The sequence below is a fragment of the Schistocerca americana genome, chromosome 5 (genome assembly GCF_021461395.2).
Source record: "Schistocerca americana isolate TAMUIC-IGC-003095 chromosome 5, iqSchAmer2.1, whole genome shotgun sequence".
Taxonomy (NCBI): domain Eukaryota; kingdom Metazoa; phylum Arthropoda; class Insecta; order Orthoptera; family Acrididae; genus Schistocerca; species Schistocerca americana.
The window spans coordinates 340,180,042-340,324,220 of record NC_060123.1 but is presented as its reverse complement, the minus strand read 5'-3'; the positions used below and the strand labels follow the sequence as shown (position 1 = coordinate 340,324,220).

At 41.7% G+C, this 144,179-nt stretch overlaps 1 protein-coding gene across 1 annotated transcript; it reads right to left on the bottom strand.

Moving 5' to 3' along the window:
* Positions 1-36,105: 36,105 nt before the first annotated feature.
* On the bottom strand, positions 36,106-92,508 carry LOC124615303 (SUN domain-containing ossification factor). The gene is made up of 9 exons (XM_047143091.1): positions 92,359-92,508; positions 78,559-78,561; positions 58,320-58,539; positions 56,708-57,204; positions 48,251-48,486; positions 45,091-46,635; positions 42,198-42,452; positions 37,191-37,431; positions 36,106-37,107 (listed from the first exon to the last, which is right to left on the bottom strand). The coding sequence occupies exons 3-9, from the start codon at positions 58,523-58,525 to the stop codon at positions 36,242-36,244; spliced, it is 3,846 nt and encodes a 1,281-aa protein (XP_046999047.1). The 5' UTR covers positions 58,526-58,539; positions 78,559-78,561; positions 92,359-92,508; the 3' UTR covers positions 36,106-36,241.
* Between the last annotated feature and the right edge of the window lie 51,671 nt (positions 92,509-144,179).

Genomic DNA, 144,179 nt, shown 5'->3' with positions numbered 1-144,179 from the left:
CGGGAGGAGGTCGTTTTAGCCCGGTTAAGAATTGGACACTGCCGGTTCAGCCATCGCCGTCTGCTGACGGCTGCGCCGGCGCCGTTCTGCCGATGTGGGCACTTGCTGACGGTTAGACACATTTTAATGTCCTATCCAGATCTTAACACACTGCGCCTCGATCTTAACCTGCCAAATACTTTCGATGCCATTTTAGCGGATAACCCACGAGCAGCTGCTCGTGTTCTTCGTTTTATCAATTTGACACACCTCGCTAAGGACATTTGATGATGCTGTTTTTTAATCCTATGCCTGTCAGTCTGTCTTTTATCGTGTTTTCCCTTTTAGTTGTTGTGGTCAACTTGTGCCTCGCGGTGCATTCTTAGAGTAGTCAGGGCGCTAATGACCATTGAAGTTGTGCGCCCTAAAACCACAAAAAAAAAAAAAAAAAAAAAAAAAAAAAAAAAAAAAAAAAATCCAGGCTGGCAATACTTGAAGATGTTAGAATAAATAAAGATCTGAATACTGCAAGAATGCAGGAATTGTGGAATAAATTTAATTCCATGCACCAAAGTATTAGAATCTTGAAACACAAAAGCAGTCATGTTGTGTACCAGCTCTGCTGCAATTTCTGCACAACATTTTATATGAGCACAACCAGATCCAAATTGTGGCAAGGAGCAGAGTTGACCATACTGCTCAGCATAACATATTTGATTTTAAGGGTTGTGTCAATACCCTTGGCATCTAGAGTCATACCTACCTCCTACCCTTTGTGCCTGCTTTTGGGATCTACATAGATGGAAGGTTTTTTTTACCTGTGTATGTTATTTATATAGTCAGTAATCTTACTATTTACATAAATGAAATGTTGCAGTTGTCTTCAGTCAGGAACTTAGTTTGGTGCAGCTCTCCACGCCATACAATCCCGTGCCTTCATTTTTCTACATAACTACTGCCACTTACTTATCAAATTGGTGATTGCTTTATGGTTCAGGCTGTGTCTGCTTGAGCAATCCCTTGTGCCATAAATTTCCTTTTCCCTATTTTGATACAGTGCCTCCTCATCATTTTTTCTCCCTCCTCAACTCATCTCTAGCATTTCTCTATAGCACCATGTTTCAATCCCGCGTCCGACCATCCTTATTTAGGTTTTCCGTGATTTCCCTAAATCGCTCCAGGCAAATGCTGGGATGGTTCCTTTGAAAGGGTACGGCTGACTTCCTTCCCCATCCTTCCCTAATCCTATGAGACCGATAACCTCGCTGTTTGGTCTCTTCCCCCAAACAACCAACCAACCAACCAACCATGTTCCAATAGCTTTTATTCTCATCTAGTTTGGACAAGTTATCGTCTATCTTTCACCTCTGTGTAAGGCTACATTCCAGATAAATACCTTCAGAACTTGCACTTCAATTTATGTAAAATGATAACAAATTCATCTTTTTCAGAAATGGTTTTCTTGTTAAAACCAGTCCACAATTTGTACGATCTCTACTGTAGCCATCATCAGTTATTTTGCTGCTCAGATAACAAAACTCGTCTACTACTTTCAGCGTCTATTTCCTAATCTAGCTTTCTCATAATGTGCCTGGTTTAATTTGTCTGCATTCCGTTACCCTTGTTTTACATTTGTTATTGATCATACTATAACTTTTTTGCAGGACAATTCATGCCATTCAACTGCTCTTCATAGTCTTTTGCCATCTGACAAAATTGTTAGCTCATCAGCAAAGATTGTATTTCTTCTCCCTGAACTTTAATTCCCTTTCCAAATTTCTTGTTGGATTCCTTCACAGCTTGCTTAGCATACAAGTCGTTTTTACCTTCAGTATTTCAAAGTGTGTATTCCAGTCAACATTATTAAAAGCTTTCTCAAAATCTATGAGTGCTACCATTCATCTTCTGTTGTATTCATTTCCCCTGTTCCATCCAGTGTAACCTAATGCTCCCTCTGTAGCATCCAGCTCTTTCAATTTATCCAGGTCTCATCTCCTTGATTTCCTACCATTTTTGCAATGTCTTCAGTTTTAGTCTACAATTCATAACCCTCTGTCCTGTGGAAATGTCTTGCAGTTTAATTGACATCCTCCTCGGTAGTCCCCGCCCAGAGCTCTAAATGGGGACTCTTGTACCTCTGGAATACTTCACCCCATCTGGAAGCATGCACTGTCTGGCACACTCAATGGTGAAAGGGTTAAATGTGTTATCAGACTACGGTGGCAACTTAACCATAATAGACAAAACAACACTACTTCATTATGTAACTAGGGAAACCATTGGAATTATTAATGAACTCAGTACGCCTTTAGAAGGGAACTGCAGAATGTCTGTCAGAATGATGTATATGAGGCAGAGGATGTAAATTCCAAATTTCCTTTTTCCCAGTTAAATGTGTGAAATATAGCACCATTGGTAAATGATAACAAAAGACATTAACATGACTGCCACAAAGACACAACAGAGCCTCACACTTAATGGTTTGGCTGTGGAACATCCATCACTATGCACGTGGCAGTCAATGTGTTGCATTTGGTAGGGGAAGTAGAGAACTATACCTAATGAGCAGGATAAGCATGAAAGTGCAACTATCACATCATGGAAGGTATTGCTTTTTATTGAAAATGTTGTATAAAAATCCAAAAGCTTGTATGTCATGTCAGAAGTTAATAAATCTCAAAATAAAATCAAAACGGTGTGCACCCGTTAGTAAGGAAACAAGATGATCTAGTAGTAAAAATTTTTCACAATATCAAATATATAACAAGATTTTTTTACCAATCACCTTATAAACATTCCAAGAAATTTGGTTCAATCAGCTCAAAAGAAAAAAAATGTTGCAGTATTTACATCTATACCTGCACTCCACAAGCCTTCTTACAGTGTGTGGTGGAGGGTACTTTGTGTACCACTGTCACTTCCCCCTTTTCCAGCTCCAGTTGCATATGGGTCATGGTGCAATGCAATCAAGCTAATGATTTAATAAGAATACTATGATACCAGAGGGTATCAATATCATCAGTTACGTAATGATAACCTTGTAAAATACATCTCATAAAAACTAGTTATTTCGTACTTGAATATTTGTATTCTACATATTTGAATTTATGTGGAAACATTTTACTTAAAATTTTGTAAATTCATTTAATTGATTTTTAAACATGTAGTGACGGTTATAGTCTAAAATGTGAAATCTTTGGTTTGTGTTATATCTCTGATCTTCAGTCTTCACAGGAGTGCCATTGAAAATGTGTTGAGTTCTTAGAAAGTAGTTGAAAATGTAGGTCAAGTGCTTCTGTAGGCAGAAATGTGTGTTAATTTTTAAGTGTGTGAAATGTTTCTGATTGTAAATGTTTTAAAGTTCAGAAACTTTACCTTGTTCAATAATTTTTTATAACTCACCTGAGTTTCTCAATGATTTCATCAGTTTATTTTACTTCATATCAGAAGAGGATTCATGAACAGCATGCTCCTACAGAAGATGAGGCCATCAAGAAGAAACTCGGCTAAGTAGTATTACCTGACTTTTTATGTGGATGTGTCCTTCAATGCAACTTACTCCAAGATAATGACTAGTGTCTGGTTAGGAGACAAGTCGTGGAATATGCAGCATTAATGCAGAATCTCTCTAATTCATAGTGTTTTCACAATTTATACACATAGGAGAAAGCAATATATTGGTTGACTCTTCTAGGAATGTACACAATTGGAATTTTAACTGCAGAATGCCTCTTGAAGTGTCCGCCACTGCCAAGGGCACCTATACAATAGTTTGTTGGAAGGGGGAAGGGGAGGGGGGGCCATGCCTAGGACTAAGAAATATTTTTAATGTATGTGGAAGACAAATGGCAACTTGTAAGTAGCCATATAAAAGTTCCAATTCTGATCCTTCAAGAAACTGCATAATACTAACATTTAAATAATTTTGTTGAAAGGAAACAAACCTGACTACACTACATTTTTTTCCTTTCCCTGAGAGCTGGAAGGGAGGGGGGGTTCTGCTATGGGAGTGTGGGCCCACCAGCCACCATTGACCGTAGATATGTGCGCGCTTCACCACTGGAGGTGACCAAATATTCTTTTTGGTGCTTTTGTTTTTATTAAATGAACCCGTAACAAAACATGCTGTTCTTGTCGTATTTCATCTCTTAATCTTATGTGGTGCAGATCCAATACTGGCAAGCAATATAAACAAGTGTTTTGTAAGCTATTTTCTTTATTGTTGGACTGAATTTTATGATGATTCTTTCAGTGAATCAGTCTGGCATTTGCCTTACCCGTGATTAATTTTATGCAGTTGTTCCACTTCAAATCACTCCATACGCATACTCCTAGATATTCTATGGAAGTAACTGCTTCCAGTGATTGTTCTGCAGTTGCATAGTCACAGAGTAAGGGGTATATTTGACAATCATGGCCCTAAGCACTCAGTCAGTTTGAGAGCACTCCAATTTCTTCCACAGTAGACAGGAAAATAACCAAAAAATGAAACATTTTTCGGGTTGATAAGATTTCAAGCAAAATATTGAAATCATGTTACTGTGATAAAACTACTGTGCTCAGCCTTTCATTATTCAATTATTTCCACACCGTGTCTTTCCAGACAGACTAATGTATGTCATTGTTAATTCTCACTGGGGAACACCCATTGTACCATGGGATGGACCTGATCAGTGATAATTGTCACAATTCATGGCAGTAATGAAACCTTGCAGAGTAACCATGGGGCCCATGGAATACCACAATATAGCTGCCCAAATCATCACTGAACCTTTGCCATATTTCATTTGTGGGATGTAACTCTGCAAGGACTTGGAAACGTGTGAAACAAGATACGTCTGACCAAATGGTTTCCTTCCATTGTTCCATATTTCAGGTTTTGTGGCTTCAGCACCACATTTTTCTGTTATGGGCACGTGCATCACTGCAATTGCCTGTGTGTAGAGCTCCCTTCATGTTCTTTTGGTGCTGACAGAGCTCACAAATGCAACATTCAGTGACTTTTGCAGCTGTCGTCATTTTACTTCAGTGACAGTCCACAATCAGTCAACTCTCACTTTCATCTGCATTATGACTTAGCAGTTCATTATTTTCTCCTTCCCTTGTATGTATCACAAATTGATGTGGTGCCTCTTGAGACACCAAGCATTTCAGCTCTCTTGATGGATTTTTTGAATGGGGACAAATTACTACTGAAATTAAATTGTGGAAGCACTCATAAACAAACTTCCATCTCACACTCGCGAAGCAGAAATAGTACATTTTGCTGACCACACAATCAATCAATAAGCTAATTAAACAATGGAAAATGCAGGATGAAATAAAACATATAGCATAGATGCTGAGTCACAGATGTTGTTGTGGTCTTCAGTCCTGAGACTGGTTTGATGCAGCTCTCCATGCTACTCTATCCTGTGCAAGCTTCTTCATCTCCCAGTACCTACTGCAACCTACAGATAGGCACAACAAAAAAGACTATCACAAATAAAGCTTTCGACCAGTAAGGCCTTCATCAAAAAAACATGCACGTGCGGGCGCGACTTCAGTCTCGGGCATTGAGGCCACACTGCAAGTGTGCCCATAACAAAAAAACACCACTGCATAATCGGAGTGGTGACTGGGCGATGCTAAAGAATAGGCTGGGGTGGGAAGGGGGAGGGGGAGGGATAGTAGGTTAGAGGTGGCGGCAGTGAATTGCTGCAGGTTAGATGGAGGGCTGGCAAGAGGTGGGGAGGGGCGGGGGTAGTGGAAGAGGAGAGAATTAAGAAGACTGGGTGCTATGGTGGAATGAGGGCTGTGTAGTGCTGAAATAGGAACAGGGAAAGGGCTGGATGGGTGAGGACAATGACTAACGAAGGTTGAGGCCAGGAGGGTTACGGGAATTTAGGATATATTGCAGGGGAAGTTCTCACTTGCAAAATTCAGAAAAATAGTTGGTGGTGGGAAGGATGTCATGTTGAGCACAGTGCTCAGCAAGGTGCTTGTAGATCACATGACTGGTTTCACAGGTAGCCCTGGCATTGACAGGATGGGTGATGTTTATGACTGGACTGGAGTAGGTGGTGGTGGTGGTGGTGGTGGTGGTGGTGGGAGGATGAATGGACAGGTCTTGCATCTAGGTCTATTACAGGAGTACAAGCCATGAGGTAAGAGGTTGCAATCAGAGGTTGTGTAGGGATGGACGAGTATATTGTGTAGATTCTGTGGATGGTAGAATACTAATGTGGGAGGGGTGGGAAGGATAGTGGGCAGGGCATGACAAGAGGTAGTCGAAACCCTGGCGGAGAATGTAATCCAGTTGCTCCAGTCCTGGGTGGTGCTGAGTTATGAGAGGAATGCTCCTCTGTGGCCGGACAGTGGGACTTTCGGGAGATGGTGGGAGACTGGAGAGATAAGGCATGGGACATTTGTTTTTGTACAAGGTTGGGAGGATAATTGCAGTTTGTGAAGGCTTCAGTGAGACCCTCAGTATTTTTCGAGAGGGACCACTCATCACTGCAGATGCAATGACCATGGGTGGCTGGGCTGCATGGAAGGGACTTCTTGGTATGGAACAGGTGGCAGCTGTTAAAGTGGAGGTATTGCTGGTGGTTAGTAGGTTTGATATGGACAGAGGTACTGATGTAACCATCTTTGAGGTGGAGGTAAACATCTAGGAAGGTGGCTTGTTGGGTTGAGTAGGACCAGGTGAAGCAAATAGGGGAGAAGTAGTTGAGGTTCTGGAGGAATGTGGATAGGGTGTCCTCACCCTCGATCCAAATTGCAAAGGTGTCATCAGTGAATCTCAACCAGGTCAGGAGTTTAGGATTCTGGGTCTTTAGGAAGGATGTATGTCTGGAGTACAGCATTGTATGGTAGTGAAACATGGACTGTGGGAAAACTGGAACAGAAGAGAATCGAAGCATTTGAGATGTGGTGCTATAGACGAATGTTGAAAATTAGGTGGACTGATAAGGTAAGGAATGAGGAGGTTCTACGCAGAATCGGAGAGGAAAGGGATATGTGGAAAACACTGATAAGGAGAAGGGACAGTATGATAGGACATCTGCTAAGACATGAGGGAATGACTTCCATGGTACTAGAGGGAGCTGTAGAGGGCAGAAACTGTAGAGGAAGACAGAGGTTGGAGTACGTCAAGCAAATAATTGAGGACGTAGGTTGCAAGTGCTACTCTGAGATGAAGAGGTTAGCACAGGAAAGGAATTCGTGGCGGGCCGCATCAAACCAGTCAGTAGACTGATGACCAAAAAAAAAAAAGGAAGGGTTCCTCTAGATGGCTCATGAATAGGTTGGTGTAGGATGGTGCCATGTGGGTGCCCATAGCTGTACCCTGGATTTCTTTGTAAGTAACGCCTTCAAAGGAGAAGTAACTGTGGGTGAGGATATAGTTGGTCATAGTGTGTAGGAAGGAGGTTGTTGGTTTGAAAGGTGGTGTTCAATAGCAGTAATGCCATGGGCATTAGGGATATCAGTGTACAGGGAGATGACATCAATAGTGATGAGCAGGGCACCATACGGTAAAGGGACAGGAACTGTGGAGAGTCGGTGGAGGAAATGGTTGGTATCTTTTATACAGGAGAGTAGGTTGCATGGTAGGTTGAAGATGTTGGTCTATGAGAGCAGAGATTCTCTCAGTGGGGGCACAGTAACTGGACACAATGGGGCATTCTGAGTGGCTGGGTTTATAGACTTTAGGAAGCATGTAGAAGGTAGCAGTGTGAGAAGGGGTAGGGGTGAGCTGAGAGATGAACTCTGGGGAGAGGTTCTGCGATGGCTCAGAGGATTTGAGGAGTGACTAGAGAGCCTGCTGGATTTCTGAAATGGAATCATTGTGGCAAGGTTTGTAAGTGGAAGTATCAGACAGCTGACGGAGTTGTTCTGCCAGGTAATCCTTGCGGGTCACAACAACAGTGGTGAAGCCTTTGTTCACAGGTAGGATTATAAGATCGGGATCAGTTTTTAAATGGTGGACTGCTGTTCTTTCTGTGAATGTAAGGGTAGTTTGCATGTTGAAGGATTTGGGGAATGATTGTGAGGCAAGGTTCGAGGTTAAGAAATTCTGGAAAGTTAACGGGTATATTTGGGGGGCAGTGGGTGTGGATCACGGTTGGATGGAGGAATGAACTGAGTCAGGCAGGGTTCAACATTGGCCTTTGGTTGAGTCTGATTGGTAGGTTTGGTGGCATAAAAGTGTTTCCACTGTAGAGACAAGGAGAAGGTCTTTAACCAGTCCTGCAGGACTGAATTTGGGAGTGGGGCAAAACATGAGGCCTTTGGAAATGACTGATATTTCTGTGGGAGCTAAGGCTTCTGAAGGAAAGGTTTATGACTGTATTATGGGTCTGTTTATGTTCTGGATTCTGTGTGGTGGTGTGAGGGAGTTGTGGATGGTGGGGTAAGCGTAGTAGGTCTGTGAGACAGACTTTGTCATCTGTGAGGGGACGTGGGGGAGGTTTGGAGGTTGTTGTAGAGGTGGAGAGTTTTTTGAGGTGGTGGTGTGCATGTTGCTCTAGCTCCTTGAGGGCAAGAGTTTCAATGTGTGTTGTGGGTTCCAGGAATTTGGGATTGCATAGCAGGAGAATTTTGTGGATGGAGAGAAGGTACTGCAAGGTGGTTTGGGCTTGGTTGATATGACTTTGAAGGACTGTGTTGGTGAGGGCTAAGGATTGGCAGAATCTGAGTAGGTGGAGCTCATTGTGGAAGGATGGGTGGCAGACAGAGATGGATAATTTGATGGCAATGCCATTTGGAGAGGATTCCATGAGCCAGGCAACAACACAGGAACAGTATGTGGGACTGGGTTCTAGCTAGGGATAAGGAAACTTTTCTGTATAAATGCAGATAGAAGGAGCAAGGATCCATGGTGGTGGAGAAAATGCAAAAAATTAAATAAATAATTAATAACTACATCAGAAAAAATTCGGAAAATACACCCAAATACACATGAAAAATCACAAGAAGGATGAAACAGATGCAAAAGGGGGAAACAAGATGAAATCAGAGGGAATCAATGATACCGAAAGGCGAAAATACACTAAAATTGGCATGAAGTCACAATGAGATTAAAGAAAAGATATAAATAATAAAAGAAGGGGGATAGCAGATGTGTCTGGATGAGGTGGAATTCAAGGATGTGAACTGTTATAGAATGGAGAAAGAGTAGGGGGTGGGGGGTGGGGAGGGGTTCGTAGGATGAGATGCGAGGTTATGTGGCACCGGAAAGGTGCAGGAAATACAGGAGAGTGATCAATTTGAAGGTATAGGATTAATAATATTGGCGGGTGTAACGTGGGACATAGGCTGCTGCACCAACAGTCAGCGTGGTCTTGTAGCTGTCTGATGTGCACAGCCAAGACGCTTAGCTTCCATCCTGGATTGTCCATTGCAGGATGAAAAAAAAACAATGTTACGAAAAGAAAGGATAGTTTACTATTCACCATATAGAGGAGATGTTGAGCCACAGGCAGATACAACAAAAAGACTGCTAAACCTGAGGTTTTGGCAACAAAGTCTTCTTCTCAAGTAGATAGGACACGCACACTCACTCGAGCACAACTCACAATACTTGACTACTGTCTCTGGCCACTGAAGCCTTACTGCGTGCAACTGTGGATGACAGGAGAACCGGTCTGGGTAGTGAGAGTAAGGAGGTGGCTAGAGTGGGGAGGGAAAGGGATAGCATGATGGGATGGTGAACAGTAAAGTGCTGCTTTGGGGAGCATGCAGGGACCTGGTGGGTACAGAGTGGGTAGCTAGATGCAGTTGGTGGGTTAGATTGGGGGGGGGGGGGGGGGAGCAGAAGAGGAGAGAAGTAGAGAAGGGGGGAAAAACAGGTGCATTAATGGAAGGGTGGCTGAAGGACAAGGGCTAACGAAGACTGAGGCCAGGGGAGTAATGGGAAGATAGGATATATTGCAGGGAGAGTTCCCACCTGCACAATTCAGAAAAGCTGGTGTTGGTAGGCTATGAATCAATCATTGAAGTGAAAAAACGTACTGTTGGGCAGCAGGCTTAGCATTTAGGTGATCCAGTTGTCTCTTGGTTACAGTTTTTCAGTGGCCATTCATGTGGACAGACATCTTGTTGGCATGCCAAGAGGTAGTCGACACCCTGGAAGAGAATGGGAGTCAGTAGCTCCTGTCCTGGGTGGTACTTAGTCGTGAGGGAATGCTCCACAATGGCCAGATGATGAGACTCAGGGAGGTGGTGGGTGACTGGAGAGATAAGGGAGGGTAATTTTGGTCTGTGAAGGGCACAGTGAGATCCTTGGTATATTTGGAGAGAGAATGCTCGTCACTAAAGAAATGACGGCCACGGGTGGCCAAGTAGTTCTAGGCGCTTCAGTCTGGAACCATGTTGCTGCTACGGTCACAGGTTCGAATCCTGCCTCGGGCATGGATCTGGGTGATGTCCTTAGGTTAGTTAGGTTCAAGTAGTTCTAAGCCTACGGGACTGATGACCTCAGATGTTAAGTCCCATAGTGCTTAGAGCCATTTGAACCACTTTTTCGCCAACAACTCTGCAAATCAGACTCAACCCAAAGTCAATGTTGTACCCAGTCTGACTCAGTTCACTTCTCCGTCCAATGGTGACGCACCCCCCCCCCCCCCCCACTGCCCCTCCAAATCTTTCTCTGTTAACATTCCAATTTTTTTTAACCAGGAGCCTTGTCTCACCGTACTTCCCTAAATCCCTCAACATGGAAGCTAACCAAACACCTGTAGGAGGAACTGCAATCCACCACCTAAAAACTGATCCCGACCTTATAATACTACCTGCTGACAAAGGCTCCACCAGCTGTCAGATTCTTCCATGTACAAACGCTGCCACAGTGATCCCATTCCAGAAATCCAACAAGATTTTCTGTCTCTCTTCAAATCCTTAGAACAACCCCCGAGTCTCTCTCTTCCCTCACCTCTACTACTTCCCGCACTTCTACCTTCTACATGCTTCCTAAAGTTCTAAACCAAACCACCATAGATATCCCATTGTGGCTGGTTACTGTGCTCCCACTGAGAGAATCTCTGCTCTTGTAGACTAACACCTTCAGCCTATTACCCGCAACCAACTCCCATGTATAAAAGACCCCAACCATTCCTTTCACTGACTCTCCGCAGTTCCTATTCCTTCACCATACGGCACCCTGCTGACACACTTAATGCCCATGGCCTTGTCACAGCTGAAAGCAATCTATCCCGGTGCCTGACAGATTACAAACCTACAACTTCCTTCTTGGTCACCATGACCAAGTACATCCTCATTTCATGGCTCTTATCCTTGTAACAGACTTATTGGAAGACCTGTCCCATTCAACATACCACCACCATCATCTGTCCTGTCAAAGGCAGGGGTATGTGGGAAAGCACTCATGTGACCTACAAACTAAGCTGCAATGACTGTGCTGCATTCTGTGTGGGCATGACAATCAATAAGTTGTCTGCATGAACAGCCACCAGCAAACTGTGCCCAAGAGATAATTGGGCGACCTAGTTGCTGAGTGTGTAGCTCAATACAATGTTTTGTGCTTCAGTGACTGCTTCACAGCCTGCACCATGTAAATCCTTCCTGCCAACACCACCTTTTCTGAACAGCACAGATAGGAGCTCTCCCTGCAATATGTCCTACATAACTTCCCTGGCCTCAAGCTTCGTTAGTCCCCATCCTTCACCCACCTATCCCCTTCCTGCTCCCACTCCAGCATTACAGATCCTTTATCCCACAAACAACAAATCCTTACAGCCTCCTTTTCCCCCTCCTCTCCTGCCCCAGCCCCTCCCTCACCTAACCTCCAGACTGTGCATAGCTGCCCCGTCCTGTCCTCACCATGTCCTTGCATACTCCCACAAGCAGTACTCCACCCCCCCCCCCCCCCCCACCACCACCACCACCACCACCACCACCACCACCACCACAAAGATTGCTGCTCATCCCATTGTGCTCGCAGTATGCCATCAGTGGCCATTTGTGTGTGTGGTCTACTTTAGAAGGAGGCCTTTTGGCTGAAAGCTCACATATAGACATCTGCACCAGATCCATTTTACAAGACTGAATACATGTTTTATTTGCAGTAGTTCACACTAAAATTAACAGAAATTTTTAAAGTATATTAGCAGTTTATAAGACCAGTTTAGGATGCTTCAAAAATTATGACAGCAGTAAGTATTCAAAAAATGCTGCTTGAATCATCATGTGCCATTTGAAACCCTTTGTATAAAGGCTGCATCCAGACTTCACCATTCATTAGTCTTCAGGTATGTACCATAATCTTGCTCCAATATGTTTTCTAAGATCATCCACACTCCTCCACTAGTTTGTCTTGTCTCTTCATATCTTGTAATTCAGCAAAGAACTTCCTTAGTGCATAAAGTATCCATTTATGTGATTATTGATCATATGCACCATAATTTCATTTGCACAACACCAATCATAGAACAACAAACATGTGGTTCCTGAAGATGGGTAGCAGCCTTTTCAATAGCTGCAGGGGCAACAGTCTGGATGGTTGACTGAACTGGCCTTACAATATCAACCAAATCAGCATTGATGTGTTGGTGCTGTGCACGGCTGAAAGCAAGTGGAACTACAGCTGTAATTTTTTACTGACGGCATGCAGCTTTAATGGATTGTTAAATGATGATGGCATCCTCTTGCATAAAATATTCCAAACATATAATAGTCCCCCATTCAAATCTCCTGGTGGGGACTACCCAGGAGGATGTCATTATCAGGAGAAACAAAACTGGCATTATACGGATGGGAGCATGGAATGTCAGATTCCTTAATCAGGCAGGTTGGTTAGACAATTTAAAAAAGGAATGAATAGTTTAAAGTTAGACGTACGGGAAATTGGTGAAGTTCGGCGGCAGAAGGAACAAGACTTCTGTTCAGGTGAATACATGGTTATAAACATAAAATCAAATATGAGTAATTTGGGAGTAGGTTTAATTAGAAATAAAACAATAGGAAAGTGGATAAGCTACTACGAACTGCACAGTGAATGCATTATTGTAGCCAAGATAGACACAAAACCCATGCCTACCACAGTAGTAAAAGTTTATATGCCAACTAGCTCTGCAGATTATGAAGAAATGTATGATGAGATAAAAGAAATTATTCAGATAGTTAACGGAGACAAAAATTTAATAGTTGTGGTGGAATGGAATAGGACAGTAGGAAAAGGAAGAGAAGGAAAAGTAGCAGGTGAACATGGAATGGGGAAAGGAATGAAAGAGAAAGCTGCCTGGTAGAATTTTGCACAGAGCATAACTTCTGACACTTGATATAGAATCATGAAAGAAGGTTGTATACATTGAAGAGATCTGGACACTCTGGAAAGTTTCAGATTGATTATATAATGGTAAGAGACTTCAGAACCAAGTTTTAAATTGTAAGACATTTCCAGTGGCAGATGTGGACTGATCACAATTTATTGGTTAGGAACTGTAGATTAAAACTTAAGAAATCGCAAGAAAGTTAGGAATTTAAGGAGACGGAGCATGGATCAACTAAAAGAACCAGAGGTTGTAGAGAGTTTCAGAGGGAGCATTAGGGAACAATAGACAAGAACAGGGGAAAGGAATACAGTAGAAGAACTGAGAGATTACATAGTGAAGGCAGCAGAGGATCAAGCAGGTAAAAAGAAGAGGGCTAGTAGAAATCATTGGGTAACACAAGAGATATTTGAAGTAATAGATGAAAGGAGAACATATAAAAATCTAGTAAATGAAGCAGGCAAAAAGGATATCAAACGTCTCAATAATGAGATCAACAGGAAGTGCAAAACGGCTAAGCAGGAACAGCTAGAGGACAAATGTAGAAACGTGTATCCCTAGTGGTGAGGTAGATGCAGCCTACAGGAAAATTAAAGAGATCTTTGCAGAAAAGACAACCACCTGTATGGATATCAATAGCTCAGATGGAAAACCAGTCCTAAGCAAAGAAGAGAAAAAGCACGAAAGTGGAAGGAGTACACAGAGGGTCTACCCAACTGTGATGTACTTTGTGACTAAGCACACTGGGATATTTTTATTTCCCCTCTTGTTTTGCCATCTGCCTGCTTAAAATTAATTTTTTTCAATTTTAACTAATTTCCATTAACATACGTAAATATTATCTGCATTTCCATAAAACAGAAAGGTTGGTCCTCAGTTTTAAAGAATATATCACCAGATCTAATTTCATGCTTAGTTTTATGTGTGTAATTGATTTTTTAATTTATTTTGACTATTCCTAGTTGGTATCTTTCATTGTAGGGAGAAATCAGTGATTGTTTTGTAACTTAAATTATATTGTTGACATATAAACAAATATAAATTTTGAATTAATTATAAACATTTGAAGGAACATCTAATTGTATTCCTAAAGGATCTACGAGGCGTGTTTTTTAAGTAAGTACCGTTTTGAAATTAAAAAAAGACGTGGTAAGATATCTCAATAATTTTATTTTTACGTGAAAGCCTGTGCCTTAATCTACTTTTCTACATAATTTCCGCCAGTATTGAAGCACTTGTCAAAACGTTGTACCAGTTTCTGAATACCCTCCTCATAGAAGTCTGCCGCCTGACTTATTAACCACTGCATCACCACTGTTTTGACTTCATCATCGTCTTGAAGACGCTGACCGCCCAAGTTTTTCTTCAAGTGCAGGAACAGACGGTAGTCACTGGGCACAAGATCGGGGCTGTACGGAGGATGATCTAGAGTTTCCCATTGAAAAGATGTGATGAGATCTTTCGTCTGATTCGCCACATGCAGGTGGGCATTGTCTTGCAGCAAAACGATGCCCTTGCTCAACTTCCATGGACTGTTGGTTTCATTCTGGTGTGACATAGGCCACCCATGTTTCATCGCCCGTAACAATTTGGCTTAAGAAATCATCTCTGTTGTTGCGGCACCGCTCAAGGAAAGTCAATGCACTGTCTAAATGTTTAGTTTGTGCACATCAGTCATTATTATCAGTACCCAACGTGCGCACAATTTTCAGTAATTCAAGTGCTCAGTCACAATGCCATACAAAACACTACAAGAAACATTAGGAAAGGCATCCCACAAGGAAGAAATCGTAAAGCGACTGTTTTCTCTCACCTTATTGTCCACTTCCTGCACCAAACTTTCATAAACGACCGAAGGACGCCCACTACGTAGCTCATCATGCACTTTTGTGCGGCCATCTTTAAATGCTCTCACCCACTTTCTTACCATTTCATCACTCATAATGTTTTCTCTGTAAACCGCATAGATCTCATAATGAATATTGATCGCTTTTAGGCCTTTAGCACTAAGAAATCTTATAACAGCCCATATTTCACAGTCGGCGGGACTCACGATTATCGGAGGCATCTTAAACACTCAGTATGAAACGTAAACAGGGAAGAATCAGGCTGCAATGGTGTCAGTGTGTAGATTAAGGTACAGGCTTCCATGTAAAAATAAAATTATTGAGATATCTTAGCACATCTTGTTTTAATTTTAAAACGATACTTACTTAAAAAACACGCCTCATATTTGGCTCTATTTGAAAACATGTTAGCAAAACCAGCCCTTAATTAACTCCAAAGTAATTAACCATTTTGTCAAAAGTATTGTTTGCATAACTATATTGATTGATTTCACAATTTAAACAAATAATTCAGCCTAACTCTTACAGTAAAAGAAACTGTTAAAAAGAACCAATTTTTCGATGTGTTCAGTTAATTTAATGATTTAAGTTTTAAATGTAATTGCTGTAAATTCAACATCAAACAATGTGAAGTTTCAGTAGGGGAGAGTGGAGCACTCTGAACCACATGGCACAATGAATCAGGTAGCATAATTTCAGTATAAATTGGTAAATTATTATTTTCCTCTGTGCACATGTTGTCAGTACTGTTCTACCGACTGCCATTTGTTTTCTGCAGGATCTAGTTCCCGCCAATAGTGTTGTACTGGTGATATTAGTTTCACTACAGTGAAGTAATTTTTGGAGACGTAGATAGATTGAATTTTGTTCAATCTTTTGTCACCAAATTTTAGAGAAAGTAAGTCACTGTAACAGTATCCCTACTGTATTTTAATGATATAGATCTTCAACTATTAACAATGTTCATACATAACCTCACATGAGCTTTGTTTGAAATATGTACTGTTGGAGCACACTGAACCAAACTCTTCTGGGGCACAATGAGCCATGGTTCATTGTGCTCCAGGAATCCTTTAATTGTCCAATACAAGCACTCTGTTCTTTGTTTCCTTAGCATGGGTAAAAACATATGTGTCGGTATTTAAGGCTTTTAAATTACAGACGTTCAGCAGTCCTGTTTCATATTATCAGGTTTGAAGATGGTTCGTTCATACCACGGGAAGAGGTAAAACTGATCATGATGTTATGCAAGAAGCTGTACAGGATGTTCTTAAAAAGGGCATGGCAGTTCACCAAGCAGCTAAATCTCATTCAATACCTTACCCTACTCTTCGACGAATGTTCAAAACATTAAATGTGGTTCCAGTGACAGATTGACACCAAACTATGACAGTCGTAAGGTATTTTCTGTGGAGCTGGAGAAAGAATTAGTGGAGTATTTGTTGCATTCTTCTAAGATATGCTTTGGTGTTGACATTAAAACATGCAGGCGCTTAGCAAGTGAGTGATCTGAAATGTCCTGAGAAATGGATGGAGGGAATGGCTGGTGTAGACTGGTTCTATGGGTTCATGAAACGAAATCCCAGTTTAAGTATCCAAACCCCAGAGGGCTGCAGCTTATCCAGAGCAATGTCCTTTTATTGGTATACTGTTTCAAATTTCTTCAAAAACTTGAAAGATCTTTACCCGATATACCCTACTTTCACTAATGGTACAAGTGTTTTCAATCTGACGAAACCAGTACCTCAACTGTACCAGATAGGCTGCCAAAAGTAGTGGCATATAAGGGAAGTAAACAGATTTCTCAAGCTACTAGTGGAGAACGTGGTGTCTTAGTGACCACCTGATGCATAATCAGTGCAGGTGGCACTTTCCTGCCTCCAGCAGTGATATTTCCTCAAGTACATTTTAAAACAACATATGATAAGTAATGCACCAACAGGAACCCTGGGATTAGCAACAAAGACTGGCTGGATGAATAGTGAACTTTTTGTGGATGTCATGAAACATTTCATCCACAAATCCAGTAGCAGCAATCATGCAAGCCATCTGTCAATTGAGGTAATAGATGTAGCAAAAGCCATTGGGGTGGTTATGCTAACTATACCCTCACATACCTCAAACAAATTGCTGCCTCTACATGTGGGAGTGTTCTTTTCTTGCAAGGGGACTTATTACTCAGAATTAAATTCAAAACTCCTACACAGGAAAGACACTCCTCTCACTACTTATGATGAAGCTGATGTGTCAAACTTGCTCATGACAGAGCAATGACACCCACTAACATATGTTCGGCTTTCAAGAAATGTGTAATATTTCCATTTGATGAAGACTTCTTCACTGAAGAAGACTTCTTCACTGAAGAAGACTTCTTCACTGAAGAAGACTTCTTCACTGAAGAAGACTTCTTCACTGAAGAAGACTTCTTCACTGAAGAAGACTTTATGATCAGTAAAGTAACAGACAGGGTCGTGGAGGCAAAGAAAACAACTTCAGATATTAATTCTCTCCATCATATCAAGGATGAACAATCTGCAGGACAAGCCTCAGTTGATGTCAGCCAGTCACAAGATCTGCAGTGCTTAACACTCCAACAGCTTTTCCTAAGGGAATTTCTCCTGAAATAATTTGAGAATATCCAAAAGCAGAGAACAGAAAGAGGAGCAATAAACATAAGAGGACAATGTTTAATTGCAACTGATACACTGGAAAAAGATTTGTTGTAAGCCACAAATCATCCCAATAAAAAGGTCAACCAGAAGCTTTATGAGAGGGAATCAGATGACAACATTAGTGAGGTGCATTATGAAGAGAGTGATACCAATGTAGATGTGTCTGGTGAATCTGAGTACAACTTTGAAATTACCAGAAACAGATGATTTTGTTTCAACCAAATTTGAACTGAAAAACAAAACACTGGTTTACTATGTGGGGAAGATTTTGAAACCGAAGGATGAGCAGGAGACTATCAAGTATCATTTTTGAGAAAAAGTGAAAAAATGGGGGAGAAGTTTTATTTTCCTCAGGTAAAGGATGAAGCTTTTGTTCCAGCTATTAACATACTTTACGTGCTCCCACAACCTGCTACTGATGGTGTGACAAAGAGACAAACATCATATTTCAAATTTGGAATCAGCCTCAAGTCCATTGATGCTTGGTAATTCCAAAATAAGTTTCATGAATGTGTGCCTACAGATTTAATTATATGATTCACATGTGGAATATATATTAACATTATGTTTAAATTACATTTACACTTACTTTGTATGCTAAGTAGGTTCTTTCAATGAACTTGTTTAAAGTGGTTCATTGAACCTCACATGTGGGGGCACAATGACCCATTTACCAAATTGTCTTCAAAGGCATGCAGCTAAAAAACAGTTAATGACAATGCAATCTGTAAGACCATTTGATACTTGAATGATTAAACTGTAACATCTGTAAATCACAACTCTGTAATAAAATTGTTGTATGAGTAATACGGAGAAATATTTTTATGGTTCATTGTGCCCCACTCTCCCCTACCTATTATTGATGATGATATATAAGGACCCAATTTTTGGTCACGCGACTGTCAGTCCACAGACAAGTTTCAGATGAGGAATGACAACAATGCAGCTAGTTAACAGTGACATAAGTGTTACACCTTAGGCCATGTCTAAAAACAATGACATTGTCTGTTTCCATACATACCTGTTTATTCTTTGTGAACTTTATGATTAGTTTTTTACTGCTTGTAGCAGTATGTGGGTGTTCACCTGCAATGTATTAATGAGGCATATCGAAAGTTAAACAATAGTGCACTGGCCATACAGCTATGTAGTATTGGGGGGTTGTGAACAGTGAACATAAAAGACTGTGAAATGCAACTGAGCGTCTTTTGGTGACATTATTATAAGCAGTCAGTGTTGTAGTTCCACAACCCATTTTTCAGCCAGTGTAGAAACACAGTACGTCAACACCGAGGACAACAACTGAAGAGTTAAAGCAGCCCAACATCGTTACAACTTGAGGGCAGTATTATGGAAATGGAAGAGGATATACATGAAGATGAGATGGGAGATATGATACTGTGTGGAGAATTTGACAGACACTGGAACAAAGCTCTGGGAGTATACGACATTCTGTCAGAACTCCTGATAGCCTGGAGAGAGCCAGGCATGACACAACTTTTCAGTCTGGTGTACAAGGTGTATATGACATGCAAAATCTCCTCAGACTTCAAGAAGAATGGAATAATTCCAATTCCAGATAAAGCAGGTGCTGACAGGTATGTAATAAGTCATGTTTGCAAAACACTAACATGAGTTCTTTGCAGAAGAATGGAAAAACTGGTAGAAGCTGATCTCGGGAAGATCAGTTTAGATTCTGGAGAAATGTAGGAACATGTGAGGCAATGCTGACTATGACTTCTCATAGAAGGTAGGTTATGGAAAGGCAAACCTACGTTTCTAGCATCTGTAAACATAGAGAAATCTTTTGACAATGTTCAGTGGAAGACTCACTTTCAAATTCTGAGGGTAGCAGGGGTAAAATACAGGGAGCAAAAGGTTATTTACAACTTATACAGAAACCAGATGGCAGTTACAAGAGTCGAGGTGCATGAAAGGGATGCAGTTGTTGAGAAGGGAGTGATGATTGGGTTTGTGAATTTTAGGAAGAAGGTAGGGGTGCGGGGTGTCGGTGGGGTCAGGAGGTTGATGGAGTCAGGTGAAAGGTTTTGTAGGGGGCCTAAGGTTCTGAGGATTCCTTGAAGCTCTGCCTGGACATCAGGAATGGGATTACCTTGGCAAACTTTGTATGTGGTGTTGTCTGAAAGCTGACGTAGTCCACAGCCGCATACTCCCGACGATCAAGTACCACGGTCATGAAACCCTTGTCCGCCGGAAGAATGACGATGGATCGGTCAGCCTTCAGATCACTGTCCTACACTCATACTCTCTGCTGGAAATATCACTTACTGTCCTGCACTCGTACTCTCTGCTGGAAATATCACTACTGTCCTACACTCGTACTCTCTGCTGGAAATGTCACTTTGCCATGAAGAAAAATGATCCTAATCCTACTCCTAATGATCCAAATCCCCAAGACACTATCCAAATTGAACCCTGCCTGGAACAGTTCCGTCCTCCGTCACAGTGGGACCCACCTCCTCTTCCTCAAAATCACCCTCTCCAAACCTTCCAGGAATTTCTGACTTCCAGCCTTGCCTCTCAATCCCTCTTAAAAAACCTTAATCCTACTCCCAACATCACCACTGCTGAAGCCCAGGCTATCCGTAATCTGAAGGCTGACCGATCCATCGTCATTCTTCCGGCGGACAAGGGTTCCACGACCGTGGTACTTGATCATCAGGAGTATGTGGCTGAGGGACTACGTTAGCTTTCAGACAACACCACATACAAAGTTTGCCAAGGTAATCCCATTCCTGATGTCCAGGCGGAGCTTCAAGGAATCCTCAGAACCTTAGGCCCCCTACAAAACCTTTCACCTGACTCCATCAACCTTCTGACCCCACCAACACCCCGCACCCCTACCTTCTTCCTAAAATTCACAAACCCAATCATCCCGGCTGCCCCATTGTTGCTGGTTACCAAGCCCCCACAGAACGTATCTCTGCCTACGTAGATCAACACCTTCAACCCATTACATGCAGTCTCCCATCCTTCATCAAAGACACCAACCACATTCTCGAACGCCTGGAATCCTTACCCAATCTGTTACCCCCGGAAACCATCCTTATAACCATTGATGCCACTTCCTTATACACAAATATTCCGCACGTCCAGGGCCTCGCTGCGATGGAGCACTTCCTTTCACGCCGATCACCTGCCACCCTACCCAAAACCTCTTTCCTCATTACCTTAGCCAGCTTCATCCTGACCCACAACTTCTTCACTTTTGAAGGCCAGACATACCAACAATTAAAGGGAACAGCCATGGGTACCAGGATGGCCCCCTCGTACGCCAACCTATTCATGGGTCGCTTAGAGGAAGTCTTCTTGGTTACCCAGCCATGCCAACCCAAAGTTTGGTACAGATTTATTGATGACATCTTCATGATCTGGACTCACAGTGAAGAAGAACTCCAGAATTTCCTCTCCAACCTCAACTCCTTTGGTTCCATCAGATTCACCTGGTCCTACTCCAAATCCCATGCCACTTTCCTTGACGTTGACCTCCATCTGTCCAATGGCCAGCTTCACACGTCCGTCCACATCAAACCCACCAACAATCAACAGTACCTCCATTATGACAGCTGCCACCCATTCCACATCAAACTGTCCCTTCCCTACAGCCTAGGTCTTCGTGGCAAACAAATCTGCTCCAGTCTGGAATCCCTGAACCATTACACCAACAACCTGAAAACAGCTTTCGCATCCCGCAACTACCCTCCCGACCTGGTACAGAAGCAAATAACCAGGACCACTTCCTCCTCCCGTCAAACCCAGAACCTCCCACAGAAGAACCAAAAAAGTGCCCCACTTGTGACAGGATACTTTCCGGGACTGGATCAGACTCTGAATGTGGCTCTCCAGCAGGGATACGACTTCCTCAAATCCTGCCCTGAAATGAGATCCATCCTTCATGAAATCCTCCCCACTCGACCAAGAGTGTCTTTCTGCCGTCCACCTAACCTTCGTAACCTCTTAGTTCATCCCTATGAAATCCCCAAACCACCTTCCCTACCCTCTGGCTCCTACCCTTGTAACCGCCCCCGGTGTAAAACCTGTCCCATGCACCCTCCCACCACCACCTACTCCAGTCCTGTAACCCAGAAGGTGTACACGACCAATGGCAGAGCCACGTGTGAAAGCACCCACGTGATTTACCAACTGACTTGCCTACACTGTGAAGCTTTCTATGTGGGAATGACCAGCAACAAACTGTCCATTCGCACGAATGGACACAGGCAGACAGTGTTTGTTGGTAATGAGGATCACCCTGTGGCTAAACATGCCTTGGTGCACGGCCAGCACATCTTGGCCCAGTGTTACACCGTCCGGGTCATCTGGATACTTCCCACTAACACCAACCTGTCAGAACTCCAGAGATGGGAACTTGCCCTTCAGTATATCCTCTCTTCTCGTTATCCACCAGGCCTCAACCTCCGCTAATTTCAAGTTGCCGCCGCTCATACCTCACCTGTCTTTCAACAACATCATTGCCTCTGTACTTCCGCCTCGATTGACATCTCTGCCATAACTCTTTGCCTTTACAAATGTCTGCTCTCGTCTGTGTACATGCGGTTGGATATGGGTGTGTGTGCGAGTGTATACCTGTCCTTTTTTCCCCCTAAGGTAAGTCTTTCCGCTCCCGGGATTGGAATGACTCCTTACCCTCTCCCTTAAAACCCACATCCTTTCGTCTTTCCCTCTCCTTCCTTCTTTCCTGATGAGGCAACAGTTTGTTGCGAAAGCTTGAATTTTGTGTGTGTGTGTTTGTGTGTCTGTCGACCTACCAGCACTTTCATTTGGTAAGTCACATCATCCTTGTTTTTATATATATATATTATCGTATTGTCTTTATTCTAAATTTTTTGCTCATAATCGTAAATGCTTAATTGAAAAGGATGAGCTTTTCCCAAATTGTCTGCAAGACCAATAAAATAAACACTGCTTACTGGGCTCTTCATGAAAACTTTTTTTTTTTTTTTTTTTTTTTTTTTCCTGTATCCAAGTCATGTAGTTCACTGATTTCCCCTGTATTGTTGTTGCCTCCACACCTAACATTTATCGAGATGTCAATTCTGGCTTGGAGAGATGTACTAAATAAGTAGAGGCTGAATTCTGAAATTTCCTTTTCTTGAAATGAATAATGGGCACCACAGTGCACTGACAAAGTGAAGGCAAATGTGCTAGAATGAAAAAAAAAAATATATATATAAATATTAATTTGAAACAGTGGTACAGTACATACGATGTACCATACAATTTTGTAGCTTGTTCAGTATTAATCTAGAAGTAAAGAAATTTATCTTCCAACGAGACAGTTGTACTAATGTAAGCCTACTATCACAATTATTCACTGATGGAAAATGTTACATTGTGAACACCTGGGCCAAAGGCCCCAAACTGACAGTTTCCACGCCTGTGGGATTTGTTATAGTTTCAACCCTGTGTGTGCATATTTTCATAACAGAGGGAAAAGAAAAAACATTGCCACAGATGAAGTGTGATGTTGGTACATGGTGGCTGTATGGCACATCTGTTATCCAAACTTTTTGGGTGGAGATTGCAACACAGGGTGCCTAGAGAACAAACGTATAGATCTTCCAGACACTGAATAAGGTCATATCACTGGCTTAAGGGACATGGGAGCACCATGCTGACAGACCGCATAGGCAGTGGCTACAATGCAATAACTACTCCACTAGATGAATGATTGACTGTCTCTGAGAAATATATGAATTCTGCATAGCATGTCACAATGAGTCGCTGGGAACAGATTAGTGATAGGTAGGTAGACATCTGGAGTTGCCTTTACCGTTCACTGCTGATATATCATAGATCATAGACTTGCATGGTATAGAGCCAGAGACAACTAACATAATGGCATTCTCCAGTGTCTGGTGCAAGTCTTGTATCTGTTTGATGGGCAGATCGAGGCCGACCTCTCCGTCGACAACCTGATGGAAAATAACAGGGAGCAACAATCGTCGATATTCAAACCACTCAGTATCCTGGAATCATGCTGTATGGATCCATTTGATATTACAAAGACTGATTTGGTATTTGCAGAAGTGATGTTGAACGCATTCCAGTATGTAAATATTGCTTTCATGACAAGGGTACCAAATAATGTATTCCTGCAGGGCAAAGCTGGGCACCATACTGCAGTCTCAAGGAATGTACAGATACCTGACTGGCCTGCTTGATAGCCTAATTTGTCACCCACTATACAAGTCAGATATGTGATGGAAAGATGTGTACTTTCATAGCAGCTTCCAGGCAACCTTTCATGAGCTGTCACAGTTTTTCAGGCTGCGCAATAAATTATTCAAGCTGACAGAGGGCATCTGCTTCCATTCCACAACAAATAAGTGTGTATTTATGTCCATGACATCATACAGATGGGCATCAGTTCCAAATGGAATGAAAGTTACATCATTTAACACCAACTGTCAGGCCTGTATTGAGTGCACGATGACCCTGGACAAAAAATATCTGCTGACACCCTGCCTGCCCTGACTTGAAATACATATACCTATTGAAGTTTGCCTGACATGTGGGCATGTTTTTTGTCAAGTTATAAAACTACAGCCATGCTTCTTATAAAAATTACAAATAGAAAAACAAATGTAAATGGAAACACACTAATTGTGAAATAAAAACAATACTAACAATTTAAATTTCATTCAGATAGGCACCAGAGGGCAAAGCAGATTATTTAAATAACAAGGAGATTTTTCCTTGCTCTGTCATTTGCGCTGGCCACGGTGGTCTCGCAGTTAAGGCGCGACTGCTACGGTCCCAGGTTCGAATCCTGCCTTGGGCATGGATGTGTGTGATGTCCTTAGGTTAGTTAGGTTTAAGTAGTTCTAAGTTCTAGGGGACTGATAACCACAGAAGTTAAGTCCCATAGTGCTCAGAGCCATTTTTTGTCATTTGCAAACAAGTTTGGTTTCTTCATAGTCCAGTTTCAGGACTCCAAGATAAACAAATTGAATAATTATTATTGCATCTTATGCAAAAAGTTACCTTTGTTGCGTTATTGGAAGCAGGAGTAAAAGTATTTTTTAAGAGCTATGTTCAAATTTGGATAAAAATTCTCTAAGTTGCTATGTTTTAGCACCTTGTTCAGTTCTGGAAGTGACTCACTTTTATTCTTTACACCATAGATGTAACTTTTGAAGTATGAACATTCAAGTATAAATTCCGAATCTTCAAGATCTGAACTGTAGACTTGCTGAAGCCTGGCTGATGCTTCCTGGATTGCTAGTGGACTTAGCTTCTTCACGTCTGAAAAAAAAGCAGATGGTCCACTGAAGTCCTTAAAAGAAGAAACTTTTTCAGTCCTTTTATCAAAACAATGGATAGTTGCAGCTCATGTGGTTCATCCTTTTTTTCAGAGTGTGAATCACATTCATTAAAAATTTTTTATCCTTAACTTCACTTTGTTGAATTTTAGCAATATTACAAAGATACTATTTTCTTCTGACCTAGGTTCTTGAAACTTTGTATCCAATCTTCATTTTTTCCAAATACCAACCAAGAAACTGTACAACTTCAACAGTGGCTATGCCCATGTCTACTGCTTGCTATTACTGACTACAATGAATCTTTTTAAAATTGAATCCCAAATTTGTCTCCAACACTTTCCCAAAACTACACATTTCTTCTGTATGCCTCTAGCTCCAGATTTAAACAAAGACTCCTCACTTTCATTCCCAATGATTGACAACAGTGCTCCGATGATTGCCTGGCAATCTTTGTTCAAGCATCTGCAAGCTACATCTTAAGCAATCAATCACATTATAGAGAGAGATTTACCAGTCAAGTTGTCTCCATTGAATATGCTTAAATGATCCCATTCCTGACTAGAACCACTGAAAAGTAAATGTTTCTTGCAAAATGTCAAAAGAATTTGCATAGTTACAACATTTTTCTGCACATGAATCCACCAGATTCAGTCTGTGCACTCAACAAAGAATACGGTAAGCATAAGGGGAGACAGCTTTAATTCTAGCTTGCAAGCCTGAGTAAGTAACTGACACATTTGGCGCATTGTCTTAATTCTGTCTTCTACATTTCCATTATGCCCAATTCAAATGTCCAAAGTAAGTGGAGTACTGCAACTGCCAGGTCCTGGTCACCATGTTCTGGATTGAATTAAATTCAAGAAATCAGTCTTCTGATAATCCCAGTTTGACATAACACACAGCTTAACTGATCACTGTGTGCAATATCAGAACTTCAGTCAACAATGACAATATTTAGCTGCAATAATTTCTGTCACATTTCTTTAACTACTCTCTTCCTTGTGCTTTTGATAATTCTCCATATGAAGCATAACACAGCTCTTTCCCCATGATTTTGGTTACTTTCTTGTGCGCAGCGAAAGACCAGTATGATGATTTTTCCCCTTCCAGGACCTTATACATGGACATGTGCACACCAAACAAAGCATAAGTCAGCAGTAAGTTCCATACCCATTAAAAAGTTACCGTAATGAACACTTACAAGTGCATTGTCATCACCATGGAAATGTAGTACCTGTGAAGAAAGTTTCTCCACAACAGCAAGAACTCTGAAACATTATGCTTCTCGTTGTGTGAACAATTTGCCGTCCATCTTGGTCAGAGCCAATCTTCTGTTTTTAAAACTAAGAACACCATCTCAGTGCCTTGAACTGTTTTCATGAGCTGCAATTAACTCTGGACGCTTCCAGTCTGAGATACCACAATATCCTGCCAAGTCTGATGTTCTCTCAGAATACATGGTGCACAAAATAATTTTACCTATCTTTCTGAATATCTCTCAATTTCGTTTTGTGCCAGCTATCTCAAAAAAAGTGCTAGTACAGCATTTTGTAGTACCATCTTTGAACTAATGCTCTGAGTTTGAAAAATCAGTTTCTACATTTTGTTTTATTCCCTTTGTTGTGGCAATAGCAGTCTAACAAGTAACTGAAAATATGGACTATCCTGGTGCCCATGTGACAGACAATTTAACAGCATCTGTGTTTTACTCCTGATTTTGAGAGAGCTCTGGTTTTCTCTTTGAGTATTTACTTCCTTGATATTCATATTTGATTAAAGTAATGAACCACAGACCTTGCCGTTGGTGGGGAGGCTTGCGTGCCTCAGCGATACAGATAGCCATACGGAGGGGTATCTGTTGAGAGGCCAGACAAACATATGTTTCCTGAAGAGGGGCAGCAGCCTTTTCAGTAGTTGCAGGGGCAACAGTCTGGACGATTGACTGATCCGGCCTTTTAACACTAACCAAAACGGCCTTGCTGTGCTGGTACTGCGAACGGCTGAAAGCAAGGGGAAACTACGGCCGTAATTTTTCCCGAGGGCATGCAGCTTGACTGTATGGATAAATGATGATCGTGTCCTCTTGGGTAAAATAGTCCCCCATTTGGATCTCCGGGTGGGGACTACTCAGGAGGACGTCGTTATCAGGAGAAAGAAAACTGGCATTCTAGGGATCGGAGCGTGGAATGTCAGAGCCCTTAATCGGGCAGGTAGGTTAGAAAATTTAAAAAGGAAGATGGATAGGTTAAAGTTAGATATCGTGGGTGGGAATTAGTGAAGTTCGGTGGCAGGAGGAACAAGACTTTTGGTCAGGTGAATACAGGGTTATAAATACAAAATCAAATAGGGGTAATGCAGGAGTAGGCTTAATAATGAATAAAACAATAGGAATGCGGGTAAGCTACTACAAACAGCACAGCGAATGCATTGTTGTGGCCAAGATAGACACGAAGCCCACGCCTACGACAGTAGGACAAGTCTATATGCCTACTAGCTCTGCAGATGACGAAGAAATTGAAGAAATGTATGATGAGACAAAAGAAATTATTCAGTTAGTGAAGGGAGACGAAAATTTAATAGTCATGGGTGACTGGAATTCGGTAGTAGGAAAAGGAAGAGAAGGAAATGTAGTAAGCGAATATGGATTGGGGTTAAGAAACGAAAGAGGAAGCCGCCTGGTGGAATTTTGCACATAGCACAACTTAATCATAGCTAACACTTGGTTCAAGAATCATAAAAGAACGTTTTATACATGGAAGAAACCTGGAGATACTGACAGGTTTTAGATAGATTATATAATGGTAAGACAGAGATTTAGGAACCAGGTTTTAAATTGTAAGACATTTCCAGGGGCAGATGTGGGCTCTGACCACAATCTATTGGTTATGAACTGTAGACTAAAACTGAAGAAACTGCAAAAATGTGGGAATTTGAGATGGGACCTGGATAAACTGACTAAACCAGAGGTTGTACAAAGTTTCAGGGAGAGCATAAGGGAACAATTGACAGGAATGGGGGAAAGAAATACAGTAGAAGAAGAATGGGTAGCTCTGAGGGATGAAGTAGTGAAGGCAGCAGAGGAAAGTAAGTAAAAAGACGAGGGCTAGTAGAAATCGTTGGGGGACAGAAAAAATATTGAATTTATTTCACGAAAGGAGAAAATATAAAAATGCTGTGAATGAAGCAGGCAAATAGTAATACAAACATCTCAAAAATGAGATCGACAGGAAGCGCAAAATGGCTAAGCAGGCATGGTTAGAGGACAAATGTAAGGATGTAGAGGCTTATCTCACTAGGGGTAAGATAGATACTGCCTACAGGAAAATTAAAGAGACCATTGGAGAAAAGAGAACGACTTGTATGAATATCAAGAGCTCAGATGGAAACCCAGTTCTAAGCAAAGAAGGGAAAGCAGAAAGGTGGAAGGAGTACAGAGAGGGTCTATACAAGGGCGATGTACTTGAGGGCAATGTTATTGAAATGGAAGAGGATGTAGATGAAGATGAAATGGGAGATATGATACTGCGTGAAGAGTTTGATGGAGCACTGAAAGACCTGAGTCGAAACAAGGCCCCGGGAATAGACAACATTCCATTAGAACTACTGACCGCCTTGGGAGAGCCAATACTGACAAAACTCTACCATCTGGTGAGCAAGATGTATGAGACAGGGCAAATACCCTCACACTTCAAGAAGAATATAATAATTCCAATCATAAAGAAAGCAGGTGTTGACAGATGTGAAAATTACCGATCTATCAGTTTAATAAGTCACGGCTGCAAAATACTAACACGAATTCTTTACAGACAAATGGAAAAACCATTAGAAGTCTACCTCAGGGAAGATCAGTTTGGATTCTGTAGAAATGTTGGAACGCGTGAGGCAATACTGACCTTACAACTTATCTTAAACGAAAGATTAAGGAAAGGCAAACCTACGTTTCTAGTATCTTTCAACTTAGAGTATTCCAGTCAACATTGTCAAAAGATTTCTCTCTTTCAAATTCTAAAGATGGCAGGGGTAAAATACAGGGAGCGAAAGGCTATTTACAATTTGTACAGAAACCAGGTGGCAGTTATAAGAGTTGAGGGGCATGAAAGGGAAGGGAGTGAGACAGGGTTATAGCCTCCCCCCGATGTTATTCGATCTGTATATTGAGCAAGCAGTAAAGGAAACAAAAGAAAAATTCGGAGTAGCTATTAAAATCCATGGAGAAGAAATAAAAATGTTGAGGTTCGTCGATGACATTGTAATTCTGTCAGAGACAGCAAAGGACTTGGAAGAGCAGTTGAACAGAATGGATAGTGTCTTGAAAGGAGGATGTAAGATGAACATCAACAAAAGCAAAACGAAGATAATGGAATGTAGTCGAATTAATTCGGATGGTGCAGAGGGAATTAGATTAGGAAATGAGACACTTAAAGTACTAAAGGAGTTTTGCTATTTCGGGAGCAAAATAACTGATGATGGTCGAAGTAGAGAGGATATAAAATGTAGACTGGCAATGGCAAGGAAATCGTTTCTGAAGAAGAGAAATTTGTTAACATAGAGTATACATTTAAGTGTCAGGAAGTCGTTTCTGAAAGTATTTGTATGGAGTGTAGCCATGTATGGAAGTGAAACATGGATGATAAATAGTTTGGACAAGAAGAGAATAGAAGCTTTTGAAATGTGGTGCTACAGAAGAATGATGAAGATTAGATGGGTAGATCACATAACTAATGAGGAGGTATTGAACAAAATTGGGGAGAAGAGAAGTATGTGGCACAACTTGACTAGAAGAAGGGATCAGTTGGTAGGACATGATCTGAGGCATCAAGGGATCACCAATTTAGTATTGGAGGGCAGCGTGGAGGGTAAAAATCGTAGAGGGAGACCAAGAGATGAATACACTAAGCAGATTCAGAAGGACGTAGGCTGCAGTACGTACTGGGAGATGAAGAAGCTTGCACAGGATAGAGTAGCATGGAGAGCTGCATCAAGCCAGTCTCTGGACTGAAGACCACAACAACAACAACAACAACAAAAGTGTATAAAACATCATCTGCATTCAATTTTGGATAACACTGTGCAACAATGAAAATTTAAGTTGAATGACAATAGCCTATTCCTGGTCTTTCTGGTGTGCAATATTTTGGTTATAAATATTTTGATACCAATTTTAGTGATCTTTTTGTCTCCCTTCACTTCAACTTCAGTGACTTTATTAATGCATGTGATAATTTTTGCACATTTGTTTCCAGATTAACCACCAGTTGTTCAAGTTAACTGCTACTGAAGTGAACAAAAATGCCATGAGTTTGTGTCGTCGTGCTGACATTTTGGTGTGTGTGTGTGTGTGTGTGTGTGTGTGTGTGTGAGAGAGAGAGAGAGAGAGAGAGAGAGAGAGAGAGAGTGGAGAAGTGACATTTGCTTCACAAAAACAGCAAATAACTCTATTGATTAAAAAGCTTACAGTTGTTATTTTGGGTGCAAAATAGGTGATCTGCAACACTTGTGCCAGCAACCTCAGGAATTGGGTGCATGGGAAAGGATGTTCAATGCCCTTTGCAGTGCCATGATCTGGCGTGGGCCAACTAACGTAGTCAGTGACTGCTACTTTTGTATGGTTCCTCCTATCAAGAAGGGAATATTGACCCATCCTAACATTTCATTTGCCGTATGTCCAGTTCTACATGGGGGAGGATTGCCAATACCTGAACCACCGTCATAGTACTAGATTACTTCTGATTGAGATTCTGAATGTCCTGAACCATGTACATCACAAGATTCACAGTTTCTTCCAAATATATCAACAACTGATGATCTACAAAAATTCTCTCAAAATGAGTTAAGTGATCTCATTAGAGACTTTGAGCTCTCTAAAGCTAAGGCTGAGATTTTAGCATCAAGATCGCAGCAGTGCAATTTTCTGGAAAGCAATGTAAATGTTTCATTCTACTGCAGAAGAGTGCAACAATTCACTCCTTTTTTAAACATGAAAGATAGTTGTGTGGCATGTGTAGACATGGTCTAATGAAGACTCTCAGAATTAATTATAACCCTGATGAACTATTTATTTGTCAAAGTTGAGCTTAAAAGCAGTGCTTTTACATATTGGTAATGAGCTTCCTTCTATTCCAGTTGGGTGTAGTGTGCATATGAAACAGTCATACCAAAACATGAAAATTTTACTAGAAGCCATTAGGTATGACTCAATGGCAGATTTGTGGTGCCTTTAAAGTGGTTGCACTGCTATTAGGTATGCATTTAGTGTACACTAAATATTGCTGCTTTCTCTGTGGATGGGATAGCAGAGCTCATGTATCTCATTACAGTAAACATGAATGGCCCACCAGAAAATCTCTTCAACCAGGTATAAAGAACATTAAGAGTGAACCTCTAGTAGACCCTAAAAAGATTCTGCTCCCACCCTTGCACATCAAGTTGTGTCTCATGAAAAACTTTGTTAGGGGAATGAACAAAGATGGTGACACGTTTAAGTACTTAAGGCAAACATTCCCGTAAGTGATGTCAAAGTAAAGGACGGCATCTTTGTAAGCCCAGAGACCCGAGGCTTTTTAGATACCATACTTTTGATAGAACCGTACAATGCGTGCATGGGAATGTTTTAATACAGTCTGTTTACAGTTCTTAGGGAACAAACGAGCAAGGAGATTGTAGATAACATGTTGTCATGTTATGAAAAACTTGGTTGCAACATGTCATTGAAAATGCATTTCTTACGTAGAAATGCATTTCTTGACTTCTTTCCCCAAGATTGTGGTGCAGTAAGTGATGAACATGGGGAGTGATTTCATCAAGATATTGCCACATTTAAGAAGAGGTATGCCAGAAAGTGGAGCCCTACTATTTTTGCAGATTACTGTTGGACTGTCATAAGGGATGCTCCCGAGTATGTGTATAAAGGTCAAGCCAAGTGAAAACTGCTATCATCTGAATTTATCTCTGAACAAAATACATAATTGTATATACTGTACATATGGACATTTAGCATTTGTAATCCTTTATATACATTTGTGACCAGTTAATTTATATATTTTCTTCTGTGCTTAACATAGTTATGGTACAAAGTATTTTCATTCGTGTAATATTATATTCATTTTTTTACTTTTGTACTTACAGAATGGCACTGAAATTTATCAATGCATAACTCACAACGTAATTCAAGCAATTATTCACTTAAAATTTGTTATGCTGAATCTTTGAACATGGATGCATATTTAGCGAGTCATTTATACAAAAATATAGATTACTTTTTTAAAAAACTAGAGCTACATATTTATGAAGATGATGATTTTGTATCATTTTACACTGAAATAAACACAACTAACTCAAAAGCACACACTTTCACTTCAAATTTGTTGTTCAGTGTTATAGTTCCCACATGCAGTGACCCTGATAATGGCAGGTAAGCTCATCAAGACAGGTCAAGGACACTACAGCTCCAAGATACTTGCTTATCAGGTGTTTCAGAAGACTTTCAGAGTATTTCACAACTGGTGTTACCTTCCAGCTAAGTGTTGAGGCACTTCACACCTTATGCAGCTCATCACCAAGCTGCATCATACCACAGGCACCGCTTATTAAATCATTGCAGCGTTGTACATGGCGCAACAGCCTGATTTTTGGTTGCAGTTTCTTGAGCTTTGCTTTGAAGCATATCAGATGTTAATATCCAATTCATCCTCCCTATTAGATGCATTTGACTTACGAGCTTTATGGTTACTGACAGGTGTTGTGTGTAACATACCTCCTTGAGGAGACACACACACACACACACACACACACACACACACAAAACAAGGTCCCTTTTGCATTATTGCATCACCTACAGTCACTGGTTTCCCCAACCAAGTTTTCTGGTTCCACACTGATCTGTATGAGCTAGTTACTTTTCAGGTTGAAAAGCACAGTGATTTCCAGTACACCCTGACCTTTCAACTGACCGTTACTGATTGTGGATCAACTTTATCATATTCTATCATTTAATGACACAAATTTGCCACCACAAACTGGACAACATTGTGTCATGGGCACAGTTATGGATGCCGCTGCTAAAGAACGGCAGCTTCCACTTGTAGAACAAGTGTGTGCACTACGCTGTAACATCAACACTAGGGAGCTCTAGCAACTTCCAGCAGCCCTCAGCCTACCAGATGCTGCACTCAAAACTGTCGGTATCATTCACACTTCAGACAGCTGGCCCACAAATGGATCCAGCCATGCGATTATCCAAATGGGAGCTGCGACTGAAGTTAGGCACAACTACTTGCGCCAGTGTACAGCACCTACCTACCACTGCGAACAGTTCTACCCCCATTAGATGAAGATGTGCCACCCATATTCCACCATATGATAGGTGTATTCCCCCATATTGGGGATGTATCTACCTGAAAAAGCCAACAGGCACACTGTTCTTCAGTGTTCCAATGTCACATCAGCTGTACATTAGACACATGGAATGTGCTAGTTTATTTAACTGACAGACGCTCAGACTTCAGTCAGTATCCTCCCTGCAACATTAAGAAACTATTCATACATAAAATCGTGGCTTACTGTAAAATGCCTATGTTCAGTCACCAAGATAGTCATGAATTTATCATTCTCAAAGAATTTCTGAAGGGCTTTTCTGATCTCTAACATCACTGAGCCCACACTTGGTGTGGATTTTCTCCACTGTTCGAACAGAACTGTGTCCATATGGGAAGTTGATCTTCACATAAACAATGAAATTGTACATGGTCATTTGATAATGGCCACAACACTGTAAGTAAAATGATTGCTGTGTATTCTTTGCTTCCCTGTTTGGGTTTCAGAATGTTTTATATACTGATGCCTTAGTATGTAACATATCATCAGTAGATATCAGGAAAATTAAAGTACCACATACTCAGAAACAAAGTAAAGCAGTACCTCATACTACTACTCCTACAATTTACCAGAATATTTAGACGTGTGTGTGTGTGTGTGTGTGTGTGTGTGTGTGTGTGTGTGTGTGTTTATAAACTGGCATACTTAACGAAAAAGCAATTTTCAGAAAGGAAGTGATTTTGTATGTGAAAAATTCAAATAGCACTTACATAGAACAGATATGCATATCCATTTTAAATGCATTCCTAAATAGGCACACTATTTAGAGAAATTTTTAAGCACTTTGTAAAAAATTTGAAATACTTTGTTAGAAATATTGCTTTCAATTTAGATTTCCTCCATTATTACTGAACAACAGCACCCAAAGAATTATTTTTTTTTATGTGGATAAAGAAGTTCATCTGTATATACATAGTTGGTCCACGGTGCTCAACATGTCATAATAGAAAACAGAAGGTAGTAAGGTGACTGAATTATTAACGAAAATAGCTAAATTAATTATAACATACATGTAGCAAACATTTGAGCCATTTTTCCTTTTTTCTGAAGTCATGGCAACATCAGTGTCAAACATTCAGTTCATTAATGTCACTCCAACATTCACTGTAAAAAAAAAAAGAATCTTTGTGCTGTAACTCAAACAATGAATGAAGATCCAGAGACATCTTTCCACTATTCCTTACAATGAAATGGATAGAGAACCACTCGCTGTAGAGTTGAGGTACCTATCTGCAGTAATGGCACCATATACCTTAGCTGTGTGCATGCACATACTCTGGAGGTGTTTTCTTGTTTCACTAATTCTACCCCAGATTTAGTACTGAATACAGGCAGTGGTGTAGGATATCTACATAATGTCTTATGCACAGAACTGATCTTGACAACCATCATGCACAGACACTGGAAGAAGCAACTGGGATGTTCATTTCTGAAACAAGGTATTCTGATCACAAACATCTTATGTTCTTTTGCCATCTAAAATCCTTAAAAATATTTCAATACAATGTTTTGGTGCTAAGTACAAGTTGATGATGATGAATTCTTTTGCCTTGATAGTAGTTGTATTTTCGGGTTGACTATATCTGTAACTGTCGAGCCAAACACATCAGGTTAGACATTGTCTAATGTCCAGTTGTTAACATTACAGTACAATGATTTGTTTTAAGAATCTCAATTACACAGCAGCAGTATTGAAACAAGAAGTGATGACTGTGAAATGTAACAATGAGAGTAGTGACAGCAGCAAATCACGATATAGTTAAGTTATTGGGAGGTCCATTGGCAGTTAAGACTGGAAATATTGCAAAGCTTTTTGATGATATCCTCCAGAGCAGTACAGAACACACACATGCATGCCTACATTATTCTGGACATTTACTTAATCATTATCTTAAGGAGATAATGATTTACAACTTTCAAATATTTTTAAAAAATCATGATTTGGCACAATAGCTGTACGTCTTTTTTACTAAAACTGGTTGTTTTAATAAAATGACAGCTATTATAACAAATCATAATTTTTTGTTAATCGTTTAAGTTAGGGATGAATTTTCAAATGACAATACTGAAGACCCCACTTTTTAACTTTAAGACTATTCAATAAGTGAGAAAAATGGCACACACTGTACCAGAAACTTTTATATTTAGAACACAATGGAGTTTATGGAAATAAAAACTAAAATAGACTTTTTATCTGTTCTGGAAATACCTGAATCAATCACTTCTCCCCAGTTTAATCTTCAAGTACATGAATTTACTGGACTTACACTCTATCAAATGTAAAATTTACAGATTCTCCCTGCAAGCTCAAACGTTGTTTTAAAAAGTTAGTTTTATTAATCTCAGTGATATTGATCTGTATGCTATTAGTTTCTCTTTCCAGAATAAAGACATAACAGATCATGAGTTATATCCACACCAGTATACTGCAGCACCCTTCGGTGTACATGGTTGTTTTGAAAGAGGATGAATTCTATTCATGTTGCTTTTGAAAGGCATACAATTTATTCAATACTATTGGTGCTCCTGTGGTCAGGAATGTCAGTCTATAAACAGTGTGTGATGACTTGTGTTTTCTGATTTTACATAAATACATACATTACAGACATAAATAATACACCAGATAAGACAATGTCTAAAACAGTACAAAAAATAAATAAAAGGATATAAAAGAAAAATATATTGCAATTAGATGTTTTAAATACAATAAAAATTACAACAAAAGTTTCTGGAATGAAATTGCATTTGTTCAGACTTTAATCTCAATTTATTTACATAATTTAAGTAATTCAGTTTTTGAACAGTGACTGTATTCTCCAGCTTCCTATTTTCTTTAAGCCACCAGTCTGCTTCTTGCTACCTTCTTTACGTATTGGATCTACTGTGCTGCTCACATTACTTGTCCTTTCTAATGAATCTGGAGTTGCATGACTACTGCCATCACCATTCTGCACTGTTTGTGTTGATGTCACTGTATGACTAGAACCATTGCCCTTTCTACTACTGTACCACTCCCAGTTGTCAGACTTCAATTTAGCCTGCAATGTCGGACTCTGCTCTGAGCTACGACGACCACTTCTTGCAGCCATTGCAGTCTTCATAAACAAAGGAGCTGACAGATTGCGAATCTTTGGACTCAGACCCTGATGTTTCACTGAACCATTATTGTGTCCTAATACTGGTACAGACTCACTTAGGTTAACCTTATCATTCACTTGTTTGTTGGAATACAGAACTTCGAGCTGTAATAACCCTCGCCCCCTATTGTGTAAAGATGAATCTGAGGAGTCGGAGTATTGCACTGCAGAACCTGTAGCTTTCAATAGTGATTCTGCACTTGAGTACTGTATATTGTCTGATGATGTGCACTGAACCACATTTGATAACTGCTCTGCTTCAGATTTAAGTTCTTGATGGTCAGATGAATGAAAACCATTTATAATTGATGGATTATTAGCTTCAGGAGATTTCTCCTGAAACAGAGGATCACTCTGTGTATCTGTTGGCTTCTGTAGTTCAGTGTTGTAGTCTGATCTTGGCAACGAATCTTTTTTCTTCCGTCTTCTTCGTTTATTCTCCAACCTCAATACACTGCGGACACCTCCATCAACTTCTGATGCCTGATTATCTGGGATGAGTAACTCATAATAGCTACCTGAAATATGAAAATTTATTTAGATAGTTTCTGGAGTATTGGATATTTTCTTTATAATAAAATAATAAACTTTCAACACTTACCTGAAACTAAAGTATCTTCACTTGGACGCCGCTTCTTTAATCTATGTATTTCATGCCCAGTAACTCCTTCAACAGATCTCCTCCTCTTTTCAAATCTATTTAACTTTCTGCTTCTATATCCAATGCTAAATCTTCGTTGATTATCTTCATTCAGCTGTAAATTTGTGTGATTTGCATGATGCTTCAAGTACTGAAGCATTACTGCAAACACCACTATGAAGAAAAGAGGCTGCATCAGGGCCTATAAACAAACAAACTCCTTCAAATTACTTTATTCTAGCCAGCATATCTTTGCAATTATACAGTGCACATTAGGAACGAAGGAACTCTTTTTATTTGTGTTAGTGACCAGTAACATAAATACAAAATGAGAAAATTTATGTTTGAACTTCACTGTCTGCAAGAATAACAACACTCTTACCAATTACTTCAGTAGTGATAATATAAAATTAGATTTGAATCATGCAGTATTAACTGTAATCACTAATTCACCAACACATTCAATTCAATGTACTTCAACGTTCGTTCATAAAGCTATGTTTAAGGCGCAGGTCACCATTAACAGTGTCCATGACTACACTGCACAACTCTGCAGCATTGACACGAAGTCTTGAGATAAGCTATTTCACAACACCTGCACCTCTCCCTCTCCTCTCCCCCCCCCCCCCCCCTCACCCCCCCATTAGGCAAATACTGGTGATTAAAACTTTTTCTGCAACCTGGGACCTACAGTGTCTCTTGCCTCATTACAGAGAATAACATTATTACAATTCATTCACAATTTGTTATCACAGTTACCCACATTTCTGTGAAAATTACTTCACAACATGAAGAAGCCTGTAATACGAAACAAACAAAATGTACAACACACAATAATGCACAGACCATATAATGAAACACACACACTTTTATAAAAGTGTGTTCAGTCTATTCTGTCAGTGTACAGTACAGCAGCATGTAGCAAATGCAGAACTGTTCTATTACCAGTATTGTTCAAAATTCTGATAACCTTGATCGCAGTAGTGTGTACAGTAATGCACCCTCAACTGTCTTACAGGCTCAAGAATTCCAAGAGATTAGATTACTATTTCCGTAAGTGCAAAATCCTAGCAACCAGGCCCACATCATTATCGACCCTCAGTCTGCAAGATCCGGGCAGTCGCAGAGGGTGGGCTTACTGGTAGTTGGGAGCTCCAACGTCAGGCGCGTAATGGGGCCCCTTAGGGAAATGGCAGCAAGAGAGGGGAAGAAAACCAATGTGCACTCCGTGTGCATACCGGGGGGAGTCATTCCAGATGTGGAAAGGGTCCTTCCGGATGCCATGAAGGGTACAGGGTGCACCCATCTGCGGGTGGTCGCTCATGTCGGCACCAATGATGTGTGTCGCTATGGATCGGAGGAAATCCTCTCTGGCTTCCGGCGGCTATCTGATTTGGTGAAGACTGCCAGTCTCGCTAGCGGGATGAAAGCAGAGCTCACCATCTCCAGCATCGTCGACAGGACTGACTGCGGACCTTTGGTACAGAGCCGAGTGGAGGGTCTGAATCAGAGGCTGAGACGGTTCTGCGACCGTGTGGGCTGCAGATTCCTTGACTTGCGCCATAGGGTGGTGGGGTTTCGGGTTACGCTGGATAGGTCAGGAGTCCACTACACGCAACAAGCGGCTACACGGGTAGCAGGGGTTGTGTGGCGTGGGCTGGGCGGTTTTTTAGGTTAGATGGCCTTGGGCAAGTACAGAAAGGGCAACAGCCTCAACGGGTGCGGGGCAAAGTCAGGACATGCGGGGACCAAGCAGCAATCGGTATTGTAATTGTCAACTGTCGAAGCTGCGTTGGTAAAGTACCAGAACTTCAAGCGCTGATAGAAAGCACCGAAGCTGAAATCGTTATAGGTACAGAAAGCTGGCTTAAGCCAGAGATAAATTCTGCCAAAATTTTTACAAAGGTACACACGGTGTTTAGAAAGGATAGATTGCATGCAACCGGTGGTGGAGTGTTCATCGCTGTTAGTAGTAGTTTATCCTGTAGTGAAGTAGAAGTGGATAGTTCCTGTGAATTATTATGGGTGGAGGTTACACTAAACAACCGAACTAGGTTAATAATTGGCTCCTTTTACCGACCTCCCGACTCAGCAGCATTAGTGGCAGAACAACTGAGAGAAAATTTGGAATACATTTCACATAAATTTTCTCAGCATGTTATAGTCTTAGGTGGAGATTTCAATTTACCAGATATAGACTGGGACACTCAGATGTTTAGGACGGGTGGTAGGGACAGAGCATCGAGTGACATTATACTGAGTGCACTATCCGAAAATTACCTCGAGCAATTAAACAGAGAACCGACTCGTGGAGATAACATCTTGGACCTACTGATAACAAACAGACCCGAACTTTTCGACTCTGTATGTACAGAACAGGGAATCAGTGATCATAAGGCCGTTGCAGCATCCCTGAATATGGAAGTTAATAGGAATATAAAAAAAGGGAGGAAGGTTTATCTGTTTAGCAAGAGTAATAGAAGGCAGATTTCAGACTACCTAACAGATCAAAACGAAAATTTCTGTTCCGACACTGACAATGTTGAGTGTTTATGGAAAAAGTTCAAGGCAATCGTAAAATGCGTTTTAGACAGGTACGTGCCGAGTAAAACTGTGAGGGACGGGAAAAACCCACCGTGGTACAACAACAAAGTTAGGAAACTACTGCGAAAGCAAAGAGAGCTCCACTCCAAGTTTAAACGCAGCCAAAACCTCTCAGACAAACTGAAGCTAAACGATGTCAAAGTTAGCGTAAGGAGGGCTATGCGTGAAGCGTTCATTGAATTCGAAAGTAAAATTCTATGTACCGACTTGACAGAAAATCCTAGGAAGTTCTGGTCTTACGTTAAATCAGTAAGTGGCTCGAAACAGCATATCCAGACACTACGGGATGATGATGGCATTGAAACAGAGGATGACACGCGTAAAGCTGAAATACTAAACACCTTTTTCCAAAGCTGTTTCACAGAGGAAGACCGCACTGCAGTTCCTTCTCTAAATCCTCGCACAAACGAAAAAATGGCTGACATCGAAATAAGTGTCCAAGGAATAGAAAAGCAACTGGAATCACTCAATAGAGGAAAGTCCACTGGACCTGACGGGATACCAATTCGATTCTACACAGAGTACGCGAAAGAACTTGCCCCCCTTCTAACAGCCATGTACCGCAAGTCTCTAGAGGAACGGAGGGTTCCAAATGATTGGAAAAGAGCACAGATAGTCCCAGTCTTCAAGAAGGGTCGTCGAGCAGATGCGCAAAACTATAGACCTATATCTCTGACGTCGATCTCTTGTAGAATTTTAGAACATGTTTTTTGCTCGCGTATCATCTCATTTCTGGAAACCCAGAATCTACTATGTAGGAATCAACATGGATTCCGGAAACAGCGATCGTGTGAGACCCAACTCGCCTTATTTGTTCATGAGACCCAGAAAATATTAGATACAGGCTCCCAGGTAGATGCTATTTTTCTTGACTTCCGGAAGGCGTTCGATACAGTTCCGCACTGTCGCCTGATAAACAAAGTAAGAGCCTACGGAATATCAGACCAGCTGTGTGGCTGGATTGAAGAGTTTTTAGCAAACAGAACACAGCATGTTGTTATCAATGGAGAGACGTCTACGGACGTTAAAGTAACCTCTGGCGTCCCACAGGGGAGTGTTATGGGACCATTGCTTTTCACAATATATATAAATGACTTAGTAGATAGTGTTGGAAGTTCCATGCGGCTTTTCGCGGATGATGCTGTAGTATACAGAGAAGTTGCTGCATTAGAAAATTGTAGCGAAATACAGGAAGATCTGCAGCGGATAGGCACTTGGTGCAGGGAGTGGCAACTGACCCTTAACATAGACAAATGTAATGTATTGCGAATACATAGAAAGAAGGATCCTTTATTGTATGATTATATGATAGCGGAACAAACACTGGTAGCAGTTACTTCTGTAAAATATCTGGGAGTATGCGTACGGAACGATTTGAAGTGGAATGATCATATAAAACTAATTGTTGGTAAGGCGGGTACCAGGTTGAGATTCATTGGGAGAGTGCTTAGAAAATGTAGTCCATCAACAAAGGAGGTGGCTTACAAAACACTCGTTCGACCTATACTTGAGTATTGCTCATCAGTGTGGGATCCGTACCAGGTCGGGTTGACGGAGGAGATAGAGAAGATCCAAAGAAGAGCGGCGCGTTTCGTCACTGGGTTATTTGGTAACCGTGATAGCGTTACGGAGATGTTTAATAAACTCAAGTGGCAGACTCTGCAAGAGAGGCGCTCTGCATCGCGGTGTAGCTTGCTCGCCAGGTTTCGAGAGGGTGCGTTTCTGGATGAGGTATCGAATATATTGCTTCCCCCTACTTATACTTCCCGAGGAGATCACGAATGTAAAATTAAAGAGATTAGAGCACGCACGGAGGCTTTCAGACAGTCGTTCTTCCCGCGAACCATACGCGACTGGAACAGGAAAGGGAGGTAATGACAGTGGCACGTAAAGTGCCCTCCGCCACACACCGTTGGGTGGCTTGCGGAGTATCAATGCAGATGTAGATGTAGACCAGTCTCTTCACATGCCCCAGGAAAAGAAATCCTTTCATGCCACGTCTGGTGACCACGCTGGCCATGGAACAGGACCACTTTGACCAATTCACTATCGTCCAGGCTAAAGGCAATAACGTCATATTGAGTTGCCAGAGACTGTGTGTGCCTTATATCAAAATACACAGTAGGTGTCCGCAGTATTCCTGACCTACCTCTGAAGGTTCATCTCTATAGTCCTGCTTCATCCTGTAATACAGAAGTACATGGATACTTTGTAACCACTAAAGAAAGAACCAGCTGTAGACTTCAGACTGTGCATGGATGAATGAAGTGACCAACTATTTGCAATGCTTTGTTCTATATACCAGTATATTTGTGCACTGAATGACTTACAATAATTCAAAATTGTATAGAATCATTTACTTACATAACCTGTGGCAGCCCAACTAGTTCTTTCATTAACTATAGTTTCAACTGTTGCTGAAAGGATCGCAAGTTGTTGTTTTAGCTCAACAATCTCTTCTAGTCTTCTTTTCTCTCGTTCTTCTGCTTTACGATTTTGATCCAGAACGACTGACAATGTACGATTGAAAGACTTTTGCATATCCTCCACTTGTTTCTTGTACCTCTTACTAAGTTCTTCGAGGTACTGGCCACTCAGGGACATATTGCGCTCCAGAGCCTGAAATGAATTTTTTTTAAATTGTAAGTTGCCTTTCAATTTATAAAGCTTGAAACAGTTACGCACAAGCAATACCTTTACACTGAATCCGTGACTCGGGATATTTCCAGCCTGTTTTTAATATGGTATACCACCACTCATGTATAAAATTGGAGATAAAGCAGACAACCTAATTACAGACCTTTTTCACTCCTTCCAGTCTTTCCAAAAGTCTTCAAAAAACTTGTTTATCTAAAAATACTGACTCATGTAACCAAGCAGAACTTGTTAACTGCCTCTCAGTTTGGCTTCCCTACAGAATTCTCGACAGAGAAAGCAACACCCGTTGAGGACAAAATTCGTGTTGGCAAACTCAAATGTTATGGAATCTTTGGTGATTGTATAGAGTCTTTCAACATAAGGTGTAGGGTATCAGTAACAGACTGTATCACAAGTTTGAAATTAACCTCAGAATGGGGAAACAATTTCTGGAATCCCACAAGGATTGGTACTGGTTCCACTCTTGTTCCTAACCCAATGACTTTAAAGAGCAGTTCAGAAACTCTAATGTTTTGATGATGACAAGATGGTGTCCAAACTCAATTTTACTAAACACAGTTCAGATCCTAACCAAACAGGCCTCCAATGGGTTCGAAGTGAACTGCTTAAAAGCTGAATCTTACGAAGACACATTATGCAATTTGGAACAAGCGAAAGTGACCTGCTCGCACCAAAAGTAGACAATGGCCTTGCATGAAATGAAAAACTATGTAAAATTCCTAGGAGTGGATAATTTAATTTTCAGTCAACACACAGCTCAGTTAAGCATGATTACTCTAGACGCCTCACTCATCGTGTCAATCTATTTTTGTTCTTCACTGCCTAACTGTATTATCTTCTAAAAGTAAATAAATCGTGCGTTCAGTAAAAGCAAGCACTAAGAATATTGCAAAAATTATGTAAATGTACATTTTACAGATGCTTTTTTAAGGATCTTTGAATTCTTACACTCTTCCAAATACACTTACACCTTCATTATTTTTGTTGCTGAAAATAAAAATCAGTTTCAGATTGACTATGATTTCACAAGAGAAGACTCATAAAAAAAATTAATGTAGATTTTTGCCTCTTTGTCTAGGGTTTGAAGTAGTGTTACATATTCTGGTATAAAGGTATTCAAACAAGCTCCTATCAAATAAAGTGAGGAATTTGAAATCCCAATAAGTTCAAAACAAAATTAAAATCCAGCTCATGAGTCACTCTTTCCACGAAGTATTTTAATATCTAGAGTGAACATTTGGTTAGCTACATGGCAAGTAGTAGTGTTCACTGAAAAGCTGCATGAAAAATAGCAATGTACCATATATGTGACTCTGTACTTAAAGATAATTTTATCTGAAGAAAAATTCGCTCAAAAAAGTAAAACTAGGAGACTGCTGCCCAATATTCACATTCATGAATCAAATACTGCCAAATGAGTCGATAAAATGTGTAGCACTGAATTACTGTTCAGAACTATTGGTATCTTACTCACGGAGAAGAGAGGGTAGATGGATCCTGGGACCTGAGTAACTTTAATTTTCTTTTCATACTCCCTCTTCCTCCTCTCCCCCCCCCCCCCCCCACCCCCCCCCCCCCCCCTCCCTCCCAAAGGAAGAAGTAATAGTTTCAAAATCTAACATAGTGCAATGTACTTGCGTGTGTCTCCACAGCAAGTATTAATCAATATTTAATGGCATTTGTAATTATTTTCTTTGAAAAATCCCAATGTAATTAAATGAATATTAGTACGACTATGGAGGCATCAGCATTTTTCAAAGCAGCAGCTTCTAATTTTCTCAATTGACTGTAGATGACTTAAGTATGAATAGCATTAAACAGCATAGGATTAGTTTATTGTTAATACAGTGTACAGCTTAAGATTTTATAATCAGTTTGTCTTCTGTTAAAGTGTGCCTCGAGTGCTTTCACATCCCTCACAGTTTCTCCTCCATGAAATCCATGGATGATAAATGAATTAACGAACAGTGTGCAGGACAGTGCATTTAGAACCAAGTGTCTCGTTCATAATGGTTTAATGTTTCCATGTGAAGAACAGTTTAAAAGCAGTGACATTTAAAAATTAAATGATAAATGTAAACTCATCTGAATTAGCTACACAAAATGTCAATTACAAGACACGTAACACACTCATTACAATAACTTTCTGTAATAGTTATTGCACCTAAACACTAGTAATCTCAATTCAGAAACAAATCGGTTTCATCTTGGTTCAAGTGGCATTATTTCTACACCTAATACTTGAACAATAATAGGATGTTGCCCCTCATCTCCATTCAACTTCTCTAGTTTGTAACAGTGGAAATAACTACGTAAACATTTTGAATACATGTGGTGTTGGGAGATGCTGGTGCTCTATTTATTCACAATGCTGTTCATGGCAATTGAGAAACCCGTGAAAAGCAGATTTTCAAATGTAACAACCTTTGAACTTTTTACGTTTAAGTATAAATAGCACAAGATAGGAAGTCAACAGCCATGAAGCTCAGTTATTATAATGCATGAATTATTCTGTGAGAGTGCGAGAGAGAGAGAGAGAAAGAGAAAGCGCAAGCATTCTGTCAATAACAGAATCCTGAAATCATTTGAAGACATTTACCTTGATCTTGTTTGCAAGCCTGACAAAAACTGATTCTTTCTGGACTTGCTGTGTCGGTAAACTCGGTGGTGCCATAGTTGTAGCTACAGCTGGAGCAGTGCTGGTGTCAACAACTCGCTCCAGGTCCTTCAGTTCATTAAGCAAGCTGTCCAGTGAAAGATTATCTTGCGCTGGTTCCTCTGCTGTAACTGGCATGGTGACACTCTCTTCCAACACCAGGCCAAAATCTTCTACTTGTGATGTACTCGAGTCTACTAACTGTTCCTTAGTTTCAACAGCCTTTGTCTGAGCACTTCCATTTGCACTGTCTATTGCTTGTATCACTGAAGATGCTTGTAACACTGTATCTGGTGCAGGTGGCAGCTCTGTAACTACAGTTTCTGAACTGGGTAGTACTTTACTAGCTGTGAGAAGAGAAGGTGCTACATCTTCATCATCAACCCTCTCCAGTGTTTTAGTTGGCTTAATTTGTGCAGCAACTGATGAGTCAATATGAGATACTGTTACAGGCACAACATGAGAGTCTATGTTCTCTGCAGTGCTACTAATATTACAGGGTTTGGTACTTAAACTAGTAGTCATTGTACATGTTGGAGCAGGTTTCAGGACGTTTTCCAAATTATCTTCCACGATGTGAGATTCTGTGTCTTCTTTTTCTGTACTTTCCAAAACAGGACTAGCATTCAGTTCTTCACTAACATTTAAGGCCACTCGCTTTTCAAATACTGCTAACATATTACACAGGGCTGCTATATATTTTGGGGGGAACAGTGCCATAATGTAGCCTCCTGGATCCACTTGCCTAATGCCAAACATTTTTCCAGGTTTAAGAGGGAATGGAGCTCCCAACTTGCGACTTGGGAAATCTAATCCATATGGAGCACACAACTTTGAGTCCCTGATGGTGTCCGAAACAAAAGGCGATTCTATTAGTGCATGCAGATTCTCTTCTTCACAACTAAGTAACTTAAATACATCACCATACAGTGAATCACTACAGTTGTCACACACAACAATATGCCTAGGACTCCTACAAGGTTCTGCACTGGGGACTTGTGACTGAAAACTTTCTGTTGTGTTGTTCTGAATGTCTGTATTATTTCGAGAGTCTCCACTTTTCCCTAGTGCTTCTGCCGCTTTTGTGACAATACTTAATATTGCATAACGAGCATTATCAAATATGGTTGATGGTTCTCCTTTACCAATATCAAGTGGTTCATCATCATCTTCAACATCATCATCGTCTATATTTTCATCTGGCTCTAAAACTTGATCCACTGTTTTCAAAACTTCAAACTCGCTAGTTCCGTATGCACGAAACAGCGACACTGGGCAGAAATGTTCTGAGCCATAATGGGAGTGAAATTCTACTTTTATAAATTTTCCAAACAAGTGGGGATGTAAGTTAAAGCTCTGGATTGTTCTTTCATCTTCTGCAACAAAATTGCCTACATTTTGCCAGTCTCTAGTTGGAAACCTGTCACTAACATACACAGAGAACTCTCGTGGTGGTGATGAAAATAATTCGAAGTTGGCAATCTCAATCTGAAACAAAGGTGAAGTAGTAGTTAATAATTTTGAGGACCCATAATCAATTTACAAATACTATGTTTTAAAGTTAAAACCGATACTGGGTGGTTATAGTTTAAGTACAGCTACTCATGGAGGTCCAGTGTGGTCTGCATCATCATCATCATATGGCAGCATGAATTCGAAGCTATACAAATGCATTAGTGCAAAATCTATTAATGTTGCATTTTTTTTCCAAATTGTGGTCACCAGGTGCAAATCTGGCACTGTACAGGATCTTCACAATGTCCCTGGTGCACATTTTGAACAAATTGTGTAAGTAGTAGTTAATAGTAAAAATCAACATTATGCCTTTCTTACTTGTGTGATCTTTTCTGCCCACATCCCTTTCCTAACCATTAAAATGGAAACATTTCCATACATTTTTTCCTTGCATTCATAGTGCCAGCTTTGCACCTGGTGGTCAAAATTGGAAGCAATTTTTTTTCCAGCATAAATTGGTTCTGCATTAATACATTAGAATACCTATCTAGTTTTGTTTGCGTAAGATAATTACTGCACACACTAGACCTCAGAGTGACACTTTGATCATAACAATCTTGTATTAGGTATCATAACTTTATAAATCTACAACCAGAATTAGTTACTTCTCAACACTACCATATAAATGAGGCTATAAAGAAATATACTATCAGAGAGGTGTCACAACCATATTTGATGTCTGTGTGTCGAAAATTTCAGATATTTTGCTGTAGCTACCTATAAACTTGACAAAAGAATGGTAGTTTTCTATTTTTACATTAATTTTGAAGTTGTTTTGATTAAAATTTAAAATAATTTAGTTCAATATGAAGTAATTGGAGAGAGAAAGAAATCTACCTACTAAGTGGTAGCAGGAGAACACACACAGAAAAGGTATTACAGTTCACAAGATTTCAGAGTCAAGGGCTCCCTCTCTTGACAAAGATTGAAGGGGAAGGAAGATGGGTGAAGGAAAAGGACTTGTGAGATTTAGGAAAATGGGTAGAGTTTGGGAAAGTTGGACAGAAACCCAGGTCCAGGGAGACTTGGCAGAAAGGATGAGAAAGAAAGACCTCTCCAGACCTTTTCCTTCATCTACTCCTTCGCCTTCAACCCTTCTGCCAGAGGGGAGAGCCACTGGGTCCAAAAGCTTGCAAACTGTATTACGTGTATTCTCCTACGACTGCCTAAAGAATAGATTTTTTTATCTATTCAATTACCCTATATTTTAAAACACTGATTTTTTTTCATTGATATTAGTTCAATATCAGAGTGATAACCACAGCAGTTTTACAGGGAAATTCTTGGATGCAGCAACACACAAAACAACTCTCTCTCTCTCTCTCTCTCTCTCTCTCTCTCCCTCCCCCCCTCCATCAATAGCATACATACAATGCGAGTGTGTGTGTGTGTGTGTGTGTGTGTGTGAGAGAGAGAGAGAGAGAGAGAGAGAGAGAGAGAGAGAGAGAGAGAGATATCAACTAGTGGGTAAGCCTGTTTTGCATTATTTTGTGTTTCTATGCTTCACACATTGACCCACTGTAGGTGAGTCGTTGCCTTTCTCTTATTTCACGCAATGCAACATAAGATTTAATACTTCCAAACTCACCTTTTTTGCCTGTATAGCTTCACACAATTCAACCACAAACCAAATTCGACTGGTGCAAGTGTTCAGAAGGTACTCATCTCGAGATGGAGATAATACTGAACTGGCACTTGTGGCTTCAGGATTAGCTGCAACTATTTTTGCACCACAGTCTGGAGATGCGTAATTTTTTGAATGCAGTTTAGAACTTCCAGCTGGCCGACTCTGGGTGACAGGAGGAGATGTTGCATTATTCTGATCTACAATGAAGAGAAATTTATGTAATAAATCATTATCTATTATGCCAATTGTCATTATTTTGCTAAATTTTAATGACATTCATAATGAGTAGGACAAACAGATGAGTTCAAAAGGAAACATTTTAAAATAATTTTGTTTTGTTGTATATAATAGGCTTTATAGCAGGGTAGTTCTCTATCATTATGCAACACAGCTCTGGATAAAAGATGTGGTTGAAGTCCTTTGTATCAGCACACTTGCCATGTTCTTAGCTTGGTCTGATTAGAATAAATAATACAAAACAAAAAAATTGTAGCCTACACCTATGATATCACTTGGCAGCAGCCAAGGGCTTCCTGTCACATCCAGTATTACAACACCCTTATCACCATTCAACTTACCGTAGGCAAAACTGTGTGCGCTTACTACAGTGCACATTTTACTTTGGGGTTATCCTCGTTTCAGAAACACACTAATTGAAAATGTAGCCATAGTATTTTCTTTTTCACTTTTCTTCTTTCTCATCAATAGTGAGTGTGATTGTATAGTTGCTTCATCCAGCACTCCCTTGTAGTGCATTGGGACAGTAGTAAGGCTACTACACCAGCACACAGTACGGAACACGGTAATAAGCATATGTAATTGCTTTTCTGGTAACAAGGCAACTAACCGGCTTTAGCAATCAATTGGTCAGTCAATTCTTTTTGTCAGTTTTTCCAGTAAAATGACATGATCAAATGAAACTAGTCTCCGTGGGTATGTCAGATACATGCAGGTTTCATTCTGCAGGTTTGAGTGGTTTCACTCTTGTGAGACAACTGACTGACAAGTCTCTGACTATTATGTCATTTATATGAACCTTTTCACTCAGTCTCCATGTTTGAGTTCATTGTCAGTTATACATGTACCATAACTTGAGTTCACATGTTATTTGTCTGTAAGTAAGTTATTTTATTTCACAGAGAAGTGAATAAAAAGTACTTCTAAAACGAAATATTTTCAAAGTTTTTGTATTTATTTCTTAATTACATTCTTCTCATACTTCTGGTACTAAATGTACAATTTTGGTTAGTATTAAACAGTTAATAACTGGTAGTACATTATGAATTTACTTTGTTTAACTTTATAAGAGCTCTTCTTCTTGTTTTGTGTCCATCACTAATGTGTATGTCTCTCTCTCTCTCTCTCTCTCTCTCTCTCTCTCTCTCTCTCTCTCTCTCTTTTTATTTGTAATTTGTTAATTTTCTTTGCATTTCTTTAATACAGTTTCAGCATGTGAATCATCCTTGCGTATACTGTATAGTGCATTGAATTAACACTGAGGATCACTATTTATCCAGTCATATGTGTTCTTTCATTCCCACACCATTGAGTGTTTCAGTATTTTGATCCAGGCACGAAGTCCACTATCAAATAGAGTGCTATTCATAAATATGGATGAAAACTGAACTAAAAGTTACTTATTGGCACTTAACAAAAAGCAAATATTGGAACAACAACAACTGTGACAACAGACGTTAAAGTGCAGTCAATACTAATGATTTATCTGTGTAAAAACAGTCAAATGTTTCCATTCAGAAATGAATCTGCTGGGTACCAGGCGACTGTGTCTACTGTTCTCATTCGATTGCTCCCAGAGACTGGTTTCACTCAGAATTACAACTGACACAATCAGTCCATTGTTTCTCCCGTGTACTGCACTCAAAACAATGAACGAATAATTCAACCCACAACCAAATGAACCTATTGTTTTTCAACAACCAACTGATTCAATTCTTTTCATTCTGTATTTCCCTTCACTACCTTTATCTGGTAATTTTCAATACTTTATTCCAGAACCTGCCTTTATCTCATGTAGTCCACATGGAGTCAAATTCAGTAAATTTTACCTAGAATAATTCAGTTGAATGCCAGAACAAATATTCAGTAATGGATTATATACACTTACTGAGAAACTGAACTTGGGCCACAAAAATTAAGCCACATAAAAAATATTTTCTTTGATAATGGTTACACTTCTGATGGATATTGTAAAGCCATTAAATGGAGCACTCTTAAGCAGAATACTGATTAACAGAATAAAAAGTTTGTATTCTTAAGCTGTCACAGCCACAAAATTGCAACTCTACCTGAGAGTGTCAAAATTCATGTAGGTAGTGCAAACTATGGAGCCAAAGTGGATAGAACATGAGATGTTTGTGCCTGTGCTACCACAGGAAATCAAATTTAGCAAAACATGCACTGGAAATGGGACTCAACTGTTTACACACACTAGATAACACTAGGAAACATAGTGTCTTAACTTTTTTAAATTAGACATTTCAAGCCTCAGGTCATAGCATCTATAAAGATGGAGGGTGGTGAGTACAGTTTGGGATCCAGCCATCGTAAGAATTCAAGCAAAAACGTGGGATGGACAACCACTGATGACACAGCCAGTTGCATGGCTTTATAATGACGAGACCATCACCAACACAGAAGTCTGTTAAGAGTAATACTTGATTCAAAACCTTTATGGAAAATTAACTGGAAGCTCAGACAAATTTGATTAAATTATGTTTTATGTATCAAAAGGCAAATTAACTTGAGAAAAATATAAAATTAGAGAGAGGCAGAATGCCTGGCCAACAACTGATACCTTCAGGTGGTGAAATTCCAGTACCACCATATACACATTTTAAAGTGAACAGAACTACTACTACATTTTGGAGCTATTAGGTCCTTCCTCTGGAAGAAAGAGTGTTTAGATTGTGAAAATTTAGAAACAGGGTGGGAGGCAGCTGATCAGTCATACCGTAAGATGAGGAGGACCCACCCATTATTACAATTTTTACTCTTGTTTTCTTGTTTTTTTTTTTTTTTTTTACTTTTTTTAATTATTACACGATGTGCAGGAAGGAATCAAACTTTCTATTCAGATTATTAATGTGAATTGCATTCACAGTACACACAGATATATTAACTACAAAACTAGGTAACAAAACTAATCACATGTAAAAAATGAAAGCTAGACCTTTCACTGGTTATCTATACTTATCTCTATCTCAATGCTGATAAGCAGACAGAAATACCTGCCACCAAAATTGTTCACAGTACTGGGACAACTGTTACGAAATGAACACTCGATAACATTGCTGCATTCAAAAACAGACGTGCATTAATAGAAAAATATCAACATACATGTTGATTTGCTGCTACTGGACACAAAAATTGAAGTATTATCCCTAAGAACATGAACTACTTACAGCAGCTTTGCATGAACCCTAAACAGTGGTAATTTGTCCCTTGAACAATAAAAAGAAAAAAAAAATTAAACCAGATATTTCTCAAGTTCCCACAATATTAATGTAGGAGTAGATTTAAGTATTGGTCAGATTTACCAAAAACCATGTGATATCACATTAATATCAATGTCATAGCAATTATAATCACTGTGTAAATTGAGTGGTTGAATAGGCATGAACAGTTTGCTACCACCTCTAAAGCAACGAAGGTAGTGTCGTCAGTATAGCATCATGTTGCGATGGAGTGGACATTTAGCAAGATGAAGCTTCTCCTACGTTTGACATTAAACAGTACCAAAATATCACTTTCAAGAATACCTGTGGATCATGTTTTTACTTCTGCAACAGTAGATCTACACAGTGCCATTTTAGTAAGGATACAACAAAATCACTCAGAAACATTCACAAAAATATTCCTAAAGGTGTATTGAGGATATCTGAAGACACAGTCTCAAAAATGAAACAAGAAAACCCATGAAACTTTCTGGCAGATTAAAACTGTGTGCCCGACCGAGACTCGAACTCGGGAACTTTGCCTTTCGCGGGCAAGTGCTCTACCATCGGAGCTACCGAACCACGACTCACGCCCGGTACTCACAGCTTTACTTCTGCCAGTATCTCGTCTCCTACCTTCCAAACTTTACAGAAGCTCTCCTGCGAACCTAGCAGAACTAGCACTCCTGAAAAAGGATATAGCGGAGACATGGCTTAGCCACAGCCTGGGGGATGTTTCCAGAATGAGATTTTCACTCTGCAGCGGAGTGTGCGCTGATATGAAACTTCCTGGCAGATTAAAACTGTGAGTACCGGGCGTGAGTCGTGCTTCGGTAGCTCCAATGGTAGAGCACTTGCCCGCGAAAGGCAAAGTTCCCGAGTTCGAGTCTCGGTCGGGCACACAGTTTTAATCTGCCAGGAAGTTCATATCAGCGCACACTCCGCTGCAGAGTGAAAATCTCATTCAAGAAAACCCATGTTTATTCTGACTAATCTTAATACCTAAATGGTCATGATGGCAGATAGCCCTATTACAACATATAGCCTGTCATATCCGAGAATGACAGAATCTTATATTAAATGGGTTTATAATGTAACTGGATAGAGAGAAGATCTATTCACAAAGCAGCAGCAGAAAATATACGTGTAAAAGTTAAGGAACTTTGCAAGCTTTCAGAGGCAGTAACTTTCTTCTGGCAGAAGGGATGACAAGGTTTAGGAAATGGGGAGTGTTTGGAAAAGTAGTCCAGAACCCTGGGGCAGAGATTGAGAAGAGAACAGAAGGAAACACTGATTGTTGGGGACTGCATTGTTTGAGATTTGAAAACAGGGTTACTTAGAGGTGGATGACATAATACTGACAAAACACCATGGGGGTAGTTATTAACTCCTGTTATTAGGAGCATAAATCTATGAGCAATGTATGTGATAAACGTACAGTGGAGAAAAATAGACAGGTCAGGAAATAAAACATACTGGAAACTAAAAGAGACTAGAGAAAGGAACAGCTACTGAGAAGAAATGCTGAGACAAAAGAAATTAGCATGAATTAAAGCTGGTTGGATAGCAAGACCAAGGACATTGTGTAATGACAGTTCCCACCTTAATTGTGAGAGGCTAGTGTATGGGAGAAGAATCCAGATAGCAGATGTGGTAAAACAGGCACCAAGGTCATGACTGTCATGCTGTAGAGCATGCTCTACAACAGGATATTGTCTGTTGCCAATGTACGCCCTTTGTCTATGTCCATTCATCTTGACTGATAATTCGGTGGTAGTCAAGCCAAGTAAAAGCCAAAAATTGCTTGCATAACAACTGGGACTTCACAGGTGTCTCTCCCCTTGATAGTGTATGATTTGCCACTTACAGGGTGATATAGATGGTGGAAATAGAGTGCACAGTGCAAGTCTTACAGCTGGGATGGTCACAGGGATGGGGACCATATGGGTGGAGGAGTAGTACAAGATCTCCTCAGGATACTGTGGACATTTGGGGGTGACGAAAAGTTATTTGTGGTGCAGTGGGCAAAAAGTTGGGCAGAATGGAACTCATTTAAGGGCATTATTTTAAGAAATCATACCCTTGTCAAAGTAGCTAACTGATAAATTCAACACCAGGATAAAACTGGGTACAAGTGAACTCCTGAGATGTTTTTGTGGAGGGCTCAGGAGTACCAGGATTGGATGTGACGGCCCAGCAAATCTGCTTTTGAACTAGGCTGTTGTGGTAAACATGTCTAGTGAAGACTGAGGTGAAAGCGGCGTACTCCTGTAAAGAGTCCACATCTGAAATAATACATTCACCTCTAATGCCAAGGTTGAAGGGAGGAAACATTTGACATGTAAAGGATGCCAACTGTCAAAATGTAAGTGCTGTTGTTTGTTAGTAGTTTTAACGTGAACTTAAGTGTTTTTGACCCTTGGTGAGAGAATAGGACATATGAAATCTAAGTGGGTGAATGTATTTAGAGGTTTCAAAATTTTTAACAGGCCAGCCTTACTATGGGACCATATGTGAAAAATGTCGTTTAAGTGTATCAGAAGGCTTATGGACTCCAAGAAGAACCCCTCCAAGTGACCCATGAAAAGGTTGGCTTAGGAAGGAGGCTTCCTTTCCTACAGCCTTCCTTTTGATCTGTTTGTCTATCCCTCAAAGGTAAGGTATGGCTGGGAAGTGTAAAGTTAATGGAGGTGAGCATGAAGGATGTCTTAGCTTTGGGAATTAGGTGGGCACTGGTTGAGAAATGGTCAGCAGCAGACACCCCATGTACACTATGTACATGAGGGATGTTGGCATAATGAGAGGTGGCAAAATGGGAACAAGCAAGGTGGAGTGGGACAGGCGCACATTTCAGACTACTCTGCCAATCTTCTGCCAGGAGGAGGAGGAGCCATTGAGGGGGGAGGGGGGGGGGTGCCTTGTTTGGGGAAGGAGACCAGACAGTGAGGTCATCCGTCTCATCGGATTAGGGAAGGACGGGGGAAGGAAGTAGGCCGTACCCTTTCAAAGGAACCATTCTGGCATTTGCCTGGAGCGATTTAGAGAAATCACAGAACACCAAATCAGGATAGCCAGACACAGGATTGAACCGTCGTCATCCTGAATGCGAGTCTAGTGTGCCAGCCAATGTGCCACCTTGCTCGATAGGAGTCACTAGCTCTGAAAGCTTGCAAATATTCCAAATCTCAAGTGTATCTACTTAGTTGCATTGTATTTTCACAAATTTAAAACTGATTATTTTCGTTGGTATACAAAATGGTTGGTAAGACAAGATGTTTTAATAGTGTAAACTTCAGCTATGTAAACAATTATTTAAGATGGTCAGAACAGATTAGATTTACTTTCATTCCAAATGATCCGTGGTGATGTGGTCCTCCAGGATGTAGGACATGTCAGATAAATAATAATACATGACAAATATTTACAACTAAAACAAATAAGCTAATTTACCTTCCCCAGGTCCCAAGTGGGATGATAATCTTTTTTGTTGCAAACACTGCACTAACATGATTAGAGCACAGATGTGCAGCCAATGGCCCCTGGGCCAGATCCAGACGGGTGATTGGTTTTGTTCTGGCCCACAGAAGAATTTCATGGGAGAGTGAACAAGGCACTGCAGAATTTCGCAACATTTTTTTTTTTAAATAGCTATTGCAAAATATCATAAGTAAAGAAATAATGTTCACTATTCAGAAGTAAATATTTTAAGATGGGGTGAACATAAAATGAATGTACACTTAAAAATGTGTATTTTGAGGCATGGAGTTTCTGGAAAGGGGTGCCATTCCTATTGGTGCACTACCTCATAAACATTAACATCACGCACGCTACTGTATCAATTCTCTGCAGTAAGTGCACTGCCGTTGCGTCTCGTGATGAGGTGGCCTGCAAGCTTAAGCAAGTATGTGGATCAGGCCCAAGAGCCACCAGTGGTTGCCTATGCATCAATTGGAGAGTGTGAAGGTACATGTTACATGTGCTACATGTGTAACACTGAAGCAAGGAGTTAGTGGAGGCAGTATGAAAGAAAGCTACAGCATTCGAAATGCAAATGACATAACTTTACTGACAAATCTGTAAATGTATTTATCTAGTTGAACATTGGCAAAAACTCAAAATAGCTCTTCGGATAAAGTAAGTTCAAAAAATAAGATGGTTTCTGCATTTTTTATTTACTTTATCTGAGCAGTTTCCTTCAGCCTTTGATATTTTTAGGTTGCTGACAGCGAGATAAAGAAACAGGCATCAACATATTTTACCTAAAATACCTTCATCTGGGAGGCAACACTGCTTTCATTGTTTTCATCTTCAAATGAGCTTCTGAGAAGAATAAGCAAATAAGTGGATATGGTGGAAAGTTAATCACATCAAGACCAAAATGATTTGCGATTAGAATGCCATAGAGAAAGACTAAAGATTGCAGTAGAGTTTGTATTGAAAACTGATTACTATATTCAAAATTAAACTTCCCATGAGTCTGAAGTACAAAAATTTGTAATCAATGTGTACAAGCATTTCTAACCTACAACAATGACATGTCTTTCTTGGAAGAGCAACCACCCATGAATTAAACTGCTCGGTAAAAAATGGAAATCAGGAGGAAAGAAGATGAGTGTTTTAGAGACTTATGGAAGAAATGAGCTCATGATTAATCAGAAAAACTGGCAAAAGATAGGCCAATCAGGAGCAATGGAACAGGTATGCTAGGACAGGATAAAACAAGAACAGCAGCTACTTCATGTCTGACATGTGCCATGTCATCTACGGTCTCACATCCAAAACCGAAAAACTCATTATAAACCAATGTACAGTTTGTGCCATTAACATGTATTTAATTCATCTCTATACTATCCATTATACATTTTGCTGCATACAATCTATCACATTCCTTGCTTGCATACCACAAGATACTGAAGACCAAACCAATGCAGCATTGAAAGATGACAAAATTTGATGTCTTTACCTCTCTTTTTCTGCTCATCTTCTGCAAGATGTTTTTGCCTCCACTCACTAAAGGATGGTATGTCCTCTGGTAGTGAGTGTTCAGTCTCTGCCTTGCTAGGGTCAGGTGGACCTTGATCCTCTGTAGTCCTGGATGCTTGCACTTCTTCAAGACTGTCATTGACAAAAGGTCCAGAGTCTTCTTTTGCAGCAGCCTGTGGCAGTGGCTGAGAAGCTTGCCCCTGCGGCCTCTGCTCCACCACTTTCGGTTCTGCCCGCACTACATACTTCTGGTGCTGTTTATCTTCCTCAGTTTCTGTAAGATTGGTGACATCTGCCGACAGAGTGGGTGTTGTCACCTCAGAGGCAGCAGGGCTGTCAGCTGCAGACTTGCTGACGGTGAGGTTGTCAGTACGAGATGGCTCATCAGGTGCACCCACAGAGCCCGCCCGCTGCTGGAGCTCAGCTGCCGCTGAGTCGACGAGCGTAAACACTACAGCTTGACTAGTCTCCGACAATCTGTGAAGCAAAGCACTAAGTCAAGTCGGGTCATCACTGTATATTGAAGGAGCTCGCAACATGCGTATCTGGGAGTAAGAATTACGTGACAATTCTGATGTGATGTCACTGTCAGTTCTGCCTTTTGACATAGTCACAATATCTAACCCTCTTACCTGTACCTACAAATGGATGGGAACACCTTAATAATGTGAAGTTAATGCGAGTTACCTGTAACTCTGAAAAGGTGTACAACTTGTTCATTCAGAACCACCTGCTGGCAGTGAGGAGACTGATCTCACTTCATTTTAAGTCTGACTGACAACCGAGTTCCTGAAAAGTGATCCCTTTACCAACACACTAACTAGTGCCGAGGAAGAAATTTTAGGAACACCCCACAACAAGTTCGCCTGTTCTTCCTGACAGTGTTAACTGATCACTGATAAAAAACCCCACATTACAACCGTATAAGATAGGCTACATCAAAACACTCAGCAACCAGTTGCATAAAAGAAATTTCACTTCCTCAACCGATTTCAAGATTTAGTTCCCTTCTTTTGAAGGTTGTAACTATCGCATTATGAAACTAATTAAGGGAAGAAAATTTCTCTTGTGCAACTGGTTGCTGATTATTTCGATATATACAACTACAGTTGCTGAAGGTGGATAAAATACTAGTCCGTCCAAGATACTAACTCCAACTCTCTGGCTAGAAACTACCACGTTAAAATTGTTCTGTTTCACTGTAAAGCGGCAACCAATTACATCCTCTTCACTGGCGTAATGTATTAGAAATGAGTATAAAGATAATGGTGTGTGTAGCTTTATGCCTCCAATACCTGGTATTCTTGCCTGAAATCATACCAGTTATCTCACAAAGCCAATCAAAGCTTTCGTAAAAGCATTACAACAGTGCAAGGGGAAACTCAATCTCGTCATTCTCTGATATAACATCACATACTCCCAGTCACGCAGGTGGCGAGGACCGTTTAGAAGAACAGCAACAAAGGAAAACAAAACAAAAATAAACATCAATGTATGCTGAAAAAGGAGAGTTAGATCCCTTTACACCGATCAAATGCATGCTACTCAACACCGCAGAGATGTGCACCATCGTGGCGAGACTGGGGGCTTACCGGTGGTACACCGGAGGGAAGGCCCAGATGATGCAGATGACGGCGACGTAGAGGAGGGCCATCTGCAGCAGGCGGAAGGACGCGCGGCACCCCCAGTAGCAGGGCCCGTGGCCATCGCACGCGGCCGAGGACACAATGACGCACGCCGAGGCGGTCGCAGACGGGGAGCCGGCCAGCCGCCTGAAGCCGCACACCGGCGCCTCCATCAGCAGCAGCAGCTCTGTTCAACCAACACGCGCCGCCGCCTCAGCACTCGCGCACGTCCGCGCCCGGCACTTAAAGCTCTACTGCACAGGCGCGTGCACTGACAGGACAAACGCCGCAGCATGGTCTACAGGTGGCTCCTAACGCACGTGTACGCTGACTAACTCATTTGTCCCAACCAATACTACACATTCCTCGACAACTTTATGATATTGAAATTCGTAACTAGACTTGTGTGTGTGCTCTAGAATTTCAGTTCCCGAATTTGCCGGGGTGTTACACATTTCTCAGTTATCTCGACCCAAGACCTCATGTACCGTTCGTCAAACTTTTCTCGATCGCACTGCTTCCGAGATGTGAAACGGTAGACGTGTGAAAAGTTTGGGCCGCTGTGTGTTGTGTAAGGACACTGCAGGGCTGGATTTACGGACGATGGCGCTCTTATTGTCCAAAAAATTACTATTTCATATTACATAAAACGTACGTAGCGATGGAATTGAAAGAAACCTACGATTGACTCCCCATGTAACGGGTGATCAAAAAGTCAGCATAAATTTGAAAACTGAATAAATCACGGAATAATGTAGATAGAGAGGTACAAATTGACACACATGCTTGGAATGATATGGAGTTTTATTAGAACCAAACAAATACCAAAGTTCAAACAATGTCCGACAGATGGTGCTTCTCATCTGATCAGAATAGCAATAATTAGCATAACAAAGTAAGACAAAGCAAAGATGATGTTCTTTACAGGAAATGCTCAATATGTCCACCATCATTCCTCAACAATAGCTGTAGTCGAGGAATAATGTTGTGAACAGCACTGTAAAGCATGTCCGGAGTTATGGTGAGGCACTGGCGTCGGATGTAGTCTTTCAGCATCCCTAGAGATATCGGTCCATCACGATACACTCGCGACTTGAGGTAACCCCAAAGACAATAATCGCACGGACTGAGGTCTGGGGACGTGGGAGGCCAAGCATGACGAAAGTGGCGGCTGAGCACACGATCACCAAACGACGCGCGCGAGAGATCTTTCACGCGTCTAGCAATATAGTTTTTTTTGTGCTAATAAAACCCCATGTCATTCCAAGCGTGTGTGTCAATTTTTACCTCTATCTTCACTACTCCGTGGTTTATTAAGTTTTCAGATTTATACTGACTTTTTGATCACCTGGTATATTCGTCAAAGTTTTAGCTTGAATCCCATCTTCCTTTTTGTTTACTAGTTCGTTTCCTATTAGTGAAACACATGGCTTTCTCATACCGCTAATCGTGTAGGACAGACTACTTTTTGAAAGGCAGTAATAGGTAAGATACACGGTGATGACAGCTGACAAGTAAATCAGTCACAACTTTACACGAATCGATGCGCCAGACAATAATACAGCAGTTGCGACCAACGACTTAACCTTCGGACGGACGCGCCTATGTATAAAGTGCGTCACTAACAAATGTCTTGTACAATTTCATTGTCAGTTTACAAGTGCGAGCCCATACTGCTTCAGCTAACACGGTGATAGGTTGGGTTGTCACGTGTCCAAGTGGGCAGCAGTAATATAAAATAAACAGCAAGCTAGGGGAGAAAATTTTACGATTTGAGCAAAAAGAAAAAATGAGACCCAGATTTCGAGCTACCGGTACAGTTCCACCGTCAGGCAGTTGTCTAAGAGCTAATTAGCAATCGAACAAGCGGATGCCTGGGATCTGATGCAACTGCACTGTTTAATGCTTTGAGTGCGTCATTACTGTACACTTGTACGTGGCAACAGAGTGATATAATGAAAGTTTATTTCATTATTGGTTAATTAAACAGTGATGTTGCCCATATATGTTTACCTTGGTACGTAACAAAGACAGCTATTCTTTACATGTGTATAAAGTACGCCATGCGCTCTGCTCGTGTCTTAAAAAATGGCGCACCCCCTCGAAGATTAACAACCGCCCTCAAATTGATTTCAACAACTACCCAACGACAGTGCTACTTACTTGTCTTCCATGCATTCAAATTAAATGCATTCTTTCAGTGCCCAAGGACTATTGAAACGCGCACATGGATGTCTCCGGCGTTCTATGCCGCAGACTGTCTTGCCTATGCGCATATATCGGCCTTCAACTACCGCCTACTGCAGTAGGTGCACGGTATCACATTACATTCAGTAATTCTCTCTGCTCCCTCGTCTTCTCAGTACCCCATTTTCCACTCTATCTACCCACCTTAAAGTCTCTACGCATTTTACTTCCCACCGCTGATGTGGACAGTGAGATTCCTTTCTCGCACAGTCTCAGGAAGCACACGCGATAAGCCAGCAGCTACTTCCTCATTTATTCTGCTAGCAACACAGCACACTGAAATGGAACGTTTCGACAACGGTTACAACAACACGATTATTACACATTTTTTCATATGTGAGGTTGGCAGGAGTGGTCCGAAGGCGCCCTACTCTTAACTATTACGAACGAGGGAGCCTAGCGCTCAACGAGAATTTACACTGCGAGGAGACTATTTCAATGACGGTATTGTCATCTTCAACACGGTAACTGGCTAGTCGATGGTGGTCGCTGCAAATGCTGCGTTGGGATCACGAATCAGGAATTTATACACCCCCGAAAAACGTGATATTGAAGTCTAAGCAGAAAGAAGTATCCCCGGCATTAATGATAATACCAAATATTGGTGTGGCCACTATGTTCACTCAACATGAACTCAACGTGCAAGCTAGTTATAAGACCTGTTGTGGGAGGGAGTGTACCGGAAGGGATCTTGGGTAATACTGTCGTGCTTTATGCTGTGACGTTTATCCTGTCAGTGCACAATGAAAAGGATGGCAAACACTGTAATTTTCAAGAGCTGTAGTTTCTGTTCCAGTGTCACTGATCATTGATTTTTTTTTTATTGTGGTGGTGGTGGGGGGGGGGGGGATGGGTTACTGTACTCTTTCTAAATATATTTTCATCCTGCAAAACCTGACGGTAATAAGATACTGTTACTGTTTGGTCTTAACTGTTACTTCAGAATAACCGAAACAGGACCCTGATAATACACAGACGATGCAGTCTTTCCCGCAAACTAATGTACACCTTGATCCACTTCGACCACAAAAACTATCCTTACTGTTGATTGCAGCCTTAATTCTCATAGTTGAAATTGTCAACACAGGTAGTATTTGTAGTGTAAGCTGGATCTAAGTAGCCACTAATCACAGAACATTATGATGCTGGTACACGCCGTTTTTTCCCCCACAATCTGCGGATGCTTTAATTTTTTCGTGTGTGTTTTAACTTGCGGATTCCCGTCTACACTCCGCTATCTGTAACTTCACGCATCTGTCAGTGTGGAAAGTGCAACTCGAGCGCGTACATCCATGTGTATGTCCACATTTGCAGTACGCACAAACTTGTATGACATGGGGTACTACACGGTCTCACGTGAGTTCCTCTCCGCTCACAGATCGATTGCCGAGATGGCTCCCGACACGCCCTTTCATTTCTTCCGTCATTTCTGGTATATTCAGTACGATGCACAAGAAAGGCTAACGAAACTGACAGGTTTTCGCTCACGGACGATGCCACCATTGCAGACTCGTCATTAGCCTGAAAACTTGGAAGTTAAAAAGGGTTTGGTATTGTGTGTGTGTGTGTGTGTGTGTGTGTGTGTGTGTGTGTGTGTGTGTGTGCGCGTGTGTGTGCGCGCGCGCGTAACTGTGAGGCCACTGTCGCCCAAGATCAGGTCGCAAACGCTTTTCTAATTCTTCTCTCGGCCGAATTTGAACTGAACTCTGCCAATTGCCTTAACATTTATTTAAAAATAATCGCACTACTATAATTTTTAATTATTTATGCACTTTCAAGCACAAACCAAGAATTGTATATGCACCCTAACTCTAGTGCGTATTTTGATTTGTAAGATAACGATGTAGTTAGAACAAAATTAACACCTCCACTGCTAGCTGCGGGCATTTAAAAAAATGTCTATCGCGGAAAACTCCACACACACACACACACACACACACACACACACACACACACACACGCGCATCCTAACGGTTCACGCTAATGAAATGGATTCAGTGTTTCTAGACTTTCGGAAATTTTCCGATTCAGCACCACACTAACGGTTAGTAATCAAGTACTTTCGCGCAAGATAATCTGGACTCGGAATCTCTTCACAGGCATGGGTTTTACAGATGATCCAGCATCCAAAATAACTTGCAAAGACCCAAGCAGTACTGTTCGTGTAGCGAGGTGTCACAGAGCCCTTGTTTATGTTACATATTAATGATTTAGAGAGAAGTATAAATTCGAATTTCAGTTTCCGCACTATTCACCAAAGTTGCGCTAATACCCAATCAGATCATGGTCAAATATCAGCTTGATAACTCGTTTTAAAAGTAGAAATACGTAAACGCTTTGATCCTAACAAACGCAGAACTGAAATAATCCTTTAACTATGTGAAACAGTCACACTCAGCAACGTTCATGTCACATTGTCATATTTCGTAAATATATCCGAGAGTAATAATACTCGGGAATATTAAGTGCAACAATTACAGTCTCTTTTGTACATGAAGCACACGACAGGAATCGTTCCACTGATAGGGTACCAGAAATCTTACGATGCTTTTATCTAGGAAACTTTAAAAGTCATTGAGTGAAAAAGGGTCATCAGCAAAAAAAGGCGCACAGCTAGTTGTTGCCGTCGACTTGCAAGCAGCATATTGAAGAAATACAAATTACTTACGTACTGTGTATCGTACAGCGAAATACGTGCTGCACAAAGCAATATACAAGGGTGAAGTATTACTGGCCGTCAGCAGCAAGCAACCACGTAAACGCGAGCAGTTGGCTGTGTAAGTTGACAGTCCAGCCGCTCAAGGTCAGCGTGTGCCCGGCCTTACATGCAAGCACCAGACCACTGCACTTTGCGCCACAGAGTTGAGCTGTTTCATATACGAAACGCATGTGTAAATGAAAATAAGAACTTGCAACGCATCCTCCTCAAGAAGTGCTCGCAACAGTTGTGAACGCGTGTGTGAGCAACGGGTATCAGACATGATCCAGCTCCACAGCGTGGCAGCTTTCAGAATGACTGTTTCTTGTTTATAATTATACCAAGCGTAAATTTCAGGTACTGTTGTGCGGAGGGGAGGAGGTAACTTTGGCCAGCCAATGTTCTGGGACTGCAGCGAATTCCAAGACATCTGTGGACATGCACCTTTTCCGTTACATGCAGAACGAATACGCTCTATTCAAACAAGAATACCAATGATATACTCCATTTCTGGGCTAAGATTTTATGGCATCTAATAGTTCGTTAAAAATTCGGTTTAATTTCCGTAACTGGTGTATCGTATTTCAGTTCCTTTTCCGTAAGATTATCTTATTTCAGATTTGTTCTCTTTATGCAATTAAAAACCTCCTAATAAGATACTTTGTTCTCGTTTGATATCTGTTCGCATTTTTGCTCGCATATCTTGACTGTATTTGGTGTATAGCATCTCGTGAATGTCCAGCCACGCCGTTGGAATCTGTGACACGAATTGTATGCTCAATTTTCTTCAAACTAAGTTTTCGAATAAAAGACACACTTAAGAGTCGCCCCGTGCCAAGAGAGAGACGCATTTGTCGTGCGGATGATTCCGAGATTTTGCAGTCCGACGTGTATTCACATGAACCCTCTTTTACCCTGAGAACACACTGCTGACAGTGTTTACGTTCCATTATTAACAAGAGCTGAACCTGACTGTCGGCATCCCTGCGAGAGAGGTTCCACAGTCGCGATCTACCGTCTTTGATGAAGCAAGCACAAGTTTATGAAATGCTAAGCTCCTTCAGCTGTTTGCCGTTACCAATCCTTGCTAACCTGCTACAACGCTGGAGGAGTACGAACAGCTTAAGGAATGCTAGGGATGTAAAGGCATTAATATCCGTTCTACAAACGGCAATGGAAGTGTGAAGCCTGAACTACTGTTCAGTACATGCGACGGACGAGACCGCTGCCAGCTCATCGCTATGTTGATAAGACTGTGCTGTCTGTGCTAACATCGCCCTTGCAACATGTCCCAGTCAGTATTTTTCAATAGGGCAATGCCCTGTTAATACATATCTCGCACAAATCTGAAAACTTCTCGAGTTGCGCAAATATTTGTTTCTTAGGTCCTGTTGCCGTCCATGTATAACAGCCGATCATCTGCCCACACGTGAAGAAAGTACGATGAACCGTGTACCAAGCGACATGGAGCATATGCAGTTATTTTCAGGAGCTGGACCCATTCTCTCCAGGTATGGGGTTCAAATACCAGTCCGGTCATCCTGATAAAGGTTTAGCAAGGCTTCCCTGAATCACCCATCGTGCAACGCCTGGATGGTGTTTCTTAACACGCCATGGCCGATTTCCGTCGCAGCCTTCTCTAATTGAGCCAATGTAGCAGCACATGTTTTGTATCCCAGTGTCTTATCGTAAGCCTTATGCCACTTGTGTTCTCGTTTGCCGCAGGAATTAAAACCTGATGACATAAGCTTGTAAAACAGCCAAAGTCTCCGAGGGGAGTTTTAGGGAAGCCCGATTCTTCCGAAAGTACAGCGAGAACTTATTGCCTGTACGTCATCGACGACGGACGACTACTTCTCTGCATCCATTTAGCGCATTCTCATGCACGTGAGCGTATCTCGACGCCCGGCAGGGCTTCGCGGGTCACGCCAGCCCGCACGCGAAACCAAAGCCTGTTACTGCATTCCGGCAGCTTCTAGCACCTCCTAACAAGTGGAAACTGCCTTGTGCAAGGTCAGCCAAGCTGTCGCCTTCGTAAAAATAAAGCAACTAATACATCAGTACCCGGGCTGTGCTAGGTTCTGATCCATCCTACATCTAAGCTAATGACGAAATGACATTATCAAACGGAAGTATGCGATCTTATAAATGTTTATACAATAATTTATTACGTCTAGATCGTATAATAATTAAAATTTTCACATTACCGATTTCGGCAATTTATTGCCGTCTTCAGATGTTATTAATTCAGTAGAAGGTTCGTTATGATATATAAAAATACAAGTTATGCACTCTGAACATCACGAAGTCGCATAAAAAGTCACTGAATTACACGTCGTGTCGTCACATCGTGGAAGTACATAAACCGACTCACAGCTACTCATCAGCTAATCCAAAAAACACTTCGTGAATGCAGCAAACGTTATGAAACATTTATGGTCTCCATGCCAGACTGTAAGGAGCAGTCAAATGAAAACGAGACAGATGGAAAACATTAAATATATTTTTTATTATTTCAAAAATAATCGTAACCATTAACACAGTCATCGCACTGTGAGACAAGGCGCTAAATGCCTTCGTGGAAAAATGTTTGGACTGCCTATGGAACGGTAGTTGCACCCTGACGTACACCTCTTCGTCCGAAACAAATCGATGGCCAAGAACGCCTTTCTCCAGGACTACAAGAATACGAAAATCGTCTGGGGAGACATCGGCACTGTATGGAGGACATGTACGGACTTCCCAGAGAAGCTTCTGCAGAATACTCTAAACAATCTGGCAACATTTTGGCCGGCCCACATGTTGCCAAAGTTGTTCAGAGTACGCTGCAGAGGTTACACTGGAAAGCCCTTACACATTATCGATTCCGTTCCGACCTCTCCCCACGAGATTTCCTAATTGTTTTGGAGCCCTGAAGAAAAGCATTCGTGACCAGCGATTTGCTTCGGATGAAGAGGTGCACGTGTGGGTACAATCCTAGTTCGTAGGCAAGCGCAGAAATTTTTCCATTAAGGCATTGACCGTCTTGTCTCCTAGGGGGATGAATGTTAACAGTTCTGGCGATTACTTTCGAAAAACGTTTACTTGCTTTTTCCATATGTCTCTCATTTGACTACTCCTTATACGTTTGCTAGTGAATACTTGTATGTAATGTACATACACAGTAACCAACTGCCACTATAGTTAGCGTTAACTCTATGAAGTTAACACGTAATGACCATTTGGCTAATACACTAACGTCTTGATTTTGTGGAAAACTGAACTTGTATGGGGGCAACAATCAAGCTCCGTTGGTCTGCTTTGAAGTTATTGGAATCATCGAAAGTCCATGCCAGTAACTTCGACGCTTAACCCAATTGATATTTGTACTGAATCTACCTAGGGCAGTCTTTCTGAAATATGAGAAGTGTTGTTAAGAGTTAGCTTGTACGTCACCAAGGGGGACCCCGCTGGATGGTTAACTGTACGTGAAAACTTAATGCTACATGTTTATTACAACTACTGCGCCAAAATGCGAAACATACTACGTTTTGATGTGAAGACCGCAATAATAAATAGAATGCCATGTGATGCTCGCAGAATACATGTGGTGTAAGTCTAGAAAAATAATTGTTTTTAGAAAAGAGGCGTAACGGATCTTTTCAGAGGAATAGCGAACGATGTCCCTAGCTGAGCTGTTTGTTGCCAAATGGCAGCACTTCACCTGGCAACTGAAACAGTTGTTAATTATTTCAGACTACAACTGAAGCAAGATCACACTCCGTTCTGTGTTTCGATGTTTTGCTGTATTACAGCGGATAATCATGACTATCGTCAGAAGTGTGTTAAAAAAGAAGCTAAAATAGCATTTTAAAAGAACTGTGAAACAAAATTAATTTTCTGCCATTTGTATGCCCTGTTATAAAACAACCTGTTTTGAAACCTACAGTAAAACATTTATTTTTCACTAATTTAGCTTCGTGTTTTAATATTTTTTGTATTACGTATTTTCGTTATAGGGCTGCGAGAGTAAATCGGAGAAACCAGTGAGTCGTCATTAAATCGCAGAGGAAGAAACGAACACGAAATACGGAGCTCGGGAAGACCAATAACAAGAAAAGTCTCCGAAATAATGGTCAAGATTACACACCAGAAAAGGAAAACTGACTATAGGAAAAGTTTTTATTCTGAGAATCTGCTCACGCCGATTAAAATGCTCCTCAAGATTAACTGAAGGGAAGTCCATGAAGTGTTTTAGTCTCTGAAAGCTACGTGACTATTCACAAAATATTTATCTTCTAGGACCATTGCAATCTTTCAATCATCAAAGAAATGGCCGGTAAATGGTTCTGTAAAAGAGAAATCAACGCCATTTAGGCGTTTCCTAAAGACGGCAAACCAAAGCAAGCAGGTTTACAAATAACTTTTTTTCTTAACACTTTCAGATATTTGATGGATGACAGTACCGTTGCGTAACAGTCACAAGTTTTTGCAATAGTTAACCCGCGTGGCAAGACCAGCCTAGACAAAAATTAATGATATTGATCACATAAAATAATTACCTGCGAATTAGTCATTACACAAGAAATAAAAATCACACAAGGAAATATTTAAACGCTGATTTATATATTTCCAAAATGTACAGTATGCACAGCTAGAAACACAATGAAGGACATAAAATAAGAGTAAAAGAGAAAAGCTATTACAATGGCTTTTCAACTAAATTTAATCTCTATTTAAAGCTACAATCAAAGGACACATGCAGCTTCTGTCATGAGATTAACAAGAAGATTTCAGTAAAACACAATGAAGCTAAACTGTTGTACATGAAAGAGGAAGAGAAGTGAACTTATAAGCTGCTCAGGCTACGGAGGATTTGAAATTTCATGCAGCAAATATTTCAGATGACATTTGATCTACGCAGGCAGTCCAGTTTCCGAAACTGTCCACATCATTAAAATCCAAGTGCAACCTGTATGTGACCAACTTTAGGACACATTCATTTAACAGAACAAATGATGTGGGGTGAAACGGAAGCAGGAAGAGATCAGAAGACCTTTCATCTTTCCTAGTGGAGTATATGAAGGAACATGCAAAACATTTCATTTCAAGCAAGTGGTTTTATATTCAGACAGCTGCAATCGACAGAATCTGAGCATAAAAATAACAGATCAAATTTCTTGTGTCAGGGCATTCTAACCTACTAAATGACCGACTAACTTTATAGAAGTAAAGAATTGGAAATCAGTCGCAATTATTCGCCAGCTGACTGGGTAACCAGTGTGAAATGAAGAAAAAGTAGTTCAACTGTAGCATCCTGACATATAACCACCAATAAATTGAAAAAAAACATTGTAAATCGAAAGAAAACTGTTAATAAATTCATTAGCTGGAAATTCAATGGCGGAAATAGGAAAAAGGGTGTGGATTTACACTAAAACCTGAATCCTGACAAAATTTGATGAAATTATTTTTTCAAACAAAAAAAAAAGGAATATCAGCAGGACACCCACCAGAAGAACATATTCCTTGCATTTCAAACACCAGTCAAACAAATTGCTCAGAATGGCGCTGATGCGGGAAAACAATGATAAATGTGTGTGAATATGTACATAAATTTTATCAGTAAAAGAACTGAGATGGCAACATTAAAAATGAATGTTACGTTTTGCATTAATTATTTTGTAATAATTTTTAGCAGACTACTGAAGCAAGTCCATAATTTTCGTGTAAAAATATTGTAGTCTTCAATGTTTGTTCTATGTATTCCATTCCGTATGGAGCAAGTGCAGCAGTTTCCTCTTTGCCAACAAGCTACTCTTAGGTTTGTAAAGTTTATGCTATTTTATTCTCATATATCTTTCACTTCTATGTATCTGAAACCGTTTCTTTGAACTTGCACCACTTGTATTCTGAATGCCTCGTATCTTTCTAACATTCTTCGATAATAACGGTAAGAGTTCAAGTCACTGAGTATTGCGTTCCAAAACACATTTCGATCATCAGGCTGCGGCTAACCTTAGCATTTTAAAGGGGAAACCAAAGCACCATACTGAACTGTTGAACTGTCCAGCGTTAGTTACAAGAACCTTCGCCAGAAAATCTTATTAAATAGTTTTCTTCTCATAGTGGTAGACGCGGGAGTACAAGCGATGGCACTGGATAACTTTCCAGTAATTGCAAGCACAGCCGGACACATTTCGGTTCCCAAATGAGCAGAAAAATTTATTTTACTCGAAACGGGTCGTAACATGGGTAACAAGCTACTGGAGAAATACACTGACATAAGAAAATTGTCGAAAATACCACTCATATTAACAATGCAACATCCTACGAGATACTTTTAGATTTACTCTCCTTTTGATCAATGTTCTTTCCATAACTTTTCCGTAAGTGGATTCCTCAAATGCAGCGTAATTCCGGATGGTCTGTTGAAAATCCTACGACAACCATACCCTCTTCACTGCACTCAAATAGTTCTGTAGATCTATGAAAAAAGTGGAAGGTAGAGTACCACATTAGGCGAGTAGGATGGATGTTCAAACAATTTGTACATCAAATCCTTGTTTCCACACTGCTACAGCATCTTTGTGAGAAACTCGATTAACACAAAGACGTACATTCAGATCGGAAACCTAATCAATAGGAGCAACCACTTCACTATAATCAGTCTCGAAGAATAGAATATCTTCTTTTGGTGCAGGTCTACTTGCATCAATCCCCATTATTGATTGGTTAGCAGCTTAGAGTAACTAGATTTCAACCATACTTGCGTGTTTCAGGGCAGGAATTGCGTTTTCGCGTTTTCGCATTTTCATATTCATTCTCTCTCTCTCTCTCTCTCTCTCTCTCTCTCTCTCTCTCTCTGTGTGTGTGTGTGTGTGTGTGTGTGTGTGTGTGTGTGTGTGTGTGTGTGTGTGTCGGGGAAGGGGATTCGAGACAGTCCTCAAGATACCAACTTACTGTATTGTTCGTGGTACTGTATTGTTCGTGGTACAGTACGCTCAGCTGAACAAAGGAAGTGCGTATCTATGAGTTCACTGGGATTAATGGGAGCGGAGAGATTTTTACAGACGCTTCCTTCCGCGATTCTGCATGACAGTATTACGTCGAACAGCTGCTGCGTGTCATAAAAGCGCAGACGGCAAAGCGCACTCTTACTTGGGATCATATCTCAAACTGAAGTGCAATTGCACGTGCGACTGACATAAGCATGGCTGCGAACTGTGCGCCGAACAACATCCAGGTGCTACTTACTGAGAAAGCACTGCAGTTGTGGCGGCAGATTGCGCGAGAAGAAAATGTCCGATTCCAGTACGACGCCAGTTGATCTTTTGTACGAGAACCCATTTCTCTGTGGTAAGGATTGGTTACAACGGCGCCGGAGTTCACACATGACGGTGGCCGAAGCAGACAGAACAGCTGAGAGCGCGAGCCGCTTGGGTTCGCCGCCGCACCTACGCGGAAGGTTACGTGTCACGACACCATGGGCTGGCGGCGGCCTGGCCCAAGGTTACGAGTGCTAACAGGATTGGAGGCCCCGCGCCGATACGGCACAGCTGATGGGGGGCCGGGCTGGGGACGCGTGCGAAATCTGACGCAAGTCATGCGCCGCGCGCTGCAACTTTGTGACGACGGTACTAGGGACGGAAAAAAACCGACCGGTTAAAATCGATACCAGTGCTTTATTTCTGAATAATCTGTATTTGTTTGGTCCGTTATAACATTTCTTTTTACTGAAAACCAGGTAAAAAACCAATGTATCGGTTTGCCATAGCAAAGATATTAAAATTTTTTGTTTTCGAAAATAGCTGTTTAAAAAAGTTTGGTAGAGAATTCTGCGGCTTTTGAAAGATTAATATCGTCTTTGCACGATTTTTTTTCTGATGGAAGTAGTCAACTTCCAGAACAATACAGCATAGGTGTATTTATGAACAGACTGGACACAAAGTATTCTCCACTGGATTAATTCATTACTGAAATTTTAAGTGTTGTCATGTAATTGTTCCTGGCAGATCTTATGTTTTGCCCATTATCCGAACAATTCATCTGAATTTTTTAAAAGGGCGTTTTTCGTTTTGCCAGCAAAAGTCAATTATATTCAAATTCCCATTTAAAAAGTAATGATATATTTTACTAAAAACGGCTTTTTCATTCTAAATAGTTGAAGAAAAAGATGCTAAAGATTTTACACAAAAGTTACCTGTGCCGTTTCTATAAAATAATAAAAAAGAGAATTAAGGCCTGAATAAACTTTCATTCATAGAACAGAAGTAAGTTTATCTGTCGCTGTGTGTCTACATAATATGCCTTTATCTGCTTGCAGCCCCTACAAATGGATAACGTAACACGGAAAATACAGCTCTCCAACCTTAGTTTTCACCCTGTATCATTGACTACTCATAATGGCCAAACAGTGGTATGAAATCTTTTACAACTTGATTTTTAACATATTTAAAAAATCAGGAGTAGGAGAAGACTAATTCTTTGTAGTATTCAAATTTATCATTACTTTTCGAGAACAGCACCGAACGGTGGAGATACCATGTTTTCTTTTATGTACCTATTTTGATTCTATGCAACATGAAACGTATAACGCAAGAAACAGAAGGAGGAGTCTTTTTTTTCAATCTATGTGCCACATCTACGTTTATTGTTTGAAATAAAAATCTTATTTCAGAAACCGATTATTTTGAGCTATTTGAACAGACAGGCTAAACTGAAGAAGAAAATAACCGGTTTTACTGAAAACTGGTTGTTTCAGCGATAACCGCCATCCCTAGCCGGCACCTGCCATGGAAGCTAGGACTGTAGCGGAAATCAAAGTTGGAGACTGAGCGATTGGTTTGTTGCATGAGATATTTATTTACCCTTGAAGGCAAACTGAAAATCTTGCCAAGGTGGGCAGCGTGCAATCTCAAGTGGAGTACTGTCACACGCTACACGGAATTAATTACCAACTGGAACACAGCAGAAACTGAGCGTTCAGAGAATTTCTTACCCTTGTTGCCTATGTCGCTTCTCTAGTTATATCCGTACAACTAAAGGATCATTCATAGACTGCGCCGGTTTTGAATCGCGTTGCGTATATTTGTTCTACATGAAATGTATTCGTAGTTGCTAATAAGGACAACCATCAGCTGTATAACGGAATGACAATGAAAATTTGTGCTGGAACCGGACTCGAACCTGGATTTTCCGCGTATTAGGCTGTACGAGCACGCCCCACAGCTGGACCCAAATTTACATATACCGTCAACCATGTGTCGACACCCTGTACTCATACATTCATTATGTCTATTACCGTATAGATGAGACATTTTAATTGAAAGTAGCTTGCCCATTGTCGGCTAGTAAATAACGATATTGCAGTGCCTGTGTTGTTCAGAAGTACGATGCAATTCCCTCGGGCATGCAATACTGCGGCGACCACAGCCAGTATGAAATACATGAAATGTATTTGCAGTTGCAAATACAAAGAACCATCATTTGTATAAGGGAATAACGACAGTGAAACTTTGTGCTGGATTGGGATTCGAACCCCGCTCTTTACGCTAGCGGTCGCCGTAACCGCTTTGGCTACCCGTGCACGAATCATGGCCAGATCCACACTTCCACATGTCGTCCTTCCTGCGTCACAATCATCTGACGGTTGTTCGCTTACCAACTGCGAATAAATTTCATCTGTTTCACAATAGTCGCTGCAGTCCAATACAGTATATTTTGTTTGTCGACTGAGCACATTGTTGTGTACCATTTCGGTGTCCATAAAAATTCTCTTGTCGCTTCGGTCTGAATTTCTCGCATTTCTTCGTTGTGTACCTAACCAAAGAGGAGAGGTTGACTACAGCACTGCAACCGCTAAAAGTGGAAACATTTTATCAAAACTGACAGTTATGCAGCAACTGCCAGATGTCTTCGCGCACTTGTAGACTGCAAATTAAGCACCTAATGAATTAACAGTTAGCAGACTTACTGCCAAGTTCAATGAAAGGGGTTCAACACTGAACACTAAAAGTTCTGTGCGCCTTCGTTCTGGACGATCTGCACAAAACATTTTGTTTGTAGCAGCCGTTAGCAAGAGCGCCCACAGGATAGGTGGTGGTGGTGGGCCAGACCTGGGAATATGGAATATTTTTAATATTTAAGTTCCAGGTCCGACGCTGTTAAAAACCTGCGTAATATCCGACTTCTATATCTTTTCTGGAAGTCCGCCTCCGTAGCGCAACGGTAGCCATACCGCCGAAGTGGCGTCAACTAAATAGACTTGCAATACGGCGGCCGAACCCCGAAGGGGATATCCCGGCCAATAAATGCCATACGATCATTTCATTTCATCTTTTCTTGGAAGTAAAAGATCTGACTGCACTATTTTTTTTCCTTTTCCTGAGAGCTAGCCTCGGAGGGGGAGGGGGGAAGCGGCCACCCCTTGCCCTTACCCGCGCGTATGGGCACCCTTGGCTGTTAGAACAGTGAAGTCGGTTCTTCGCCATTCACAAGAATTGGGAATGACTAGGTTTGTCACGTCCAAGACTAGGAAAGCCGCCGCACATTTTGCCCTAAAAGCCAGAAAACCTATATATAGAGTGTCAGTTGGGTATTTTCAACCGTTATTCAATAAACATGATGAAAGACCTCAAAACCTTTGACAAAATTTCAAGCTCACAAAACAGAAGAAATGCTACTACCGTCAAAAACACCAGAAAAATTCCCTCAAATTATCAGAAATACAAAGCGGCAATATCAAAAGGATCTATTGAGTTCCACTGAAGAAAACTTCTACAAAACTAATACCAGATAGCATTTCAAAGCCTCTGATAAACATTACGTAATTACAACCTTCCCACACTATTGCTGAGAAAGATGGAAGAATAGCCCTAAATAACAAGTAAAACGCAGAAATCGTGGCAGAAGTATTCAACAAGTTCTTGAACTGTCATGAACCTGAAAAGCTTTTAACAACAGACATATGCACCTCTGTAAAAACCAAACCCGAAAATATAAACCCACCTACAGTACAAGAAATAGAAATTGCACTTAAAGAAATGAGAAACTAGAAAGCATGTGGGGAAAATCAAGTGTTTGCGGAAAAGTGGAAGTATCCTGGTAAAACAACTCAGTCATCTTTACATATTATTTTACAAAAAATTTAAGCGGCAAAAAATTCCAGATGAATGGACATCAGCTATAATTAACCCACTTTGTAAGATAAGAGACAAAAGTGATAGAGACAAAAGTGATCCAGACAACTGTAGGTGACTCTCGTTCTTTGACTGTACCAACAAGACTTTTTCCAAGATTTTACACAATTGGATCAAAGAACAGCCGGATAAGGAACTGGGGGAATACCAAGGAGGCTTCAGACCTCTGAAGCTATGCCGAACAAATAATTACTCTGAAATCAATCATGGCATATTACCGCAAACGAAACAAGCCTCTCTCAATTACATTTACGGATTTTAAGAAAGCCTATGATTCTGTTCAGAGACCCGCACTGTTAAAAAATTTTGAGACGTTTCGGACTCCAACCAAAATTAAACTGATATAGCTTACTAAATAAGTAAAAATTCGAAAATATAGTCCTGAAGGGAATTTACTGAATCATTCTTGGTAAAATCTGGTGTAAGGCAGGGAGATGGCCTGTCACCCCTTCTTTTGAATTGTGCCCTTGAATACATAACGAGGGAATGGTACAATACAAAGAACATTAAGATTGGAAACAAAAGGACGACAAAGTTTAACAACTGTTTAGGATTTGCTGATGACCTCGCTCTTCTCGCCGACAACATTCGAGAAACCAAACCACAATCATTACAGGAAATAGTCCACAGTATTGGCCTTAAAGTATCTATAAAAAAAAACAGAAATAATGCTAACCGAACCACCAATGGCAAACAAAATTAGAACTGGAGAAAAACAAAAATTGTTGAAAAGTTCAAATACTCTGGAGAAATAACACACAATCTCAATGAGAAACCATCATGACAGTAGAATAAACCAACTGATTAAAACACATCGTATTACCAAAACCACACATAACAAAAATGCATCTCAATAGACACAGAACTGAAACACTACACAATAGTCACACAACCGCAAATAACATCTACTAGCGAAACTATATTCAAAACAACTAACACTGTAGCAAAAGACATTACTTAAAACAGAAAGGAGGATAGTCAGAACATGTATAAATAAAAAATATTTTTAAAAAAGGAGTTTAGAGTATAGCTTCAAATGAAACAGTTTATAAAGAAATAGAACCAGTGACAAATTACAATGAAAAAGAAACGGATCTCTTTCCTAAGACATTTGATGAGGGCAATAGAAAACAGAACCAGCAGGAGAATAATTGCGAAGTTATGGAATAGTAAGAGCGGCATTAGATGGATCGCAGAGAGAAATGAGGACATCATCAAATTACAGACCACGATGGAGGATTTGAAAGCCAAGACAGACCCACTCAAGGTTCTTCAGGGCAAACATATCACACTATCAATAAAAATTAACAGAGAATCGGAAGGGTGATTTCGGGGGAGCAGAGAAGGGCACAATCTGAAAGAACGAAAAAGTATTGGGCCAACAGAAAAAGCAGAACAACCTAATTCATAATATTAACTAAAGTGATCCAATGTAAGCCACAAAAAATTTAAAAATAATCAAGTGCAGTCATTTGTTGAGAGATCAACTTTAATCATGTTTGAACTAAAGCTCCCAGTAAACAGCCTCTACATTTTCCAATTATAATAGCAACTGGAAGTGCTCAGTCTTCTTCCTGAGGTAATCTTGTGACAAACTAAATACATAAAATGCATTCGCATTGGCGAATATTAACAACAATGAACCGTACAATGGAATAACAACAATGAAAATTTGTGCTGGACCAGGACTCAAAGCCGCTTTAAGCGAGCGGTCGCCTTACCAACGGCTATATGAACACAACTCAATGGCCAGAGCCGAACTTCCGCATGTCGTCAACCATATGTCTAGAACCTGCACTAGTACAATCATTATGTATTAGAGCATGAAATCCGGGATTCGAGTTCCGGTCCGGCACAAATTTTCATTGTCATCCCATCACACAGCTGATGTCCACATTCGCGACTGCGAATACTTTTCATATATTTCATAACGGTTGCAGTCGCCGCGGTGCCTGTTTCTTCGGACACATGCGCAAATCCAAAGGATCACTGCGTTGTACTTCTGAACAACACATGCACTGGACTATCCTGGAACGGAAACAGAGATTGAATAACTTTGGCCACTTCAACTAGATTTATAAAGAAAGAATACTTCTCGTATGAAATCATTTTATCAAGAACGTTACTTTTCTTGGAAATCAATTCGCGGAACTACTGATATGTCTCCCTACAAGGCTACGAGCTACGCGCGAGCGTGATGCAGTGGGACGTGTTAGCATCGGCTAATTGGCACATTCTACCGTACTCCGCCTCGCTCGCTCTCTCTGGGAGTACATGATTTTGACAGTATTTGGATCGCTCGATGTACGTGAAACATGTGGGACACAGTCGTAACAGCACTGACTGGCATATCACACTATCAATAAAAATTAACAGAGAACCGGAAGGGTGATTTCGGGGGAGCAGAGAAGGGCACAATCTGAAAGAACGAAAAAGTATTGGGCCAACAGAAAAAGCAGAACAACCTAATTCATAATATTAACTAAAGTGATCCAATGTAAGCCACAAAAAATTAAAAGTAATCAAGTGAAAAATTCCGCCTTATGGCTATTCCTCGCACTAACGTAATTAGCTTGGAACAGACCTTAGTCGTGCGTCCTCTACTTCATCGCTAAAACCCCAGACAAGTCGGACTTTCACATATTTGGCCAGACACGACCGCAAAAAGCTGGACACCTGGCAAGTACGGCGATTTCTCCAGCATGATCTCCATTACCACTTTTTAAGAATTCTGTTGACGCAGCAGCTGAAACAAGCCTCCCGGGAGAAAATGCGTCAGTTTGTAGCCTAGTTTCTGGGAAGGTGCTTTTGCAAGGAACATCTTTAGTGATGAGACTCACTTCTATTTGATTTGTGACTAAGCAATACTGCCGTATCTGATAGTCGGAAATCTTTGCGTTGTCCAAGAGAGGGAAGAAATGCATCCACAGCGAGTGATGGTTTACTGCGGCTTTTGAGTAGGCGACATAATCGGCCCTTATTTTTTTTTCTACAAAACGAAACTGAACAACCTGTGACGGTTCATGGAAGCCTATATCGTATCTTAAGAGATTTTTGTTATCCTCGTTTCAATAAAATGAACGTTCAAGAGATGCGGTTTCAGCAGGACGGTCTCACCTTCACACTTCCCGCGAAACATCCTAGCTGCTGCCTGATCGTTTTACCAACTGCCTCATTTCGCATAGTGGTGACCAACAATGGCCAACGAGGCCACACGCAGTTTTTTTTCCTTTGGGGTTATTTCCAATCATTGGTGTGTCAATCCCCGAAACATCCGCGAGTTAAAGGAGATTCGACGTGTTGGCGGAATTCAAGTAGAGTCTTATCAGGCAGTCATTGAGAATTTCACGGAAGAGGTCTTGCATGCCAACGCAACAGGTGTGGTCCATATGCCAGACATTTTCCATGCCTGGAATGGAAAGGTGTGATGAACAAATTCATGTATTTTGTTAATGCGTTATGAAAGAAAAAGTTCATAATCTGATATATGAAAACCGGTGCACTTTTTGAAGGACCATATACCTCGCACGGCGATACTGAAATCTTCTTCAGTCGTGTATGTTGATTCATGATCTGTCGTCTCAGACGCGGGCAACAATACCGATGAAACTTATCACGGCTTGCTACAGCAACAATTAAGCGTTGTCGGCACTTTCGTTTGACAACACTCTCATGTAAGAAATGTTTATTCAAGTGTAATGTGTGTCCCTCCACTTTTAGTCCAAGCAGTCCACTGGGCGCTTAATTCAGGTGCATTATTTTTCCTAAAAATCTAATGTCTTGTTTGCATGTCCAGGCACCATTTAATAAACTAAAACCCCTTAGACGAAAGAACTTTTCTTAGAGTTTCCTTGCTAGCGTGGAAGCTCTTTGCAGTGTTGGTATTTCACAGTATTGTTCTAAATATCGCAGAAATAGTGTGATGGCACATTCGACAATGTCAAAGAAGCGGCTATCCGCGAAGACCTTTACCGCTATCACTTTTCATGCTCATACTGCGAGGTATCAACGCGCACTACTTTGAACTGAAATGTGGCTATACTTACTCGAACAAACTAGTACTCGCTATGGCCGGATCTACGCTCTGCTATGTGGAGCAATAAGTATTTTTTAAGTAACAGTTACACTTACTGCTCTGAACATTGAAACGGGAAACAGAAAGTCTTTAAGCGAATCATTTCACCAATAAACTTGGCAATTTCTTTTGTTTTAAGATTCGAAGTGAATTTTCGATTTATCCTCGATTCAGCCTGAGTTGCACAATTCTTATTTTCCTACGGCACTGATGGAGTTTCCTGCACTCTTCATAAAAATTTTAAATGTCGTTTTACAGAAGTAGTAATAGAATATCAAAACCTTTTGAATGGCTTTTCTTGCAAATTTGACAACTTACGTTAACCTCACTGAATTCCAAAGCACATCTCACGCTTCGTTATGACCAGACTTCTGGCTCAGAAGCGTTGATAAATTCAAAATGGCTCACATCCGTAGTAAATGAAATGCATATAAAAGAACGCACTCACAGAATATCATTAAAGACTGTTCGGGATTCCGACTGTCATCTGAAAATGTGCGTTCCCAGTTTCCATATCCAGCACATTTTACGCTTGCCTCATCTAGCTGGGACCACGTCGGGACACACTGAGATTTATTCAGAACACAACTGGACTACTGGAAAATCAAATCTTTTGGGTGGCCTGGCCTGTCTTCGGCGTCAAAAAACAACTATCTAGTATTTGAGTGAGGTAGAGTCTGACGATTGACATAAACGTATAAGAAGATCTCTTTCAGCTTCTCTGTCCTTGCTGTGTGTATTGGAGAATATTTTCATGACGATAATTTCAATGCCAACAGTTAAGATTCCAGCAGCGCTTGATATAGTATTGTGGAGAATATGGACAGGGCATCCAGTTCCTTCCACATTTTTTCCCAATTGTTCTTTGATTTGGTAAAACACATTCCGATGACCGCGTCGATGAAGCCCCCCGAAGTTGTTATTGGTACTGTCTCCACAAGCGATTAACTTATCTAATGAAATCTGCGTTTGTCTTAGTGTCTAGACAAAACTTCAATACTGTTTGATGTTTCGTTATTCAGGGAATCAAACTTCAACAGCTTTTGTTGGATTCCGTCAGTTTCAGTGAAGTATTGACCAACTTAAGAAACATCTTTTCAGTCTTGTGGTTCGATGCGTCGGTGCCCATGCCGTGAAATGAAACTTCTTGCAATTGTTTTATGCATTAGGACACAGTATGACGCGTGTTTTTTTTTTTTTTTTTTTTTTTTTACAATCGCCGCACAACTGAAGGATTGAGGACGTTTGACAACCTTATTATCCGTACGTACAATCTTGACGAAAGCCCACTCTTTTGTGAAATCGTCCGAAAAGTGACACTTTCTTCATCCTTAAATGTAAGCTGTGATAAGTTTATTAGACGATGAACAGTCAACAATAACACTTCAGTCATCTTAGTACTCATTACTATACACTTCAAGTTCTATATACCGGCAGTAAACACTTCAGACGTCACTAACTTGCTCTATATAGTCGTTCGTATTACGTTCAGAAAGAATCGTCTTATCAGACCGCTATTCAAATGGTAACTGCCCGAATCTTCCGCGTGGTGCTGCTTAGATAGTTCCAGCAGCCCCGTACTGCTGGAGAAGTCTGATATTTCTTGAACGATAGCGCTTGATTTAGGAAGTGCTTGCATCGTCGATACAGGATACAAAACATGCAACGCCATCTGTGAGACGACCTTGTCAGCATAAACGTGTTGACGAAAGTAACAGACTACATTTACATGTCGCGCTAACAGATTGCGTTACTCTGTATTTGTGCTGTTTTGCAAAATCGTGACAAAATTATGTCCTGCCGGGATGACGGGACAAGAAGGTCCATAACGGTTGGCAACCCTAGCATACTTTTTCGTTGTTTCAGGAGGCCTTGGGAAATTCCACTAATCCTCCCCACTCTGGACAAAGCTGAAGCGATTTGTAAACACAAGCGGCATTACTTTGTGGTGGGCTGAGGTAGCCTAGGAGACAGCGTACATCGGCCGTCCACAGTATGTTCGTATCTGGCAACGCTGTTGCTATTTCACGTTTTGATTTTTGCACTTGTATACTCAAACTTAGAACCTTCACCTTTAGTATACTTTGTCTCAAAATTATCGCAGGCGGAGTCAGAGGTACAATTTCGACCCGAATTCGCGACCTTTCCGAGCCAAATGCGAAGCTCAATTCACCCCTCTTCTGAAGGAAGTCGGAATTGCGACGCAACATTATAAGCAACTGCATGGTCTTTTTTTAACACCTTAATTCGTCTGCTAGTTGTGTTGCTGTCAGTGCTGTGGAAACTACGTACATGAAAGCCATATCCAGTTATAAAACTTTCTCGTACAAATATTAACAGAACCTCAATAATGGCGATTAGGTAAAGATGTGACTAATATTGTGAATGTTTAAAAAACAATCTTATTTATTAGTGGCTAATAAATTTCATTACCTTCAAACATGCTAAACAGATTTCAATACAGAGTAATATCTAAAGCACTAAAAACCTGTCTCCATAAAACGAAAGATATTGGAGGCATGTATTGAAGTAAACAGGAACAAAGCTCCTTCCTAGGCTGCATCCCTGATCGAATTGGAAGCACTATCCGTCGAATACCATTTGGTACCTTTTGCATGGCTAGGAAAACAAATATGAGGAACAGCACTCACTGCTCCTGTATTTTTAAGGCTTCTAATACATTAGTTACAAAGCTAACGACAGATCTACGTTACACAGGCTTCTGTTTGTTCTCATTCCAACAAAACTGAACAATACGAACAGCATATAAAAGGAGGGTCTTACACCGAATATTCCCACCTCTGGGAAATCACATTCTACAAAAAGAATCTTTGCAATTAATTGTTTGTAAGTGTTTTACCTTTAACAGAAGTGTCAAATCATTTAGATCTGCAAATAAGTTATTGTCATAAAGAAAATAACTTCCTGGTCAGCGCACTTAAATTTTAGCGATTCAGTGAGCCGTCCAATTTTGCCAATTGGCTTTTATCAGTCACAGCTTCCAATTCTCATACTTAAATTATGATTTCTTCCGGAAAAAGTTATGTAAACTTGGCCGAACACACATGTTGCTGAAAGGATACTTTTCCTAGTTTTCCACTCGTTCAGTGAAACTACCACCTGAACAGTTCATTTCAAGGACGACATGAAATTAAGACACCAGATAGATAAGACACTGTAAGTGAAAACTAATGCAGAATAATGTAACACCTCTAATGAACATGACAATGGGCTTTCACATATTCTTGCGCCATCTTTCCGCCGTGGAACTTGCCGCATAAACAGGCCAGTGAGACTGCAGTTTCTGTATGGTCACGAAGTTACAGATTCTACGCTGGAGGGCTAATTGCACTAATGCAACAAAGTCGCCAGATGCAAACAACAACGTTTACGCTGCTGACCTGTACTCACAATGACAACGCAATAAATATGCCGTGGGGGGATCTAACCTCCATGATCTGGCATTCAGGACGCTCCAAGTACAGAGTCGTTCCGAGGAGCTTTCCCAAGCCGGTTTGCCGGGTTCCACGAAAGGGATAGGTCGTGAACCACGCTAGTAAGGTTAAATGAGGGAAGAGGATCTGAGAACTACTACGGCCCGATCGGAAACTACAGGAAATTTAAGAGTATTTCACGTGCGACGCATGCGCAATATTGGGTGCTCAGGGGAAGCCAATATCAGGGAGGCAAGATCCGTTCGCCGCATATGCTTCCGCCCTTCTCCCCGGACTTGGCAGGGGCATACTGGGTTTAGCTGACGCAACTATGCACAACAAGAGAACTACGTAAAGTACTGTTCTAAAAAGTCAGCACAATAATTGGTTGTTGCTGCCATTTTTGAGACGGATGGCTACATTTATCGGCGGTACATAAACACGCAAATGAATCAACGCTGGAGTTCTGTAAATCCTCCAATGCTAGAGCGGGCGCTGGGCTTTTCACGTGCCACCATATCAATAATATACCGTGGGTGACTGTTCGGGGAAACGGCCATCACCGCAATCTCAGATTCTAGCAGCAAGCAGTCTGTTCACAGTGCAACAAATGAATCACCGATCCGTTTGACAACAACAATCGCTAAGAAAACGAAACATCGAGAATCATCATCCCGAATGACATGAAGGCATAATTGTACTTCTTAAAAGTTTCTGTCAGTGCAGAAGACTGCCATTGGTCACTAGAAGAATTACAAAAAATCATTTGGACTGAAGACTGATGCTACATGATCATACAAGTGAGTACGAGTGCGGCGAAAACGACATGAGGCGCTGCATCCCACTAATCACATGGTAGAGGGATTCTCATTTGGAAGACATTTACAAAGAATGAAAGGTATCCCCTCCCCTAATAGTATATCATGTTATCACTCGCGGGCGACACGGAAATCTCGTGTCTGATCCGCGCATCCGCTAAGAAAGTTGAAGTTGTGACCATTTTCCGTAGCGAACATGCAAATCCAGGTTTTAGTTTTTAAATTGAAACTTTTTCTTGCGGAATTATAACATTTATAATTACTTTCCAGACGAGTTTCGCCCAAGGCAATGTCAGTGGATATTTTCCCAGAATATAAATTTCGCTTTTAAAAATGAGTCTCATAGATCCGAAACAGTTTGCACCATAACTCTTATACTCTGTCCTGCCAAGACCTACAATTCTCCTCCTCTCATCTATGGTTAGCGGAGGCACTACCACAAAAGGATCTACGTATGTGCTGACTTTTTATAACTTAAGTGGGAGTGCGTCATCTACCCTACGATCAGACGAGAGGAAATACAGATGATGGCAGGGCAAACAAGTAACCAAGTAAAATTTTATTTATATAAAAATTATTCGATATGTTTCGGATCTATAAATATCATTTGTATAAGCAAAACTGTATTATTCGAGGAAAAATCCACTAAATATGCCTTCCATGTTTCCACGAAATAGGTTACCAGTATTCTAGCCCACTTCATACTGCTCTGCGGTGAATTTTGCACACGAAGTCTCCGACTGCGTCAACTCCGAAATACTAGAAGGGTAAATAAAACAATTTCCGCATTGGCAAAATGCCCCCCCCCCCACTATCTTGCAAATTAAATATTGTAGCGTCGGCCGGTGTGACTGATCGGTTCTAGGCGCTTCAGTCTGGAACCGCGCACCGCTACGGTCGCAGGTTCGAATTCTGCCTCAGGCATGGATGTGTGTGATGTCCTTAGGTTAGTTATGTTTAAGTAGTTCTACGTTCTAGGGGACTGATGACCACAGAAGTCAAGTCCCATAGTGCTCAGAGCCATTGGAACCTTTTGAACATATTGTAACGTTGAAAGGATATATAGGGTGTCCAAAAGTCACGACAGGAAATATTTCATTATGTTGTATTGAAACAAGAATAACGCGAAAGGCAGAGAGCAACATGAAACGGCTCCCTAGCTCTAGCAAAAATTGTATTTAAAGGACAGAGATACGTACAAGAATGGAACAACATAGAAACAAATTTTCTTTCTTACTTCTTATATATTTCTTAAATATTTCAAACTCAGAAATTAGTCACGTCGTGTATTCATGTAATCAATTCAGTGTGACAGCAGGGTAGAAAAGACGGTGACCTTTCTTCAGCCAACGATGCATGCAAATACTGAGGAGTGATGTATCTGCATATATCTCACCGTTCGTTCCTTTTCGTTCATCCGTACGCTAAGGAGGAGACGTTCAATTTATTCTGAACAGCGGTGTAAAAGCAAATGCGCTGCGCAAAACGAAACAAATGCACAGTTCTGCAGAGCAGGGCAAAATTAGACTGATGGAAAAAAAAAGACACCAAAGACGTGCTGGCAGACGGCATTTTCTAATGTAGACGAGAAACTGAGCGGCAATCACCGAAAGTAAAAACCAACAAATTGTTAACGAACTGTCTTAGCGATCTTAAAAACAAATCAAATTGTAAATATCTTTGACTACAGAGCACTGATGAAGCTTTACTTCAATAAAGCGAAACGTGTCTGACGAGAAAAACACGCATTTTCTTGCAGTTGTAAAGACGGAACGAAAATCCTATCAGGAATTTTACAGCACTTACGGACAATATGGCCACAGAAATCAAGAATGTAACATTACTGTTCTACATACATCTCCATTACTGAAAAGCTGAACGGTAGTTTGTGGCTTCAACCATTGGCTATGCATTCTTAAAACGTTCGCGGTAGCTATTCTTTACGTACACAGTCATTTATTAAGGAATGGTCGGTCGGTCGGTCTCTCTCTCTTTCCTGGACAGCGGGTTTCAATTCATCAGTATTGTGGAGAAACCTTTGTTCTTGAGATGACCCGCATGAAAAAAATTAGGGATATAGAGGTCAGGTGATTTCACTGGCCGCGTTTTATCACCGAATAGTGGGAGCAATCTGTGTGGAAAATGGTGCCTCAATGTAGTAATTTCATTATCAGCCTTATGGGCTGTTGAAACCACAACAATGTCCCTGCAGCTGCAGAATAAAGAAATTGTTAACCACGGCCGCCTACCGCTCGAAAGTGACACTGACTGGCCGGCCGTTGTCTTCAAATATGGTTCACTGATTCCATTCCATTGAACTATCAATAGCACATCAGACAACCTTTGAGTTCCCGTGGTCCTTTTCCATGCATTAGCTGAAGGATGTGTGTTCGAGTAGTATCGGATATTTCATTTACAAACCAATTTAGATGGAAGTCTGCCTCAGCAGATATCACAGGATCTGTAGAAAGAGCGTCATCGTCATCAACTGCGTCCAGCAATGTTGAGCTGAAATTGCGCTTACTCACTGTCTCCCCACTAACTACTGAGACGCATGCAGCTTATAAGGTTGAAACTTTGAATCCTGTCAATCCTCTGCAAAGACGAACGAGGAATTTGCTGTTTAACAGCGACGATTAGATCCCTGTGGGCTTCGCTGCAAATCTGCACGAACTCGACAGATCTTTCCCATCATTCGAATGCCATTTCTGGCTACAGAACCCGTCTCATGCCATTGCTTTATCCACTTGGAAATTATCCTTCTCTCTGGAACATGGACATCGCAGTGCCTTCCACAGTGCACTGAGCGTTGAACACGAAAGAACACTGCCTGAAATTTACTGTTTCCAGTGGCACACACTGTATTTTCCTTCACACAGTAGCTGACATTTTAACAAATGTTCTGTATATTCGCAATATAGTCAGTTGTATGCAGAAGAAACTTTTTCAGATTGACGAAGAATATTCAAGCTGATAAAACAGTTTCAGAATAGCAGTTGCATGTCTTAAAGGAAAGAAACTCTCCCCCGCAACAAGAATGTTAGAAACTGTAATGAATCGCAACGGAATGAAATTGGTGGTATGGCTTTTTTTCTGATGAGCAGTAAGCATTTGTTCGTAAATCAGGCGCATGGAAAACAACTTGCGTTATTATTGGTGTCGACTGAGATGACATCGAGGTCACTGTTGTCTCAGCAAATAGCCCACTGTTTTTGACGAACTATCTAACAGACGCCGATACAATTACCCATTAAATGCAGGGTTCAAACCAACAATTTCGCAGCTTCGACACTCGTGTATCGTGTCTTGCGGGACAAAGGATAAATTAACATGCTTTGCGTGATCTGATGCTTGTGAGCTATATTGTTACGGCCGATGAAACTGAACAGGAAGCGGAAAAAATACCGTATTCCAGAGAGCGTTAACGCTGATTAGGCAAAGGAAAGAGCCTTCACCATTATTATTCCAGAATCTCACGATACGAGTGAGTAAACGGATGTCAACAATGAGTTATCGGATAAGTTATTATCTGTTGGCCCAACACATGAAGAGCATAAACAAACGCGGATGAGAAACTTATAGGCAGTAACTGAAATGTATATAGCAAAGGGGTTCACAAACTCATTTATGACTATCAACAGACCATTACGACAGAAAAAGGGGGATCAGCTATTCTTCCAATACAAGCAAGCTATTTGTACTCGCTTCACCTGTAGCCATTTAGGTACAAAATTTCCGTTAAGGTACATATATGTAGATAGTTATTTTTCTCTTAAATATGTACAGCCTGTTTGCTAAGACTAACTGTTGCTCAACAGCTTTAAAAACTTCCCTTTCATATTGCGAATCAGTTCAATATGTCGTGCAGCATTGCGCGTGTACGTTAGCGTGACCAAAATCCCGGAAAACCGGGATTGTCCCGGTTTTCATCCCTGTGTTCCGGTGTCCAGAAAATTTGTTTCGGGACGCTCAAATGTCCCGTAATTAAGTTTTTAAATACATTTCGTGAAACTTTCTCAAATTTTTGGGATTTCGCTATATTAAAGGAAATACAACACAAGAAATTCATGTATTTTAGCTTATTTGTCTAAAACCTTCATTGTCCCATACTAGTAATCACAGTATCAGTATTGATACACTCAGGCAATAATTTACTTTGAGCGGTACTTTGGCCAACAAGTGGTAAGTTGTATTGTTGTAACAGAGCTATGAAACCGTCCGATTGTCGCGCCACTTACACACTCATTGTCAGAACAGTGTAGTAGTTGATGTTTTGTCCAGACAAACTGCAATAGTTTTTTCTCATATTAGTGGTATTATTGCTGCAGTACTGTGAAACGCAATGCCGAAACGTGCCTGCCAAGTTCAGTGACTTATTCCAAGGAATGGAATTGCATTAAGAAAGGTCGTTTTGATTACGAAGCAGAGTGTTACGTATGTAACTGTTTTATTATTATAAGTCATGGTGGACGTTCCGACATAGTTGATCACATCAGGTCAAAGAAACATTAACAGATACAGTGCACAGAGCTGCAGTAAAACTCTACAAAATTATTTTGTGCAACATCAGACAAGTGAAGAGACGAAAGTTCCAGCAGCCGAGCTTAACACTAGCTTACCACACGGTAAAACATCACCAAACTTATAGATCTAGTGATTGTACTAATAAGCTTAACAGCATTATGTTTGATGATTCTTCCATTGCAAAAAAGTTTGGTTCAGCAAGAACTAAAGTGTCAACCTTAGTGAAAGGAGTTATTTCTCCCCAGAGTGTAAAGGTCTTCTTTCTACGGGATATCCACTGATGTCAGCAGTCATAAGACCACTAAAATATTTCCGTTTGTTGTTCAGTTTTTCGATATTAATCAGGGAATTCAGACCAAACTTTTGAAGGTGAGTTCCCTACCTAATGAATCATTTGACGAAATTTCAAGATTTTGTATGAATACTACCGAAATCTTTGAGCTTGGGAAAAATAAATGTGTGGCATTTTGTGGAGAACACCAACACAAACTTTAGTGGTTTAAAAAGACAAGGCAAATGCAACGTATTTACCAAATTAAAGGCAACATTGTATGTAAACACTGAGGGCATGAGGTGCCCTGCACATGTGTTACACAATAGCGTGCAGACATCTGCTGACAGTTTAAGCTGTGATGTTGGAACTATCGTCACGAAGGTGTACTCACACTTTTACATACATACTGTTAGAACAGAGAGGAGTTCTGTGATTATGTGGGAACTGAATATATGAATGTAATGTGTCACTCGAAAACTCGCTGGTTATCACCGTTTCCAGCAGTTGAAAGAGTAAACCGCCTGTTTGAACCGTTAAAACATTTTTTCGTAAAAGAAGACAAAGCCCCCAAAATATTAGTTCAGTTTTTAAGTAACCCTTTAAGTGAAGCCTACTTATGGTTCATTCACAGCCAGCTTAGCACTTTGCAGCATGGGATGAAGGAAATTGAGGGAAGCACGAAAAGTGTAATAGAGGTAAATGATGTTTTGAAAAATACTCTGGAAACTTACTAAGAGGAGAGAACAGCAGTTCATTTCTTTTAATGTTAAATCTGTCCTTAAAAGAGCAGAAATATCAGAAGCAGTGGAAAGGTTTTTTAGAGAAAAAGTTAACAAGTTTTATGACACTTGTGTAGAATATCTCAACAAGTGGAGCGCCTCATATTTACCCTCATCGCCGGTGTTTGATTGGATGTTACTGAAGAGTGCCAAAATGGGAAAGTGTTGAAGAGAGAGTTTCTTATTTGAAGAGTAAAGAGATTGAAATCGATGATTCCATTCTCTTTGATCAGTTCGGCATACTGACAAATTTTGTTGAAGAAAGTCTTCGCAAGTGGAATGATGAAGAAAAAAAAAAAAAAAAAAAAAAACACCATTGTAATGTCATGAGAAGTGGGTGAGTTTTTTTAAAAGCTGTGACTGTCTTCAGCATTACTCTGAGTTGGTAATAATTGCAAGGTCTTTATTTGCAATCCCAGCCCATAATGCCAATGTGGAAAGAATATTTTCGTTCATGAATATCTTGTGGACTGACGAAAGAAACAGAATGGAGGTGGACTCTCTTGAAGCAATCCTGCAGATCCTGTGAAACTACAAAATGGATTGTGCCGAGTTTTATCACTGTGTCTCAAAGAACAAAGACATGATCAAGGCGGCTGGAGGCAGTGAAAAATACCCTTGTCTCCAAGGACAGTCAATTCCATCTACAAGTGCTCACTAATATTAAAGTTCATGTTAATATTAATTGATTAAAAGTTGAATGGCTGTAAAATTTTGTAGAAGCGTAATATATTTATTACTGTATACGTTTATTAAATGTCATTAATTATACAGATAATCTAGATTATATCAATCTTTTGTATCCTCTTATTAGTTATAATAATCGGGTTAACAAAATGTATCAAGAAAACATTAATATTTAAAATTAAGATACCTGGGTACATGTGGAATGAGGTGTCCATTGGCACCCGGGTGAATGTGTCCCGGTTTTCACCGAAAGTAGTTTGGTCACCCTAGTGTACGTGCAAATTTCGAGAAAATTCTCCCGCGCGTCAACGTTTGAACGAGTGTACATGGTTGTAAAGAGGCAGGAAGGTCAGTTTCTGGTCGACGACCACATCATTAGAGATGGAGTATCATGTCTGAACGAAGAAAAATGGAAGACATCGATAGTGTTTCGTGGAAGGCTCTTTCCCGGCGTTCATCTCATGAGTTAACGAAACCACGGAAACGAAGATCCAATATGCTCGTACGAGGATCTAAGCGTTGGTCTTCCAGAATATGAGTCTAGTGTCCAAACTATTGCAACACCAGACTCAATATGGGCCAGAGAAGCTTTGGACTGACTTCTGAAAAGTGTTCAACAAAATTTATTTTTGTTGGTTTCTGGAAATGAGATCGTATAGACTGCAGTTTGACGAACGTGCTACAATACGTACTCTCGAGCGTTGTAAATACAGTACAGTCTTTGTCAGGGATATTATGTTAGTGTACTGTAGAAGAAAAGTTTGGCGCGTTGCTGGTAGTACTCAAAAACTAAATTACAATAATGAGAAAACTAAATGAGAATAAAAAAACACTTTGCCTTCTAATTATTTCCGAGCGCGTGGTCCAGTGGATTCAACTGTTTTTCACTGACTGGCACATACATCAGAGTATGAAATTTTTGCTGCTGCAAAGAAAACAGTATCCATGGTATATTTATTCAAGGCCGCAAATACATGAAGCACTTAGAACAAAAAATAATAAATCCACAATCTAAACAGCTTGTACAGAAAACCACAATAATTCCTTGTCCAGTGCTTTCAGATAGTGCCCTTACAGTAACATTCTTTAGAGAGTAGTCTCCCGGAAATTAGGAGTCTGAAACGTGAAAGTAAAAACACATTTGTGCCATCAACAGTACGATTTTATGTTTATTTTCTATCGGTTTCGATTATTGCAATCATATTCAAGGAGGAAAACATTGTATGTACTTCAATGGATCAACCATACATTTAAGCCATGTATGGGCTATACAAATGAAGATACAGAATTGTCATAATAACCTGTTTTATCACAATCCATATAAACACGCTGTTTTTAGGCGCAATTAGCGTAGTGCCGGTACAGAACGAACATACAATTGTGCAGGTGATGGGACAAATATTAGTCTTTCAAATTAACAACTGTACAGAATTACCCTACGAAAAACTCCATCGAAGTAAAAGGTTTTGCGGGGTGTAGTGAATACCAGTGAACCAACAAGTACGTAATTCGTGAATGAAAAGGAGTTCTCACTAACCCCAGTTCGAATGTCCTCGACCATAGCGTCGGTCAGATGTTATCGTGAAACAGTGAAGTGAAATGGAAAGTGATAAATACCGCTGATTGAAAGAAGTCGACACCGTTCAAAATGGCTTAGTCGTTATACAGAAACATTACGTTTTGAGTGTAAATAGCAACCAGACTGCTTCAGATGTAAATCATTTGCGATAGACTGCAGACCAATCCTACCAAATCTACATAGATATTCCGCAAAACCACCGTATGGTACGTGGTGGAGGTGCCCTGTACCACTACCTGCCGCTTTCCTGTACCACTCGCAAATACAGCGAGGGAAAGATGACTACATACCTCTGTACGAGCCCAAATCTCTTATAATCTTCGTGGTCCTTATGCGGAAAGTACGGAGGCGGCAGGTGAAACTGCTGTGCAGCCAGCTTCGAATGCAGGTTCTCTAAATTTTCTCAATAGTGCTCCTCGAATAGAATGTCGCGTTCCCTCCAGTGATTCCCACTTGAATTCCCGAAGCATCTCCGATACTTGTGTGTTGTTCGAGTCTACCGGTAACAAATGTAGCAACCCCTCTCTGAATTGCTTCGATGTCTTCCTTTAAACCGACCTGGTGCGGATCCCAAACACACTAACAGCCGTCAACTATTGGTCGCACTAGTATCCTGTATGCGGTCTCCTTTGCAGATTAACCAGACTTTCTTAAAATTCTTCCAATAAACCGTAGTCGACCATTCGCCTTCCCTACTACAGTCCTTACATGTTGATTCCATTTCAAGTTCATCTGCAATGTTACGCCCAGATATTTAATCGACCCGACTGTGTCAAGCAGCACACTACTAATGCTGTATTCGAATATTTTAGGCTTTTCTCCTACTTATCCGGATTAACTTACATTATTCTTCTTTTAGAGCTAGCTGTCATTTATCACACCAACTAGAAACTTTTTTCTAAGTAGTCTTGTATCCTCTTACAGTCACTCAGCGACGACACCTTCCGATATACCACACCGTCGTTTGCAAACTGAAGCAGACTGCTGGTCACCTTGTCTGCCGGTTCATTTATGTATATAGAAAGTAACAGCGGTCCTACCACGCTTCCCTGGGCCAGTCCTGACGATACCCTTGTCTTTGACGAACACACACTGTCGAGGACAACATACTGGGCTCTGTTACATAAGGAGTCTGTTTATGCTTGAACCTTCGTTACCAATGGGCACCGTGGCACTGTACCAAATATGCTGTACGGAAGCCTAGGAATATGGAATCCGCCTATAGCCCTTCACCCATGGCTCGCAGGATATCATGCGAGAAAAGAGCAAACAGTTTCACACGAGCGATGTTTTCTAAAACCTTGCCGATTTGCAGATAGAAGCTCCAGAGAATTTATTATATTCGAACTTAGAATACGCTCAGGATTTTGCAACAAACGAATGTTCAAGATATTGGTTCGTAATTATACCCTACGTAAATCTCACGTAAGGTCTGCGGAGGTAAAATAAGATAAATTGGATTCGTAAGTTTTCCTAGCTCCATTTGAACAGGAAAGGGGATGTCCAGCAGTAGTACACTGTACCCTCCGCCATGTACTGTATTGTGGCGCGCGGAGTATGTACGCAGTTGGCATGACTACTGGACAAGTATTCCGAACACAAATAGATATGATCCTGGTGAAGACTGGTGCGTAAACACGGCACTTTACTCCAGACACACTCGCTGTCGAGGGACAGAATCAGGAGGCAGATGTGGGTGCTGGAGACTTACGAACTAGTGGGCCGCTCGAGTCGAAGAGGCGCGAGATGTCGCGTGGTGGGCGGTGGCGGCAGGTGCACGTGAACGCGGCCGCCGGCTCGTGCACAGCACCGGCAGACGACGACGATGCCGCCGCCTCCGCTGTCACTGCCGCCGCGTTGGCGGTCGCGGCCCAACTGGGCTAACCTTGGCGCTCGCCTCGGCGCCGGGCACGCCTGTATGCGGAGCGCGTGCCGGCTCGCCGCTGCTTATAAGAGGCAACTCGCTAGGCGGTGGGAGAGAGAGAGAGAGAGAGAGAGAGAGAGAGAGAGAGAGAGGGAGGGCGGGCGGCACTGCGAGAGCGGAGCCGGCCTTCACCTTGCACGGCGCTGGGAATCACTGCAGTCTCCTGGCGGCGAGGTGAAAACCGACCCACCGCTGCTTACTTTTTTACTCCAGTTTTGAATGCACGCCGTTGCGGGTGTTCTAGATGTACTGACAGCACCAATACTGACATTAACTGCCTGGATTTAGTGAGAGTGGTGTTCAATGCATCAGTCATCCCAGCCATATTTTCACTCACGCACAACGCATTTGTATCTATTTATACATCTACACATCGGAAATCACCTTATTGTATATGGTGGTATGAGGGACGAGATTGTTGGTAATCTCCAGTGTGACCTCTAATCTCTTTAACAAGATTTTTGGGTCTCTTCTGTCTCTGGTACGAACTTTGCAACTGAGTCCAAACTAACTTCCTGATGAGCTAGATACTTTAAATTTTAAAAATTGCGCTGAACTGGATGACAACGCAATATTACGCGTTTTCTTATCTGTCTGTTCAGTGTGGATGGGGACGAAAAGTTTGACAACATCTGACATCTGCGGATAGCGCCGCAATGCGTATCAGGAAGTATGTGAGTGGATGAGCACGGCTAAGCGCACACACGCACACACACACACACACACACACACACACACACACACACACACACACACACACACACACAGAGAGAGAGAGAGAGAGAGAGAGAATACTTGTAAGATTTATAAGTAAACAGGTGGGGCACATACAGCAGACAATAGTCATGAACTAGTCATGCAACGATATGTATTGCATGTAACCTAAGTTTTTTTCGTTATAAATTTTACAAGTAGCCTCACAGCTATTAAAAATCCACAAGCACAATTTTTAGTATTTGTATGGGGTAAACATTCTGTCTGGCGCTAGGAGAAATTACTTTATATCTTAGTCCGATTTAAAGACATGTTATATTAAGAATTTATTTTTATTTAAATAATTATTCTACCTTCATAGTCTTTTTGCAAGATATACATAGGCGGAAGCAATATGTAGGCTCACTCTTCTAGGAATGTGCGCCCTCGGAATTTTAGCAGAGGTATCACACTGCGACATTCAGCCCTTCTTATACAGTCTGCCACTGGAGTTGGATGACCATTTCCATGGCGCTTTGGCTATTACTAAATGAACCTGGGACGGGATGCGGTGTATTGGATCTTCCCTATCTGACTCTAGCAATCCTGTACGGTGCTGGTCCTAGATTATTCAAAGAGGGTTTGGAAGCTACCCATTTCATAGGTGGACTACACTTCCTGAAGCTCTTCCCAACTGATCTCAGACTGGTATCTGCCTTACCTGAGATTAGTTTAAGGCGATCGTTCCAATTTCAATTGCTCTGTACGCCTTCTCCCAGGTACTTCAGGAGCATGGCTGTTTGGCAACATGTGCACTAGGATACGTTCGTTGACGGCAACTTCCAACCCCCGCAACAAGCGTCGACCCTTCTGGCTTCCTGCAAAAATTTTCTAGTGCTGTGAACACTCCGTACAAAAACAAAGAGCCTCACCCACTAGGTAATTTAGAAATATAGTGAAGTTATTTTCTCTTAACACTCCATCGTGGCAAGACCGAAGTTGCTGTAACGTCTTTAGGTTTATCTCCGTTAATGATGGCATACTGTATTCCTTTCCCTTGGAGCCCTTGACTCCAATCAGAAAGCTTGTCATATTCCGCATGCTCGTTACCTGTTCGTTAGGTGACAGTGTGGAGCTGTATGACCTCTTGAAGTCAAGGAACACAGTTTCAGCCTTCATACATTTATATTTACTGTCTTTTCTTGGGGAGTACAATATTTGATGATAGTACGCTAGCAACTTAAGAAATGTGCGTGAAAGCGGTTTGGAAAGATTGCGAGGGATCGTTTGTACATTCACGAGAAGACCAAAGGTGAGAAGCCACCACGAGACAGTGCAGAGTCGATAGTATTGGAGTGGAAACAGAAGAATGTGAGAAACGCCTGAATTCGTGTACTTTAGGACACACAATGACATTTTGTGCTAACAGTAACTAGTTTTTAATTACTTTCGAACACCAGATGGCTATAACATACGATACATCGCTCACTATATATGCCTACATATATATTACCCCCCCCTCCCCCGCCCAATGTTTGACGCTTACAATTAAAATTTCATGTACTGCAATGTAATATCACGACAGAAAATTCCAATATTCCTTCGCGTATTACAGGAAGTCCTTTTTCTTCGTAGGCTGTACTTTCAGATTGGAAAAGAACTATTTCATTACTCAACTAATTTCGCCTCCTTGGGTATTCTCAAGCTACATCACATTAATAACTGTGTTTCCTATAGTACATTATAAGCAAAACATCAATATCGCGAAAAAGTATATGATAACGTCATTAAGGAGTGCTTTGCGCAACCATAGGTTATGTGAAGTTCATATGCGAAACGGAGGAAGTGCCGCACATATGTGCTTTCTGACGGACTACGAACTTACATAACACACAAAACACGTTAGCGTAACTACTGAAGTGGAAACATACAGGCATTGTTCAACGTCTCAAAATGAAATCACTGAGGAGTGTCGCACATATGTCCAAAGGATACACGAAATTTTAAAACTTGTTGGCTTGTTAGATAAAATTAACGGCACATTTCCGGTAAACTGAAAGCTGCCTTCTCTTGCAGGAAATTCAGCTAACTTGCGACACAGTGGGACATCTATGATTCAGGCACTACACACAGTGATGTGTCCTTGGGCTCGTTGCGGCAACGAGTTGCTCATTCCCGAATCAAGAAGACTTCGCTCCTGGAGTTCTGCAGGATGGGTGCCACTAATGGGTACTTTCAGCCAGTCGTGACTCACTGCCCCATGAACGTCGGCGAACCAGCACCCAAGTGGTGGTTAAATGTGCAGCGGCACCAAGTGTCGACGGCTGTTATACTTAGTCTGCCCTTCCCTCAGTTCTAAACGCTGTCTGCCCTAACGGCAGGAAAGCATTCCAATCGTCTCGACAATTATGTTTTGAAGACGTGTACTGGAAAATTTGCACCGTACGTAAGAATCTGCGTAACTTTGGGAATTCGTGTCTGCTTCTGTGGCTTGTTGACTGTACATACATCATAGAATACCATATCTGATACATGCTATTGACCAGAAAAAGAAGTCTCCTTATTAACCACCACCATTACATAAAATAAGGTCTCACCTCTTAAGGAGCCATTGCTACGGCTTCCTCTATTCCAAACGAAAAGCTTCAATTCCTTGCATACTTGAGTGTCCACACGTAGTGCTTCACGGTATACTCTAATGACAATTATGCTCTCGGAGCAACTCCTGGGTGAATGAAATCTGCCAACAGGGAATGACACTTGGAAACGCCACTTCATAATCTACTGCCCTTTGATAAAGCTGATATGATCAACATGGATCATTTGTAGCCACTTTAGTTCTGACGAATCACAAACACTGCACTAACGCACGCCTTGTGCAAATGCACTGATACTTTCTATCGCAACTTCTGAGCGCATGTGTGTGAGAACGAATTCTCTAAGGATTGCATCGACCTCTTAATCCCTCGAGAGAAGCACTGAAGAAAAGTGACACCCCCGTATAAAAACGGCAAAACAACGGGCCCGAAAAATTACAGACCAATATCCCTAACATCGGTTTGCTGCAGAATTCTTGAACATATTCTTAGTTCGAATATAATAAATTTTCTTGAGACCGAGAAGCTTGTGTCCACAAATCCGCTTGGTTTCAGAAAACATCCCTCGTGCGAAACTAAGCTTGCCCTTTTCTCGCACGATATACTGAGAACTACGTGCAACAGGCAGATTCATTTCTAGATTTCCTGAAAGCGTTTGACACTGTGCACCATTGCAGTTAATTACATAAGTTACGACCAGACGGAATAGGTTCACAGAGATGAGAGAGGCTCGAAGGCTTAAGTTATACAACCCAATATGTCGTCATCGACGGAGAGTGCTCAGAGACAGTATTGTCAGGACTGACCCAGGAAAGTGTGATAGAAACTCCGTTATTCTCTCTCTGCATGTGTAAATGATCTGGCGGGCAGGGTAGGCAGCGGTCTGCGGCTGTTTGATTATGCTGTGGTGTATGGTAAGATGGCGAAGTGGAGTGACTGTAGGAGGATACAAAAAGACTTAATTTCTAGTTGGTGTGATAAATGGCAGCTAGCTCCAAATCTAGAAAAACCTTAGTCAATGCGGATGAGTATGGAAAACAAACGCGTACTGTTCTGATACAGCATTAATAGTGTGCTGCATGACAGTCACGTCCTTTAAATATCTGGGCGTAACGTTACACTGCAGTATGAAATGGAACGAGAATGTGAGGACTGTGGTAGCAATAGGGAGAATTCTAGGAAACTGTGATTCATCTGTAAAGAAGGCCGCATATAGGACGTTAGTGTGACCTATCTTGGGTACTACTCGAGTATTTGGGATCCGCACCAAGTAGGATTAAAGCAAGACATCGAAACAGTTCAGGAACTGACTGCTAGACTTGTTAGCGGTAGGTTCGAACAACACGCAAATGTTACGGAGATGCCCTGGGAACTCAAATGGGTATCCCTGGAGGGTAGATGAGGTTCTTTTCGAGGAATGCTACTGAGAAAATTTGGAGAACCGGCATCTGAAGCTGACTGCAGAATGATTCTGTTGCCTACAACATATATTGTGCGCAAGGACCACGAAGATATGAGCAATTAAGGGCTCATACTGAGGCACAAACAGTCGTGGTACGGGGCACACTCCGCCAAGCGCCGTAGATTGCGAGGTATCGATGTAGATGTAGATGTAAACGAAGAATCAAAAATCAAACTTTGTGGTGAATTAAGCGTATATTGATGGACAGCGACTTGAAATCAAAAAACTGCCTTCCAGACACGATTCACGTCTCAGTCAAGTGCAACGTCCTCAAAACACGAGGTTTCGGAGCGAGTACGGCAGTTTTAATCTCTCTCAACAGTGCACAACACATTGCAGAGTGAAAAATTCATTCTAACAGCAACGAAATGGTAGTCAAATGCGCAAAACCGGTTAGTACTGTACTACTCAGCAATACCACTCGTTCTGATATGAGTCCTAGTCAAAAATAAAATCTTGTTCGGAGCAACAAATAAAATTGTCAGCCTTAATCCAGAAACGTATAGTGATCCCTCCCGTGCCGGACGTATTATATTTAGAGAGGGTTTTACCCTTAGGTCATCGTTCCATATAATCAGAGGAAATACTGAAAACCACCTCAAAGCTCCCGCAGTCCCGCGCGAGATCTCACGTACCAGGGCGACGTCCGCCGCGCGCAACAGATTACGCGGCGTACTGCTCCGCGAGTTTAATCTAAAACTTTTACTGGCGGACACGGGTTAATTTCCTCCACTAGTGCACGTCTGTAATATCTGTGTAAGTAAGGGTTGTCAGCATCGCTTTGATCCACGAGACAGGGTTAAGCTTCTCACCGCTCTAAAGTCAATAATTACAAACCCGGTAGCAATCCAACTACTATCTTAACGAGTCAGATATCCGACCACAGGACTAACTGTGATATATATTCACCCGCTATCAACTATATACTGCCACCAACTGGCTCCTACCAACTCCCACCGATAATCTTCCCACAACACAGCTATAAAGTTCAAAGCAGTACGAAACGAAGCACATAAAACGTCACCCTCAGATTTGCGTGGAAACAAATGAACGTCATTAGTACCAGTTCGCCCCAGCCAAATCTGTCACTTATCTAACACCATTTCCAGGGAGGTAATGGCACCAGAACCAGTTCTAAGCCCCCTCTTTACCGAAAAAGTTCCCGCTCACTAATTCATACACTCCTGGAAATGGAAAAAAGAACACATTGACACCGGTGTGTCAGACCCACCATACTTGCTCCGGACACTGCGAGAGGGCTGTACAAGCAATGATCACACGCACGGCACAGCGGACACACCAGGAACCGCGGTGTTGGCCGTCGAATGGCGCTAGCTGCGCAGCATTTGTGCACCGCCGCCGTCAGTGTCAGCCAGTTTGCCGTGGCATACGGAGCTCCATCGCAGTCTTTAACACTGGTAGCATGCCGCGACAGCGTGGACGTGAACCGTATGTGCAGTTGACGGACTTTGAGCGAGGGCGTATAGTGGGCATGCGGGAGGCCGGGTGGACGTACCGCCGAATTGCTCAACACGTGGGGCGTGAGGTCTCCACAGTACATCGATGTTGTCGCCAGTGGTCGGCGAAAGGTGCACGTGCCCGTCGACCTGGGACCGGACCGCAGCGACGCACGGATGCAAGCCAAGACCGCAGGATCCTACGCAGTGCCGTAGGGGACCGCACCGCCACTTCCCAGCAAATTAGCGACACTGTTGCTCCTGGGGTATCGGCGAGGACCATTCGCAACCGTCTCCATGAAGCTGGGCTACGGTCCCGCACACCGTTAGTCGGTCTTCCGCTCACGCCCCAACATCGTGCAGCCCGCCTCCAGTGGTGTCGCGACAGGCGTGAATGGAGGGACGAATGGAGACGTGTCGTCTTCCGCGATGAGAGTCGCTTCTGCCTTGGTGCCAATGATGGTCGTATGCGTGTTTGGCGCCGTGCAGGTGAGCGTCACAATCAGGACTGCATACGACCGGGGCACACAGGGCCAACACCCGGCATCATGGTGTGGGGAGCGATCTCCTACACTGGCCGTACACCACTGGTGATCGTCGAGGGGACACTGAATAGTGCACGGTACATCCAAACCGTCATCGAACCCATCGTTCTACCATTCCTAGACCGGCAAGGGAACTTGCTGTTCCAACAGGACAATGCACGTCCGCATGTATCCCGTGCAACCCAACGTGCTCTAGAAGGTGTAAGTCAACTACCCTGGCCAGCAAGATCTCCGGATCTGTCCCCCATTGAGCATGTTTGGGACTGGATGAAGCGTCGTCTCACGCTGTCTGCACGTCCAGCACGAACGCTGGTCCAACTGAGGCGCCAGGTGGAAATGGCATGGCAAGCCGTTCCACAGGACTACATCCAGCATCTCTACGATCGTCTCCATGGGAGAACAGCAGCCTGCATTGCTGCGAAAGGTGGATATACACTGTACTAGTGCCGACATTGTGCATGCTCTGTTGCCTGTGTCTATGTGCCCGTGGTTCTGTCAGTGTGATCATGTGATGTATCTGACCCCAGGAATGTGTCAATAAAGTTTCCCCTTCCTGGGACAATGAATTCACGGTGTTCTTATTTCAATTTCCAGGAGTGTATATCTCGTTCAGAAGAGCAGGGCAGTGCCGAAGTGCAATTCGACGACCGTGCACGGGAACTCACATTCGAATGCTTTGTGGGCTTCCGTACCAGGAAAGCAATCGCGTTTTTATAACGTGGAATCACTCCACAACTCCGAAATGGTAAAACATTAACTCCGCCGGAAGGTGGTCCACGACTTGCCACGATAGCTGAGCTGGCCGCTCCCGAAATAAATCTTTTTGCAGCGTCCGTCATTGGTAAATTTCTTACCGTGTAAGCCATCATAGTTGCCTCATTTGGAAGGATTACGGAAAATCATTTGGGAGGACTACGGACAATCCAGCCAGTGTACTTCAGGCCGAACAAATACGCCATTCACCGGCCGCCGGAAATTAGCTGAGGCGACTGGCAGTACAGAATCAGTGCTAGAATAACTGGGTAGCTGGGACACGATGTATTAAAATACTGTCACCTGTAGCTGTCGTTGTTGTCCTCAGTCCGAACAATGGTTTGATGCATCTCTCCACGCTAGCATATCCTGTGCAAACCTCTCCACCTCTGCCTAACTATTCCAACCTACGTCCAACTGAACCTGCTTAGAGTTTACCCTCTACGATCTCCATCCCCCTCACCACACGCACGCACGCACCCACCCACCTACCTACCTACCTTCGTTGCCGAACTGTCGATTCCTTGATGCTTCATGACGTCCTATTAACTGACCACTTCTTTTAACGAGTTTATGCCATAATATTCTTTTTCCGCAACCTCATTAGTAGCTTATTCTATCCATCTAATCTTCAACATTCTTCTGCAGCACCACAATTCAGAGGCTTCTGTTCTCTTCTGTACACAAATGGTTATCTTCCACCTTTTACTTCCGAATAAGTCTACTCTTCTTTTACTTCCGAATAAGTCTACTCTTCTTTTACTTCCGAATAAGTCTACTCTTCTTTTACTTCCGAATAAGTCTACTCTTCTTTTACTTCCGAATAAGTCTACTCTTCTTTTACTTCCGAATAAGTCTACTCTTCTTTTACTTCCGAATAAGTCTACTCTTCAGGCAAATGCCTATAGATATTAACAAATTCCTATTTTTCAGAAATGCTTTCTTGCTACCGCCAGTCTACATTTTATATCCTCTCTACTCCGGCTGTCATCAGTCACTTTGGTGCCTAAATGGCGATACCTCATTACTCTTGATGTCTTCCCTAACCTAATTCCCTCAACACCGCCTGATCTAATTCGACAACTTCCCATTGTTATTGTTTTACTTTCTTTAATGTTCATATTATAATCTCCATCCCTTCTATTCAACTAACCCTATGCTAAGACTATTCAAAAGACACGAGGGTATTTCAGAATCGACACACGGCACTGGAGACTAGATTACAGGAGTCGCACACTGCCAGTGATACGGAGTCGGCACTAAGTCGAACGTGGAGAAAGCAGCGGAGACGCATTGGTTGACGAGCGAGACTGTGCGGACAACAGCCGCGCCCGATCTCTCCGCACACTGTTGCTGGCAATTAAAACGGGTGGAAAGCCGCGGAATGCCGATGGAGCAGCAGCAGCCGCCATGCCTCCACTGCGGAACGCATCGTTAACTTGCCGTCTGTTCCCTGGAAGACCGTTCCCCTACATCGGCGCCCGAGTGTCGCCATAAAGCGCAAAGATCGGAGCTTTATGGAGGAAGGGGGCGGGAAAAATGATTCCGCTAATGAGGAAACTCAATAGTGCGCTAAGGTGAAAGCTAGCCTTGCTTTCGTTGTAGCTACTAACAAGCAATGACGTCGGCCATGGAGCAGAGTGAAGTGTACTAGGTTGTGTTACGTTCCAGTCACGTAATAACACTTCGGGAGAAATTTCCACAACGTCGTGACAGCATCGTCGTCACGTATTCGTGTCTGGTTCCTAGCCGGTGAGCTAGTTAACGCCGCAGCACTAGACCCGATACGTGTGATTTCCGATACAAGCCTTTAACGTCTTCCGCATACCTGCCAATTATAGGAGTTGGTTAGACGGCTTCTACCAGAATTCGGAAAAAACAAAGTCCAGTTGCTTCCAGTATCACTGTTGCTGATAGCAGGTAAAGCCTAGAAAACGTCTGACGTATTTGTTTACACGGGATTCCGTTTAAACTACTAAAATCCAGGACGTATAAACGCAATGGCGATAACGTCAACAGCCAATCTATGGTGCAACAAATCGTTTTGAGAGTAACTTCCAACACAGCGCTAGAAAGACACGTAATTTCTTATTGTACGTATAGGATGAAAAATACCACTGTAAGAGGTCCATGACTAAGGAATTTATTGCTAGCGCACTCGAGCAGATGTAATTTCTATGGATTGCTCACGCGCTGCCTGCGATATACGTATAAGCTATAAGAGAATCTCAGAACAGAGAGCAGTGTTGGCTGCAGTAGGAACTGTCCGGCAGTAGGAGTTAAGTAGTAGCGAGCGGTCTGGTGTATAGAGTTGGCTGGGCCGGTCGTGGGGAGCGATGGCGGTGCCTGAGGTAAAAGCAGCCTCGCGCATATGGGCTACTGTTATATCAAGTCCCATGTAAATGCCTTAAAAATCTCTTAATAATCTTTCTTATAAAAAGTAACTTTTGACAATCATTCATCTCAATTTAAAGACTTTACTAATTTCTCCAATCCATGGTCATCCCGATTATTGTAAAGAAAAATCAGTTGTTTCCTTTTATACATGACAAATCTAGCGGCCAGCATTGCACTGGGCTGTGCCAGAAAATTTTTTTTTATAGGAGCAGATATATACGCGTTATCCGGCGACTTCATTCAGGTAAGAATTTTCAATTTATTCAGAATGATCTTTCAGGGCCATGACGCAGCACTGCTGACGTTCAAATTTACCAGTTGATTCACAGTCGGTTAATTATTGAAAGGTTATAAGTGGGCCATATTTTTATTGAGAGATTAGTCACATTTTATTATTGTGAGGTTACTGAATAATAAACTGTTGGGTAGTTACACTGAATGTGAATGTTATACTTATTTTTACTGTTGGAAGGTTACACTAAATGTCAATTCTATATAACTATATAATTTTTTTGTGGAGAGGTTACACCACAATTGCGACACGAATAGGTTTGATATAAACAATGCCAAGACAATCTGTTCAATAAATGGTAATGCTCTAGGGAGACAGCAAATTTCATTACTGAATGATGTGAGAAGCAGTCAATTGCAGCTTTACGACTAATCAGTAAGACATTTTCTAAAATGTCCCAATTTGCTGATACTTTTCTTTGCTGCGAACTATGTGAAGTGACGACAAATTCATCTGAAGAGGCACTTTACCGTTCCGATAATGGCATGAGCCTCGGCGGCAAAAGGAATAACAGACTACAATATTACAACTTTGGGGTTTGAACAACCATAGGATTGTTTTGTTTTTCTTCTTGAATTACTACTTTCACTTCTGACAATTATTTGTCTACGTATACGTGAAATCGTTAAGCTCCACCGTGGTCGGAAGTCTACGGTAAAATGTAGATCCCTCAAAAGCAGACTGAATATGTCAGTATGAAATGCAACCAGGTGTCTGAGCAATGCCTGGACCCCTCTGATAGTACGAAAGGTGCCGCACATCTTATTATCCCCATCTGGCAGATCGCTCGCTATCAACTTGGTCTTATGCGTATCGGGCACCGCACGCCGTTATCTTGCCTTTAGCGAGTTACACCGTGGATACGAATGCGGGAGATATACGCTTTCCAGAATCTGGATATGAACAAAATCTAAACAATATTGTTAGATAATCAGTATGAATCATGCGTTCCATAGTATACAGTCTTTCCTACGAGAATAATCACAAACAATGTGAAAGTAGTTAGTCATAACTGGCTACACTTCTAGACTGCTCCTTTTTGACAGCAGAATCTGAAAGACCAGTAACAACGTGTAGAAAAATGTTTATCATGCGCAGTATCAGAGTACAAAGTAATGCGTGGACATGAGAGCGTCTATACATTGTTCTGACCACCGACAGACGCTACATCAACGAAAGCTGTATGCTCCATTGCCACTTATGCTTGATGTCTAAGGAGCAGGTACTGACGGCACATTTCATTTCAGTAACTGTTTGTGAGTGGCGCCAGACTAGGGTGAGACAACAAATGTCAGTTCGCCTTCTGTCTGCACCTACTTATACGCACACTGGCGCCTCGCCAAGCCGGCATTAGCGCGTAGCCAAAAGAACTCGTGCTGCGAATGCTTTAGACGCACACTACCTAAGTTCTTTCTACGGAATCACACACCGATCGTAACCAGGAGCGGCCTATAAACTGAATACCGAATGCCGTAATTTCGATAGCTTCGCAACACTACGGTTTTGTAGTATTTTGCGAAATAATTGTGTCATATTTCTATGTTACACACAAAAGCCTTTTTAGTAGTCTCTAAAATGGTGACACGAATGAAATTCTGAATGGCAAATCTCGCAAACTGTCACACGAAGTCTCTCTTTCTAAGAATCATACCGCACGTTTCTTGGTACAGATTCATTTCCAAATACTCAACTCACTTAAGAATTACTTTCAGATGTCAACGCGACGAAGCACGATGAGCTGACTATGAGGTTTAAAATGTAAACTGACAGCTGCTGAAAAACGTTATTTTAAAATACTTTACGCTTGGGCCCACAGCTCTTGTAACGAAGAAATTTTCCTGCTCAGGACTGTTTTTATATTTAAAATAATAAAAATTTCAATCCTTGTAGCTAATTCCCCCAACCCGCCCTCCAAGGGCACGATCTAGTGACATTACACAAAAATTATGTTGTATGCTTGCAGCTCGTCATTTTCCACACAGGAGTGAGATAAAGCTACAGGCAACAGTGTGCGTAATAAGAATGCAGTGCAGGATTGGGCACAACGGCCACAGGTGTTGACTTCTACATACAGAACGAGCATAGTACAACTTGCATGCAGCTTTTGTTGCAGTCGACGGACGCTTCATTTTTAAGAACAGATGTTTTCAAATTCCTTCAGCGGGAGGGTGGATCACTCTTAAGAAAAACATTTGATAGTAAAGAAAGAAACACAGCTGCCTACGATGTTGATTGACTGGCACAGAAGCGAAGTACGCTGAAGTTAGTGGGCAGCTTAGAACGTACGGACCTTGTAACTGCAACCTTGCCTCTGCGTCGAGGCATTAACCTTGAACCACTATAAAACGCCTTTGCATACTGCCGCTGACAGATCACAGAACCAGAGCTTACGGTTTCAGACAACCCACAACACCAATTCTATCTTGGATAAATACGAAATCCCACTATTCTGAGGAAACACTATATCCAGGTGAGATCGATAAAACTATTCGAAAAATTTGAGGATTAAGCGTGATGACAATGTTAAAATATGCCATCGATTGTTGTGAAGCTGAAAACTGACATCAGGAGACCGTGAATCAAACTACAAGGTGATTTATCATTGAAGTTAATAAAATCAACCGGCAAAATTACATACCCTGCTTTAACAAAAACAGCCATTATCCGCACTGCCCGTCAGCAACTGTAAGCATAATGAGATACTTTTTTGTAGCTTCGTACTGACCAACTAGATTCACTTGAATTATTCTTTCTTCTGCTTGGAAGCCTGCTGAGTTTAGTATATTTTTACTGTTATTTCCAGTTCTTGCTTTTTTTAAATGTCCTATTACTGCAATCCATGCTACTGTTAAATATTTCTGTATTTCTGCAAAAAAAATTATTTGGTTAACCTGTCCGCATTCGTTTGTTAGAGGGTCCAAAGAGGAGTAGCTTCGACTTTGCTATTATTTGTGGTATCTTCTCTTTTTTGAGTACATCTTATTACTCATTTCTCAACGACCTGCAGTTTGAATTGCACTTATTGTTTCCATAATTCGTCTTCCAAGTGTTTTTATTCTGTCCAGATTATAGTTCATCTTTAAGCATCCACACGCATATAAACATTCTGGCCTTACCCCTGTGACAGTGTTTTAATTTTCTGTTCTAGACATGCTTTTATCGTTGGAGATGATATTAGTCAAACCATACGCTCTTTCCATGGTATGCTTTGTTAATTTTGTTCATTTATTATAAGCACGTTGCGTAGAGTTATGAGAGCCAAAGCTACTTGATAATTTAACGACTCACTACATAGCCTACAAAAAGCTGGTTACAACATTTGTAAAGCAAAAGAAACAAAAGATGTGGGAGTATACGAATGCATACCACGTGATAGAGAAGCTTTCGCAGCTACTGCGAGGAAATCCTTACGAGACAGAGTGTGCCACAAGTAATTCTCTCAACTGAATTTGAATACTTGGGGTTAATCACGTTTTTCCAATTTTGGTGGAAGCCTATTGAAAATTAAACCTGCAGAGCAGAGGACACCTTCGTGTACAATGTTTCAGGAAGTGTTACCAAAGAACAAATATTTTTTTCAGTCTAGCATTCACTGAATGAATGTTGCAGCTTCTTAAGTCGATACTGCGAACAACAAATCCCGTGATGGATTATACGTACAGGGCTGGCAGAGTTGGAATTCCTGGACACATCAACAGTCCCTACACGAAGTTCGAGAAATGACATCACAGATCCGCCTGATTGAACTAGGAATGTTCTTTATGAGTACACAGATTTGCCCCAAAATAAGATACCACATGAGATAGAATAATGTAAACAAAGTATTAGGTCTGATAAAAAAATTACATTTTCTTGCTTTGTAACACACCTCCGCTATTTCAGAATTTTTCAGCAGATGACCAAAAAACTACCGACTTGAATCTTATCTCACTATCGACAATAAAAACACACATGTAACGAGTAGTGGTGTATCATAATGAACGGTTGATATTGGAAAGCCTTGACAGCTAACATGTTAAAATAAACGTCATTTATTAAATTGGTGCATAAATTTGTAGCGTTTTGTTTCGCGTGTTGGTACTCCAGTTGCTATGGGTTTACTTATCGACTGTTATTTTTCCATTTCTTGTTCACTGTTACTATTTGAGTTTAAATAGTCTTTTTGTTATTTGGAGATAGTGAATGGCTGTGGACGCTAGAAAATGGAGTACCAAGTGGAGACATCTGAACATTTCCGACATATTCTTCCGTTTGAGTTCAATATAGGGGTGGCATCAGTCGGAAGCAGCCATAAACATCTGCGCCGTTGTGTAGATGGGGAATAATGTCATTGGACATAACAGGGTAAGAAAATGGGTTTCTCGATTCAAGAATGATCGTTTTGACATCGGTGACTCTTCACACACAGTAAGACCTTCGGGTTTGATGAAGATCGTTGAAATGCATTGATCCACTGTGATCCACGCCTGTCTACTCGAGAACTGACAAATGTGATTAACCTGATCATTCCATCATCGTGCGGCATTTGCATGCAATGGGGAAGGTTCAAAAATCGTGCGTATGGGCAGCGCAAGCTCTAAGCCAAAATTACAAAAATCAGCAGGTGGCCTTATGTACATCTCCCCTTGTTCGTCATCAATTGGCTTGTGAACAACATCCATCATTTCTATCCTGTGTCGTTACTGTTGACAAGAAATGGTGTATCTACGCTTTCAAAAGAAAAAGAAAGGAACGGCTGAGCCCAAACAAAGCAGTAACTCTCCGTACGAAGACTAGCGCACATCCACAAAAGATAATTTTACTCATCTGGTGGAACAGTGACTGTTGTGCTGCGAATTGCTTCCCCGAGATTTAACCTTCACAGCTAACAGTCACTGTCAATAACAGACGTCTTGCAATCCCTGTTATTCAAGAGATCAGCTTCTAACTGAACCACTCGCTAGGTCTCCATCGGCCAAACGTGACGCGCACTCCCTCTTGTGGACTTCGGCCACGTCCACGGTTCACGCCCACAAGAGCCGCTCAGCTCCTATTTCACTGCCTACTGCGAGCTATCGTCAATCATTTCAGTGTGAGCTGAAGGCGCCATCCGTCCTATTCCGTCAATGTTGCATTCGATAGGTATGAAACGAGATTTCTAATTATTACCTACCCGACAAAATTCGTAGTTATACAGTCTAATATAATCATTATGTACACAATTTTACCACACAACGAAGGAGATTATAAATTTGACCACATCCAGGTATACACATAACCAGCCACTAATTGACGAGTATTGTCCTTTTAATGGTTAACGTTAGGCAGAATGCATGTAAAATGAGCTACTGAGAAACAGACCTCAACAACAGCACACAGAAAATCGGATTTTTTGTTTGCAGATGTATTTATTAGTTTGCAGAGCATCGATAAACCACGTCTCCAACCATTCCCCCTTTTCAAGAACCAAGTTTTCCTGTAGAGTACCAGATGAACAAGACGCCAAAGGTGTCACCTATATCACAAAAATTAAGGAGAACTGATAACTTTTTGCACATCTATGTTAACTACTTTATTCTATCTAGGCATAAAAGCACGGAAATAGTGCAATACATTCATGCATCACTAGTTTAAAATTTGTGATGCATTGGTCCACCTTTTTAATTTGTGTTACATCCGGATGGAAAGGTGCATATGAAGAACCGCTGCGGGTTTCTATATTGCATCTCGGAAATGTGACATCATAATCCGCTGAGACGCAGATTTAAGCACTACAATAATTTTTACAAATAAAATTAGTCCTCTATAATCTGAAGTTTCGGCACACACAAAACGGAAAGGAACTTCATTCGCAACGCTTCCAACAAAGACAATAGCTACGTCAGTACATTACCACCAGTATCACAAAGCGTTACCTGCGGCAGAATAATTATTTTTACACAGATATTAAGATATATATTTTTTTCTCAGTTTCGTTCTTTACACATGACAGCTGAAACATCACGAAGTGTCCTATGTTTTTCGTAACTTAGTAAATTATTGCAATTTAATAATGTCCGATTGCGTATAATCCAGCCTCCAAAGACCCTCCGAAACTTACCACGCATGTGAAGTCTCCTTCCGAAAAGCTGCTCTTACATTCTCGTCCCAGCTCCGTCTGGACCATGGCAGAGCCCTATCTGTTCGTCGGAGGGCGCACTGCGTACGCAGATGACGTCAACGAGATGTTTACGTCGTCCATGTAAGACCTTGCCTAACATAATCCAGCGGGAGCCAGCGACCGTTAACGAAATGAGCAAATAGTTCGCAACAGAGCGCTGAATTACACAATCGCCAATTCTGCTCGATTTAAGTTCATCCATGTTTAATAGACCTACTGCAAAGAACACAGCGATCATTAGGTGACATGTCGAGAGCAGAACCATTTGAAAACTCTGTCCACTACGTACATCAAACTGAAGGAGCAGACTAGTTTTCCACAGATTCAAATGTTACAGATTTGCTATCTTATATTTTTAAAGCTGCTGGCTTCTACTGAGAGACTGAATAACAATGTTAAATATAATGCTGACTTTTCATTAAAAACATTTCTGCTTACTTTTCATTAAAAACATTTCTGCGCAGTAAACAAAACAGTTTTATATTAATGAGTTTTAGGTCAGGATCCTCCGTATAAATTGAATAATGGCAATATACGTTTTGCTAGACGCGTTTGCCTTTATTCGGATGCATAAGACGAATCTAACCCAAAAGCCCTTAATATCAGTAGGAACTGAGGACTTCCTGTCAATAACATTAAAGATGGAAGTATCGAAAGTACGGGGACAAAACTTCGGATTATATATACTCGTAACTGTATCTTTTATTGTAACATCATTTGATGTAGGTGCACTGTATTTGAAGGACACACGTGTCTGAATACCTGATGAGGAATATAGCTAAAAAAATAATCATTGACTGAATTGTTGGATTATTAAACAATTATGCTGTTAATAATTTGATACTGTCGAGTAAATCAATGTAAAATGCAAACAAGTACTGGGAATAGCATTTGGCGCATTATCAGCAAAACAGCTAATTCATCATCTTTTGCATGGACCGTTTTCCCTCAGTTAACGTTTTACAGCTATTCATTTGGGCACGTTAATGATCAGTCTTCTCCAACTTATACATAGTTGTGTTTATTTCATCACATATCCAACGGAAATGAGTCATGCAGTTCCACATGTTCTGTCAACTACAGACAGCTGCTAAATAAATAGACCCTCCCAGGAAAGTCGCGCTAATGACAACACGTATCAGACATCAAGAATTATTGTCTAGCTAGTGCGCTGACAAAAATAACGTCGAACCTACGCACGAATTCGTGGCGTTACGTCTGTAAAGAAACAGTGAGCTTACGTTTGACAAAATTAAAAGACAAATTGCATAAAATATCTGATACAAAAGCGATAATCGGCATGGCAGAAAATTCCGTAATTAATGAATATGGAGCAACTGAACAACCTACTTGAAGACGAGTATGTGGAGACACTGTTTAGTAGTTCTGCAACCATAGTGAAAATGTATTTGAACATAGCTACAATTTCTGTTAGAGCGCTTATCGATTCTGTTCCCAATTATCAGTTGGGTTAGTTACTATTCACCTCATGATAAAGTATTACCGCATCAGGAGATGGCCCAAAACGGCCAGACCGGTGATGGAGATTATAGTCTTGCGATATGGAATGTATAAAGACAGTACCTATCAATACGTGTAAATATTTTACATACTATCAAAATCAAAGTTTCTGCACTCACTCATCGTACAAGACAGAAGTGTCCAGTTTATGGCGAGATAAACAGTGACGAAATAAGAAGCGCCACTTTTCGGTTGAAAAAGCTATTTATTATTAATATAAGGGAGTTCAAAGCATTCAAAAAAATTCGAGTGATCTGCCGACGTATTTTCAGTGAGGTCCTTATGCTGAGAAAATAAAATATCGGTAACTATTCGTGACAGGAAGATTCAAATACTAGACCTATTTGAGAAACGCTTAAAAGAGAAGTAAGAGAAGAAAATCAATCCCATTACTTTACGAAAGAGAATAGAAGATTGCAAGATGAGTTACACGAAAGTAGAAACAGTACGAAAATTTTCAGTTTTATGAACCAACAAAGAAATATATCAACTGAAGTGCGACTTTGGTGGTTTTATGGATTGATGTACGAAAACTCTTGAGTGGTGCTGCGTATCAGGATTTCTACAAAATAGGACGCACGTGACCTCTAAGTTTCATCCACTATCAGCTAAACAATGTATCGCAACAGGTCTACTGTTTCTCTTATCACTGGTCCCGTCTTACATGTCGCTAAAGCCTTACATTCGGCTCTCTCCATAAGTTTTTCACTGGAGGATCTGAACTAGCAGTGAACAAAGCCCGTCCTTTAGGTCAAACAGTTACAAAAATGCAGCAATTTTCAAATACGACGCCAAATTAATGCCTGATTAATTACCTTCTTAACAAGCAACAATCGCACAATTCCAGTTTAAATCCTATAAACTTAACTGTCGTTACCCGACGTAAGTATATAGCTGCGATCTTTATTAACGAATTATTTCTACAAATATCATTTGAAAGTGATTGCTATAGAAAAATAAATGGCCAGCGGTGGATTTAGTCAGGCGGCAACACTCCAATTAAATAGTGAAATACAAAAGGTAGTCTAAGAGTCTGTTCACAACGATTACATTACTGGCAGCGCTCATGTTTAAATGTAATTCAGTGCGGAACGACATTAAAAATGCAACAGCTAACTACAATGCATTTTTCCGCTCAAGTGTTCAGATAGTGTGTGAAAAAGTACAACAGTAACTGTATCTTTCATTCTGTGCCTCTTGGAGTGGCCCTCCCCTTGCTGACAATTTCATCAACGTATCTTTTCAGTTTTGTGGCCTTATATCGGCAATTTATGCTCTCGCAGTTTCCCTTTTCACTCAGGTTTATTCATCATCATGATGGCGTTTTGATTTCTGTTCCTAATACTATTTATTTATGGAAAGTATTCATATGTAATCTCTACAGTAAATACAAGATTCAAAGTATGTGGCAGTTATTAAGGTTGATGGAATTTCACCACTTCATTAGCTCCTTGTATGTAAAAAGAAATCCACGCAGTATGTGCCATTCAATAAAAATACCAAATCTGGTACTCTCGTCTTATCCTTCAGATTCGATTCAGGAGGCGCTGCGTACTGCAATTTTACTCTTTCTTTATCACCTGTCGTTGAAAAAACCTCAGTGGTGACACGTTTCCAATACTAAAAAGACCATATTCGGCCAACATAATTTGATCGGCAAGGATGAAAGGGTGGCGTAGAGCTACAATGTTTGCTCCAAGTACTGTGAAATATCGTAGATCACACAGTGAGGATATGATAAGCCTAAATTTACATTCTGTAACTAAGACTACCTCCCGTAAGTATTGGTTGTGATGGTGGTAGCGGATGAGAAATTGAATAAGCACTGCAAAAAGAGTAGCTGAAATTCACATAGGCCCTAGTCACACTGCTGAACTCTTATACCGCGAGACATAGTAGGAAAATTTTGAGTAAACGTAGTGGACAATATTTGACACTGAGCAAAGGAAACACCTGCAATGAGAGGTTGGTCCAATAAAGGAATCTGGCAGATGAGATTTTCGGTCTGTGCACATCGTCCCTATGCTAATGACTGACACTAGCGTTATCTCAGAACGGACTGAAGAGACTGAAAGACTTAAAACGGAATCTTTCCAACGGTTTGTAACTACAGAAGACAGTTGTGATGAACGCTTGCAGAATAGTCCGTCGGATTCTGAGACAGTGCAGTTAACTTAGCGGAGACAGGTAAGTATGGAGGTTTCCACGCCCAGTGTCAATTTAAATCTTTTACGGTTATTGGCGGCGTCATTGTGATACACTGAAATAGCTATAAAGTCAAGTCTTTGAAGTAAAAACTCCACAAATTCACAGCATCCAGATATTGATTGCCCCAGTTATTCATCTATCGATATATTGTCTACACATGGGGTGCATAGGGGGCTCAAGATGGCATTAATCACATGCCGAAACTGGTCTTCTACATAACTTCTCAAAACATACGGGTGATTGGCGATTTTCCTTTGGTAAAAGCTTCAGTTTAGTCGACCTGAAGAGGGCCGCTGCAAAGACGATCGAAATGGCAGGTTTATACCAGTGTTACTGTGATATAATGACGCGGCCTGGCATCCAGAAGAATTTAACCCAAATTAGTGATAACTTGTTTTAACTGTTACTATATCAATATCTCAGAAGATGAAACAGTAGCAAATAAACGAGAGCCATTTGAAATTGCGCATCGCACAACGCTTACTGGTAACGAGGTAATCCTCTTGGGTACAATTGCACATTTGTGACGTCTCGAATTTACTCGTCTTGCTTTTAGATTCCATACGCACTTAGTCGTGCAGTTTCTTTCCTGTAACCATGACGCCTTCTTCATGATGTCCTTTAAGCAACATCCTTGTTGATACAAATGCTTCCGCTAAGTACCTACGCAAGAACACTGTGCGAAATCCAGCGAGCCATTGCATCATGCGATTCCCCAACACAAATGTTGAATCATCTTCAACGTCCGGAACAGCGGGTAGAAAGCAGTGTACGCTGGCCCGTCGCGCTCGGGAGCCAGTAGCCGTATTTCTCAAGTGGGAATCTCGGTCCGGCGAACCGCGCAGCGCAGCGCCGGAGGCGGCGTCCTGGTTTTAATCAGCGACGGCCGAGGCGCAGCGCAGACAGTGCGTCTGCTTCCGGCGGACACCGCCCACGGCTGCAGCAGTGGCGGTGGCGGCTGGCCGTATGAACACAATAGGCTCGGCCGACGGGAGACCGGTCGCAGGCTGCACCAGCCGGCCGGCCGCCGCTGCACCCAGGAAGCGGCGAAAGTGCCCGCCAGACGGTATCAGCGCGGCGCGGAGATAGCCGCTCCGCTCCGGCCAGGGTGAACGGCCTACCGGTATTGGTAGCGGCAGCGGCGGCGGACAGGACACGCCTACCCTCGCCTTTGCCATCCGTCCGGTCACGAAGCGGCTAACCGGCACTAATTGCGAGCCGATGGAAAGTTCTCCCTTAGATCGGCACACCCTCTTATCTGGCGATCGGCGCCTGCTCGCTCTGGCGGAACCGCACCGGAACCGTTAAATTTGGTCTGCAACTTCCCATTACATTTTTTCTGAATAAGGTTCGGCTTGTACCTCCCGATACGGTTTTCAGCAGTGTAAGCTCCTGTTATCAGTGGTCTGTTGATCGGTTACTCATTTATAATCTCACAAATTTAAATTGAGCCCTGAAACACAAACTATGTACTTCAATGCAAGCAGTAGACTTCTCACTGTGTGATACATTAGGGAATTAAAACAACCCTGCCACCTAGTTTGTTAATCCTCCTCGAAACGACACTGAGCCTAAATTTACTTAACGTTATACCCCTGGGCATGAATAATTTTGGGCCTGATTAATTTTAAGGCAACGCCAAGCAAACTATAATTATTGGTAGTCACCAAGAAGGCGGTTACAGAAGGCCCTTCGTTTCACTGATGTTTTGGGGGGCTAGGCCGCTCAACGGCGAGGTTACCACCGCCATTACAAACATTAAAGGAAGCTAATATCGGTAAAACCGCTACAGAGACATAGCCACACTCATACCTCAATCGCGTTGACCCACACAGTCCCCTTTGTTTGAAGTACAGGAGGTACATTACTGGCAGCTAGTTGGCGCTTAGGACCAGCTTGGTAATTAACGAATCTAGAGAGTTCCTTATAACTCGCTGGCAAGACTGCCTTTTTTAGGAACGACCTTTTAGAACGGCAATAGCATATACTACCAACCCTGAGGGGCTGATCTTTTCTTGGTGGGACAGAGCTTTTAAGTAGGACCCAGCAGGATCACCCGGCCTCACTTTTGTCGGTGTCGTGGAGCAGTGAACACGTAGCGTTCGTTCGGTTCCGTCACACAGGGTCTCGGGGACAATCGCTAGCCGTCGTCCGAACAACTTGGCGAGATGTTACAGCCTACCTAACACGCCAGCACACTCCATCATTGCTGCTCATTGTTAGCATTTCTCACAAGCTTGTCTCAATTTACAGGGGATTCGCTGATCACATTTTCGTAACTTTTATTTTAAGTGATGCTTGATAATGCGTGAAGTTTATAATAAGCACTATTGCCATCTTTCCTGCCGTATTCGATGGTTGATATTGTCTTCTGATGCCTTCATAATTTTGAATGCTGAATATATTGCAATTATGGGGTCAAATTGAGCCTCTTATTGTTGTGACTGTGGTACCGGTACCGCCCATCCCCTTTCCTTACATCCTCGCAATTACTTCGGTTAATCAATGTTCAAAGTGACAGCTCGAGTCTTTCCTGCAATTAGGATAGACTCAGATGCTTCCAAGAGCAGACGGTACGGCATCACCTCCTTTGCGTGCCATTTGTTTGCGGAAGCCGTAGGCAGGTGAGGCAACGCCACAACTGCAGTAACAAGAAAGGGTCCAGGTTCGATCCCAGCGATTGAAGATCAAATATCTTGAGCGATCCCGATGAAGTACTCATCTTACAGACAACAGCGATCAAAAAAACCTGCCATAGTGACTGAAGAATTAATTATCAATAATATGAGGACGCAGAAAACAATTCGAGCCACTGTACAGTACAGAAAAGTACAGCCTCAAGGGATTGTTTTGTTTTAGGGCGCAGAAACCACTGTCATACGCGCCCATGTCAGAACCGTAGAAAACGAAGACGAAAATGTAGTTAAAAACGACTACACGTTAAACCCAGTCGACGGAAGGCAAGACAGCTAAAAAATAGGAACTTTCTCTTGGGGAAAGGGCCATAAAATATACCACAGACACAACGGAGGTCCTGAAATAAAGATTAAATATCTTTCGCCACAGTACTACGAAGAATAAAAAGTAAAATGCGGTCGACCTCCCGTGCGTCGTTCGCTAAAACTGCCGATAACTCTGACGGCAAAGAAATTAGAACAAAAGTGAATAAAAAAGGGCATTCTGTCAGAAAATGGCGAATCGTCAAAGGTTGATGACACAGAGAAAGTGGTGGGAAATCACCACTTCACAAATGGCGATGATTAAAAAGACACTGCCCAATACGCATCCTAGCTAAACCTATCTCCTCGCGGTGAGAGGCCAGCCAAGTCGCTGCGAGAGACTTAATCCCCCGGAGCTTGTTCCCATAAAGTGAAGACCAGCGATGATGCCAATGTACCACCACCCGCTGACAGACAGCAACACAGATCAGAAGGAATGGAAGAACTAGCGGGCTGAGGTACGAGAACTGCAGCCTTGGCAGCAGCGTCAGCGACCTCGTTTCCCGTCAGACCCCCCCACATAAACATCACAGTGGCTCCATAAAGAGTGAGCAAGTGAAAGCTCTCCTGGACCCGATGCACTAAGGGATGGACAGTGTACAGCACAGAGGCTCTGAAGGGCACACAGTGTCGGAACAAATGACAATTTAAAAACCCGTGTCGCCAGATTTACTGCGTGACCTGATACAGGCGAAGAGCTTCGCTGTAAATACTGAACAGTGTTCCGGAAGCCGATACCGGACGTCGTTGGTGCCAATGACGAAGGCAACCCGACACCACGGTCACTCAGAGCCATCAGTGTACACAAGTGTACTATTGCGGAGTTTCGTGTGAAGGTCGAGAAACTTATGGCGATAGGGCAAGTCTGGAGTAGTGTCCTCCTTAGGAAACGAATGAAGTCCAAGGCGAACAAGGGCCGCCGCACGTAGCCAAGGTGGTCAAGGGTTCACATCCATCGGGAATGTGGCAAGGACCGTGAAGTAAAGCTGCCGGAGCAATAGCCGAAAGCGAGCTTCATGAGGTAACAGAGGGACGCGCCCCACACTGGCGGCCAAATAAGTCATCGAAGGAGGATGCACAGGATGAGTGGCCAGGCATGGCAGACAAACGGCACGCGTATTCGCTGAGAACATCACGTCGGTGTGACAGCGGTATTTCGGCAGCTTCTGCATACAGACTCTCAACCGGGCTAGTGTGAAAGGCGCCAGAGGGCAAACGGATGCCACAATGGTGGATTGCATTAAGGCGGCGTAAAATGGACAGACATGCAGATGCATAAACGAAACACTCATAGTCTAGCTTCGAACGTAAAACGGATCGGTACAAATGGTGGATGGTAGTCCGATCTGCTTCCAAGAAAGTACCGCTGAGGACTCGCGGTACATTAAGGAAGCGTGTACAGCGGGCGGCCAGGTATCCTCAAGGTATATAAACAGATAAAATCGTTATGTTCTTCCTCCATAAAATAAATGAAAACACGCGGTAGTGAACTAGTTGCCTGTTACGATTTCCCAATTTTTCAGTTCTACTAACGCAAATGTTATCGAAAAACACACACACACACTTTTGAAAAGATGAAACGCTCTGAAGACAAAGCATCACAAGGTCTGAACAACTTCCATAAACAGTGTGCTGCAGTTCGTCTCCTGACAATACGCACGTAAGCGCTTGGATTTTTACTTTCAGCTGTGAAACATGGTGCTCCAGCAACGAAGATCGCTATGGAGTCTCATAACACTGGTCTACGACATAAAAATTCTTTAAGCGATTTTATAGTGTTTTCAACGCTGATTTCGGGAAAAATAGGGAAAAAATTCCATCACCTACAGTTATTTCACAAACTGCTTCTCTAGTTTTAGCTTTTTCGATATTTCAGCACTCTAGTGAGTTTGAATTTTGATTTTGAGGATCTCCATAAACTTATTTAGCCGTTTTTGTACTAGATATACGTAAAATTAAGAGTAATTAGGAGAAACCAGCAGTATTTTCATGTCAATGCCTGTCTGTCGCGCCGCCTCTTGCCCCTTCCCCCGCCATCACCAAGCAGTGAACTTCTGCTATTGTCCTTCAGTTCACAGTACCTCTTCACTCTGTGCTGTTCACGTGTTGTTACTAGTGCTTTAAAGTAGTGACTGTTTTCTTGTGTTGTGGAGTAGTTTTATGGACAATTGACAATGGCTATCAGAGGATGTATAAACCCACCAGATTGCTTCTGCTACATTTAACTATACCGTTAAAAAGCAACAAAGAAACATTTCCGGTTTTGTCGAAAAAGTATATTTCCCATATTCTGGTATAAAGTTAGGCTATCAAGATAAGTCTTGGGCCCCACACAAAGTTTGTTCAGTGTGTGCTGAAGAACTAAGGCAATGGTTTCAACGTAAAAAGCAGTCCTTACGTTTTGGAATACCAATGGTTTTGAGGGAGCCCAAAAATCATAGCGATGACTGCTATTTTTGTTCTTGAAACGTACGATGTTTCAATTTGAAAAACAAAAAGGATATTTTTTACTCTAACATTCAATCAGCCATTCGCCCTGTTCCTTATGGACCTGAAGTACCAATACCCTCTCCTCCAGATTCTTTGGATGATATAGATGGTCACGAGGTGATGGTGAAGAAGACAGAGATTGCTACGATCCTGGCACATCCGATCCCATTCCATTCTCACAATCTGAACTAAACGATTTAGTTACAGACCTAGGCCTTTCTAAAGAATTTGCAGAGGTTTTAGGATCTAGATTGAAAGATAAACATATGTTGGCTCCGGGTACATCCTTTCTTGGTATCGATCGGTGGAAAAGGATTTTGTATCTTCCTTCTCTCAAGAAGGTGACCTGGTGTTTTGCAGTGATGCTCCTGGACTTACGGCACATTTCAAAACAGAATATGCTCCTGATGAGTGGAGACTTTTTATAGATTCTTCAAAAAGAAGCCTTAAAGCAGTACTTCTACACAATGGCAATAAGTATGCTTCTATACCAGTTGGACACTCTGTTCACTTAAAAGAAGGTTACGAAAAACTTTAACTGGTTTTAAGCAAACTCTCCTATTCAGACCACAAATGGACACTATGTGGTGATCTAAGAGTGATTTCAATGCTGCTTGGTCAACAAAGTGGCTATACCAAGTTCCCTTGCTTTCTCTGTGAATGGGACAGTAGACATAGAGCAACACGACATAAAAAAAGCTTGGCCCTTGGGAAAAACCTTACAGGTAGGGGTTAAAATGTTGAGAGGAAAAGCCTTGTGGATCGCAAAAAGGTGTTACTTCCACCACTTCACATTATATTGGGGGCTGATGAAACAATTTGTTAATGTATAGCCAAAAGAAGAGGAGTGTTTCAGATATCTTTGCGGACAGTTTCCTTGTTTATCCGAAGCAAAGCTAAAGGAAGGAATCTTTGTAGTACCAGACATTAGAAAACTAATGACAGATCCCAACTTTGTTGACAAAATGGAAACAAAAGAAAAGGCAGCTTGGACGTCTTTCAAATTAGTTGTTACCGGTTTCCTATGAAACAAGAGAGATCCAAAGTACAAGACAATCGTCGCAGACATGCTCGACAACTTTAAGATGCTGGGCTGTAACATGAGCATTAAAGTCCATTTTCTCCACTCACATCGTAACTACTTCGTTGCAAACCTTGGTGAGGTAAGTATAGAGCACCGCGAAAGATTCCACCAAGACATCAAAGAAATGGAAAGAAGATATCAAGGAAGATGGAACGTCAACATGATAGCGAACTGCTGCTGGATGATAAAGAGAGATGACCCTCAACGAGTCCACAGCCAGAAAAGCAATAAAAGAAGCTTCGACAGAAGGTGAAAGCGTTATTATAAGGACTTATGAGCTTAAAGAGAAATGGAAGTGTACTGGAAATTTAGTTTAGAACATGATTTATAAATAAAATTTTATAACGTCGGGAAAAATGTGATGCATTGCTTAAATTTTGTTATACACAAAAATACTCCCTTTTTGTGAGAAAACCTGACCTGACAGAAAAAATGGATTGCATTTTTGAAATACTAAGTACATAAAAAGTTATATTTCAAACAGCTTTCAAAAAATATTTTTGCGTACCTTTGTAACCTTCGGTAACACGACTCATCACTATCAGCTACGCAATACAACTTTATTCACGAAAATGGTATCCATCCTTAGTCTAATATCACTTTAAAGTGAACAATAGAAGAACGTTCTCATCCGAAAGCGCAAGAAGGCAAGAAGTAACCGTCAGCTTTTAGTGTACTTCGATAACGAAGTCCTGCAAATAAGTAAAGTCTATATCCTATTTATTGGTTCAGAATACTGCTACAAATAATAATAATAGTCGCATGTCGTCTACCGTCGATTCACAATCGCTTCACCGAAACGGTTCAGACCTGGAAATAATAGCCACCATCTCTTCCTTGAAGCTATGCTTCCCTATCAACCTGGTTATTGTGAACGTATCCCGGTCCAAATGCACCTGCTGAAGGATGGATCGCACGTAAAAAAATAATTCTGCGTAATTTTAGTCATCTCTTCGCCGTAAACTGGTCCCAACGAGACTGATAACCGGTCAACGTCCTTCAAACTACTGAAAGGACTCTGGAGAAAGTTGCAACTGAATAATATAAAACGAAATAACATTGTTTCCTGTGAGTTACTGATTGACGTAGCTCACGGCCTCCTTGTACTAGCCCAAGTTGTACTGGGAACCAACCATGCCGATATCCATCTGCCTCCCATTGATAGAATCCTAGGAGGGGAAAGCTGAAGCTGCAGCACGTTTTGTGTAAAAATAAATTGCCCACTATCGAGGACACAACAAAACCGCTGCGTCTAGAGAGAAAGAGTCTTAAAAATAAAAAGCCCGTGAAACAGGTTCAGGTTCCTGGAGAAGCTAGCTGCGATAGGAGGGAGTAATCGGCCGAAAAACACATTCCATAAAAGTTATGGCAGTCTCCAGAACGGGTTTCTGCAACAAAGACGAATATTCAAGATAAATGATTCAACGCTACGTTCACATGCCATTGAATCTGGGAGTAAAATTCAGTTCACTGAGATCTGGACGTACATTTCGCTGTTTAGCACGAAAGAGCGGAAACTGGAATAAGTCATCCTGTGTACCGGCAGTCAGGACACGCAAGTTGTCAATTTGCATATGCAACGTGTGTCAGTTGGAGCAGGAAATCACATGTCACAACTCGTGACATACGTGGCATCCAGCTACAGTGCAGCATTCATTTTTTACATCTGCGTCTCATCCTGTTATCAAGTTCGGCGTTCACGTTAAACGCACACGCACAGCGCGCACGCACTTACCAACAGGAGGAACGTCACTACTCAAATCTATAAGGAGCTGAGAACGGCGGCAGCGAAGGAAAATAACTCGTGAAAATCCTACACAGTCACAAGATGCATGACGATTCCGGGTTTCTTGCCGACTCTGTCGTAGCCGCTAATTTATTACTGCGGTTGAGCGTTCTCAAAAACAATATACTATCATAAAGGCTCTATAGCAAGCATGTAGGAACGTGCTAAGCCTGCAGTACTCTACACTAATTCATCTTACAGTGGTTTACCTGGACTACTTATTTGTTATTTAATCTCAATCTTTCAAATTTTGAAGCTCATACCATGATCGATCGTCATTGTTTATGCCTCTACTCATGGAAATTAACTGTATAACTGCAGGTTTTCCCTTCACACGTTATCTCAACTTTTTTAGCGTAATAACTGCAAATGACAATACATAAGGCGTATCACATATCACTCCATTTGACACCCACTTCAGGATGATACCCGCCTGTAGGCGTTTCCATGCATTTTGGTACTAAGCTGTGCTTATCTTACTTTCCAGTCTGTCCCTCATACATTTGTTGTTCTGTCTCTACTAGTAGCGACAAAAACGTTCACTCAGCAAAATCCAGTTTCAAGTCCTCAAGACATCAATTAGATTCCCAAAACCAACGGGCCATTTTTACTCTTTCGTAAAACATATGAACACTCTCGACAGCGCCACTGTCAATTTGTACCATTTTATTTTCTCTGTCTCGATTAAATGTTATTTAACAGTCATGATTGATTTTTAGCATTACTTTCAAGTTTGCTCTATTAAACTCTTCTTTTCGGTTTTATCTACACTACAGGGAAACGGTACCACATCATCCGCCAAACTCAGGTGATTCAGATATGTACCAATGGAACGTATTCTTCCTCCTTTTTGCCCAGTTTAACGAACCGAAAACTTCCTCAAGGGCTGCTGAGAGTAATTTTGCTATTGGATCTCTCTGCTCCACTTCTCTCAATCCTGAAATTACCACTGACCTCTAAGTCGAATGGACGTGTATATTCTTCTTCTTCACAACTTTCGTGTGATACTACTTTCCTGTAGACTACAGCATCATCGGCAAACAGTCTAATGTAGCTGTCAATGCCATCAACAATATCGTTTATGTAAATCATAAAAAGCAGCGGAATAATTACGCTGCCCTGGGGCACACCTGATGTTACGATTGGCTCTGTTGAATTCTCCCCATTCAGGACGACATACTGCTCTCTGTTTGTCAGAAAACTTTCTATCCTACCGCATATCTGTTGCTTAAATGACTTTTGTCTCAGAGGCTACGAGTACAGATTTGGTTGAAACAAAGTCAAAATTTGAAATATCAGTGTCTTATGTATGAAAATAGTGATGAAATTATGTTGTGTATTACCGATAATAGACTAATTGGTCTATGGTTTTTCTTATTCTTGTATTTCTCTTTTCTTAAGAAACGAAATCCATCTTTTAAGCAAGTGTCTTCCATCGCAGACATTACGTAAATAATATTTTGAAGTTCATTTTGTGCCAGTTTTCTTCAAACTTTTAACATTTCTGCTATACAAACGCCATCTCCCGGCACATTCGCTTTCTCCATACCTGAAATGGCTTTGTACACTTCCTCTGTTGACGGTATATTACCAATTCATACCTTTAACTATACAGACGTTCCAAGAAGTCCATGTCGCTTTTACAGTTTTCTGATGTTGCAGCGCCATTAACATACTTAATGGACGAATTACGCCTGACCACCCCCAATCTGGTTTACTTTGTCCATGCCCTTATTGCTGTCTGTTGCACTGACCATGAAAATTAAGTCTGTACCAACCGCATCATCCAAGTCATCTCTCCAAGACCACTGCGGCTGTGACACTCGATAATGTTTTGTACACACATCCTCGCTCTCTCGACCTCATCTGCTGTCCAGAACTGCTGCTTACAAAGTTTATATTAAAAACTATTAGCTTTGATCTCAATGAAGACGTACAATGCTCTGTATTCTCCTTAAAGAGATAAATTTCCCTGAGAACAACATGACTATCTCTTCTCTCCGGACTACTCGTCCCCCTGCATGACAGGCGAGCTTCTGAAGATTGGAAAATATCCAGAGGAACAAGCCGTAAGTTCAAAAGTTGAGAAGGTCGCTGAGAAATCACTTTACAGTCCGTCTGAGACCGAGCTAATTAAAAACGGTAGTTCTCCCTCATCTGCACACGGATGCATGAGGACAGTTAGCTGAAGGGGGCAGTCACATCTGAAAAAATGATTTAGGGCAACTACCGAAAACCAAAATCGCAATGGCCCAACTGTGGTTCAACCAGAATGCGGTCAGTCCGGCATGGTTCAGACAGTACATCCAGATACAGTATTGCGTCATGCATGGTGCGGCGCCTAAATACGGACAAATGAACATTTTTTAAAGCAAATTTATTAAAACGAAATCCTTTTACATTAAGTTGTATTATCCTTCAAGAATAACATAAGTCGATATAATCCGCTTCAGTCCCAATGACAACCTCCAATCTTGTACTGAATCGATCGCACGCACTCTTTTTTTAAAGAGTTCTGTCCATATTCGCAAACTGTTCCGATTGAGGCGTGTAGAGATGTGCCATTAGGGTGCCTCGTCTTATTGGTAACACTTTCGACTACGCTCCAAACATAGTAGTCGAGGGGGTTCAAATCCGGGCTATTCGGGATCCAGAACTCCTTTGACCAGAACATGTCAATTTTATCTGAGAGCCAGTGTTGGACTAAATGGCTCGTATAAGGCCCTCCTCTGCCATCTGACGCATTGTTCGCTCGCTGACATTCTATACCGACGCCAGTTTCCTCGGCGATTGCCCCGGGTCCTCCGAAATCAGCATCTGAGCCTTTTTGACTACTGCTGCAGTTCACGACAAGCATTTTCTCGAATGAGATTTCCTCGTCGGGTTAGCGGAACCTTCCCCAGACTTCTCCGAAGCATTATACTTGGGCACAATATCGTGAACAGTTGATCTCGGGTACCCGAAGAATCTATTTCAGTGGGCGAACACCCAGCGCGAATACTTTCGATGATCGCGGCTCTTCGATGGCGGGAAATTCAAATTGAAATTTGTCTGCATTTACGCGCCGCACCCTGTAGTTCACGTCCGGCGCACTGCTCCGACGACTGTGTGTGTGAATTCCTTAGGGACCAAACTGTTGAGGTCATCGGTCGACGATTGTGAATGTTTTCAGAGTACGGTTTCAATGTACAAATGAACGTATTAAAGTTGTGTAATGCAGCGTGACAAAGCCAGAGATATGAGCCCTGAGTTAAGTCGTAGCTCTTCCACACGTGAAAGTAGTTCCCGATTGCGGTGGAAAGTACATCCGAGATACGGGGTATAAAATGCCCGGCGCTGTAAAGTTAACAGCCATGGCTCCGCGAGGAATAACGAAACAATACGTGTGAAAGGCGCCGCGGTACAATTTCCGATGAACGCCGGCTGTCGGAGAAATGCTAGAACGGGTGTCCCGTTCCTACCTTACGTAACGCTCTCACTGCACTAACGGTGATCTGAAGGACGTTGCGCAAACAAACTGTGGCGTCCTCTGTCTCGTCTTTTAGACTATGTCAAACACGAGATTACTGGTTAAAGGGCGAATAATAATGAAGTGCCACGGTAATTTAATGTCGTACTGGATTTGACACATTAGAAAGTCACCTCTCAAACAAGCAGTGGAATTAAACTTTGCACAAAAATAAGACGAAAATTTGTCTGAAATACAATTTGTTAAAATTCTTCGCCAGGACGTAATTTACTCAGCATTACGCGCAAACAAAAACGTAATTTTGACTATTTCGGTGTGATTGTAATGTGTCAGCTTGAGTCCGCAGAATGCGGAACTTTCACTCTACAGCGATGTCTGTACTGAAACAAACTTCCAGGCCAGGTCAGAGTTCAGAAAGTTGCCCGCTGTAGCCACAATCTCGGTTCCGCGTTACAAGGTGGCCAACACAGTTTCAGCTGTCAACAAGGTTAATTATTTTTGTTCTGGAAATTTACAGTTGTCGGGGGCAACTGTAAGGTAGATTTCGGTCTGTGTTGAGACTTCTTGTTTGTTAATTCTCTCTAACTTCGGAAGCGAAGTTCAGCACGGAGGAAAGGAACGTACCTCAGACACGTAACCAGTAACAGAATGGCAGTCTGCGCCTGCATATAACAATATTACACGTCATTCCCAAAAATTAGAGAGCCGGGATCATCCTACATGCTGAGGACACTATACTGTATATCTGCGAATGAGGGTTACTAATTGCGCTTTGCATTATCTCCAACATGAGGGAAATATTTGACGTTTCAATTACTCTAAAACGGAAACGTTCAGTAGGAATTATAATAATGTAAACTGCTAATAATGACAGCCAATGAAGAAACATAATTGATGACTTCTCCCTTGGCGTGAATCAGTAAATCGCGTAATTTTAAAACTGATAACAGACTCACATAATAAGACATATCAAAGCTACTGTCACTGACTAAATTTACACGTCTCATGAAAACAAGTTTTCTACGACTTCAGTCAATTTGACTAAGTAACGAAGAACTAATCTTAATACCTTGTGCAGTGTGCTATCTGTAAGTTATCTTATCAGGAATAATATTGTAAACACTATTTTTCCAGTTTTTAGACTATCATCATAAAGAAAACAATTCCCTCTGCCCTTAGGTAGACAACTGCGTAGCGTCTCTAAGAGAACCTGTCCTTTCTTCATATATCAACAGTACACTCGTTTATAGTTAATACTGTGTGGCGTGAGTTGCACGAAGTGACAGTAGAAAAATGCTCCGCATGCATACTGCTGTCACATTTGTAACCCAGGACGGAAGCGCTAGTGACATTGCAGATACATTTTGTCGGAATATTTCAGGTCCGAATTATGCACGCTTCTGATTACAGAAACTGCCACTGGTAACGCTCCTGTATGTATTGACAGCGACTTCACGACTTCAAAATGGCTGTTTTCGCTCACCACCGCTAACTGCGTTTTTGTTGATTCTTGCATAGTTAAGCTGGTTATTTACTATTTAGACGCAACTGTACTACTCATACGTTGTCGAACTGTACTGACACTGCTTGCGATTCTACAATGGAGCACCTTCGCGGTAATACATCTGGTTTCATATTCATAATGTGTCCTGAGTTGTGCTTATTTTGAAGACCGAAGCGAAGTTCCTCCTCGACCTTTAACCTTGGCGCCGCTTGCTTCTTGCTTCTGCAATCCCACACCGGAAGCCCACAGAGCGTCCAGATTGGATGTGTGACAGCAGAAGATGTCTTTTTACTCAGTTTCATTTTTAGCTAAACACGTATTCCTCCTGACGTGTCACTGAGCTATCTGCCTCCGTATCCGAGGTTGCTAACGCACACTTATGCATGGCGCTCGACTCAGCTTGTTCGATTTCTGACAGAGGAAAATGGTATCACCAACAGTTGGCTTGGTTGCAAGGCGAGCCGAGGAATGATGAGTGCCCAATTACTGATAACCTGAATCCGCCAATGTTCTGAGTTACATTTCAAACATCTGTCTCCGTGAATGTAGACAAGTGTCCATCACATGGGGACGTTAAGCTCTGCAGTCCCCTGTTGCTACTGAAGAGAGAGCTGTACGTCAGCGCCATGTTTCACCCTCTCCCTTCTCCGTCCGTCGCCGACGCATTCCCCCTACATGCTAATCAGTTACCTACACACAACAGATATACAGGGGGTTACAAAATGGTACGACCAAACTTTCAGGAAACATTCCTCACACACAAATAAAGAAAAGATGTTATGTGCACATGTGTCCGGAAACGCTTAATTTCCATGTTAGAGCTCATTTTAGTTTCGTTCTTCCACCTACGCTCAATGGAGCACGTTATCATGATTTCATACGGGATACTCTATCTGTGCTGCTAGAACATGCGCCTTTACAAGTACGACAACATATGGTTCATGCACGATGGAGCTCCTGCACATTTCAGTCGAAGTGTTCGTACGCTTCTCAACAACAGATTCGGTGACCGATGGACTGGTAGAGGCAGACCAATTCCATGGCCTCCACGCTCTCCTGGCCTCAACCCTCTTGACTTTCATTTATGGGGGCATTTGAAAGCTCTTGTCTACGCAACCCCGGTACCAAATATAGAGACTCTTCGTGCTCGTATTGTGGACGGCTGTGATACAATACGCCATTCTCCAGGGCTGCATCAGCGCATCAGGGATTCCATGCGACGGAGGGTGGCTGCATGTATCCTCGCTAACGGAGGACATTTTGAACATTTCCTGTAACAAAGTGTTTGAAGTCACACTGGTACGTTCTGTTGCTGTGTGTTTCCATTCCATGATTAATGTGATTTGAAGAGAAGTAATAAAATGAGCTCTAACATGGAAAGTAAGCGTTTCCGGACACATGTCCACATAACATATTTTCTTTCTTTGTGTGTGAGGAATGTTTTCTGAAAGTTTGGCCATACCTTTTTGTAACACCCTGTATTTGAGGCAACTCACCTCGTGAAAGGAAGCTGCCACTGTGACAAAAAATGAAAACCTTTACAATTAGGAAGCTGAACCTGACAGTCTCCGAACTAACAGTTTTCTATTTCACTTACATTTTGCAAAAGCATATCTCAATATCGCAGTCATCCAACACAGCTGTCGCTATTAGGGTACTTTTCCTTACGTAATTTCTATTTTGTGAGTTTGTATACTGTATTTACCTGACAACTATTTCCTAACAACAGAAAAAGGAACCAACCGCGTGACTGCTCGTTCTGCTGCATGATACTTATTATTCGAGACACTGTGTGCAGCCAGATTTTCTCCCTTAGCATCCGAAGCTACACGAGGTTTCTGCGGGAGATAATGCGGCATCGTCTTCAACGACTGGCAGTAAAGGAGCGATAATATTTTTACTGCACGGGCAACCTTTTACCGTGAAGTTCACATTTTACAACCTTAATCTGGCAACTTTGTGGCAATCTGCTTGGCACCGGTTTGCCGAGGAGGCAACAGAAGATATGTATCGGCACAGCAGTGAGTACACGAATTATTCACATCGTAGCATAAACTTCAACCAGTTCAACAAAAACACGGCAGGAATATGGCGCTCCTTTGAACTACAGCCTTGTAAACTTAACAACAGCTGCTTCTTGATGGTTGTTAGATAATCAGAACACTATTGTTGGATACGAGAATTTTCGGTTTTTCAGGATGTACCAGTTGGCAATCGGTGTTACTGAAGATAGTTCGTTTTAAATAATTAAGTAACATAGTGCGTAATTTACTGATTTTTCGGGTTTCGCTACTAATTGACCGTGTAGTTCCACTTTACCACAAAGCTTATGAGTAAGGAACTAGTTAACGCAGGGTGATGTATGCTTAATCTTGTTCGACAGCACTGTCCAACTAATCTTGTCAAATATAATAAACATTTCTCCCCGATGTGATCGTCTTGAAAGATCTATAGTAAACTGCCAATCCACTGCCACTGAGCTCTACTTAACGGAATTTGTCGCAGTGAAAGAAAACAGTTCGTCTAAGACCGGTGGCGCAATAATACGACATAGTTCGTTAGTAATGTGAGTTGTTTCTTTTTGTCACAATGCGCCATCGTCCGTCGTACATCTGTTTTCTGACAACGGAGAACTGTTTTCAAGGGGCAGACTGCAGAGTAGCAAACGCGAGGACACTCCGGGAGAGATCACAACCGCTAGAGGCACACAGCTCTACCGCTACAGAGTTTCTTGAAAGAAACGTCAGGTGGGCGCAACTCATCCCTTGATAGGCATACGAAATATAACCCATACTGTCCGAACAAAACGGTAGCTTCTGACGCCCGGTCAGTGAGAATTATCCGTCGGGAGAAAACTGGACTCTTAAGCGTCGCGCGGGTGTCTTCCAGACAAATAGCAGCGACGACAGAGTGGTGGAAACAACGCCGCCATTGCTTTCTGGACCAGTAAATGACTGTCTGCAAAGCCAGAACCATTTCGCTGTCGCTGCAGTTGCTATAGCGCCCTAATCAAATCCCAGAAGTTACCCCATTAAACATTCAAGAGGTCAACTAGGCGCGTCGATTGCGTGCCGCATCAATTCGTTCATAATACCGGAAACCATTCATCACGCATCTGAATGCATCAGAACTTAATATAAGGCTTTCCCGGAAATCAAATGGTGTTAGGGTCCTCCACAGGATGTGTGAAATTTTGGTTTCTTCGAAACGAAGTACATTTCTAGAGACTTTGGGCCCCACAATGTACGTCAGCGATACACAGCACTAACTACCGCACGTGCCATTAAATGTGGACGTCAAATATTAGTGAAGCTCAGATGGAGATAAAGTTTTCTTCAAAACAACTTTACCTATCAGAACCGAAGAAATGGAACCGTCACCAATCTGACCAGACAAGAGGCAAATTTTATTCATGTTTAGTCGAAGTCCTTATAGAATGAACAAGAAATAACTATTTGCAAAGGAAACTACGCCTCTCTCCTACTGTAGACAGTCCCACACATACTAAGAATTAAAAAAGATAACTATTTCAAGGAAGAAATTCGAACTAGTTAGACCTAGGGAACAACGGGAAAACACTATGATGGATGGAGGCGGTTTTCAATTAACCCTTTCCCAAATCCAGTCCGGGCTCTTTAACTCTCTCGCTTGACTTAAATGCTTCTAGATGCAGATTATCCAGGGTAATTGCACATACACTTCTCAAATCTACTGAGATAGGAGTTTAGCTGAATCCATGCTCCGCCAAAACATACTAAATTATAGATGAAAGTTTGCCCTAAAGTGTCCAGAACGTTCGTGCTATCGTAACAGTACCTCCTACACTTCGAAAGCCTGCGCACTACGAAAAATACATTGAGCATCAGGAACAGATATTTCCAGTATGTTATTTGCTTTTGTAGTCGCGCTTAAATGAAGTGACACTGTGCTCTCTGCGTCAGAAGCTGCTGATATTTTCAACATATATCCAGCGTCTACAACCACACATCAGTGAATGTTTCTGTACATGATACAGTTTCTAGGTCACTGTATCCTATAAGAAGTAACGATTGTATTTCTGCCTCTTGTGTTATTGTAATGCTGAACATGGACTCTAGTCGATATGTTGGTGCCTTGCTGCCTCAACTGACGAACCAAATTACTGTATATAGACGCTATGTCCACACAGTGATTTGTGGCAAATGATAGAAAGTATGAGTGCCAGTATGGTTTTTGCTAAAATCACGTTACAGTATGTGCCTACCATCAAAAAATGTTCTGAGCATAATTCATAATTTCTCAGTGGCAATGACAACCAAGTAATCAGACTACAGATGTTTAATACTGCCTGTAGATGGAATGAGTGATAGTTGTCAACAGAGAAAGCGTTTACCATTCTTGTGTGATACTGAACCAGTTTGCTGTCACAGACAAACAGCTGATGGCGAGATTCATCTCTGGACCACGAGCGTACAACAACGACCAATAAAGGTAAGAAAGTTATATTACTCTAAATTCAAATTGTGATGATACTTTTCTTTCTCCATGTCTTCAATCCTGTATGTACTCTGTTAGAGTGAACAGCGTGACGGGGACTTGTGGTCGACTAGGCACACCAGGGAGACCACACAGGTTTAAAATGATAATTTGTAGCTTAATATGCTACTACTGATAATATTTGTCCCCCGGAGAAAGAGGTGCATTACATACGTATACTGTAGTAAAGGCATGGTAGTAAAACAAAATGCCATAACCTTATGCAGTCGAAGTACAAAAAAAAAAAAACCTATGTACTAACACACCTCTCTCTCTCTCTCTCTCTCTACCACTTCTATATAGTTCCCACTCCCATAAGGCGTTAACTATAATGTCTGCATCGCCTAAGGCGCACTCAACCATGCACCATGCATTTACCCTACAGGTTAATGGGCCAATGCTGTGTACGTGCTGATAATATACCCAGGTGCAATAAAGCATTGAATCCCTCAAATTATGCAAGCAGTCCACACTTGGAAAAGTGGAAGCCCATTGGCAGCAGATACATAAACGTGAATGGCAAGGCATCTCACTGACGATCCAAGACAATTATGACGAATTTGACATAGTCCCACTTCGAAAAACGTTGAGAGTATCAACATTAATTCCACTGTGTCTTATATCATTTAAAGTTTTTTCAGTCGGCAGTAACAACATGCACACAACTCCGCCCAAAACTCAGTTTATGGCAACTTACAAGACCGCTCGAGCCACTCTTCCACTTGGCTTTAGCTCAACTATGCAGAACACTGGAGCAGGCCGGAAATACCGAGCTGACCGGTTGTGCTCACCATTTACCTCCACACGCCGCTTGCCGTGGATACGACGCCGGTGACGCTCCTTTCTCGAAGTTTGTGATGCGCTCTCAAAGTCCAAAGCGGACAGTGGTTCGTCGATAAGGGTGTCAATATAGCGAGTGGCGCTAGTAGGAGGCGTGCCTAGAGATGCAGCAAGGTGAAGCGGGGTAGCGTGGGCCGTGGCGGCGAGTACCTGCGCTAGCGCTGCGGCGCGCCGACGTGCCATCGGCAGCGGACTGGAAGGGCGAGGGCGGCGCGCGCTCCTGCTCCGCCGGCCGCAGTCGCCCGCCTGGCGCAGAGTGGCGTGGCCCGCCGACGCGCGCGCGCTCTCGCGGCCGGCCCGCCAAGCGCCGCCTGTCATCGATCTCGCACGCGGGCTTGGCCTTCCGCGGATGCGGGCAATGCCGTCGCCGACGCCGACGTCGGCAGAGCGTCGCGACTCGACGGCGCCGCCACCGCCACAACCTGCCAGGTCCTCTCGCCTTCCTCCCTCGCCCAACCTGTCACATCTGCCCACTAATATAGGTCTACCACTCGCTGAGTCAATAAATAGAAGCGGGAAGTCGAATTTTCGAAACGATGATCAAACTCTGAACTAAGGTCGCTGCCACGCCTACAGGAACAATAGTGTGCGGATCTACACACTCTTGGCATCCTACCACAACGCAATACAGTCTAGCCGCCATCCCAGTTTGTGCAGTATTCAAGCAGTGGGCGAACAAACGTACTGTAACCTACTTCCTTTGTTTTCGGATTGCATTTCCTTAGGATTCTTCCAATGAGTCTCAGTCTGGCATCTGCTTTACCGACGATCAACTTTATATGATCATTCCATTTTAAATCACTCCTAATGCGTACTCCCAGATAATTTATGGAATTAACTGCTTCCAGTTGCTGACCTGCTATATTGTAGCTAAATGATAAGGGATCTTTCTTTCTATATATTTGCAGCACATTTCACTTGTCTACATTTAGATTCAATTGCCATTCCCTGCACCATGCGTCAATTCGCTGCAGATCCTCCTGAATTTCAGTACAATTTTCCATTGTTACAACCTCTCGATATACCACAGCATCAAAACTTCCGATGTCATCCACCAGGTCATTTATGTATATTGTGAACAGCAATGGTCCTACGACACTCCCCTGCGTCATACCTGAAATCACTCTTACTTCGGAAGACTTCTCTCCATTGAGAATGACATGCTGCGTTCTGTTATCTAGGAACTCTTCAATCCAATCACACAATTGGTCTGATAGTCCACATGCTTTTACTTTGTTCATTAAACGACTGTGGGGAACTGTATCGAACACCTTGCGGAAGTCAAGAAACACAGCATCTACCTGGGAACCCGTGTCTATGGCCCTCTGAGTCTCGTGGATGAATAACGCGAGCTGGGTTTCACACGATCGTCTTTTTCGAAACCCACGCTGATTCCTACAGAGTAGATTTCTAGTCTCCAGAAAAGTCATTACACTCGAACATAATACGTGTTCCAAAATTCTACAACTTATAGACGTTAGAGATATAGGTCTATAGTTCTGCACATCTGTTCGACGTATCCGACCTTAGCAAATCAAATTTAGCCCTTTCCTTCCTAGCCGGCCGAAGTGGCCGTGCAGTTAAAGGCGCTGCAGTCTGGAACCGCAAGACCGCTACGGTCGCAGGTTCGAATCCTGCCTCGGGCATGGATGTTTGTGATGTCCTTAGGTTAGTTAGGTTTAACTAGTTCTAAGTTCTAGGGGACTAATGACCTCAGCAGTTGAGTCCCATAGTGCTCAGAGCCATTTGAACCATTTGAACCTTTCCTTCCTCTTCCCTCTTTCTCCTCTGCATCTGGAGCTGCATAAACACTTTGCAAATCTCTCAAGGGACGTCCCTCGGTTCGAACAAGGACTCGGTGTTCCAGCTGAATTTAAAAGCTTTCCGTACCACTGTCGTTACGACGGTGAAAGCATTCGATTATGTTACTCTTAGTTTGGCCACTATTATAAAAATGAAAATGAGGTTCCTCAACAAAATGCATGAAACAAGAATGCAGAATGACAAGAGCCACCCCTGGCGAAAGCAATATCTGGACGATCCTCAGAATCACATTTCTGAACTGCAAAATCAAATGCCACTTGAATTGCGTTCTTGAATTCAGCAACGTGTGTGGGGTACTGTGCCCAGCCGCTTGCCAGGACTTTTGAAGCATAGGCTGATATACTGGAACAGGCAACCGGTTATGAATAACAAAATGAAGTTTCATAATGAAAATTCTATTTCTTCACTGAGAGTTGAAGTCACTGCAGAGTGTCCTTACAGAATTTGTTTACTTCCTGCATACATTTTGTATTACGAAAGAAATATACATCCATAGGCTGTACGTATTTTGTTGTTTTTGGCGGAATGATCAATGCGTTTACCCGCAAATGAATCATTTACTATCGTTGTCTCCTTGTGAGCACTCCGAGAATGACAAAGTAGTATACACTTCAGTTATTTGTGACACAGTCATTAACAACATTCACGAAAAAGGATTCTAAATGGTCTTCCGCTTGTGCTGACCTCCAAATGTACAAGATAACAATTGTTGATCTATATGAAACGTAAATTAGTTACAAACTACTGCGTCGACGTACTTTATTCAATATGTAAACATCACTACAGATATTCGGGTTTAGGTTATGGCATGTTCTATATGCCTGCCATCATTCTCGATGATGTGGCGGACGGATAGCAAAATTCTGCATGAACCGCTGAAGTGTCCGAACATCGATGCTGTTGATGACCACCTGAATGGCTGTTTTCAGTTCAGCAATGGTTTTGGGGTTATTGCTGTACACCTGGTCTTTAATATAGCCCCACAAAAGGGGATCGCGTGTGTTCAGATGCGGAGACTATGGTGGCCAATTCAGGCCCATGCCAGTGGCCTCTGGATACCCCCGAGCCAAAACGCGGCCCCTGCTTCGATGGGGTCGATCTCTGTCTGGTATGAACTACATCTTGTCGAAATCAGGATCACTTTGAATAATGGGGATGAAATCATCATCTAAAACCTCTGCACGTACTGCTCGGTAGTCACCGCGCTACAAGGAATATCGCACCGATTATTCCGTGACTGGACACTGCACGATGCACCCGCCCCGCCCCCCCCCCCCCCCCCAAATGCGCAAATTTTTCTTGTTGACGAACCCATCCAATGAAAGTGGGCTTCGTCGCTAAACCAAACCATACATTGCATACTAACTCCCATCATGCCCGCGACCAACCGTGCAATTTGAACGTCCTAACGGACACCGTTCAGAAGTTATGACTATTTTATTTCATATAGTTCAATAATTTTCACCCTGGGTGTTTGGTGGAAGAATCTCTTCAGTACTGAAAGTACTTCCTGAAGAAACAAATGTACAGTTTTTTTTTTTTTTTTAATTAGGTGTCAACTCAAAGAGCCGCACCAGAAATTAGTTCATGACTAAATCCACTTCGTCCAATGTTCCAAATGCAGTGTGACCGTACCCGGAAACTCGCAGATTTCTGGTTTACGTCTTCGGCAAAACGGATCCCACACTTGCGAATATCTTGGTCTTCCCGTACATCTATTGCTGTTATGATAGCAGTGATGTTTTTACGGTACATTCTATATTCTTTCTTGAGACGTGCTAAGAAAGATGCAGAACATTTAAACCTTGTGTGCCCAAGTTCTCTTGCTTTTTGCATTACCCGAAATTTCAGGTACCAATAATGAGCACATTTTCCTTCATTCCTTGCTATGTCAAATTTGGATACAATGTGCCATTTTATCTTGTTCTCTGATTGCCTTGTTTCTTCGGAATGGTTGTTCATTACGCCTTTTTTCTCCACAATATCAAATGTTACTTTGATGTTACATGTGTCTTTTGTAGATGGATGTCTCTTCAATAACGAATTGCAGGTTGTAATTTTACTTGGAGACGTATGATAATCATCATAAATGCATTCAAGATGTTATTCCGAAAATTTTGCATTTCTTTTCTGGTGAACGTTCATAGTCACCAGAACTGTCAGTTTCTCTTTGAAGAGTACTGCTTCCGCCACTGCCACCACCACTACGATGTTGAACACTTTTAACCGCGTTATCGTCCGTAAAGCCGTTTTCTTTATCCGCTATCCTCTTCAGTGCAACATCAGTTGAGTGGTCAAATCAATATTCATGTTACCGAATAAAAAGATCCACCAAAAACATCGTGAGTGTCACCATCCTGTCTTACACCGTCTTCCGTTGGATTACACCTTCTTATCTTGGATGCCACAATATATAAAGCATTCCAAACATTAACGGTTTCGTTCATTTTTTCTGTATATATGTGACAATACTGACACACGCATACTGAACACGTCAACTACTTATTGAGGTAACTCACTAACTGGCGTGTTAAACCGCCTTCCTCCGAAATTGTAAGTGCTGTTGTATACACACCAAGAGCAACACAATCACACGTCGTTGCAAGCGTCATTAGAAGTGTGAAATGGGTCTGTGTACAAATGTTTAAATGCAAATTCCTGTTCGAGTCGAGAGACGTTATTTGTCAGTACAGTGCTTGGTGGAGGGTACTTTGTACTGTTACTTGTCGTCTCCTTTCCTACTCTCCTCCTGTCTCCTTCCATTCGTGGACACTGCGCGTGGGAAGTGTCCGCCTGGTTTATCTTCATATGCGCCTCTGCTCTATGTTGCAATGACTCTTGTGTGAAATAAAATCGACGTATTTTACACAACAGATGCAGGTGAAAAAGTCGACTCCGTCTTCTCAGGTTTCCGAAAGGCGTACCACACTGTACCATATCGTCGATTACTAACCAAGTTACGTTCACTTGATGTCCACAAATACACGATTGGCTCGACGATCACTTAAGTGATAGAAACCAGAAGGTTCCTTCGGCCGGTGAATGTTTCACAGAAACAGGAGTAGCTTCGGGTGTGTCCCAAAGAAGCGCAATAGGACCTCTAATGTTATCAGTCTACGTAAAGGATTTATCAGATGGGACCAGCAACACAATAAGACTGTTCACAGACAATGATGCTGCGTATAGAAAAGTATCGTTGTTGGACGATTGTAAGGGAACTGAGAAAGACTTCTGATAAATTTTGCACTTGGTATTATGAATGGCAGCTCTCTTTAAACGTACATCTACATCCATACCCTGCAAACCACTGTTAAGTGCATGGTAGAGGACACGTCCCATTGCACCAGTTACTAGGGTTTTTCCCGTTCCATTCACGTATGGAGCGTGGGAAGAATCTGTTTAAATGCATCTGTGCGTGCTGCAATAAACCTAATCTTGTACTCACGGTCCCTACGGGAGGATACGTAGGGGGTTGTAGTTTATTCCCAGAGTCATCCTTTAAAGCTGATTCTAGAAACATTGTTAAGTAGGCTTTCTCGCGATAGTTTCAGTCTATCTTCAAGAGTGAATGATTGCAGTTCCCCCGTCTTCTATCATTAAGCCACAGTCTGCTACCTGCTTTATCCACGACTGAGACTGTGTGGTCATTCCATTTCATGTCTCGAAAATATCTGATAACCAGTGAACATATTGACCACACAACAAAGCATATATATTTATTAGTGATATTAAGAAGCGACATGAAATGGAACGATGACGTAAAATCAATATTATGGAAGGCGAATGGACGATTTAGATTTGTTGCAAAGGTTCTGGGAAAATGTATTGTATCTATAAAACAAATCACGTACAACGCGCTAGTGCGTCCGTTTCTAGACCATTATTCCCTTCAAGTCCATATCAGGTAGGCATGACATCAGATATCGAGCGAATTCTGAGACGTGCAATGCATACGAAATTAAGATAAATGCTTGGGCAACGTCAATGGCAATGCCAACGCGAAGGACGACGTAGTTCTCGCGAAACACTGGTGCGCAAAATTTAGATATCCTGTGCTCGAAGAGGGCTGTGCGTCCATTCTGCTGCCACCAACGTTTATTTCGCGTAGGGATCATGAGAAAGATAACACAAGTCAGGAAATATACATAGTCATACAGTTATACATTTTTTCTTCACTCAGTACGCGAATGGAAGAGGAAAAAAAAGATCGATAATATTGATATGGTGTTCCATCCACCAGGCACCGTATAGTAACTTACAGAATACAGAATCTATGTAGATGTAGACCAACGTTGGAGACAGTAGAATCATTCAACACTTTTAAAAGAATATTGGTTCTTTAAAGATTCTGAATACCGTGTGACGAATAGAACGTCGTTCTTCTTTAAATCGCTGGGAATATGAGCGACGCTCTCATTGTGATGGTACGCGTTGGTTCCACAAAACTTAGCACCACACATCGCCCACGGTCGTCTTTAATCTGACTTGGGAGGATTATGCACTCGCGCAGCACTCAAAAGGCACATTCCACAAGCATCGAACAGCCGGCTTCCTTTGTAGCTACACTGTACTTTTCTGGCGTTATCCCCATAAATCTATATTAATTCCCCCTGTTGAATTTACGTTTTCTTTTGACTTCATATAGATTTTTCCTGTTCCCGATACATATTTAATCGCTGTTATGGAATGCACCACCAGAAGAATAATGATGAATTTAGAAACTACACATCAAGACTCCCCATCCTCCCTCTTCTCCTACTGCACACCAACGGTTCCCTCTCCTTTCTCTTCTTCTTGAACGACAAGTTCCACCAAAACCATAATCCTGAATGTTCATTCCATGCCCTCTTTCATCTCTAGGAACTCATCTGCATAGTACTCGTACCTTAAACTCTCTTAGCCCACAATTTCCCCACCTGAATCCACCATCGGCACAAACTTCCATAATCACTAACCTACAGCTTTACATCCCTAATGCAATTTAATCACTAGCGTTTTACCTTCCAGCACCACTGATATTTATCTCATAAGAAGAACCTGCATCAAGAACAAGAATCACCAATATCGTTGTCGCGCACTGTGCTGTATCTGCATCTATACTCTGCAAACCACTGTGAATAGTGTGGCAAAAGGGTACACGTACCACTTGTTAAGGCATCATTCCGTTCCCACTGCGTATAGGGCGCGGGAAGAATTACAGGTTTAACAACTCTTTACGCAATTAGGCTACTCTTGTCTTCGAGGTCACTACAGGAGCGATACGTTTCAGGCTGAAAAACCTCGATTTGTCTCTTAAAACTGTTTTTTTCTAACTTTGTAAGTAGGCTATTGCGAAATAAATAAAATGTCGAGTGACTACGGCCTCCCGTCGGGTAGACCGTTCGCCGGGTGCAAGTCTTTCGATTTGACGCCACTTCAGCGACTTGCGCGTCGATGGGGATGAAAAGATGATGATTAGGAAAACACAACACCCAGTCCCTGAGCGGAGAAAATCTCCGACTCAGCCAGGAATCGAACCCGGGCCCTTAGGATTAACATTCTGTCGCGCTGACCAATTTTTTTGTTTTGTTTTTTTTTGTTCGATGTAGTTCGTTGCGTTTGGTCTGGGCGGACGTCACAAGACATCCGTTCAAGTTGATCGTTGATTCTTTGACTCCGTTTTTTTATTACAGAGAGCACGCAGCCCTCTGACCGAACACGCTGAGCTGCCGTGCCGGCATCACTCAGCTACCGGAGGCGGACTATAGCGAAATAATTGGTGCTTATCTTCAAGACTCATCCCGCTCTCAGGTTTTTCAGCACTTCCGTGAAGCTCTCCTGTAATTCAAGCAAAGCTGTTACAATTCGTGTCGCCCCTCTTTGTATAGGCTGAGTATCCCAGTTCGTCCAATTTCGTGTGGGTTCCACAAGTGAATTGTACACTTACTGCATTTTCTCAGTATTCTGCCAATGAACCGAAGTCTCCCATCTACCTAACCTCCCACTGAGCCTATGTGATAATTCCATTTCATATCCCTAAAAATTGTTGTATTCAGGTATTTATATAAACTGACTCATGGGAAACCGTTTGTCTAAGTTTTGCAAAGTGCACAATTTTACATTTCTCGACCTTTACAAGAAGTTGCCAATTTTAGCACCACTTTCGGATCCGATCAAGATCGGCCTGGATATTTCATACAGTATTTCATTACGTGCAACTGCATCATCCGCAAACAGTATGAGGTTGCTATTATCACTGTTCGCCTGGTCGTTAACATACTGCATGGACAACAAGGGTCCCAAACGCTTCCCTGGGGCACCCCTTAAATTGCTTCTACTTCTGTCGATGACTCTCCGTCCAAGATAACATGCTCTGTCGTCCCTACTAAGAAATCCTCGATCCAGTTACGAAATTTGCTAATAAACGTTCGTGTGGTACCTAGTGAAATGCTTTTCGGAAGTCTATATATATTGCATCCGCCTGATTCCTTTGCTCCTAGGCTTTCCTTACGTCATGTGTGTAAAGCGCAAATTGAATTTCGCATGATCGATATTTTCGGAATCCATGCTGGATGCCGCGCAGGAGGTCATTCTGTTCCAGATGCCTCATTATGTCTAAGCTCGGAAAATCGTTTATTCTGTATCAACACAAAAGTGTTTGTTCTTTCTTTAGAAAATTTAATAGCCATTTAACTCCACTGCATACGGATAAAAACGTAGCGGCTGAGAGTCCACTCTCCTCCCTGGTTATTCTTCTCGATGACCTGCCGTTCTTAGCTTCCCAGTAAGTTATTAATAGCACCACGCATTCTCAAGAGAGAGAGAAAATGTCTCCCAGATTATTCGCTCTATGCGTTTTCTCCCCGATCCCTCCTCCCTGCCAAGCTGCATTTGTGCCCGTCTCCACCTACCTTCGCTTCTCACATCAATTACCACCACTCGAACAGGAAGAGTGCCTTACCTCGTGCTGTTGATGCTGGCTCGCTAATGCAGCCTCCAGCAGAGAGAGACAGTGGAGTGAGTGGCGCTGCCCTGCTCTGACTCGCGATATGCTTTCTTACCTGTTCCTTACGCAACATGTTTTTACCATCTGTTACTGCCATGTTAGAAATTTTACAAGTTGCGCCCATTACTGCACTTGCGACAGCAGCTCTTGTATGTATGAGATCAGTGATTCGTTTACTCGTAAATCGTGTGGTAAACACTTCATTAAAACGGCTACACACACGTAATCATTGTTGATTCGACATGGTGAAGAATACTGTCCCTCAAATCGGCGAGATGTTTTCCTGTTTTGGAAATCATACGGGCGACTGTGAATGTGTTTCGGCAACGTATGTAGAGGTACCCTCGCTTTCGGCTAAGGTCAGTTGTTACTGATGAAATTGCAAGCTAAATTCCGGCGTGAATAGTCAAATCATCGCGGCAGAACTGTTACACTGTGCATATTTTATCCTCCCATATGAAATGGTTCTATTAAAAGTAGACGGATGGCAAGAGCATTTAGATGGCCTTTGCTTGTGAGTTAACGCGTACACAATAACTTTTTCGTAATCTGTGATGCTATTGATCAAAGAGAATTCTTATCGCTCGCCTCTACAATGATTTTTAAGTTGATTTAAAAAAATTCTACATTTCAGTGCTTAGTTTTTCTCCTTAGAAGCGCTTCGCTTTATTTATATCAAAGAGTCGACTTTCTCGTTACTGTTTGGATTTCCTTGTCTATGCCGACAGTTTTCTGATCGTTGTCTTCGTCTTATTTCTCGCGCACGACATTTAGCGCACCTGTTGTTTGTGTATAAAGCCTTACATGGCAAAACGTACAAATAAAGGTGTGTGGCGAACGTCGTATGTTACAGGAATAATAAGAGACAACAAAATTGACAACAGGCTTGTCATTGCTCACGTGAAGACAACGGCAAAAATGGTAATCTGGTAGGGCGATCAACAAAACTACGACTGTATTATGATACAAATAAAGCAAAAAGTATCTAGTGGCAGCAAAGTAAAAATTAAGTAGCTAAACATTGCGTAGATGGTCTTCTTAATCGCAAAATTGTAAGGGGTAACTGCGGACAGGGGATAAGGAGATATGTTCCAGTCTTCATTCGCCTAGAAAGTAGAAGATATTTATACACTCTAGCGAACAAGATAATTATTCTTGAATAACATCCTGTCAGCATTTGATTCATATGAACTACACACTGTAAATGTCTTTCTTATGGTTATTATGAGGTATGACGAACACTGCTGACGCGTATAGTTTCTTTCCTAGAGTGCATCCATCAAAGCCTTGTTCAAGATTCTTCAGCAACTGCGTTTTTACGTCGAAACAGATGATTTTGTTTGTCTTCGAAGCACGTAACGCTACAGGGCAATACTCATGTGACACAGATGCAGACAGTAGGAAACTACCTCCTCACAAGCGGTTGCTTTTTCAGCTGGCCCCTGCGCTAGCTCCGTTACTACAGCGTATAACTCGCATCTCTGAACCGATAAACAGAGAGAGTGCGCAAGTAAAATCACTGCAACATTGCCGTTGTACTAACTACCAGCGTTCGCAACCGAAACGAAAATGTTTTTCCGTAAAAGTAAAACCGCGACACTGACAAATATGCAACAGAACACACGACTAATCTGACTGAGTTGGCGGCAACAGAAAACAGGCCTTACGATATACCCGCCACGTGCCTTCCGTCGCGCCTACCCCAAGCGATTCTTCATCGTAGCTCCCCGTGATCGATTGGAAAACAAAGCGCTGTCACAGCAGCGGCTGTGACGTCCGTCGCATTCCCGCAGCGATCAGCAGAAATCTAGCGCCGCTCCCCGCACAATAAATTTACGACCACATGCGAACACAGCGTTATCACGATAAAATAACACTGCTATATCGCAGGCGCTGCTTCCAAGGAAACGAGTTTCAACAAGATTAACTGTAAACTGAGAGTATGACACGAACGACGGATTTGTCTTGTGAAGCTAACAGAAAGCTGACGATATTCCGGTGTGGATAGCCGCTTCCCACTTCGCACACATCAATGTGCGAGTATTCAGGAGTAGATCGTACTCTTCACCTTTAAAGCTCCCACTAAGGACGAGAAGGTTAACGTTTGGGCCCGGAATAACACCATCCGAAAGCTTACTGGTAGCGTTTGGGCTGCGCCTATCGATAACCGCTGAAAGTCAGTCTTTGTTCTTTGTTTCTTCATAGTAAAAAATCTACTACCTGTTAGGTGGATCTGCTACTGCCAAACATTCTGATATTGCTCTGAATGAGAAAGAGTAAGTAATTAACAGAATGCCTGTGACTACCTTCAGTTAGACAGATATATGATCTTATGGAAAGAGTACTCCCAGCGTCATTAAACGAACAACCGGAGAAGTCGAAAACAAGCAAGAAGAACGCATAGATCACTGATACTATTGGCATAATCACTGCTTCTTCTCCCTCGGCGATACGTGTCGGATACATGGTGAAAACTCAATCTTGAAAGACATCGGGTCCAGCGTTGATATCTTTTGCAACGTGCCAGTGCCGTTCTGAAATGGCATCAACTACAAAAGCAATATGAGACATTAATTTATGACACACAGTCTCGAAATATTGGTTGTATTCTCGATTACTACCGCTCTTGGACGTCAGCGGTTTACGAAACTATGTGACTGGAGACTTGTTGGTGGCGGACTATTATCTACAATTACTACTCAACCATCACTTACTGCATTTCGCCGTTGTCGGAAACATGTGGTGACTTTGCAGTAAACAATTACAGCGATAACTAAGGAAAAAGCATGGCACTATCAACTCTTCAAGGTTAGTCGTGCGTATCCTACCAATCCAGATGATGCCCAACTCAGGGTAAGCCGATCGAATCGCCCTCACTCTCAAGTTGAATAGTATTGCGGTCGACTAGACTAGCACTTACTTCGTAAGTCACTGTATAATGTGCTATGTTTACCGTACTAATACTAGTGACTTCCAATTCTGTTTCTGTTCTGTTAAGCTGTAGAAAAATGATTAATTCATCTTATTGTATACCCATAACTACTGTGTGATACCCGCGACGGAAACAACGTAACTTTTGCGCTGTCTCACTCTAGTACCGGCATTCTAAATGTATTAAGAAGGGTTTCGTGACAGCAACATCGCATTTCTTTCAAATATTTCCGTTTAAGTTCCGTGATCATCACAGTTATAATTTCGTGTAGGTTAAACTCATTCGTTTCATTTCATATTGCTCCGTAAGGTATCTACAAATGTTTCCACGATGAGACAGACCCCAAAAGTTTACAAGTGATCTAGTAATCGGATACTATCGGGTCCTTTCACTGCTCATTACCCTGCATTTATTCACATTTAAACACAGTTGCAAATGCATTGATTGAGTGTTCCGTTGCTTCTTGGTAGAATATTTTATACATCATGAATGAAAAAACACAAGACACTGCTCCAATATTCTAACACATTGTAGAATGTTACAACAGTGTCGTGTGTTTTTTTTCCACTCATAATGGTTGCGATTCATTACGTCGAATGGGAATACAGTTGTAAGTCGTACCACATTTCCCCATACTCATGCGATATTGAGAACGATAGTGGTACTACAACGATTCCATGTGGCACACACTACGTTGCTTTCGTCGTTCCGTAGAATTTAATGGATTCCATCGGCAAACATTCTTCTCAAGACAGTCACATAACTGTGAAGCTACTTCGTGTGATCTTGGTTGTCGGTCTACAAAGGGGTATAGGAACCAAGGAAGAAGGAATTCACCCGTTCATGCAACTTCCAAGACAGTGGCTACGAGCGCAATGCAAAATGTTCAATGCAATTATTACGTTCTGCATTCTTTCTTTCTGTCCGCCATAAACTGAAGGCGTGATGAATAGCTAATAAATATCAGAAATGAGCTCCGTATACTCGCTTTAAACTCGCCAGAGAGTCCTGTGACGTCATCTCCGAACTCACCGCCTCCGTGCGCCCGCAGACTGGACTCGATTAGTGTCTCCGTCGCAGCCCATTCATCACCTGAGTCTGTTGTGTGGTACAAGT

Coding starts and splice junctions, on each gene's coding strand:
- LOC124615303 (XM_047143091.1), bottom strand. CDS start 58,525: ATGGAGGCGCCGGTGTGCGGCTTCAGGCGGCTGGCCGGCTCCCCGTCT. Junction 48,487..56,707: donor AGATGAGCAGAAAAAGAGAG/GTAAAGACATCA, acceptor TCTTCATTGTAG/ATCAGAATAATGCAACATCT. Junction 42,453..45,090: donor GGCTTGCAAACAAGATCAAG/GTAAATGTCTTC, acceptor AATTCATTTCAG/GCTCTGGAGCGCAATATGTC.